Source organism: Arachis ipaensis, chromosome B8 (genome assembly GCF_059453495.1).
Source record: "Arachis ipaensis isolate K30076 ecotype BB chromosome B8, ASM5945349v1, whole genome shotgun sequence".
In the NCBI taxonomy this organism is placed as follows: domain Eukaryota; kingdom Viridiplantae; phylum Streptophyta; class Magnoliopsida; order Fabales; family Fabaceae; genus Arachis; species Arachis ipaensis.
This window is the reverse complement of record NC_142443.1, coordinates 1,635,594-1,776,579: the sequence shown is the minus strand read 5'-3', so window position 1 is coordinate 1,776,579 and position 140,986 is coordinate 1,635,594. Positions and strand designations below refer to the sequence as shown.

The following is a 140,986-nucleotide window of genomic DNA, read 5'->3' as shown; positions in this document are numbered from 1 at the left end:
TGAAATGTGCGAAAGGAAGAGACGTACCCATAGGGGAGAGTGGAATGAGATCGCGATCGAAAAATGGTTAAGGGAGAGAGCCTCACACTGTCATCACCATTGCCCTTTCCTTTCGTGTTTATAATCACTCTCTGCCTTCAATGCCTTTGCCTTCCATCATCTCAAACTAACTAACACTACCATTTTCCTTTTTCTTATTTTTGGAAATGCTGTCAGCATATTTTCTTTTCATTACTATTTATTTATTTTTCCTTTAGAATATTTCAAATTTGTTTTTTTTTTTTTTGAAATACCAAAAAGATAAGTCTCAACAATAAAGTAAATTACAACTAAAGTCTTACAAAATGAATAAATCTAATATATATTTAAGTTAAAAGATATTTTGTCCATTCAAATAAGTCATAGAATTTGAATCTCTTTGGATATGTGTAACCGTGTAAATTAGCATTAGATCCTTAAATTTTAAATTTGCAATAGAATAGACTAATAATTAGGAGATACAATGGGAAAAAGATTACGACGTAACTATTATTATTATGTGGAAACTTAGGTGTAGTCGACTTCACGTGAAGTTGATAACTAAGAGCCGTTAGATTATTAGACTAATTTGACTAAATTTTCATCTAACGATTTTCAACTATCAATTTCACATGAAGTCGACTGCACCTGAGTTTTCACCTTATTGTTATTATTATTTCCATGATGAAATATAACGATGCATAGAAGCTTAGTGATTTGTTAATAACCATTGAAACAAAATTTTGAATAGTGCGAGATTAGAGGTAAGGCGGGAACAGGAGGATAGTGTAGGACATGGAAAGGGATATTCGAGATGAAGAGGGGTAATAATGTCAATTCGCATGCGGGAAACTGCAAAAGGAAAAGGCGGGAAAAAATGGAAATGAAACGGGAAAAGGAAAGTGACAGCGAAACGCGTTTCTCTCTCACTGCTTCTTCTTCATATAAATGGAAGCACAATTGAAAAAGCAGAGACTCAGAGAGAGATGAAGAAGGCGAAGACAGTGGTAATGGGAGTGAAAGATCGTTACAGTGAATGGAAGTCAATGGTGGGAGTGTTGTACGACTGGCTGGCTAACCACAACCTGGTCTGGCCTTCACTCTCTTGCCGGTGGGGCCCTCTCCTCGAACAAGCCACCTACAAGAACCGCCATCGTCTCTATCTCTCTGAACAGGTTCATCACTTCAATTACACAATTATACTAATTAATCTTGCTTATACTCATTAATCATAATAATTACTTGTGTTTAATCTTGCTTGTTCTCTCTCTCAGACTGATGGCAGTGTTCCCAACACTCTTGTTGTAGCTAATGTCGAAGTTGTTAAACCTAGGGTTGCCGCCGCTGAACATATCTCTCAGGTTTCAATGACACTATTAATTACTTCATAATCATAATAGTTCATTCATTATTGAATCTAGCGTTTTTGTCCGTTGTTAATTGAAAGTCGTGTGTTGTTTATCTCAGTTTAATGAAGAATCGCGCTCTCCATTTGTCAAGAAGTATAAAACTATCATACACCCTGGCGAGGTATGCATATGCGTACATTCAAAGGCCGATAATCGTTTTGCAATGTAAAAATTGTTCATAATTTTTTGTGCATTTTATAAATACGTTTCAGGTGAATAGAATCAGGGAGCTCCGGCAAAATAGTAAGATTGTTGCCACTCATACTGATAGTCCTGAAGTAAGTGAAATTTTCATGCTACGTGTTGTCTATCATTTGAGATTTTCAATCTTACGCTATTCTATCCAAAATCTTGTTGGTGTAAGTTTGATGTGGAATTTTGTTATTTTTTCTATTTGGACAAAAGGTGTTTATTTGGGATCTTGAAACTCAGCCCAACCGCCAAGCTCTTCTGGGTGCTCCCACTTCCCGTCCAGATCTGGTTTGTTTTTCTTAAAAATTATTCCCCCATGGGGAATTTCTTCAGATTTTATAAATTTTTTTAAATAAATATAAATATTTGTTACTGTCCAAAGAATAAAATTTTGTATTAATTGTAACTAGTGTTAGTTTACACTTATAAGGGCTGAATTGATCATTTAGCCATTATGCTGTTTATATATTTGAGTTCACGTGTTAGACCACCTGAAATTTTAGGTATGCCTTGTTGCAGGTATTAACTGGGCATGATGATAATGCTGAATATGCTCTTGCTATGTGTCCAACTGAGCCCTTTGTTCTTTCGGGAGGTTAAAGTCTTCTTTGTTTTTAGTTGTCATCTAATTGTGAATGATATCAAAAGGTTCCTTTCTGTTGGTTTAGAAACACCTTACCCGTTATGCATGCACTAGCTTTTTAGGTTCACTTGAAGTAACTGAGATTAAAGTTTACATATTATCAACAATAGAAATACAATTGTATTAGACACTGACCTCGAAAAAAATAACAAATACAAATACATTTACAAATGCATGTTTAGTAGACATACATTACCGTGTTAATGTTGCTAATATAATAAATAACGTTAACTTTTACACATCAATTTCCTGTCAAGGAAAAAAGACAAAACACACACTAGTAAAGGGTCAGGTTCTTACTCTTTTTGGATGGTGCACTTTTTATGCTGTACACTTATTTCGTTAACTCGGTTACAATTCTCAATGGCAGGGAAGGACAAGTATGTGGTCCTATGGAGTATTCAGGATCATATTGCAAGTTTAGCAGCTGAATCTGGTTCCAATGTTAAACATTCTAAGAGTAGTCAGAAAGCTACAGAAAGTCCTTCTGTTGGACCACGTGGCATCTTCCATGGTCATACTAACACTGTTGAAGATGTGCAATTTTGCCCATCAAGGTAGCTGTTTCTTGCTTTTATCGGTACTTGTGTCATACTCTGTAACTAAAGCCATTATTATTTATGGATTTCAAGGTTGCTTACAAGATTATCTGTATTACATATTTACAGATATACTTTATTTAGTTTATCATAAAACAAATCTAATTTATTAAAAAGGAGACGTGCACTTGAGTTCTTAGTCCTGAAAATTATTAACGGGGTTATAAATTTCAATCAAATCTACTTTCCTACTGTCTTAAGAGGTTGGCGCCATGAGTTTCTTATCGTTTTCTGATATACTTCCTATGCAATTTTGTCTCTATCAAATGCAGTGCACTGGAGTTCTGTAGTGTTGGTGATGATTCCTGCCTCATATTTTGGGATGCACGAGTTGGATCAGTTCCAGCTGCCAAGGTTTGATTTCGTCAACTCATCTATATCAGTGCTGCTTTCTTTAGGATTAGAACCATGAAATGTAACTTTTAAATTAGTTCAAGGCGAAGAGAGAAATAAAATTAAGCTTTATGATATCAGTAACTGTTTTAACTTCTGTATGTTGATTTCTTCTGACGATATAAGTTTCAATATTATAGCTTTCGAGATTTGTGGTAAATACAGTTTTCAAAGAGGTGGGCCTGGTTCCCGAAGTACTATTACATTCTTTAATTAGTCACCAAAAAAAAAAAATTACATTCTTTAATTCCACCAGTTTCCCCTCTAGTATTTCTTTATCACTGCAAGTAGTTGATTGTCGAATCTGATTTTTATGCATCAAGGTTTTGGCAGCCTGTGAACTACTATGCCCTAATCCTTGGTGGTAGATTTTGAAAAATACTGGAATACAACTTATTATGTAAATTTCATTTTGCATAAATTGCATCTTGGTAATTCTTATTCGATATTTCATGCTTTAAATACCATTACGAATATTTCCTATTTAGTGTATGTGACTACGTTGTTGCATTTTCCCTTTTTTCGTGTTTCTTTCTTAAACAGGTCAACAAGGCACATGATGGAGATATTCATTGTGTTGATTGGAATCCTCATGATATAAATTTCATTCTGACTGGGTATTAACTTGCTGCATGTGCATTTAAATGAACTTGAATTACAATTTATATGTCCTTCACCTGATTCTTTTAATTAATTTTTGCATTTCCGTTCTACATCTTACTGCCATAAATGGAATTAACTTAGAAGTTGGAGCCTTTCCCTCAGATACCAAACAATTTATCAAAGTTTTGGATCTTCATTATGATTTTCTGTTGTTTTGGCTTCAGTTCTGCTGACAACACAGTCAAAATGTTCGATCGCCGGAAGCTTAACAGTGAGGGAGTTGGGTCTCCTGTATATAAATTTGAAGGTCATGAGGCAGCTATCCTCTGTGTACAGGTATCAAGGAGATCATGCTTTTGTTGCTTCTTTTAATTTTGCAGTTCTTGTCTACGGTCAGCTATGGAGATTTTTTTACCGTGAATATTAACCTACAATTATGCATATGCTTCAGTGGTGTCCTGACAAGTCCTCTGTGTTTGGAAGCTCTGCTGAGGATGGCTTTCTAAACATTTGGGACCATGAGAAGGTTGATTCTTTCATACTCATCAGTCTTATGCTTCTATGTTGTATCTCGTTTTCATTTCTTCTTGTCCAAGATTATTCAATATAACGTTGGAATTTCTACTTTTAGGTTGGTCAGACATCAGGTCCACATCGAGCAAGTGCCCCATCAGGTTTATTTTTTCGGCATGCTGGCCATAGGTATGTATATTATAAACGCAATCATAATTATTATTCGCGTAATGATATGGTATATTGCTTCTTTTAGTAAAGAAAAAACCCACAAAAGAAATACATTGTGCAATGCACATGTTCTTTATAAATTAAGTAAAAACCTTTGCTCATTATCCAATTCTACTTTTCACCAAAGAAATTCTCTTATTACTCTTCACCCAGTTTCTGGTTATGTTGAAATAGTTTGACTTCTTATTATGTATTCAGGGACAAGGTCGTTGACTTCCACTGGAATGCATTTGACCCATGGACAATTGTTAGTGTCTCAGATGATTGTGAATGTACTAGCGGTGGTGGTACTTTACAGGTAAACACAAGTTTCTGAAATTCTTGATTTGAATACTGTGAAGAAACGAAGTTATAAAAGCATTCCAGCATGTATATAATATTATTACTCAAGAATTACGTTATAATTTGTTATGATGCAGGTATGGCGAATGATTGATCTGATTTATCGGCCAGAGAAGGAGGTGTTGGCTGAGCTAGATACATACAGAACCCAGATTTTAGGAAGTACCCCTTGAATCCTTGATTTCTTTGTATGTCAGTCACGATCTAGTGTAGAATTTTATTCTGTCTTCAGTTACGAGAAGAATGTAGTAACAATGTAAAATTTGATTTACTACAGTATCCTTCATTTTAGGAAAACTTGTAACAAATAAAAAGAAGGAAAACTTGAAACATTTTAAAGCTCCGAAATTTTATTAATTCGTTATAAGAGAAATAATATTTTTTTTCGTAGATTTTTTTTAGATTGTTGTTAGGGAACTCGACCTAAGTTGGGGAGAAAAGATTTAATTTGGGAATTATTCCCTTCAACAATCTCATCAAGAATAAACTCAAATTAAACAAAATACACATCGCACTAAAATATTTAGAAACTAACAACCAAAACATAACAGATCTTCAAACAAATAAATAATAACATTATAGGACAAAACACGAATAAATTTTTTTATGTCTGTTATTGAACATTTTAAATATTGTGTTTGTCTTGTGTTGATTTTCTCCAAATAATTTTACCATGCTAACCACTCATATTATTCTAATATTACCGACTCACTTTATTCATCCCATATTTATTGTCATGCACTTATATTTATGTGATCCACTTCACCCAAGAGCTATTGTTTGTTATAGCCACACTCTCTCATTCCTATCTTGCCTTAAAATCTCTCGTGCTCTTATACTTTATCCTAATATTTTATACCAAATACTTTATTTTATAAGCTTTATTTCTTAAGTTTTATTACTCCCGAGAGACGTACTTTCCTTCCTATTTAGCCATTCTATTATACTTTTATTGTCAATAAAACTTGTAATAATAGCTTCACTATTAGATTTTTCAATAACATTCTCTCCTATAAAATACTTTATCATATCATAGAAACCTTCAAGGTTACCACCAACAAAAAAAATTATTATAGATAGAAATATATATTTTACATACCCAACAATACCACATCCCATTAACTTCCTCCATCCTTGCTAACATTAATCCATCATATTTTTTCTAGTAGATGAAAAATAATACTTTTATCACTTAGTGCATTTTTTCTTTTTACAAATAATACTTGTTTATTGTATTTAATTATGTTCACTCTTTAATCAAAAAATAAAAATATAGATAAAGATATATTGAAAAATGGTATAAATGATAAAACTCAATTTTTTTAAAAAAATACTAATATATATATATATATCATTATAGTATATAATTATATATAAAAAATAAATCACTAAATCAATTATTTGTATAAAATAAATATTAAAATACAAAATATACGTAAAAAAAATAAACATATTTATATATTAATATATAGTGATTAATTTGACAATTGATTCTGTATATACATAATATTTTTTAATTTTTAATGTATTTAATATTCTAACACTTTAAAAAGGTCTGTTAAGTTTAAAAACTTTTTATAGACAATGTATGTATCAAGAGCTTAGAGATATGGATGCTTGCATTAAAGCATGAAATCATTAAGAAGCAATTCTATGAAATGTGGCAAACACGGAAACATTGGACCCCTAGGCCCTAGCCATAGTACACATCATTATACTAACCTATCAACTACCAACCACTAATAAAGTTTATGGATGTCTCTCGAGCAGTGAGTATTGCTTATAATGCTTGCCTACGAAGTACGGACACTTCGCTGAGTTATCGTATTTTCGTGTCGGACATATTTCGAATACGATATTTATTAACATTTGTCCGACATGTGTGTCTGTTGTGTCCAACCGTGTCTTAATAAAAAATAAAAAATTCTTTACCAGACACTCCTGAACACACCTAAATATAATTACATGTTCGCGTGTCTAGTCTTATTCTTAACATATATTCTTAAAATAAATTTAGATATAGTATATATTATTATTTATTAAAATAAAAAATATTTTAAATACTTGATATAATTAAAATAAGACATTAAAAATAATTAAAAATTTTAATTTATATTTTAATATCAATAAAATATCAAAATATCATTACAATTTATCTAAAAAATATTTTATATTTTATATATATACATACCCCGTGTCATGTAAGATTTTAAAATTCGCGTGTCGGCGTGTTCTGTGTCCGTGCGTCATAGATGCTTAGTGATCTAGGAAAATAACATTTTCACTCATGTTTGATAATGTCGCTCCATATATGTTCACACATGATGTTTTTTTTTATATTATATGTTTACATGAATTAAAAAAAAAATGACTTTATCAAAATATGAGTGACAATGTCTATTTCGGTGATCTATCAAAATACCGATAGTTCTCCAACTCCAATATCGAGATATCATTTAGAATCTCTAACCAAGAAACTCAAATGTTTTTTGTATTCATATCTATGTCCCATAAACAAGCAAAAATGGCACAGACAAAGAACCAAAAAGAACATTGCTGTGACGGTGACAGTACACTGTTGTAAACTTTGGATTTACATACTAAACTAACTCTGGTTCTGTCCAAATACACAAAACAATGTTGGGTGAATTGGATGCTCTCATGAACTTAAAAAGCTTAAGGAAAGAGGAACAAGAGAAACAGTAAAAGGGAAACTAACCAGAATGAATCCTTCTTTTCTTGTGCTAATAATTCTTCAAAAGAAATGTCAGCAAATTCGTCGTCTCTGTTCTCTACCAGTTCACGGGATTTCGCCTTGTCCATGCAAGCCCCAACTTCAAGCATCTTTGTTAAATACATAGCATATTAATATAAGAGATACTTTATAAGCAGAAGCCAAGCTAACTAACTAGATAATACAAAATGTCTTAGGGAAACTAAAGCATCATTTAAATAGCATTAACATATTTCTGCAACGAAATTGAAACAAAGATATTTATCAATCCTCTTATGATGGACTCGAATTAACAGTATACCTTCTGGTATGCTGGTGAGAGTTTAAGCTGCTGTTGAAGTGAATTATAAACAAAAGCATCCTCCTCTAATCTCTTTTGCTCCAATTCAAGCTTGTATATCTGTAATACTTAAAAAATTTTAGATACTCATTGATGCCATATGCAGACTTGATGAGTTTATGACACAAAAGTTCGCTAGCTTCAACTTAACCGACCTGTTGACGCAGTCGATCAAAAGAAGATCTGTCTGCCTTGCATAATAAAGCCTTTGTTATTACAAATTTACGTTGGATCGCATCAGCCCTATAACAAAGAGAGCATGTAAAAGCAATTAGAGCATTCAACAGAACTTGAAAAGAATATTATTACTAAAGCCAAGATTGAATAAAACGACAAAATCTAAGTTTGAATATATAGCCCCCAGGTTAAATCAGTTTGGATTTAAAATATTAAGTTCACAAGATTATGGTATCAATAGAAAACCTTAGGGTAGCTGTTTTTATAACATTAGTTAATAGATGAACAAAAATCTTTAATTTCATGATGAATAAGATCACATAAGTTCTAAGCAAATAAAAGCCAAAACATAGCATAGAAAAATCTGAAGTAACAGCTTTAGAATAAACTTGAACATACTTGTGTTGTAGTTCATTCCTAACATCAACCAAACAATTAGCAAACTGTACAACCTGCATTACAAAAGAGTAGAGTATTAAATTTTGAAAGTGGATGGCATTCAAATAAAATTGGTGCTGCTATCTCATTTTGAAAATGAATATTATAAGTTCCAACTTCTATGTATGTAAATGAAAAGGAAACCATCATGTATCATGATTTGCAAAAATAAACAAACTGTGAATTTCAAATATAAAACAAAAAGTCATCTTGCTACAAAACATAGAAGTTAAGATTGTTCTTTAGCAAGCAGCAAGAACATTTGGCTCTGAAAAATCTATGATGACATCTGGTACTAAGTGGAGAACTAAGAGATAGAATTGCTCAAACTTTTTCCATGATTTCATTAACAAAAGCTAAACTAAACTAACATCACATAATCCAACAGTCGGTAGAAAATTCAGAAACATAACAACAGTTTCAAAAACCATAACTAATCATGGAAAGCTAACCATAAAAGCTTGTTCCTATTGTTTCAAACACCAAAAATATAAACAAAAACATACTCAAATTCTAAGAAAAATGTGTTCTTTTTAACCTGGGCGAGTGTCAATTTCTTGGACTCGTTGCACTTGACGAGTTCATCATACTGCAGTTTGATCCTTCTCTGCATAGCGCTGCTTGAAGAAGTGAACGGGTACAAGCAACCCGATTCAAAATGAACCCCAGGATCCGAACCCGTATTGGCACCTTCACTCTCTTCAGCTCCCGAATTCGCTTTCTTCTTCTTCCCCTTCTTTCTCTTCTTCTTCCCTCTTTGCTCCGCTCCAGGAACCTCCATAGCGGAAGATACTGAATCCCTATCTTCAAACAAGCACGCCCATTTCGCAGAATCGGAGGGCAAAACCTCCAAAAAAACCGAACTTGTCAAGTGGGTCGGGGCATTTTCTCCGGGTCGAGGAACCCCGTCGTCGACTGGATCGTTAGGAGTTTCCAGGTTCTGCGGCGGAGGAGGGTGGTGGTGTTGTTTATCTGTTTTGGAGAACCTTTTGTAGATGGAGAAGGAGAGAAAAGTGAGAGAGAGGAGTGAGAGAGAAGCGAGGAAGGCGAAGAAGAAAATGGGATCGTGCATTTGGGAGTGAAGAAGGTGAAGTGAGAATGGGTTACCATGGAAGAGAGAATAGGATGGTGGAGGCGCCATGGAAGAAGCGCGTCATGTAGAGAGAGAGAGAGAGAGAGAGAGAGAGAGAGAGAAGAGTGAGAAGCAAAGTGATGAAAATATTCTCTTCCAACTTCCAAGTTAGGCTTTCAAGTTCAAGTTTAAAGAGATTCTTTTTCTTCTTTGTTTTTTTTTTTTTCTCTTTTTCCATGAGATAATTTATGAAGATGATTTATCATAATCTTATATTATATTTATGAATTATATATTTATAAACTAGTTCTATATAGGCATCTAATTGTATATTGTTATATCATAAAAAATAATTAATTTTCAACTCATTGTTTAAAGAGTTATTTAAAAAAAAAATTAATTAAATTATTATGTAAAATTTTTTATATTTTTAATATATATTTAAATAAGTTCTTTAGAAATATTATATCGAATATTTTCATTTACAAAAAATTTTATTATATTGAGGTCTTTGAATTCTATAAAAATAAGATTTATAAATTCTTTTATCACATTTTTTAGAATTTTTTTATCTAAATAAAAATATTGAGTCTAGCTAAAGTAAAAATTTATGTCTTACTTTTTTAAGGTTTAAGGATCTCGATATAATAAAATTTTTTTAGAGACGAAAATGTCCAACGCTAAAATTTGGGTAAAACACCTAAATAAACCAAAAAGCTACCAATATTATTCAATAGTTCCAAAATAAAAAATGTTACATAGATGTCTCCATACATATATCTATGTAAATCTAATTGATTTAATTCGAATTACACATTCTTGTACTAAATCGAATCAATTTGATTCGAATTAATAGAGTTATTGGTAAATTGAAGTTATTTGATTCAAATTACTAATGACTGATATTCGAAATATAGCTCATGAGTAATAAATCGAATCTAATTGATTCGATTTACTACCTATATATATATATATATATATATATATATATATATATATATATATATATATATATATATATATATATATATATAAATAGAATCAGTTTAATTCGATTTAGTATTTACTAATTTTAAGTTAATTATTTATTTATTCTATATATTAATTTTAAAACATAAATGTTAATAAGAAAATACTTCTAATTGGATTCAAATAAAATATCTAAAAAATCAAAACGAATAAGAATAAAAATTCAATTTTTGTATTTTAGTTCAAATTTTAGAAAATCTATATTTTTATAAACTTATGAATATAAACAGAATAATAAACGATTTCTAAAAATTCACTAAAATCATTCTTTGACTCATTAGTATCTGAAGAATCATTACCGAGATTTTTGATATTGAAAAAATTAATATCAAGTATAACCCTCTAAGGTGGCATAAGGGTTAAAACTTGAATTTTTTTGTTGAAATCACAAATAACAGATAGTTATACAATATAAAAAGATTAACTATATTTATACAATATGTAATTTGAAACTTTAAATATCTTATTTCTCAATCTTTAATAATTCGAATAAAATAACTTCGATTTAGTATCAGAATGTATAATTCAAATTAAATCAATTCGATTTACATAGATATATGCATGGAGACATCTACGTAACATTTTTTATTTTGAGATTATTGGGTAATATTGATGACTCTTTGATTTATTTAGATATTTTACTCTTGAAAATTTTTAAGGACCTATATATATATATATATATATAATGTATCATTTTAATAGGGCAAAAAACCATATTAAGCCACATGCAGAAAAGTTTAACCAAAATACGCCAAACAGAAATTTGTTTCAGCAATAAGCCAAGAGGCATTTTTATATAAATCGAACCACCAAGGTTCGAACTGTATTAACTAGTAATTCGAACCAACTTGGTTCGAACTACTACTGAAAAAGTTTGAATAATTCGAACCAGATAGGTTCGAACCAAGAAAGCATGTAATTCGAACCTGGTTGGTTCGAATTATGGGGAGAGAGCTTGGTTGTAGTAATTCGAACCAGGCTGGTTCGAATTACATGCTTTCTTGGTTCGAACCAGGTTGGTTCGAACTAAAGAGAGGTTGATTGTAGTAATTCGAACCAGCTTGGTTCGAATTACATGTATCATGGTTCGAACCAGGTTAGTTCGAATTAGTAGGAATCAGAGCTCTATATAAACGCTGTAAACGTGAATTGCTCTCATTAGAGGACGTAAGATGGCTAGTGAGGAGGAGAGTTTTGCTGTTTTGGTACACCACAAAGGATCCATCAAGAGGAAAACTCGGTCCGGAGTGAAGTTCACAGATAAGAATCCTCTCTATATTGTGGTGAATCGAACGACAAGGTATGATGACCTGGTTAGAGCTGTGCTGATGAAACTTGGCCTGGAAGGTGCGAAGCGGATTAAGAAGTTTTTCTATCGCATTCCAGTCACGATCCTGCACGATACGGTGAAGTATGATTGTCTGACGATTGGTAGTGATGAGGACCTCCAAGTCATGTTTCTTTGTCGGAGGCAGTTTCCGGAGGTCCGCACACCAGAGTTGCTGGCAAAGCTGGTTGATGTGGTATCCAGCTCAGGGGGTTCGAACCGGAATACCGCCAATGTAGCCACGGCAGTTGGCTCCAGTTCGATGGCTGCTGTGGCTTCTTCCTCCGTCCCAGTTTACGAGCCAGCGGCCCAACTTGTCGCCTCTCCGTCATTTGCTGTTGATTTGAATGACGGCGTCCGCGACGAGGTAGGATCCTTTGATGTTCTGGCAAACGCTTTACAGGGCGTTCCACCGGTTGGCGTCGGAGACGGAGAATTGGGTGATCCTGATGAGGACGACGTTGAGCCCGAAACGATTGAGGATGATAGCGGGGACGAGGTTCAAGCGGCTGGGCCTGCATTGGCTGGCGGTGGTTCTAGCTCTGGCACACAGCAGTATCCACCATATTTTTCTTCTCTGGACCTGGACGCCATGACGCATGAGGGTGCGCTAGGTCACCCTGTTGGATTCGGAGCTAGAGATGCGGAAGGAAATGCTGGTCTCACAGAGTTCCAGGTTGGTCAGCAATTCCAGGATAAAGATGAGGCCCTGTTAAGTGTGAAGACTTACAGCATCCGGCGAGGGGTACAGTACAAGGTGGTGGAGTCCGATCACCGCCGGTATGTGGGCAAGTGTTCCGAGTTCGGGAATGGGTGCACATGGTTGATTCGGCTCAGTCTCCGGAAGCGCAAGGGCATTTGGGAGGTCAAACGGTACAATGGCCCTCACACTTGCCTGGCCACATCCATATCAAGTGATCACAGAAGTTTGGATCATTCTGTGATTTCGGCGTTCATTATGCCAATGGTTAGGGCTGACGCATCGGTTAGCATCAAGGTGCTCCTGAACGCCACGGCAGCGCATTTTGGTTTTAGGCCGACTTACAGGAGGGTTTGGATGGCGAAGCAGAAGGCCGTTGGCCTCATCTACGGTGACTGGGATGAGTCATACAGCGAGATACCTAGGTGGGTGTTGGGTGTCCAGCTGACGATGCCTGGTACTGTTGCGGTCCTCAGAACGAGCCCGGTTCTAGTTGGAGGACAGGTGGACGAGTCTCAAGCTTATTTCCACAGACTTTTCTGGACTTTCCCTCCATGCATCGAGGCATTCCGGCATTGCAAGCCGCTAGTCAGCATTGACGGCACACATCTATATGGTAAGTATGGGGGAACGTTGCTAATTGCGATTGCACAGGACTGGAACTCCAACATTCTACCTGTCGCATTCGCACTAGTAGAGGGTGAGAATGCGGAGTCGTGGACATTCTTTCTCTCGCACCTTCGGCAGCACGTGACCCCGCTTCCCGGTCTGCTGGTTATATCGGATAGGCACAACGGCATCAAGTCTGCGCTTGAGGCCCCGGACGGAGGTTGGTTACCACCTTCTGCGTACCGTGCATTCTGCATACGACACGTAGCGGCCAATTTCGCCCTTACCTTCAAGGGCAAAGACGCTAGGAGGCTTCTCGTGAATGCAGCGTACGCGAAGACTGAGGTTGAGTTTGATTACTGGTTTGATATACTGAGGTCTGAAGACCCGGCGATGTGTGAGTGGGTGAACCGTATTGATTACTCCTTGTGGACGCAGCATCGCGATGAGGGGAGGAGATTCGGTCACATGACGACGAATATCTCCGAGTGTGTAAACTCAATCCTCAAGGGTGTAAGAAATCTTCCTGTAGCATCCCTGGTGAAGGCAACATATGGTAGGCTGGCCGAACTCTTTGTTCGCAAGGGGCGAGAGGCTGAGGCCCAGATGGGCACCGGACAGCAGTTCAGTCAGCATTTGGTGAAGTGTATTGAGGCCAACTTGAAGACGGCCAGGTGCTTCACGGTGACGTTGTATGACCGTGATAACTCCGAGTTCACCGTAGCGGAGACCACTCCGACTGGTACTTTCTCATTGGGTACTTACCGAGTATCGCTTGCCTCCCGGACATGTGACTGCGGGTACTTTCAGGCTCTTCATTTCCCGTGTCAGCACGCACTTGCATGCTGTGCCTACGCACGTGTGAGCTGGAGCTCCTATGTTCATAGCGTCTATCAGATTAGCTCGGTGTTCAATGTCTATCGGATGGGATTCACACCTCCAATCCCGGAGGGCTTCTGGCCACCCTACGATGGGCCCACGGTGATTCCGGACCCAAACAGAAGGCGTGCGAGAGAGGGGAGGCCTAGATCCACAAGGATATGGACGAATATGGATGAGGCAGATCCAAACAGGCCAAAACGGTGTGGCCTTTGTCGCCAACCCGGTCACACTAGACGTAGATGCCCACAGGTAGTAGGATCGTCTCAGACAGGGCGAAATTAGTTTCCATGATGTTATTGTTAGTGGTATTTACATTTAAGTTGTCTTGTTATATGCATTGCTTGAGCACGAATGTAACTTGTTGAGATTAATTCTTTGAACTTTGGTATTTGTGAGTAGTAATGAATATGTTGTCTTTCATTTGAAGTTATGCTACAGGACTCGTTGATTCTCATTTTAATAACTAAAGGAAATCATTATACCTTATCATGTTTCATTTAATACAAATAGTCAACGTCCCCGAACACAAGTTACGAACAACATACATAAACACAGCACTACATAACAAGAAAACTACACCTAATTATCATACATGACTGAAATAGAGGAAACAAAATACATGAAATGTGACTCATCTAAACAGATGCGAACCAGTACCACAGCGACGTGCTACCCGTGCCCTCTGACCACGACGGACAAGCGGCTCCTCATCCTCTATCTCATCCTCCTCCTCCTGCGGAGCAGGCTGTACTGGTGGCGCAACACGCAACGGTGCTGCAGAGGATCCTGCGATAGACTCAGATGCAGCGGTGAAGGCGGATGTAGGGGTACCTCCAAGACGAAACTGCTGACCAGCAGATGAGGATGGAGGCTCGTTCAGATCAACATCTAAGGGGGCCTGGATCCCTGAGGTCTGGCCAGCTCTGCGGGGGGTCACCTCACCCTGCATGATGGCGGTGATCTCATCTAGGAAGCGTGGACTCCCGAAGTCCCCAACAAACGAGTCTGACCCAACAAAGTCTGCCCACTGTGATCCTGATATGCGCCAAGGTGTACCACCCTGCTCAGCCTGATCATCCGCTGGCACACCAACGAAGTAATCTCCAAGCGGGCCCGGTCCAGGTCCAGCGTCACCAGTATCAGCCCCGTCACCGAGCCCTGTGCCATACCACTCACCTCCATGACCGCCATCGTGTGTACTAGTACCTCCATCGTGTGTGCCTCCTCCAACGTGGCCCGGCTGGTCGTCATCGTCGTCCCCAAGGTCAGTACCACTCCTCGCCGTATGATCCGGCCACCTGAACTGACGCTGGCTCCTCCGTGTCCCTACACCCATCCTCCTCTCAACCCTGCGCCTGTCAGGCACGTCATCCAGAGGATCCATGTCAGGCACTCGCCCCGGACCCCGCTGTGAGGCCTCAACTGGTATAGGAACTAATCTCGGATCCCCCAGGTCAATGTCCGGGGCCAAGAACCTCTTCCCAGACTGACTCCACCACTGAAGGAACTGATGAGACGGTCCAGGGTCGGCAACAACGTCGAACCTCAATACACTGTCATGACGAGCGTCCCAGTATGCATGCCACTTCGGCATGGAAGAGGGGAACCATCGATCGCCGCCTCTCCCGTCCTTGGACATCAGAAAGTCGATGTTCAAGGCGGGCCGCGGAGGGGCCTGTACCCCTCCAAACTGAGGAAGAACACGATCTATCTGATGCCACTCTATGACAGCAAAGTAGATCAGCGCGGTCACACTGCGCCACACCGCCATGTGCCGAGGCTCCAAAACCTCCGGGTGCAACACCTGAAGTACGTCGGGGCTACTGTACGGCATCCATATAAACTGCAGAACAAACCGACCCTTATCAGGGCAACTGTACGACCCAAGTGTAAAATATTTAACTAAAATGCATCAGTTATTAATTAGCAGACTAACCTCCCTGGACTGTAACCGGTCTATCCTAAGCCTCCACGACCGCACTCTCGGACCCTTCTCGCTACCGGAAGGGTTGTAACCTGCCCATCTGCACCATATACATGAGTTACATATACTAATATCTGTGTTTACATTATGCAATAGAGTATTAACATACACGCAATTCTCTAAGTCATATTGAAAAAGAATAGGCCCAGTATAGTACCTCGACGCCAACGGCCAGCTAAACGTCTCATGTCCTGCAGGCCTAAACTGAGGAAACCGCCAAAAGATCCAAGACTGCAGTAGCTGGAGCGGGCCCGCTAACTTCACAACATGTCTGTTTGCCACTCTGCACATGCACCGGTACAACCAGGCCAGTGCTGCCGAACCCCAGCTGTACGTACCCAGCTCCTCCAGCCTCGCTACATATGGAAGCCATCTAATGTGAATCCGGTTGCCAGACTTGTCCGCAAACAACTGCGTGCCTAGCAACATCATGATGTACGCACGGACATATCGGCGAACAGTGTCATCATCTGCATCCTCAGGGCACTCACCAAAGGTCTCCTGAAACCAGCTGCAGTTCACTGCGTACTTCTGAACCTGACTGGGAGGAGGTATAACTCCTAGCAACTCCTGGAACCAGACCCAGGGTGGACGGCCTCCGTCGATGTATATATGGAACTCTGACAGGCACCCGCTCACGTAACGGCCATCGACTGGCAAACCCAGCTGGTATGCCACGTCCTGGAGTGTGATCGTGCACTCTCCGAACGGCATATGAAAAGTGTGCGTCTCGGGACGCCATCTCTCCACGAATGCACTGACGAGCGCCTCGTCTAGCCGGAACCACCGGTCGTTCAGCCTTGCAAGATGGTATAGCCCTGCCATCTGCAAGTATGGAACGTATCTGTCATCAAGACGCATGCCCTGCTGCCGCCTCATGCTCCTAATGCATCGCTCGGGCTGCGCATGAAAAGAACCGCATACTGAGATATATAACTACACAGGTTTTACAGTAAACCGGTTCACATAAACCGGTTCACAGTAAACCGGTCTACGTAAACGGGTTTACATAAAACGGTTTCCATAAACAGGTTTACATTAACCATTTTTCTAAATTAAACAGCATAACATTACATGAAAGATAACTAACTGGAAAACAAACCCTAAACCACACAACTAAACCGCTAGCATATACCACAATTAACGAGACCCATTAACAAGAAACAAATTCAATAAACCGGCTTACTTAAACCACCTAGCATTAAACAACTACCATAAACCACATAAAAAAACCGCTTGCAAAAACCGCTAACAAAAACCGCTAACATAAACCACCAACATAAACCACTACCAAAAACCACTGACTTAAACCACTAACAAAAACCACTACCCTAAACCACCACCCTAAACCACTTACATAAACCACTAACTTATACCGCTAGCTTAAACCACTATCATAAACCACCTACATAATCCCCTCACCTAAACCACCTACATAAACCACTAACATAAAGTACCGTCTAACCAAGATACAAAACCACTAAGGCACAACTAACGCTTGAATCAAAAAAAATTTCCGTACTAACCTCGTCGTTGATGACCCCGGCTATATGAGCGACTCCGTCCAACCGATATAACCGTGCCGGATCGTCCCCCATCAGCAGAGTAGTCCGTTCAGGTCTTTCTCGGAGAGAATCTGGGTCGTTTTCTCTGAGATTTTGTGGGGTAGGGGGGAGGGATAATGGTTCGAATGAGGGTGATTCGAACTCCTTATATAGTCGAATCACACATAATTCGAACCAGCCTGGTTCGAATTATGAAGGAGTGCATTAGGAGTAATTCGAACCGACCTGGTTCGAATTACATGGACTCGAATACAAAGCATAATTCGAACCACCCTGGTTCGAATTATGTATGAGAGAAGTTCGAACCTTATTGGTTCGAATTATGTGTGGGAGATGTTCGAACCATCTTGGTTCGAATTATGAAGGAGTGCAATTCGAACCAGTATTAAAATACACTTTGGCTCATTGCTGAAACGAAATTGGATTTGGCGCATTTTGGTTACAAGTTTCTTGCTCTGGCTCAATATGGTTTTTTGCCCATTTTAATATATATAATGTATCATTTTATATTTTTATAACAATTTTACTAAATACTATTTTTGCGGTTTATGCTTATTAACTAATTTTCGTTTTGTGTTACCGAACTAAATGTAAACACTTAAAAAGAAACAAGGATACTAAATTTACCTAAGTTATTTTATTTAAATAGGTGAATATTTTGTTTTTATTATAGTTATGTTAAGGTTTGTTATACCAGTTATTCACCATGAAATACGAAGACTTTGCTGAGTTATCATATTTGTGTGTCGGATATATTTTAGACACGACATTTACCGATATTCATTCGATACGCATATCTATGATATCCAATCGTGTCTTAATAAAAAATAAAAAATTATTCTCTTGACATATTTAGACACACCTAAATACCATCCCGTGTTAACGTGTCCAATCTTATTCTTAACATATATTTTTAAAATAAATTTAGATGTAATATATATTATTATTTATTAAAACAAAAAATATTTTAAATACTTGATATAATTAAAATAAAATATTAAAAATAATTTGAAAAATTAATTTATATTTTAATATCAATAAAATATTAAAATATTATTACGATTTATCTAAAAAATACTATATATTTTATATGTATGCGTATTCGCGTGTCTTATAAAATTTTAAAATTTGCGTATTAGCGTATTCTGTGTCGTACTATATCCCGTATCTGTATCAGTCTCGGTGCATCATAGATTATTCAAAAAAAAATATAGACATATATTTTTTTTTACCAAAGACATGAGATTCGAACCCCCAACCTCTTAATTGAGTATGGAGAGACTATGACATTTGAGCTATAACTCATTGGCAAATATAGATACATATTGACATCTTAAAATTATGTTGTCTTTATAAATTAGATGCAATTGGATTTATTCTTAAGTGAATATGTCTATAAAAAGTTCATGTTTAGAAAAAATATTATATTAGATTAAGATAAAATTTTTTATTTAAATTCATCATATATTTATAATAACGTAAATCTATCTCAAATTAGTTTTTAAATTCGTGGATAAGTTACATAAATAAATCAAATTGGTTTAAAATTTATGTAATTATAACTTAACAGATTATATATTTGCATTTTTTTAATCTATAAAATCGCTGTAGGATTTACAATATACATGTAATCCGATACAATATCTAGTGAATTACGTTAGAATGTGTACAAAACAGAAATTATTACAGCGTGTCGTAATTTTTAAAAGAATTAAGCCATGCATAAACCGCTATAAGATTTAGCGAAGTATCTACACACTGTTTTTAGTTTTTACATGAATCGTTGGATTTTATAGAAATTTGTGCATGATCTAATTTGGTAATTCCTTAAGAAACATAATATCTTATAGCAGTTTTTATTTTGCACACATTTTAACATAATTTATTACACTAAAAAAAATAAATATATAACTTATTTCAAAAAATTATAATTACATAAATTCTAAACTAATTTAATTTATTTACGTAATTTACCCTAAATTTGTCATCTAAAATTTTAAATAAATAATTTGGTTTTCAGAGGATTTATTTCAAGGCAGCTCAAGTCTTTGATTATAGTATAAAGCAACATATCAGACTTTAGTTAGTGACCAAAAGAAGGGGAAAAAAAAATTAGACATTAGGTTATTTTCTTCTTTAAAAAAACTAACGTTTGAACTTTGAATTAACACAACGAAATAAATATTGTTTTGTAGAAAATATAAAAAAAATATACATAAGAGGATAGAAGTAGTAGTCCTATTTAAGTTAGAGGTCCAATCAAGATTTTGTAATTTTATTTAAAGACATGATTATTTAGATGCAATTTATTGATGAAGTTAAGGAGACAGCATCTTGACTACTAGTGAGTGGATAATATATATTTAAGGAAACATAATTTTATACTCTTACATTAATAATTTCGCATTTAATCCAAAGACTACAAAGGCACAAATTCCACAAGTTAGTGAAAAATGATTTGCATTTGTCCAATCATTAACAAAGACAAGAAGATCTTTTCCACCTTTTGAAGGAATGGATCATATCATATCATGCATTGTAGTGTGTAAACGTGTCAAATCGGTTATGCTTATGAGTTATGAGTTGTGACACCAAATAATCAGAATCACCCAATAGAAAAGCAACATAAGCAAATTCTCCTATGCCCCTTTTTGTGATCCAAATGATAAGGCCCAACTTAGTTTGAAGCAAACAACCTATGAGTTTGGGTTTGGTTAATTGACTTCTGTCACATTAGTTTTGACTTTTGAATAGCCCACAAATCAATAAAGTGTTTTACACAAGATGAATTATATGGTAAAGACGTAAGTTTATCTATTTTTCTTTTTATGGGATCAAAGAGAGATTAAAAAAGTTAGGACCCATATTTTAAACAATAATAAAATAATAAAAAATAATTATAAAAAAATTATATTTTCTCTATATAACTTTAATCTGTATAGTAGAGTGTCCCTTTAATCCATTTTTTTAGATGACTATTTATGCAGTTAATATAAAAAATAATTATTTTTACTAACGAAAAATTAAGTAATTAAATGTACGTATAAAACTCCTTTATACTATATCAAAATTAAATTTCCAAACTAAACCCATACAAAGAGCACACATAGTCTTAGGCTGGGTTTGGTAAAGCTTTTTGAAGAGGTGCACAAGTACCTCATTTTGCGTTTGGTAAATTAAAAAGCCCAAGTACTTGTGCTTGCGGCTTTTAAAAGTTAGGGGTACTTTTGAAAGCATCTAAGAGGGAGCTTTTCAAAGTTGGCCTGTGCTTATCAAAATTAAAAAAAATCTAATATAATAAATATTTAAAATGACCATTATTAATTATTAACACCAGATTTCATTTATTTTTCCACACATATTTTTCGCCATTATATTGCCATTGAAAGTCATATATTTCTAATTTCTCAACCTAACCTTCACAAATTCTAACACAATCTTCATATATTTTTTATTTTTCAATCTAATCTTCACAATTTCAACACAAATACATCTCTATCATGTATTAGGTATGAACTTCTATCTATTTATATTATTTTTTGTGCGTTATTATTTTTGTATTTTTTAGTAGATGTTTATTTTTCTTTGTTCTTTAAAACGTGAAGGAGACCTGATTTATAGAAACCAATTATAAAATTTTCGTACACCAACTTCATGAACATTAGTCAAAATTATAATAACAACATATATATACATATGTAAATATAGATATATAATTTTACTTGAGATATATGTCCCATTTTCTGTGATTTGTAAAAGTGAGTTAATATATATAGATGGGTAATGGACGAATCAGTACTAACATTGGATTACATACAAATTTTATTATTGACTAATGATAACTCTATTTATATTAATATAGAGAGTAAATCAAATAAATATTTAAATTATTGGTCTCTAAAATTTGAAAAAAAAAAAATTATTCGTTATAAATATGTTTATTATAATTTTTTTAATTTTTAAAAGCTGTTTTACCAAACACAATTGCAGTACTTGTACTTATTAAAAACTATTTTTAAGGTGATTTTACCAAACGTGCCGCTTTTAAAAAGCTATATTTTAAAATACAGTTTTCATAAGCTACAAGTAAAAGCTTTACCAAACCAAGCCTTAGTCTATTAGTCATTTTCTATACCTTGTAATGAGTGCATCTAAATTCGAAAATTGTATAATGCCTAAAATTGGAGCCGTCGAATCCATCCGGAAAAAAAAAATTCAATAATGCAAAAACAAAATTATCTCTGAACACTCCATATTAAATAAAGAATGCTAAATTCTTTATTAATTAAATAAATCTTTTTTTTAATTATATTTTAGATCAATAATTTAAATTTAAAAATTTAGAATATTATTTTTTAACCTCTAATAATAAGTTAATTTTCAGTGAATACTGATTTTTTTTTTTGAAAGCATTAGCATTGGCCAGAAAGGCAGAAACAAATCATGGAAAATAGTACTAAGAAAAGACCCTGAAAAAAGAAAAGAAAAGGGGAGTGAGGTGGGAAATATGACTGAATTTTAAGCTAATATCATATATGAATGAAGCTTACAATGAAAAATAATATTACAGGAAGCAAGAGGCTTCCACACTAAAAGAAAAAAAAAAAAAAAAAGCAATTGCACATGGACTTAATTAGCATGTCTCAGTGTGCATCTACCAAATCTTCTTAATCTTTCACCTTTTCTGTATAACAATTAAAAAGCAGAACACCAATGTATATACACATATTCACATTCATGTCTGCAATCTCTACAGGCTTTCATCAACCAGATGGTGTGTTGTGGTTTCTTCAACTTCACCTTTGGAAGAAGCCAAAATCAAAAAATCTAAGCGCGTAACACAATGCAATAGAACCTTAACAGTAAAGAACGAAGACAAGTGAGAAAATGAGAAAGAAAATCAAAAGATCAACGCGCGTAAGAGTATTGTACCTTATCGATACACGAGAGAGAACTTAGAAGAGAAAGACACGTGTAACAAAGAAAATGAGTACTCACTATTGTGAGGTATCAGCAGCTGGATAATAGAAGAAGAAGTTAAAGTATGATGAATAGAACAGAGAGAACAGAGATAGGAGAGAAGATGAGAGAAAAGCTATTTAGCATTATTGTATTGGAAAGAGTAAAGTGAATTATACAGAGACTAAGAAGTGAGTGCAGATTACAGCATTGGTGTATTTATATACATGAACTGAATGATGATGTTAAGGGTTAAAGGCACGTGTTGGTTAGAGATGTAACTAACTGCTGTGAACTGCCGTAGCTAACTGAAACTAACTTTTGGTTAGGGAGAAGATTCTAAAGGTGTATACTTCACTAACAAATATATATATAGTGCAAAGCGAAACTATAACCGTCGTCTTAATGTATTTTTTTTTAATTTATTACCTAATTATAGTATTCATTTACATGTATTATTTTTTAATTATAGTAGCCTCCTTTATTTTGGGGTTATTCCTACATTTATTTGTACGTGTCACCTATTTTTATTGTATTTTTTAATTATTTAAAATTATTTTTATCCATATTAAAATCCGAATGCATTACAAAATATTCAAGTGTAATTTTAATATATTCTTGAATTCTATTTTTTTGGCTGTCCTTAATGTTTATGAGTCTTTTTGGACTATGTTTATGAGTTTGTTTAACTTATAAACTTAATTCTTTTTGAAGAAAAATTCACGTTCACCTCTTTTTTTTTTTTTTTTACATAATTAAATAGTGTCTAGAAAATATTTTTGGTGCTTTTAGTTTTTTTCTCTTATCACAGTGAACGATTTACTTCGTGTATAACTTTCAAGTAAGTATTTGCCTTGATTACTATTTTGATATCTATACAGTATATCCAAAGTCATATAAGCCTTCGACTTTTTTTTGTCTTCTCCGGTGGTTAACTAGACATGGAAACTACTTACCACAGTTGTGAAAAATAATTTGTTTATTGGTTGGAGTTGTAGCAATAACTTTCGGTTAAGATTTAAGACATACCATAACAAGTTATCTTTTGGCAATGTTATATAATACAACTTAAAATAATTCAACAGAATAATTGATTATATGTTGAATCTGTTTTTGACCAATTTTTGGCACATGTAGGTTATCAAGTTTCTAGCTTCCCTTCTATTGCTTTTTCTATTTTTTTTCCCAAATTCATTTGACCCTTTATATGATATTAATAATTTCATTAGTTGATTATAGAAAGACAAAAGGTCAAACTTGATGATTTTGAATTCCAATCTCTTTGAGGAATGGCCTAATTTTATTGCTTCTCAATTTTAGTATTTGTTTAAAGAATTTTTTTACGCATCGAGGTGTTGGAGTTAAATTTTGATTTATTTCCTAATAGTGATGTAAATGTTAGTATAACCACTATCTTGAACATATTATATATAAGGTATTTTCATAATTGTTATTCAGTAATTTTTCTCTTTCATGTTTCTATTGTTCATTATTTTCTTCTGATTTTAAACTTAGTGTTAATTCTGGTCCACAACGTCAACTCTTTTGATAAGATGCCTTTTGGTCTCTGATTTTTAATGTAGGCTGTCTTTAGATTGACACAACTAGATAGAGTAGCAGAGTATTTATCACGTCATATTAGGGAGCATCATAAATAATGAGTAAGTTTAATTCAATGATTAGTTCTCGTCAACTATGGTTCTTTTCATATTTATGCGTGATGGTTCTTTGGAAGAATCTAAATTTTATTGTTGATTAGGTTTATATCGATTCTTGATTTTTTTTTTTTTGAGGAAAAAGTATTACATAATTGTTTTTTTTCTTTGGATATCATTACTCTGTTCATGATTTTTGGAATGGGGTACTTTTGTTGTCTATTGTGTGCCACAAGCTTTAATGCTATTACATAAAGTTATCTTAGCCTGTTTTTCATGATCTAACCAAAGATAGAGTGGTAACTTATAATATGGGGTCAAACTTTTTTAAGTAGTTCTATTATTTGAAATGTTTTACCTGCTTAATTTTGCACATTTTTTTACATGTTTAATTTTGCACCTTTAGTTTATGCTTATTAACTAATTTTCGTTTTGTGTTACTGAACTAAATGTAAACACTTAAAAAGAAACAAGGATACTAAATTTACCTAAGTTATTTTATTTAAATAGGTGAATATTTTATTTTAAGGTTTGTTATATCAGTTATTCACTATGAAGCACGGACACTTTGTTGAGTTATTGTATTTGTGTATCGGACATATTTTAGATACGATACTTATCGACACTCATTCGACACACATGTCTGTTGTGTTCAACTGTGTCTTAATAAAAAATAAAAAATTATTCTCTTGACATATTTAGACACACCTAAATATCATCACGTGTTAGGGTGTTCAATCTTATTCTTAACATATATTTTTAAAATAAATTTAAATATAGTATATATTATTATTTATTAAAATAAAAATATTTTAAATACCTGATATAATTAAAATAAAATATTAAAAATAATTAAAAAAATTAATTTATATTTTAATATCAATAAAATATTAAAATATCGTTACTGTTTATCTAAAAAATATTATATATTTTATATGTATAGTGTCCTCGTATCTTATAAAATTTTAAAATTCGTATATTAACATATCCAGTGTCATATCGTGTCCTGTATTCGTATCGGTGTCGGTACATCATAGATTATTCACAAAAAAATATAGGCACATATTGACATCTTAAAATTATGTTGTCTTTATAAATTAGGATGCAGTTGGATTTATTCTTAAGTGAATATGTCTATGAAAAATTCATGTTTAGAAAAAATATTATACTAGTTTAAGATAAAAAAAAATTATTTAAATTCATCATATATTTATAATAACGTAAATCTATCTCAAATTAGCTTTTAAATTCGTGGATAAGTTACATAAATAAATTAAATTGGTTTAAAATTTATGTAATTATAACTTAACAGATTATATATTTGCACTTTTTTTAATTTATGTAAACTGTTATAGAATTTACAATATACATATAATCCAATACAGGATTTAGTGAATTACATTGGAATGTGTGCAAAACAGGAATTATTACGGCATATCGCAATTTTTAAAAGAATTGGACGATGCATAAACCGCTATAAAATTTAGCGTATTTTTAGTTTTTACATTAATAGTTGAATTCTATAAAGATTTGTACATGATCTAATTTGGTAATTCCTTAAGAAACATAATATCTTATAGCAGTTTCTATTTTGCACACATTTTAACGTAATTTACTACATTAAAAAAATAAATATATAACTTATTTCAAAAAATTATAATTACATAAATTCTAAACTAATTTAATTTATTTACGTAACTTACCCTAAATTCGTCATCTAAAATTTTAAATAAATAATTTGGTTTTCAGAGGATTTATTTTAAGGCAGCTCAAGTCTTTGATTATAGTATAAAGCAACATATCAGACTTTAGTTAGTGACCAAAAGAAGGAAAAAAAATTAGACATTAGGTTATTTTCTTCTTTAAAAAAACTAACGTTTGAACTTTGAATTAACACAACGAAAATAAATATTGTTTTGTAGAAAATATAAAAAAAATATACATAAGAGGATAGAAGTAGTAGTCCTATTTAAGTTAGAGGTCCAATCAAGATTTTGTAATTTTATTTAAAGACATGATTATTTAGATGCAATTTATTGATGAAGTTAAGGAGACAGCATCTTGACTACTAGTGAGTGGATAATATATATTTAAGGAAACATAATTTTATACTCTTACATTAATAATTTCGCATTTAATCCAAAGACTGCTAAGGCACAAATTCCACAAGTTAGTGAAAAATGATTTGCATTTGTCCAATCATTAACAAAGACAAGAAGATCTTTTCCACCTTTTGAAGGAATGGATCATATCATATCATGCATTGTAGTGTGTAAACGTGTCAGGTCGGTTATGCTCATGAGTTATGAGTTGTGACACCAAATAATCAGAATCACCCAATAGAAAAGCAACATAAGCAAATTCTCCTATGCCCCTTTTTGTGATCCAAAAGATAAGGCCCAACTTAGTTTGAAGCAAATCCTATGAGTTTTTTTTTTTTTTTGGTCTAGAACATCCTATGAGTTTGGGTTTGGTTAATTGACTTCTGTCACATTAGTTTTGAGTTTTGAATAGCCCACAAATCAATAAAGTGTTTTACACAATCGTATAATCACATCCGTTTTTTAGATGATTATTTATGCAGTTAATATAAAAAGTAATTATTTTTACTAACGAGAAATTAAATAATTGAATGCACGTATAAAACTACTTTATAGTATATCAAAATTAAATTCTCAAACTAAACCCATATAAAGAGCACACATAGTCTTAGTCTAGTAGTCATTTTTTATACCTTGTAATGAGTGCACCTAAATTCGAAAATTGTATAATGTCTAAAATTGGAGCCGTCCAATCCATCCGAAAAAAAAAAAAAATCAATAATGCAAAACAAAATTATCTCTAAACACTCTATATTAAATAAAGAATGCTAAATTCTTTATTAATTAAATAAATCTTTTTTTTATTATATTTTAGATCAATAATTTAAATTTAAAAATTTAGAATATTATTTTTTAACCTCTAATAATAAGTTAATTTTCAGTGAATACTGATATTTTTTTTTGAAAGCATTAGCATTGGCCAGAAAGGCAGAAACAAATCATGGAAAATAGTACCAAGAAAACACCCTGAAAAAAGAAAAGAAAAGGGGAGTGAGGTGGGAAATATGACTGAATTTTAAGCTAATATCATATATGAATGAAGCTTACAATGGAAAATAATATTACAGGAAGCAAGAGGCTTCCACACTAAAAGAGAGAAAAAAAAAAAAAACAATTGCACATGGACTTAATTAGCATGTCTCAGTGTGCATCTACCAAATCTTCTTAATCTTTCACCTTTTCTGTATAACAATTAAAAAGCAGAACACCAATGTATATACACATATCCACATTCATGTCTGCAATCTCTACAGGCTTTCAACCAGATGGTGTGTTGTGGTTTCTTCAACTTCACCTTTGGAAGAAGCCAAAATCAATGCTTGTCTTCTGCTGCTCTAACAAAGTGTGAACTTTTACTTCACCAGATAAACCTGTATTCAATTTGAGGGGGAAAAAATAATCATAACAATAATGGAACTATCAGGTACATATAGCCTCCACTGAGAGTTTCTTCATAACATTTGGACATGGATCTCCTCCGAAATTTTCGGGTGACACTGTTACAGTGCACCAGCTCTGTCCAACACAATTCTGCAACAACAAAATCATTGTTAACTTATGAACCAAGTAAAAGTAAAAATTGAACTTTTTTGAAGATTCTGCAAGAAAGGAAGCAATACCCTTTGAAATGCATCATATGATTTGTGAGCATGGCAGCTTCCTTCATGGAAGTTTCCACAAGATCCTTCTGGAGTACCGAAGCTAGCGAATTTGATCGACGAGATCTTTTGTCCAAAGCCACATGATAAATGCACTTTAGGCCTAATAGGTTTGTCAGCTTTGCCAGAAGCTTGCATCTGGTAGCTTCTAAGATTTGGCTGCCACTCATAAATATCAGCACACACACTATCTATGTCGCGCCTAACCAGAAAGATGCCATTGGGATCTCCAGCCAGTTCTTCAAACACAACCAATAAATTTCCAGTTGGCTTTAGCCATGAATGAGGAACATGATACCTGAAATTACCAGCCAGCCATCAGTTTGTGAATAGTTTCTCAACAGCATTGATACAACTTCAGAGAAAGCTGTATGTATATTTCTCACCATGTTTGAGAAGCCTCCCCACAGTTACTTCTGCATTTATTCTCGTTGTAAGTTCCGGCATAGTCACAAGAATCACAGGTACCTGATGCTTTATAAGCAGGCCAGTAGCGACCGAGACTCTGCCCATTTAGCCACACTTGACCTTTGCCCATGCTGCCCATATCTAAACCAAATGGTGCGGTTCCAGCCGGAGCATCAAAAGTAGTCTGCAATAATAAAGAAAAGAAAAGAAAAGAAGAAAAAAAGAGTAGGATGTTATCATAAGCCTTTCAACAAGTGCAACTGAAAAGAAGGCTAAAGAAGCTTTGTGATATACTCACTTTGTACCAAGTCAGTGGCTGCCTTTGAGAAATTAAAGACCCTTGAATCCAGTCAACTGAGGAAATTCCACTGAGAGAATGGAGACTCAAGGCTTCTCCTTTAAGACCAATCTAAATAAAACAAGCATTCAAGTGAATCTCAAGCAAAATAAGGCAATAGAAAGAGATGGCATGATGAATGTTTTAGAAAGAACCTTATAAGACCATTTCTGCCAAGACAAGTCCCTTCTCCCCTCGTTGAGACCGTATAATGTAATTGGGCCAAGAACACCAGCATTCCATGTTTCAAAATGTGGACCAACATTCTGCATGTTAGGAACAGACACAAGTTAGTTATGTAATATATACATTTCATGATTATGAAAATTGGCATAGTGTGGAAAATGAAGGTGGTGAATGTGACAATATCGTTTGTGTATGTGTGCGCGCGAGTGTGTGATGGAGAACATACCGGTAGTCCAACTGCAACACTTAGAAGAGAGATTTTATTAACACCAGCTCTGAGCTTCACAGCCTGGCTAAATGTTAGTTTGGGGAATTCTAAGCTTCCATAAGCAGTTCCTGTTCATACCAAGTGTTATGCACATAAATTACTTGATGAAGCCCTGATATATTAATTCCATTCAATGTTCTAATTTGTCAAATATCAAATACATTACATTAACTTGTTTTATGATGAATTAAGTATAACCGAAAATTCACAAACCAGCAATATGCTGCTCACCTGATAGCTGACCATTGACAAACACATGCAAGGCATGCCCAGCAGATAACACTGTAAGAACAGGATCCTTTCCATTCCACAAAAATCCTTCATTGGAATCAATCACAACACTAGCAAGAAATGGAGCAAGACAAATTTAAGATATGGAAAAACCAGAATGATCTGTTAAGTTTCTAGCAAAGGATTGTGATAGAAAGAAATTGCATGTCACTCACTCTGTGGAGTACCAAAGGTAGTCAGATAAATCTCTAGTTGTATTTAACTGTTCCAATAGGCCAGTCATGGTGAAGGAACTGTCATCAGTAGATGCTGGTTCTTCATTAAATGATTGCCAAGTGAGTCCTCCATGAATGGGAATTCGAGTCATCTTCATCTGTGCCTTCTGTGAACCAACCTGTACAGATATTTGCAACTTCACTTCAACTGAAATCTATACTTGAATATGCTGAAAGAGGATATCCTTCTCTTTATTTCAAGCATGCTATTAATTCACTCAATCATATATACTTGGTATGTCTCTTTAATCAAATCTCAATTATATTATAATTCTAAAGAAGATCCGCTCACCCGTGCAGTGTTATAAACAGTGTTCTTGCAGTCAGGAAGAATGCTAATAGACCAAGGAGGCAGGTTATAGTGCATATTCCCAAATGCCACTTTTGCAAAAGATTTTGGGTCATAGTTTGCAAGGAATGCAGCACAAGCTCCTGAGTCTGATTTGAAGACATGAGCCTGGACATGAAAGATAGGAATTCACTTTGATTAGAGCATCTCACGCAGGATCGATAATTGTCACATTACTAGATCAAGTTATACCTCTTGATAGTTTCCAATCTTTGTTACAGCAGGATCCCCCGAAACTAAAGCAGGTTCACAGAGTTTTATTGCTCTATGTAAATCTTTAAGATGACCCCACTTCGGCTGCCTGAGAAGTCCTGCATATAGGAAGAAAAATATAGTCCAATTTACTCCAATGTATAAATGTGTGTTATGTCAATCATGTTAACTTCACATATAGTATGACAGAGTCTACAAGAGAAAGAATGAAGCAACTCCAGAAAAGGACCTACTAATAGATGTCAAACATGAATAATTTCAAGTTATTTCTTATTGTGGAATCTAATGTATATAATGAGACAAACCAAAGGATTTATGGTTCATGTCAAGTATTTGAATGCTGTGTGTTACCATATTCATCAATAGGTGCATCATAATCATAGCTTGTAGCAATAAATGGACCACCAGCAGTTCTACCGAAATTTGTTCCCCCGTGATACTGAAATGAACAAATAGTTAGAAAGGATGAGTATTTAGAAAAGGTGAACCTAAAAACTGATACCAACAAATAATTAAGTTACCATGTAATAATTGACAAATGCTCCCCCTTTCTGTATAAATCTTGCAACTGCAAATGCTAAATCTTCAGCAGGTCGATAAGGAACCGAACCTCCAAATTCAGTAAACCTGCAAAAGCATAAAGGTAAAGAGTCATAAAATGAAAAACCAGGCATTACCTCTGTATGTTACTAATACATAATAAACAGGAAAGAGGGAATCAATACCATGCAGTCCAAGCTTCCGTCCACATCTTTGGTTTGTAAGCCTTATTTGGAGAGAAGTAATCACAATAGAAACCATTGCAAGTGTTAATCTGAAAAAGAAGTTTTTCACATTGAATTTAGAAGCTGTCTAAAACCTATAAAGCATTGCATCAACAATGCAATAATAGAGGCTTCAAAATATAACCCTTTTTAGTATCCCCACTTAGGTGAGAATGCTAAAGAGAAATAAAGTTTAGGTTGAACTTACCATAGGATCAGGAGCATCATCTTGTTTGCACATGACCCATGGAACCCCAGTACCAAGTCCTACAGCCATATCTGCTGCCCACTTAGTGTAGGACTTACCAGAAGCACCAATTTCATACTCCATAGGTCCATATTCATTTTCAATCTGCACAATGAGTCAATGACACCAGTGTAAAATGTAAAGTCTCAATACAAATCTCCAAGATTGGACTAAGTAACAAACAAGGTAAAAAAATAAGTGATGTCTGCAAGATAATGTAAATTAAGAGATTGGACTTAGTAGAGGATTGCAGAAGCACATACCTGGGATAGAATTATTGGACCTCCCTGAGTTTCATATAATCTTTCTGCCTTCATCATATCGACAATCTTCGTGGTAAACTTTTGCATTTGAAACTTCAACATGGCAATGCAAAAGTCAAGATTAATTAGAAGATGCTCACATGACATCAATGGAGAAGAAAAAGGTTGACATTTTCCAATTATGTCTCCTATCTTACCTTAAAAGGGCCATTGTCTGTTCTGAAGCTGATACCTGGAATGTACTTCAGCCAAACAGGGAAACCCCTAAAATCCAATCAGGTAAAACTGCTATAAGATATTTCTAGTTCTAACATGTGCAGAATAATTTTGCCAATGTTCTTAGGAGGAAAGGAAATCAATGCTTTCATTACCCAAAGTTCCACTCAGCACAGACATAAGGACCAATCCTTAGATGCACATAAAGGCCTGCTTGCTGCACCAACTTTATGAACTTCACCAGATCATAGTTTCCCTCAAAATAATACTACAATTACCAAAGGGGGAAAAACTTGTTAACCATTAATCACTCAGTGAAAAGCAAAACACACAAGGCAAAAGCTAATTATTTCATTACTTTGCCAGGTGAAGGTTCATGGCCATTCCAGAAAACATAAGTCTGAATCACATCCAAACCTCCTTCCTTAGCCTTTTGAATGAGATCTGGCCACATCTGAAATAGCCACAAGCAAAGACCAGAACCTCAGGAATCCATAAAACAAAACACTAAAAAGGAAGAAACTTCAAGGTACCCATTTGAGCAAAAAGAATAATAGAACATCAGAAACCAGAAAGGACACTGAGAGCAATAATACCTCAGGGGTGCTTCTAGGGTAATGAATGGATCCAGAAATGAGGATCCTTCTTTGGCCATTAATGGTGATAGCCTTTGAGTCATAGGACACAGAAGCATTACAAGAAACAAAGAATGAAGATGCCAGGAGCAGCAAGGGAAGAAGCACATTCCACATTATGAGCTTGAAGCTCATGCTCACCATTGAAGAACAAGACCTTCACTTCCCCCCTTCAGCTTGGTAAAGTCAAAAAGCAAAAGCAAATGCAGGTTGTGTTATTCTAAGCAAATGAAGAAGGGAAGTAACATGGAAATGGCTTTTGATTCTTTCTCACACTTTTGTGTTTTGTCTTCTATGAGCTATCTATCTTTCTATTATTTAATCCTTCTTTTTCTTATATTTGCAGTGAATGAATGATTGAAGTGGTAGCCAGAAACAAGTTGGGAACTTCAGAAAGACACTGTTTTTGAGTTTTTCTTTCAATTTTCATGCCCCCTTCTATTTTTTATTGCCTTTTCTCTTTCCTGCAGCTTAGATTAAATTTAACAGAAAAAAAAAAGTACATAGAACAATATTTTAGTAAGAAAATGAATGCTATTTGCATGTACTTATATAAAGAGAGAGAGTGTGAAGTGAATGGAGTGGGGAATGAGGAGTGTAACACAGTGAGGAGGTGCTGTTGGATATATGGTGGACCCAACTAAATATTTGTAATTTTTTTGTTTGGGGAAAAAGTATTTGTATGATTTTATTTTTTTTAATTATTGTTATTATATTGAAGAGGTTCAAACATAGGGGTGAGCACGGGTCGATTTGGTTCGGATTTATGGTAAAATTAGAACCGAACCGATCAAAATATAATTGGTTCGGATTTGCATTTTTTTGTATATGTACCCGAACCAAACTAAACCGATTAAGAACGGATTGGTTCGGTTCGAATAATTGGGTACCCGATGACTTTGAAATTCATAAAAAAAACTAAATTTTTATCTTAAAAATTCAACAAGTACAATAAACATGTAACATCAATAGAAATAATCCAAACATGTTAAACACCAAATACATTAAAAATTAAACTCATTAAAATTCAAAGATATTAATAATGAATAATCATTGTCTAATGGAAAAGCCATATATATCTTTTTATTTTTTTTATTTAATTAATATATGATCGGGTTCACGGATTGGTTCGAGTTTCGCACCCCCAAAATCGATACCCGAATCAATCACTAACAAAAGTCATCGATTTGGTTCGAATTGGACCTGATTACCCATTGATTTTAGAACTAATTTAATTGATTCGGTTCGAATTCGAACGAATAATCGGATACCCGATACCCGTGCTCACCATGTTCAAACCTTCAAACTTTAAACTCCAAATTTGTTATGAAGAGCTAAAGATTAGTGTTGCTCTTGTCAAGATTTGTGTGTTTAATATGTTTTCCTTATGAAATCCAAAAAATGGCCAATTATTTTTATTGACTTTGTACTTATTACTTTAAGTTAGTCTCACACCTAATTTAATATAAAATAACTATTATTTTTAAATAATTGTTTATATATAATATAATATATTATTTATTTTATGGCAACAAAATTTAGTAAACACCCCCCAACTAAACATTTTATAGAAAAAATATTTTTTATTCTAAAAGTATCATTTGCAAAGACATATTGTCCAATATGTATGTGTTTCACACACTTGCTATACAATATCAAAATAAAAAAATAGTTTGTTTAGCTAAATTGTATAAATTTATAAAATGTAGATTAAATAATTTATAAGAATCTGGGTTGACGGGGAACATAAAACATAGGTTGATCCTCGAAGGCAATGAATTGCCATTTTCGAAGATATTTAAATCATTAAATGGGCTCTAACATGTTTTTTGAAAGTTAAAGGCGTGTTTGGGTGAGGAAGTTTGCCCGAAAACGAGTTTTGGAGGACAGGAAGAAAGAAAGATTCTCCACCCAATCCCGATGTGGTCGGTTCCTTTTTCACCGCCCCTATGTTCCTCATCCACGCGCTTCATCCCTTCCTGTTCATACAAGAACCAATTCAATTCGGATTGTGGTAGAAATTCACGTGTAGTTCATTTTATGTAAAGTTGATAATTAAAAATTTTTAGATAATAATTTAGTTAAATTTATTAAATTATTTAACAATTTTTAGTTATCAATTTTATATAAAATTAACTTAATTGAATTTTTATTTTTATGAAATTGTCTTAATTGTTTAAATTTGGGTTGGGTCGGTACGGTTTAATCCGGATAATCAGATGTTAAATATGAAATTAGAAAAAATATGAAAATTTTTTTTATATGCCTTTAAGAAATTTTTTAAAAAAATTTGATGAAGTATACATTACAATTATTTTTTTTATGGTTTGGCACGAGTGAAATTAGGATTCAGTTAGTAAAAGTTATATATATATTTTCTAATATAATATGTTGGGTTATTAGATTATTCAATCGGGTCGAGTTTTACATCTTTTAGCTTGATATTCAGATTAATTAAGGTTGGTTATGATTGAATTTTACCTAATTAGATTCAATTATTCGTTAAGTAGTATTTCATAATAATCGAGTCGAATCGAATTTAAATGGTTTAATCGAATTATCCGTATCTGCTTATATTTTTATTAACAAATAATTTATAACAGATTTGAGTTTTATTTAAACATTTATTCTTAATCAATAAAATTATTATATATACAAATTAAAATTTAAACATTTAAAAATTATTTAAATATATGAATAAGTTAATCACTCCAATAAATCCAAATGGATTGTTGTGAGTCTAATTTTATCTGACCTTTTAGTGTTAACCCAATGAATCTTTCAAGTTAAACGAGTATAAAAATGGTGCATTATTATGGTAAATTAGTGAGCATATATGAAGCTAAATTAAGGGAATCAATGGTTACTTGTGGGAGGAGAAAGGGAAGTTAAAGAACCGATATATAACAGAAGTAGTGCTTTTTATTTATGATATGATGTGAAGTATAAGCATCATCTGATTACATTTCCGTTACAACTTCCAAATCCCACAACCAAAGCAAATAAATTAATTAAATCAACTCTAAATCAGCAACTTAACTTGAATTGGTTTCCATTGCAATTGCAAGTACCCAACCTCTTATTTTCCATGCTTTTTCAACAACCTGCAGGCAGCAACCTAACTTTCCCAACCACATTAATTCATGTATTCAGATTTATTAGAATTTTTAAAAGAAAAAAGTAAACTACCATTTCTACCTACGAAAGTTAAAAACGCTGACATATCTACCTATAGAAAAAAGGAAATTATCATTTGTACTCATGAAATATGGATTTCGCATAACAAAATTATCCAAACACTAAAAAATTACCTAAAATCCTTAAATTATCATTTGTACTCATGAAATATGGATTTCGCATAACAAAATTACCATTTGAGATTAGAAAGAGAAAGAGGAGTGGTGGCTGGGTGAAGAGGGTTAGGGTTAGAAAGGTGATTGGGTGAAGGAGGTGGTGTGATGGTGAAGATAAGTGTAATTTAGGGATTTTAGGTAATTTTTTAGTGTTTGAATAATTTTGTTATGCGAAATTCATATTTCATGGGTACAAATGATAATTTCTTTTTTCTATGGGTAGATATATCAACGTTTTCAACTTTTGTGAGAAGAAATGGTAATTTACTAAAAAAGAAAAGGTTGAACTTTGGATTAAAAGGCTTGTGATTTCTATCAAAAAAAAAATGCATAAATATGATGGTTTAGTTTAAATTAAAATGACTAGCTATATAAAATGAATAGATGTGATGCATTATATTATATGTGTTATTGATTAGTTATTTATAAATATTAAATTATTAATTAAAATTGAAGGCAATTTTCTATATAAATTGAACAAGGGATTACTGAAGTAACAGATAATAATTTTTTATGATTTCATTTATTGTTCAAGAATTTTGTTAATGAGTATTTTTAAACATTTGCAAAAGTTTTTAATTTTTATATATATTTAAAGCTAGAAACATTATTTTTGTTGTAAAATTTAATGCATAGCATTGTAGTACAAAGTTGGAGGGATGGTTTGGTTGCTTGCTTGTAGGGTGAGAAACCAAAGAATCAATGTCGTGTGTCATACAAAGCCACAAAAATAGTTTCGTAGTCACTGGTCAAATTTTGTAGACAACTTTTTTTTAATAACTTGCATCAAAATCTTTTTTATATAGCTCAAGGTACTTAAGATAGTCACAAATTATTAATACACAATAATTAAACTTTAAAAATGATAAAATATTAATAAGATAAACACGATAATACCTGTTAAATCATTAATATCTTATTATATCCATGCTTTTATTTTTATATTTTATGAGATTAATATTGTTTTTTTTAAATACATATATATGATGTAGTCTTTTAGAATTCTCGTCAATGATATAGGCCAAACAAGAACTTGAGAGATACACTTTCCTTTTCATTTTCCCCACTTGATTTCACCTTTCATTAATGTGGTGGTTATGTAATCTCAAGTTGGAGAGGTACTTTACTCCCTTTAGTGTATATTGTGAACAGTTTAGTACATAGTTGGTGATTAGCTGTGATCCAATCTAACTTCTAAGTTCTAACTCAACAAAATAATAATAATAATAATAATAAGGTTTAATTACTGGTCCTATAGTTTTTCGAAATTTTTAATTAGGTCTTTATATTTTTTTTTAAAATTGGGTTTTTGCACTAATTTTTTTTCAATTAGGTCCCTCTTAGTAATAATTGGCTTAATTTTATAGGGACCCAACTAAAAAAAATAGTGCAGGGACCTAAATAAAAGAAAAAAAAAGGTGTAAGAATCCAATTAAAAAAATATTTTGGTGCAATGACTCAATTAAAAAGAAAAAAAGTATAGGGACCTAATTAAAAATTTCGCAAAACTATAGGGACTAACAGAGTAATTAAACCGCCAATGAGTTATAGCTCAAATGGTATAGTCTTCCCATACTCAATTAAGAGGTCGCGAGTTCGAGTATTTGGTAAAAAAAAAAAGGGGAGTGCTAGGGGTACAATGAAAATTTTGAACAACATGAACAACCACCAATCAAATGAAAATACACTATACCCTAATTTAATGCTACTAATTACATTTACTCTTTTAACCCTATTAATTCACATTGTTTACACATTGTTCAAAAATATTGTTGGTTACTTATATTTTTTCAAAAAAAAAAAAAAAGTAATTAAACCTAATAATAATAATAATAAAGAAATAAATAAAAAAAAGTGGACCCTAGCTTGGCCATTTGCACCAACATTTTCATTGCCTTCAGTACCATTTTGTTGACTATAAATGCATAGCCAGCTCATTTTTTTGCATTACCAGCATATTGGTTTCATCACATAAAACTCCATTTGTAAGCTTAATTACTAATAGTACAACTAATTAAATAAACGAATTAGTACCATGCCCAATATTGCCGGTGCCCTAATTATTTGATAGCATGTGACGTGCACGTGGTCCACAAAATTCATGACATCATAATTTTGTGTGCAACAATGCTCACAGATGAGGACCTATTACATGGGATGCTTCTATAATTCAAAGAATTATTGTAAGAGATGTTTATTCTATAGTATATATGTATTACATTATCTATAATTTTATATTTTTATAGAGATTATCACTGTTAGTACAAAATTCGACATCACAAACAATTCGACTATAGTCGTTTTGACCCACATAATAAACGAATCAATGTATAGATCAGAGGATCGTAACACGAGTTGCTCCATAAGAATCCAAGTCGAAATGTCATAACATAAGTTATTTCATAGAGTATTAGCACTGAGTTCGACTTATCATAGAACGTGAAAAGTAAAATAGAAAATCGAGTTAGTAACTTCTGAGGTCGAAATATATAACAATTACACGTGGTTTTATCCAAAAATACTATATAAAATATGAGACATGAAAATTAAGATAAGATAAAATGTGGGACGCAAATTTAGGAGTCAGGATTTCTAATGGTCAAGAGTCAAGATAGAGTTGTCATGGCCTGAAGAATAGAAAGAATGGAAAGAGAAAAAACAATCTATAAGTTTATTCTTGTGGTTTATGAATAAGAGAAATGTAAAAGTAATAGAGATTTCAATTTGAACACTACATTATCGCCGCATAAAACTTAAAATTGACTCGATAGAAGATAATAGAGTACAAATGCATGTGAATGTTTGAAGTCAATCTTCTTTTATTATTTGATTTGTTTCCTTTGTTTTTTCTTTTAAGTTTCAATTTATTTTTATTACTTTAATTTCCTTCTATGTTATTTTAAACTTCAACCCACTTGTTATTTCATTTATGTTTTTTGTTTAGTTTATTTATTTTCCTTCTTATTATTTTTGTTTTTACATAACCTTATTTCTTTTCTTTGATTATTTTATTTTCAAGCTCTTTACTTTGTTAATTGTATATTTTTTTTAGCTTTATTTATTTTTTTGTGTTGCAATTTATCACAAATATTTTGACATAAGTCGATTCAATACTAATGTTAAATAATTTTTAGATTAAATCTACTTTTTATTGAAAGAATCTCTCCAAATTAAAATCTTGATACAAGTTTAGTCGACACTTCCTATTAAGATCGATAAAAAAAAATTCAAATAAAACAACCACAAAACAATGTGTAACGTAGAGGCGGAGCTTCATATATCACAAGAGGGACAATGACCTTCTTCAATCATTAAATTTTTTTTACAAATCATACATAAATTTTAGCTTAACCCTCTTTAAAATTTTTATTTTATTCTTTGTTCACTGTAAATTTTTTTTACCCTTCTCTCAAGGTTAATCTAGCGCCGTCCTGGTGAAATGCAATGTATATTAGCATGTTTGGAATTTAGTTTATATTTTATTTATTGCTTTTTTATAAATCAACGAATAAAAATTAAAATATATAAATAAAACACATTGGCAATGCTCTACATGTGTAGGGAGGAATCCAAAAATATTATTATGGAAAGTTAGTAATATATATAATATTAAAAAATTATATAATATAAGATATATTAAAAAAATATATCGATAGAGAATATATTTTGAAGTGTAAAAAATATGTGTATACTTTTTACTAATAAAATGTTCGATTCTTCGTATCATAAATTTCATCGATAATAGAATATATGTCAAATTTTTTAACAATTTTTTTTCAATATAATTAAAAGACAATTAGCGAGAAATTCATCTTTCATTTTGTTTATGAGTCATTTTTTACAATATTTATAGCTGAAAAAGATATTTCAGTTGTAGCAATTAAAATAGAGAGAACTAATATCAAATGAATTAAGAAAAACGGTCACAAAAAAAAATTTACTTTATGAGATTTAAAAAAAATTATTTAATTAAAAAATAATAGTAATAATATCTTTTTCAAATTTTTTTAATATTGTTACTTATTTTTTAGATATAAAAAATTATTAATATTTAGATTAGACTGGACTTTTATTTATGTTAAACTAAATATTAAATAATTTTTTTAAAAAATTAAACTATATTTAATAATTTATTATTATTAATTTTTTTTAAAGAAAAGTTGGGAAAACGAAGCCTCCCCTCTCCCTTATGTCTGTGTCTGTACATGTTCCTATAAAATATTAAGATTTAATTTAATTGTAAAGCAAAGGGATGATAACGGATTTACTAATAAAATTCTCACATTTAGAATATGACCTATTTCTGAAAAAAAAAATTACATATATTCATAAAAATCCATCTAAATAGTAAATAACTAAATACGACCAAAAGTCATCTAAGTGGGATTTAATTGAATTCGAAAGTAAAAACTCACGTATAAAATTAATAATTAAAAATTATTAGATGATAATTTAATTAAATATATTAAATTATCTAATCATTAATTATCAATTTCATACAAAAATAATTGCAAGTGAATTTTTATCGAATTTGAATAGGCTAAAAAGTAAATAAAAATTAAAGAGCAATAATTATGTTTCAAAGTGCACGAGCGGTATTATTTTCTACATGTTATAGTTTTTAATGAGAAAAAGCAGACGCCGCTCTTCTTTTAATAGTGTCCATTTCTTTCTTCTCTGGTCTCTAGTAATGAGTCTTTACATAAATAATTAACGTTTCCGCTACCTTATCAACAGCATATCTGCCAACTTTTATCAACTCTTATTTATAATTGTGTTTCATGGAAGTGTGTTTATAGATGTGTCTAATAAAAATGTTTTTTTTATAGTTGTGTTTAATAGAAGTGTCTTTATAAATATATTTTCTAGATGTGTCTCTTTATATATGTATTTAAAATATATTAATTATTAGACACATCCACGAACACACTTCCATGAAACACAATTATAAATAAGAGTTGACAGAAGTTGGCAGATAATATGTTAGTACCTATACTTTTCCAATAATTAAATACACTTTCATAGTTTCTTTTCAGCTCCATTCAAGCACTCAAACGAAAATTACAGTTTTAGCTCAAAAGCATAATATATATATATTAGGCACATGGTCCCAAAATGGGCCCTTAAGCCCCATAGCCCATTTTTCATTGTAGTTGGAATTTTGCATTTCTCATTTAGTGCATTACTCACGTTTCCTTCGTCATGTTCGAAAATCCAAAGGCCATTGAATTTATAATTTTTATTATGTGTGAATTTTATTATTTTAGTTTAAAATTGATTAGACTTTTTTTAATTAACTTTTTATGTTAAAAGAGTTTGATCCAATTGTAATATTTTGAAATTCAAATACTTGAGAGGGAACCATGCTTTTCTGTTTACTTTTTTTTTCCTTGTTTATACTTTTTATGATCAGAATTGTTGTAAGTACTTAATTTTTATAGTTAGAAATAATGATATTCTCCTAATTTTATTTGTTTATTTATTTTGAATTATTATAGCTAGGAATTTAGGTGCAGAGACAAAGAATGAATAGTACATGACTTTACTAATATGGGAATTAGAAATGAATAAAAGAGAGCACACAAAAAATACAAGCAAGAATAAAAGAAGAACAGGGCCACACCAAGATGAGAATGACACTTTTGCATGACATAGCTAGGCATCAACATCCATTGTAATTGTTCGTATTTTTGGTGAGGTTACGAGCTAGAAAAATTCAGAAATTAATTTGACAATGTTAGAATTAAGTCGAGAAGACAACATGCAAAACACTCCAATACTCAAATCAGTAGTATTTTAGGTCATAGAATGAACAGTGTCTTTTTTATTAAATTTTTCTTTTTTTTTATTATATCTCTTCGATGTAACTGTTATTAGACTTTTAATATACACGTTTAATGTTATAATTTGACAATTTTGTGAATTAATGACTTTATTAATCTTAATAACTTAATTGTTAACTAATAACGTAGTTTTTTCATTTATTCATAGTCTCGTCATGCCATTTTTGTCCAGAAGAGTAACATTTTTTTGAAAGACAAACAAGCTCAACACACTCGTTGGAGCATACAATAATAAGAAAATAAAGAGATAAAGCAACTCTTATGTCATCTTCAGCATAGCCATCAACAACACGAGTTAGTTTTACACCAATCCCTCAAACTACAGAGTGATCTAGCAATGCAATCCACCACGGCCGTTGTCTTATTCTAACAAAATACGTTCATTCCTACACAGCCAGATGTTCCATATAACTGAGAAGAAATCAACTAACCATATTTTGCGCTCGTCTTTTCTCATAAGAATCGTCTTCCAGCTCTCAAAGAGTTCTTTTATGGACCCCGGGATGCACCATGTCCGGCCCACGAGCGAACCACGCACACCAGACTTGCCACGCAAACTCACACGTAACAAACAATTGCTGCACAGATTCAACTTCTTTATTACACATCACACAAGCTGTATCATTCTGGGTTATGATGCCGAACCGACTCAACCGCTCCTTTGTATTAACTCGACCTACTAGCACAAATCAAATAAAAAACTCAACTCTAGGAGGCACCAGTCCTTTCTAAATACCATTTGTAAACTTGTAGCTAAGAATGTCATCTGTCATCTGTCATCATCTGTCATCGTCTGTTCCTGCAAATACCATTTCTCAAAGTATATATGAAAAAGCCAAATAGTTAGGGCGAGAGAGGTAGTGAAGCCATGCACATCCATCAAGTAGTTATCTCAAACTTAAAGGGATGAGATTGCCACATACATTTTGTGTTGGCGTTACCCATTTGATTGCAACACTCTCAGTCATCAACATCATTTGTTATTGGATATATATTATATGGTAGGGTCTAATGTTAATTAAATCCAATACAAGTAACAACTATGGTCACTAAAATGTTGTGGGGCTGTAAAAAGTGCATATGCATATGGACATATATGTTCATCAAAGATGATAGATCAATAACAATTCTAATCCATATCTTCCCTCTATTATTGACTTTTTCTAGAGCCGGATGCAAAATATATAATTAAACATTTACTTGTATTATTCAATAATAATTCATTAATTCTTCTGAACTTGTTGAAGTTTCAAGCTATTATATACAAATGTGTCTTATTGTTATTATTATTAGTAGTATGGTATTTAACTAACAATCTCCACTAATGTATCCGTTAATCATTGAGATTTAATGGCTCATTATTAAATACTGCTTAAGTTATATTAATGAACCATTAAAAGATCTAACTTATTATTTTAAAAATCTAAGGGATCGAGTTCAACGCGGCAAATTATATGGTCATAAACCATAAACATGATGGTGTTTGCCACGTTATTTTATAGAATATAGAAGCATCAAATTATAAAGACTATGGTATCATTGATGGGTACTCACATTAAGTAATTAAAACGGCAAGATTGTTCATCAACAGAGGGTAGAGTAGTCAACTCCTAATAAGTCTTAAAGACTTAAACTCTAAGTTTTCTATAAAATACGTGCATGCAAACGCTTTGTTAGTGACAAGATTGTGCTAGCTAGTTTTGAAATGATCATCATTCGATTGAATAATATTCAAACTAAAAGCAATGATCACTTTATCACTTTATTTCTTTTCCTCTTTTTGTTTGCTTTTGAAGTGCTATGAGGAGTTGTGCTAAGTTTCCTTGATGCCGAAACAATAATATAATTAAGTTGATGAAGTTACTCGAAAGCTTGTAGTGACCATGAATAGTTTTAATGTGTTTTTTAATTATTATTATTATTGATAGTTGGTTGGTTTCAAAAGACATGAAATGTTACTATCAGAAATTCATAATCATGCATCATTATTATGTGATGCCACACCAATCACCAACTCGTTTTCTTTGTTCCCTTTCAGACCGATACACATCAGCATCAACATATATTATCTGATACTTATACGTTATTTAACAATAATCTTCCACCCATATACTCGTGATGATATATAGTAATTTGATCAAAATCAAACCATTATTCTACTGCAAGTAATCATGCACACGATGTTACTCTATGCTCACATATATGAGAAGATAAGTCAATATTAGATAGTGTTTGATGGAGAGACAGAAACTGAAAGACTGAGACTGAGAGACAGAGACTGAAAGTCAGAGATTGAAATAAATCTCAGTATTTTGTTTGATGTAAAATGAAAGGCAGAAATTGAAACAAGAATAAAGCTCTAATTTAATTTGCACAAAGGGTAAAATTGAAATTAATTAATTGAAATGAGAATATTTTAGGTATAAGATGTTATTAAAATTTCAGTCTCTATCTCTAAAAATTTCAGTCCTCTGTGTCCCTACTTTTTGGAGGTACTGAAATTTTGAAATTTTGGAGACAAAGACAGAAATTTTAGTACCAGTCTCTAAGCCAACAAACATGATACTGAGTCTCAGTCTTCCAATCTCTGTCCCAGTACCTCAAAACAAATCATACTTAATATATATCGCAGATTTAAATTCCATTTTATCATCTGCCACTAGACAATGAATTACTATATATCCAAGACGGAATTCAAACTCTCGGCATTTATTTAAGCGAACAAGTGACTACTAAATTAACCCAAGTTTATTTACATTTTAAGAATATGTGTACTCTATACTCTTTATCTGCAGCCTGATAAGTGATGAGAATATCATGTACTTGTTAAAATCTTGATGCCCTCTTTCGGTTAATCCTGTCTGGGACCAAACAGCTCCTGAATGTGAATGTGAATGTGAATGTGGCTACTAGCTATAGACCCAGTTGACAAAGTACATTTTTGTTTTTGTTCAACTACCATTAGCCTTCAAAATTTTGGAGACCTTATTAGGCCGAATTAATGAATGAATTGTTCTTGAGATGGGGCCATCATACTCACGGGACATGTTCAATTAACCACACAAGTGGATAATAGGGATAATACTACATCCGATTAGACTAGTAGGGTGGGCTGTGACCTGTTGTGTTTAACACTTTTTATGCTTTCTTTAGAAAGAGGCTCCAACCATATGCTACTATCTCTTTCTCATGGTCTTGGACCACCATGACCATCTATCAGCTATTCCTACATTTCAATTATTGTGAAAAGAGAAATGACTCAAGTGAGGAACATCAGTGTGGCTGAGACATGTGATGTAGTGGCAAAGATGTTTGCCACAAATGAAGCCACACCAAGTTAGAATCCTAGTGTAGTTGTTAGGTTTGTGTGTGTGTGTGTGTGTTGTATGACCCAAAAAAAAAAAAAAAGAGGAACATCAACATGCAATTTTATGGCAGTCAAGTTGAAGGTTTTGAATATATTTCTGCTCACATCATATAATCTGTGGAATATTGAGGCAAAACGCTTTAAATGGGATGAGACAGGTTATCTGCCTATGTGATGGGAATGACATGTATTAAGCATGACCCTATTTACTGGAAGCATATCCAGAAAACTTAGGGATGGTAGGCCCTCATGTTCTTCTCTTCCTCCTCCAATTAAATGAGCATTCATGTAATGTATTTACAATTTCAGACACATATAGTCAACTTTATTCTTGAAGCATAAAATATCATACATTCAGGGCCATGAACTTGTGATAACATTCTGTTGAGACCTTATCTGGCTGACTTTTCCGTAATGCAACATTCACAACCAATACCACAAACTAAAGTTTATGGAATCAAGTTGCACTTACCTATACAGACAAGATAGTATTATTATCACTTATCCCCCAGCATGCTGCTTAGTCCTTTTTTATTTTCACAAGTTGTTTGGGATGAATATAGTTGACTAGTTGAGAGGGTTTCACTTTGTTAAGCTTGCTATCTTAACTGCCAAAATTCCAATATAAATCTTAATTTATGATACAGAAAAACAGTGCATAAGGAAAAACCTTTCGAACATGCATAATTACAAATTATGGGATTGGAATTTCTAAATAATACTACAAAATAGATATTTGGTCCCTATCTTCTCTGCATAACATTCAAATATTATCCCAAATAAACAAATTAGCTATACCAAACTCAACCAAAATCTCTTAAACCATTGCAGTACTCTACCACATACAACCAGAGATCTTCAGGTTGTATCCCTCTGAAGAAAAGATGTAATTTATGTGATTACAGCCTTTGTATAACAGAATTTTTATCTTATAAAAGACCTACAAAAAGGCTTCTGGTGCATGGCAGAATATGTGTGGTTGATGTGTGGTACTGGTACAGCATCTCCAGTGAACAAGTAAAAAGAGGGAGTCAAGTCACTAAAGTTTTGCAGAAGAACACAATGAATTGAACCTGATATTCAACAAGTTGTTTTGCCTGCTCCAATGTAGGGTCGGCTGAAGATCACATCTATCCATTGTTCAACTCAGCTGCCTTCAAGCATAAAGATGGTAATTTTCATCTATTCGGCTATATCATAGATGTCTATGCAGAAAGCAAACAGTCCAAGTGAGACTAGATAGTATGAACTATGAAGACTTACTATTGCTTCTTCCAAATTCAATGGCATTGCTGAATCAACTGAGAATCCCAACTCCGACATTAGCTTTTCCAAGCGATTCACATTTGTCAAATAAAGATAGCCAACCTATTCCAATAGATCTCCTCGTTAGGGAAGAGGCGTAAATAGCAACTCTGTTTCATACTTCTCAAATTCTTTGATCCTCAACTACTAATGAACAATACTAATGGATTCATCCATTAATCTTGTAAGTTGCAACAAAAAACCAAGCTTAAATTGCCATACATGATTTCACTAGTCTTTAAATAATCAAATTAGTTTCATATAATAGTGTGTTACATTTGTAATCCCCAATTTAAACTCAAGACAAATATTCACAGAAAACTCCCAAGAAAAAAGAGAACTATTTTATGCAAGAGTTACATCCGAAAGTACTGACCAATGTTTCTAGTGAAGATGCTCTGTTGTATACAGCTGCACCAGCACGCCTTTTTGTCTTGGTTTTGCTTGAAATAATATTCTTTCCCCATCGAAGAACATCCCTGAAAAAAAAAAAAAAAAAATTTAAAGCCATAAGCTGATAAAAGAAATTTTAACAGATCTTTTATGATCTGCCAACCTTACCATGGTAAGTGTATCTAAGCCTGTATTGAACCACTATGAGATTAGCGTAGCAGTATCTTGTATCAGAAAAATATTGAAATAACATAAATCTATAAATAGTTAAAAACAAATGGTTGCAGAGATTAGTGTATCAGTACCTCTCTTGATCTGATAAAAAGTTACTGTTAAGAAGCCTCTGAAGCAATGCATCCTGGAATATGAAATCAACACAAAAATTATATCAGTGGCCGACAGAAGCCATATATCTCACATACTTATTCACTTTAGGAGCACCAAAAAGACACAACAATGATTATTACAGGAAAATGAAGAAACTCTTTAAAAAACACAGCCTTTGAGGGAAAAAAGCCTTCTTAAGTTTGCGAACAAGAGTTCATACTTACAAGGAATGAAAACCACCACTACTAGTCTACTACTACTAATAATAATAATAATAATCATAATGACCATCTTATTATCACAACTCAATGACATTTTCCACAATGAAATATGCCCATTACAAAAAATAGAAGTTCACAACACTATTCAAGAAGCAGCATCTCAATCATCTACCTTCATTGCATAAACAGCAAAACATTGAGTTAAAGAACCACTGATTAAATTTCATTTATTTATTTATTTTTAAATGTCATACCTGAGCTTCACATCGCACCACTGCCATGACACGATCATTGTATTCTTCAATACTGAGGGGAGGGAATAAAAAGTGCCTACGGGCATAGAGCTGCAAATTTCATTTAAAAAAGAAAAAAAAAAAAAAGAAAAACCTAATAAATAAAAAATAATTTATATTCATAAATAAATAAGCAATGAGAAAGTAAGAGACCTCATATATGCAATCACCGATATAAGCTAACGTTGCAGCATTGAATACAGATCGAGGCTTCACCACTTTAGGTGGAGTCGGTAACCACTTCTCATATCCTAAGTATGTTTCATCATCTTCTTCTTTTTCTTTCTCTCTATCTACAATTATACATTCACTTCATTTCATTCAGCTAAGACTACGAAAATATAAACATTTTTGAAGCTTATAGTAACGGAATTAGTCAATTAGGTAACTAGTTAAATACCAGTCGCGGAGGGAGGAGTGGCGCGTTTGAGAAGATCATTGATGAATTCATCTTTACGCGTGGTTGCAGTGGTCGTCGGAGGCGACTGGATTTGTGTGAGAGTCCGAGTTTGAAGCTGCTTGGTGAGCTTGCGAGGCGCGTTGGGGTTGTATGTTAGTCTCTGTTGTGTGTCCCATGAAGCCCTCACTCTTAATTTCACCAAACATGATGACGAAGACGCCGTCGCCGTCGCCGTCGCCGTCGCGGCACCGTATAGACCCTGCATTATTAGCTTCGAACTTCGAACTCAACTGAAGGTAGTTACGGATAAAGCTAAAGTGAAATCTCGAGAAGATATTTATCTCCTATTGGGCCTATTGGGTTCTGCTTTGGTCCAACAAGGCCCAAGTGTAAGGTCAAGTTTTCGGCCCATATATTTTTTACCTTGCTGGCCCAAATCATATGAAAAAAATAATTATTAATTAAATTAAATTAAATTACCATGAGGATTTAATAAAACCTTTGCCAGTTGGTGGTCGTGCTCTGCTTCTACTACGACTCTCGCTGCTTATCGAACTCCCCAGTCACCGCCATGAGCCGTTACGACAGCCGCGCCGCCGACCCAGCTTCCTATCGTGACCGGAGAAGGTAAACGTCATTCCTTCTTACTCCATTTCTACTTCAGCTTCCTTTCTAGGGTTTCTCTTCTCAGCTCCTACTTCAATTCATTACAAACTGGAACGTAACAATTCAAAATGGAATCATTTTTTTTGTGTGTGTTTAGCGATTCGGGGCTAGGAGCACCTCCGGCTTCAGCTTCAGCTTCAGCTTCTAGTAGAAGGGATTACGATGACGGTGGAGCCTCCCCAAGGAAGCTCAATTTGGACGGCTTGCCCCATTTCGAGAAGAATTTCTACCATGAATCGCCTTCCGTTAGGGCAATGACTGAGTCCGAGGTTGACGACTACCGTCTCCGCAGGGAAATCACCGTTGAAGGCCGTGACGTCCCCAAACCTGTCAAGTCCTTTCACGATGTTGGCTTTCCAGGTATATTAATCTCCTTTCTGACCAGAATAGTGTAGTGGAATTGTTTGAATATGACTGTATTCGAGTGAAATGGAAGAGTTTCTGTGAGATTATGTGGGTGCTGCTGTGTTTCCAACATTGTACTGATTTCACAACATTGAACTTTAATTAGAATATGTACTGCAAGAGATTAAGAAAGCTGGCTTTGTCGAACCTACGCCCATTCAATCTCAGGGTTGGCCAATGGCTTTGAAAGGGCGCGATCTGATCGGAATTGCGGAAACAGGGTCAGGGAAGACGCTTGCTTACTTGTTGCCAGCCATAGTTCATGTAAATGCTCAGCCAATTCTAGGTAAGGGAATAATGATGCTGTATGACTGAGTTGTTAAGCTTCTTTTTTGTTGTGTATTCTAAGAATTTGGAACAATGTTTTCAGATCCTGGAGATGGACCAATTGTGTTAGTTTTGGCCCCAACTCGTGAACTTGCCGTCCAAATACAACAGGAGGCTACTAAATTTGGTGCGTCGTCAAGGATTAAGAGTACATGCATCTATGGTGGGGTTCCAAAGGGGCCTCAGGTGCGTGATCTCCAGAAAGGTATGTGGTGAAGTAAGTATTACAATGCCAGGACTTACCTTTCCATTGCAAGTTCCACCCTCCTCTTGATGCAGCTTTTATTGTGTTATAGTTTTGAATCTGATGATACTTCTGTTCATTTTTGGGTTAGGCGTTGAGATTGTAATTGCTACTCCCGGAAGGTTAATTGATATGCTTGAGTCAAATCATACTAACTTGCGGAGGGTCACATACCTAGTATTGGATGAAGCTGATAGGATGTTGGACATGGGGTTTGATCCTCAGATAAGGAAGATTGTCTCACAGGTGACTCTATTATATCATCTTATTCTTATTTTAAAATAGTACAATCTTGAGAAATGTCATAAAGTAATATTGGGTGGGAAATTTGTTTGCTTCCATTTTCTGGTGGCTCAAATTTCCAAGGCTTGCTATATTTTTTTTGTAACCCAATTCTGTTTTCTTTTGGGTGGATAAGAGAATTTTATATGTTAGAAAGGTTCCAACTTAGTAAAGCAAACCAACAATATACAGAAAAAAAAAAAACAGCTACGCAATAGAATGGCAACACTGTAAGATATCACACGACCCTTTCCCTTTTGTAGCAATTGCTGGCTGAAAAGCCCACGGAAAATCAAAATGAAATTATGTTATCTTATACACAATCCCTTTTCTTTTGAAGAAGTGCAAGGTTGAGGTTCAACAAATGCAGCAATAGATACCTACTGTTTTCTTTCAGACGATATACTAATTTCAGGAGACATTATTCTGCATCACTTGCTGAATAGATTACCTTGTGATTTAGACAGCCTCATCATAAAAGTTGACACCAATCTATGTGACCTAAATTAGCAAAGATAGATTTCTGAAGCTGCAACTGGAATTTTATTCTTCTGGTTGTCTGATTAATATTTTTTTCAAATTTATGTAGATTCGTCCAGATCGTCAGACTCTGTACTGGAGTGCTACCTGGCCAAAGGAGGTTGAACAATTGGCAAGGCAGTTCCTTTATAACCCATACAAAGTGAGATACTTTCATTTTCATTTATCTTTCTATGGATATCATACGTGCTGAGAATTTTATGTGTAATTTGAGATTGAATTGATTTTTGTAACCATTTTGCAGGTAATTATAGGTTCTTCAGATTTAAAAGCTAACCATGCCATACGACAATATGTTGACATTGTTCCTGAAAAGCAGAAATATGACAAGTAGGAGATGTTCTGCTTATTTTCATTACCTAACATTATTACCCCATCATATGGGACCATTTAATGGAGTTGTCTAATTTATCAGATTGGTGAAGCTGCTGGAGGACATCATGGACGGCAGCCGAATACTGATATTCATGGATACCAAGAAGGGATGTGATCAGATCACTAGGCAGCTCCGCATGGATGGTTGGCCCGCACTATCAATTCATGGAGATAAAAGTCAAGCAGAAAGAGATTGGGTGCTCTCAGAGTTTAAATCTGGAAAGAGTCCAATAATGACTGCAACAGATGTGGCAGCTCGGGGTTTAGGTATAGAAGCTTGTGTTTGTGCTCATTTAATCATTCTATATTTCTATCGCATCAGATATTTCGTTTTTTGATATTTGTGCATCAACCGGATCATAATTGAAATTGTCTTAATGATGGATAAATTCTACATGAGTTTTTCTTTTTGAGGTAGAATTGCTTTCTACTGCTTCCCAAGAATCTGGTATCATCTATTGTCTATTTACTGACAGATGTGAAGGATGTGAAGTATGTGATAAATTATGACTTCCCGGGATCACTTGAAGATTATGTACATCGTATTGGTCGGACAGGGAGAGCTGGTGCAAAAGGAACTGCATACACGTTTTTCACAGCTGCTAATGCCAGATTTGCAAAGGAACTTATAACCATACTTGAGGAAGCTGGACAAAGAGTGAGCCCTGAATTGGCTGCAATGGGGCGTGGTGCACCTCCTCCGCCATCAGGTCTGTTAACCGTGGACACTCGTATAACTTGGCTAACATATAACATTAGTTCTTTGCCCCAGCCGTTTTTTTTTTGGTTTGAGTGCATGTCTTAGTTATTCCCGAATGGCATGGATCCAAAGGGACTTCTTGTTCCTTTGGTCTCTTGCCCTGGTCTGCCAAAATTGAACTTTACCATGATGCCATGGCAGTCTCTTAAGGATTCTATCCAAAATGCTTACTGTAGGCATGCATCAGTTGTTCTCAAATTCTATCCTGGGCCGGGAGGCCTGTTCATTAATATGCTTGATAACATGCTTTGCTTGTAGAATTTTGTGCCTCGTTTATGGGACGGTTTTATTTATGAGATCTTTAATTTCTGCAACAACAAATCAGGTTTCCGAGACCGAGGGAAGGGTTATGGCAGCAGTCGCCCGTGGAGCTAATCGATGGAGATGGCCCGGTCTTCAGCGATGATGTCCTTGATGTTACGACCTGACCCATTATTACTGTCCTTTTAAATTAGGTTTTGTAAGAATGGTGGTAGGAATTTGGTTTACAGCTTTTGTTAGACTCTTCTTCCTTACTTGGTTCGAATGTCCATAGAACATGGAGAAGCCTTGTATCACTGTAAAATCAAAACACTTGTTTATACTCGATAGTTCATACCCCATCAATTCATTTTGCAGTCGCATTTGATTTAATTATGTCACTGCATTGTTTTTACTCTTTGTGGCTAAGCTACTCGGCACAGAGGAAAATAAAATGAAAAATACGATGGCTTCCTATGTTTAAAGTGGACTTTGAGATTGGAAGAATGAATGCTTCAAGCTATTAATGTACTAAAAGCACTTCAAGTTTTTTTTATCATCAGAAGCCTTAATTAAAGAACTTTAATTGAATTATATTATTTACTGTTAAGTATCCTTTATAAGATTCATTCTGGAAGGATCTTTCTTGGTTATAGAAGTTTTCTTAAATATACCTACATGAGTCTCATTGGTTATCATATTTACAATAATAAATGTTGTATACATCATTTTTTAAACTTATTTTATTTTTTATAGTTAAAAGTGGTTATACACAATGTAGATAAAAAATTTGTTTTAATACTATAAAAGAAAGATGTACAAAGTATATATATAAATTAGTATAAACATTATTTTTTTTCTTTTATTTATTTGGGTTTGCAAATTTAGAATGCTTTTTTTTTAAGCATCGAGTTCTGGTCACGTGAGCTTAATGCAAACATGCACAATTCCCTTGGACGTGGACAGGGTACGGTACCATGCAGACTCTACGAGTTCCCACAACATAGAACCTCTATAACAATGCTACTATATATAGTTAAAATATTTGAATCAATATATATTCCTATTCCTATATATAATGTTTTACTATAATGAAATGCCAACAAAATTTGAAAAAGGTATTCCGCATGCCACTGAAGTTATTATTGCATAGTTCTTATACGCACGTATGGTCATTCTTTTCTAAGATTCTAAATGATGATCTTGTTGAATAATTAAATGGAACTTAAAAAGCAAGAGAGAAAGATATAAACAAGTAATCTAAGTTGTTATGATGATACACCGGAGTGTGAAATTTGAATGTTGAACTAGGTCGCTTGCATGAAGATTAATTTAAATAACCAAAGATACAAACGCTGCGCTAGCTGATTATTTTGAGTTTAGAATTAGAATTTTTCTTTTCCTTTTTCTTCTTTTTAAAGGGTAATCAAGAAATGGGCCATTGCGAAATCAATATAAAGGAGCTATTGACAACATAGTCAAACAAAGATTTATAAAAACCAACTTGGGTTAACTTGGGTTGGTCGAGTGGTCAGCTCACTCGTCCGCTTAAGTAAGTGTCGGGAGTTCGAACCCTACCTTATGCATGCAGCAATTCATTGGCCAGCGGCAGACCCTTAAATGGAGTTCAGATCCGCGACGGATTAGTCCTTAACCTGTCGGGTTGGGGAATTAGTAAACCAAAAAAAAAAAACAAAGATTTATAAAAGCTTAATCATACATGGGTAAGCACATGGAATCTTCATTTTCTCCTTGGAAAAGAGATTATTTACTTTTATATACAAATTTGGCACTCTTATCCTTGTTAGGTCCAATTAAGAGAATATACTAATGCTAGCACTCTCCCAATTTCTTAATTTAATTGTACTTAAAAACAATAGTATAGTAATTTTGGTTAAAGAAAAAAGCACATGTATGAGGGGGCTCTACCATATATATATATATTATATAATATTAGAAAGAGTGGAAATGATTGTAACACGAGAGGTTATGAGGGAAGATTGGATTGGGACATAATTTTGATGATGATGGAGCATTGTGGTTGGACTAATTGAGTCTCACATGAATGCACGAACCCAAACAAAGAAAGAAAGAAAAGGTGGGGGACGCCCTTAATCTACAACAACATTAATCATTCATTCCCTTAATTTGTGGGGTAATTCAATTCTCCTTTATTCATTTATGTCAAAACTATTCACAACTATGTTACCTATTTATAAAAAGGTTTAATTACTCTGTTGGTCTCTATAGTTTCGTGAAATTTTTAATTAGGTTTCTATACTTTTTTTCTTTTTAATTAGGTTCCTGCACTAATTTTTTTTTTCAATTAAGTCCCTCCTAGTAGTAATTGGCTTAATTTTATAGGGACCCAACTAAAAAAAAAGAATTGGTATAGGGATCTAAATAAAAGGAAAAAAAAGTGTAGGGACCTAATTAAAAAAAAAAATTTGGTGCAAGGACTCAATTAAAAGGAAAAAAAGTATAGGGACCTAATTGAAAATTTCGCGAAACTGTAAGGACCAACAAAGTAATTAAACCTTATAAAAACGTAGATACTCCAACGAAGATTTTATAATTGTCTTCATATAAATATACTTCATTTTGACCATTGGATATAGATTTTAGGACTTGATTTTTATATGCTATATAAAAATGTTATCTTTGTTTAAAGTGTGGCAAAACAAATAAGTCACTTTTTAAACTAAAATCATCATGAGAAATATTTTTGTCATCTTTATTAGAATAATTAGTCACTTGTATAAAATACATGTTAAAAATATGTAAAATAACACATGTATTCATACATAAATACATATAGTAACTGATATGATAAATATTTTTCTTTTGTGCATAACATTTTTGAACTACTAAATCAAAAACTTAGATTTCATATTTTACTGAGAGTCAAGATTTGAAAAGCCTAACTTATTATCTATCACTATTAATGAAACATAATGCTTGACATTTTCTGTCTCTTCCTTCTTTTACATCAACAATAATGAGAAGACTCCCAGAAGATAAAAACAAAAAAATAGAAACAATACAATAATCTAAATAAGTACTCTTAGCGTTTGGTAGAGAGATAGAGACGGAAAGACTGAGACTGAGAGACAGAAATTGAAATAAATATCAATATTCTATTTGGTACAAAGTGAGAGACAGAAATTAAAATAAAAATAAAACTCTAATTTAATTTGTATAAAGGGTAAAATTGGAATTAATTAATTGAAATGAGAATATTTTAAGTATAAAATATTATTAAAGTTTCAGTCTTCATCTCTAAAAATTGTAGTCCCCTGTGTCCCTACTTTTTGGAGGTACTGAAATACTGAAATTTTAGGGACAGAGACAGAAATTTTAGTATCAATCTCTAAACCAACAAACATGATACTAAGTCTCAGTCTCTCAGTCTCTGTCTCAATACCTCAAAACAAACGCTACCTAAGAACCTTCAAGTATTTATGTGCTGAGACCAGCAAATTTTGCTCAAATCCATCACGTCTCTTGATCATGATGAACAACACATAGTGTCTTGTTATATATAAATTTAATATCAATATGAAGGTATATATAAATATCTACATAGAACAATACATAATTACTTCATTCCATTTGATGTTCCAAGTTACTATTTAAACTTAATTATTCAATTAAAATAATAGTACTACTATAATCTACTCACATGTGAATGACACTGACTAATAGCTGATTGAGCAGAAAACCAAACAAATTTATATAATTTGCCTCATCATCATATTCAGCAAGTTGTGATATATAGTATATTGTAATAGACAGACAGAGACTAAGTTAAATTAAATGAAGCTGAAGATAACATTCCCAAAATTCAGAGCAAAACTATTAAACTATTTGAGTATTGACCTCAGTTAAGTCCAAAGGTAGTAGCATCAGTAAAAATTAAAAGGCAATCTTGTATCTATAGTCTATATATAGTACTATACTTCTTTTTTTCTCAATGCATTGCATATATAAATATTCTCACTATCACAACACTTTTGCTCATACTTCATCACTTCACAACACTCAATAAAACTTCTTATGAATCATATAGCAATATTTAAGCCAAATATATAGTGTCATAATAGAAAAGAAAAATGGACAAAAATGTTTGGATTGTGTTTGTGACACCATTACTCTTGTTCTTCATCCTCTTCTACAGAAGGATCACATGGCTTAGACTCATCAAATCTAAACACATGAATAATCAACTTCCCTTAGGCACTCTTGGATGGCCTTTTGTTGGTGAAACCATTGAGTTTATTTCCTGTGCCTACTCTGATCATCCTGAGAGCTTCATGGACAAGCGTCGCAGCATGTAAGTTCATCTCAAAATAAATTGTATTCAGATACATTAAATTCTTATATAAAACTTGAATTTTTGCAGGTATGGGAAGGTGTTTAAGTCTCACATATTTGGGAGCCCAACAATTGTGTCCACAGATGCAGAAGTTAATAAGTTCATTCTGCAAAGTGATGCAAAGGCTTTTGTTCCTTCCTATCCCAAGTCTCTGACTGAGTTGATGGGAAAGTCTTCCATTTTGCTCATCAATGGAAGCTTGCAGAGGAGAATACATGGACTAGTTGGAGCTTTCTTCAAGTCTCAGCAGCTTAAGGTTCAGATCACTAGAGAGATGCAGAACTATGTCCAACAATCAATGACTAATTGGAAGGAGGATCAACCTGTATACATACAAGATGAGACAAAAAATGTTAGCTTTCTTTCTTTCCTTCTTATTTCTCTGTTCTCTATCCATCTCCCAAGTTTGATATTTTGTCTTCAAATCCAAGTCTAGTGTCTACAAAGACACTGAGATAGTAAAGATGAAAAAAATCTGTTCAAAAAATAGACATTTGTGAATGTTACAAATGCAAAGTTGTATAACAAGGTGAAGCTCTCATTCTCATTCTCATTAAGCTTGTTGAATTGTAAAAATAAAAATTATATTAGGTGACATAGTTATTTGTCTGGCTCATACTTGAGTTTCAAGGTGAAATAGTAGACAGCAGCTAAGATTACAAAAGTCAAAAAATTCCAGTTGTCTTTTTATGGGGTTCATAATCATTTTGCATGGATTATGCTGCCTTGAAAATGATATTCACAATTATTATGATGTTATATTATTTTTTAATATATCATACCAATTATCACACCAGATTGCCTTTCAAGTACTAGCCAAGGCATTGATTAGTTTGGATCCTGGTGAAGAAATGGAGCTTCTGAAGAAACATTTTCAGGAATTCATGTCTGGCCTCATGTCTCTACCAATAAATTTGCCAGGAACTAAACTTCATCAATCCTTACAGGTAAGTGGTAAGTCATTAATTGGATATATTTTTTTTTTATATTACTTCATGCTATGATTTTTAGCCTAATTGTTTTTTATTTTTTCAGGCAAAAAAGAAGATGGTGAAGTTAATGCTGAGAACTATTGAAAGTAGAAGAGAATGTGGAATCTCCAAAGTTCCAAAAGATGTGGTGGATGTGCTTCTGAATGATGAAAATGACAGGTTAACAGATGAATTAATAGCAGATAATATGATTGATATGATGATTCCAGGGGAGGATTCAGTGCCAGTTCTTATGACTCTTGCTGTAAAGTATTTATCAGAATGCCCCACTGCTTTGCAACAATTGAGAGTATGCCATTTTATTTTATTTTTTATTTTATTTTACAAATAAAGAAATTACATTAAAATTAGTTCCAGCACATTGTTCAGTTTCAAAATACTGTCACTCTTAATTATTTGGTTAATTAGTGGTTTTGCATAGTTACCTATAGGCCTTAATATAAAACTAGAACAACTTTTTGTTATTTTATTGTGAAAATTACATTTTGTGAAACCATGATGTCATTTCTTGTTCTGTTATTATTAAAGATTCTAAGTTCTATTCTTGGACAAATAGACAAATTGACAATGAATGAACCCTATAAAGAGAAGCAAACATCACAATTGTAGAAAATTTCATCCACTTAAATTCTATGTTAATGTCAAGGAATATCTGATTAACAAATCTTGGTAAATGATCAAATAATTTTGTTGTGGACAAAATTTGACTGAAGTGATTACTGATTAATCACTTCTTTGGTAAATGGTTCCACTGTTGGTAATAGGAGGAGAATGTGAAGCTTAAGAAACTCAAAGATCAGCTTGGGGAGCCCTTGAATTGGAGTGATTACTTATCATTACCATTTACTCAAACAGTAAGTCAAACATAAATGATATATTAAATTATATATGGTTTACTAATGTATTTGGCTTACCAAAAATGCTACTTCTATACCAAAATCCAGCTACTAAATTAGTTACTTAGTTAGTATGTATTTGTGTATAAATATACGTGTTGTTTTAATATTTTTAATGCGTATTTTGTTATATATTAGTTGTATTTTGATATACATATAGTATGGCTGCTTACTTATGCAGGTTATCACAGAAACTTTGAGGATAGGAAATGTAATAATTGGAGTTATGAGAAAGGCTATGAAAGATGTAGAAATAAAAGGGTATTTTATACCAAAAGGATGGTGTGTGTTAGCATATTTTAGATCAATTCATCTAGATGACAAAAACTATGACAAGCCTTACCAATTCAATCCATGGAGGTGGCAAGTAAGAGAACCATACAAACTATAACACACTTAGTTGTTTATTGTTAATCTTCTAGTTATTTAGCAAAACAAATTGTTGGGGTGATGACAGGACAAAGACACAAGCACTTGCAATTTCACTCCTTTTGGAGGTGGACAAAGATTGTGCCCTGGCCTTGACTTGGCTAGGCTTGAGGCTTCTATCTTCTTGCATCACTTGGTCACTCAATTTAGGTGCTCATCAATTCTCATTCTGCATTTAATTCTCTATTGAATCACTTAACACATTGAATTTACTTCCAATAAAGTAACAGAATAGTTGAAAACACAAGATACATGTCAAAGAAAATATATATGTACTACTAAATTCAGGTGAAGCCATAGATTCCACACATGTATGTATGTGATTATGCTATTTAAGAAATGACAGAATTATAGAAATGTGTATATGTACAGGGCTAGAAAGGAATAATTGACTGGTCAAGCAACCTAAGTCCATGTGTTTGTCACTTTGTCTTCTTGTTGATGATGAGAACAAGAGAAATATTATTCAAGCATATACTATGTATTTTACATAGTATGGAACATAAAAGGATGCATTTGTCTGTGATTTTGGGAGTGCAGAAAGTACCTTTCTTTTTCACATAAATTTTAGTATTGTTTAACATGTGATTGTGGTAGAGATGTTGTGGATATAATTTTATAAGAGAGACAATATTATATTATTTGATATGTTAAATAATGTGCAAATTACACAACTCCACTAAGAAAGAAACTTTATTTACTTATTGGAACTGTTTTCTTTTTCTTTTTTTGTTTTTTTAGCTTGGAGACAAATTGCATGTTGTTGATATTATTCCTTAGGTCTATAGATCATGTCTTATTGCACCATCCTCTAGGAAGATACTCTATGCTACAACTTGAGATTAGCTTGGTCCTCATAATAAACATGCAATCTTTATAGTGCTTTTTTTTTTGCTACCCTATATATGACTACTAGTTAGGAATCTGAAACTCTCTTGGTGTTTTTCATGAACAGATGGTATGCAGAAGAAGATACAATTGTGAATTTCCCAACAGTAAGAATGAAAAGGAGGATGCCAATCTTGGTTAGAAGAGTGGAATCTTAGAGAAAATCTATGTATTAATTAATTGGCAATAAAAACCCAAAAATGTTGAGTAATCAACCATCAAAATTTATCTTATTTAACATTTATTAAACCAACAAAGAAAAAAAAGACAAGATCGAAAAGAATAGCTAGGAAAGAAAAAAAGGGGGTCCATGAAGAAGGTTGGTTAATATGTACACACGTGTGGGGAACTTTCATATGTAAGGTTAATGAATTTGTCCCCTTTGCTTTTGTCTTTGCACATCAAGACAACACAAAACAAAAGGTTTCATCTTTTGAGGGACCCTCAATTAGGCATTTTACTTTTCACTAATTCTTCTTTCCCATTTCACCTTGTATGCATTTTTTTTTTTTTGGTGGTTTTAGAGAAGGAAGGGTAGATATGCTTTTTGTTGTTGTTCTTTCTTTTGTTAGCTTTTGGATTTGCTTTGGAAGAGGGTAGGGGAAAGATTGAATAAGAAGAGTAAGTGGAATAATAGTTTTGAGTTTAAGGGACCCATGTGATAATGATGAAATTCATAGGACAACTTGATGGAACTCTATACACCCCATATATAAATGTATCATTCATGCTTTTGAGTTTTGATATGGAGATTATTGGGGACCCACAGCCACAAACATTTAAGTAGCGTTTGATGGAGAGACAGAAACTGAAAGACTGAGATTGAGAGACAGAGACAGAAATAAATCTCAGTATTCTGTTTAGTACAAAGTGGGAGACAGAAATTAAAACAAGAATGAAACTCTAATTTAATTTGTACAAAAAGTAAAATTAGAATTAATTAATTAAAATGAAGGTATTTTAGGTATAAAATATTATTAAAGTTTCAATCTCTGTCTCTAAAAATTTCAGTCCCCTGTATCCTCACTTTTTGGAGGTATTGAAATACTGGAATTTTAGAAACAGAAACAGAAATTTTAGTACCAATCTCTGAGCCAACAAACATAATACTAAATCTCAGCCTCTCAGTCTCTGTCTCAGTACCTCAAAACAAACATAATACTAAATTTTAGGTATACTAGATCTGAATGAAGTAGTTTCACTTGTAACGGCGCCAAGATCATTTTGTGGGTCTAAGATTTTTACATTTTACTAGCTCAAAAAATTCTCTCTCTCTCTCTCTCTTGTACTTCTACATTTGATCAATACAATTCAGTTTTCCGTATAAACAAATTATTTGATAATCCGTTCCATTGTTATCTTTCAAATATAGGCTGAAACAATTGTATATGGTTTCAAAAAATGTGAATTTCTTTAAAACAGGTTATATAGGCTATTGAAATTTTTTGCAGTTTACAAAAGATAATATGTATTTTCTTCTAGAACGTATAATTCTTCTCTAGGTTTTTTGCAGGTTATAAAAAGTAAACCAGTTCATATCGATGTGCAGCACTTCAATCACTTATTTTGGTGAATTACATCAGCTAAAAAATATTTAAAAATTAATTTGTCAAATGTTGGATTGAACTTTTTAATTCATTTATTAGAGAAATTTCTAAGAACCAAGAGTAAGTATAAAAAAAGGCATAGTCTCCCCATACTCAATTAAGAGGTTGCGGGTTCGAGTCTCCTATCTTTAGTAAAAAAAAAAAAAAAAAAAAAAAAAAAAAAAAAAAAAAAAAAAAGAAGAAGAGTAAGTATAAAAAAAAGAATATGGATCAACAAATTCTTTTTTTTTTTTTTGGTGAGGAACAAATTCTTTTTCTTTTTTGGTCAAGGAACAAATTCTTTTTCAAGTATGTCTTTTTGGTTGTTCTATTTGTTGGTATTGATATTGGGCTTCTCTATATAGAGTTTTACTTATGGGCCATTATTTATGAAAGAAAGCCCAATATAAGCCCAATCCAACCCAACTGTTGGTCCATTATTTTTAAGAGTTTGAAACGACGCCGTTGATAAGAATTGCGGTTGTGTCTTTTGTGTTTGCCTTCCGCTGCCGCAGAGAGGAAGAACACGACCTTCTTTTCTGCTCTTCGATCACATCAGCATCACCCTACACCTTCATCTTCATCTTCTCCCTCTCACAAGGTTCGCTTTTTCCCCTTAACCTCTCTGTCTCTCTCTGTCTCTGTCTCTGTCTCTGTCTCTCTCTCTCGCTCATATTGAAATCCGATTTCATTCATCTTTTCTTTCTATCATTCATTTTCCTAGTTTCTGTTTACGTCAGCAGAACTTCGTTCATGATTTCTAAAGATTTGATATTTTCTAAAGAAATGAAATATATTATATCATATGTGTTTGTGAGATTATTATAGGTTGTTAGGTAGATAAGGTAGGGCTTACTTCAAATGTCAAGGCACCGCGTTCATCACCGGGAACCCTTGAGTTCCCGCCGGGGTTACCCTTCCGACGCCCCTTATGCCCGCCCGCCTCCTCCCATTCCCCGCCCAGCCATCCCCCCGCCGCATCCCGCCGCCCTCCTCGAAGAAGAACTCGAATTGCAGCATGCCGAGATGCGTAGGGTTGTGGCTGACAACCGCAGGCTCATTGAGGACCGTGTGGTATTGCAGCGTGACCTTGCTGCTGCCAAGGAGGAACTTCACCGTATGAACCTTGCCATTGGTGATATTCGTGCTGAGCATGAGCTGCATTCCAGGGAGCTCATTGACAAAGGAAGGAAGATGGAGTCTGATCTCAGGGCTGCCGAGCCCCTGAAGAGTGAGGTTGCGCAGCTGCGAGCCGAGGTTCAGAAACTTAACACTCTTAAGCAAGAACTTACAGGGAAGGTTCAGACGCTTAATCAGGATGTTGCAAGGTTACAAGCTGATAATAAACAGATTCCCATGTTGAAGTCCGAGATTGATGGCCTACGCCAGGAGCTAATGCGTGCAAGGTGTGTGGCTCTGCTGTGATCGCAGTTCCCATATTCTGCTTCGAGCCCTTCTCTGATGTGCATTCCTGAATTTGTTAGCTTAAACTGATGGTGATTAGTTTTTGCTTTTTAGAACCATGATGGATTATGAAAAGAAGGCAAACATAGAGTTCATGGAACAAAGGCAATCAATGGAGAAAAACATGGTTTCCATGGCTCGGGAAGTGGAGAAGCTACGTGCAGAGCTTGCTAGTGTTGATGGCAGACAGTGGGGTGCTGGTATGACCTCTATGTTATCCTTCTATAGATATCTTCTTGTGTTTTATTAACTGTATGGGTTGTTAGAAAAGTTATAATTGCCTGATTTGATTTAATGGCTTGAATAAGGAAGGTCATTCAATTAGACCAATAGATGGCCTTAATAGAGTTGTATCCTCCATTTATTGATGATCTAAATAATTAAAATGATGATGTTTTGTTTTCTAATCATTTACAAAGGTGGGCCTTATGGAACACAGTTTGGTAGCCCCAAAGGGGGTTATCCAGCTCTGTATGCAGATGGATATGGACCATATGGCGTTCACCTGGTATGTGTCATCCTTAATTTATAAGTTTTAAATGTTAGGCTTCACCTTCAAGGCTTTATTCACCTCTTATATGCTTCTGTCTAGGGTGCTGTGGAGAAAGGTCCTCTGTATGGGGCAGGTGCTACTTCAAGGAAAGGACCTGAGAAGTCTCGCACTAATCGCCGTTGAAATTCAAGTGATCGCTGTTGGTGAAGAAGAGAGGCTTGCCATCACTTTAGCCCGTGTTAACACCATGGCTGTGATTGAGTTTGGCATCCTTCTATCTGTGCATGCCTCATCAATGCTTATTTTCTGGTTATAATTGGTTCGTAACTAGCATATATAGGTTTCGGTGTTGCTTTGTTTCGTATTTATAGGGAAAGTTGTTGCAATATGTCTAAGTTCAAAACCTAGTATGATGAAACTTAAATTTATCTATCTTCCATTGATACATATTTCTAGTTTTTTTATTATTGCTTTTGGCTATTATTGTTGTCTATCTTTCTTCTCGGAAAGACATGTTTTAAATAATTCATGAGATGAAATGAGGTATAGTTCCCATGTGCTGAAACATGTTGCCTGAGATTCAGTATTTGGTGGGTGATCGTGGATAGCTGTTTTAGAGGGCGATGGATACTTAAGTTGTATCATTATTATTATCAGTGCTCCTTGTTGAAGTTTTAGTAATCTAGCAATATGTTAAATAAATGGTGCTGCACAGATGGAGTGTGGATGTGTGATATTGAAATTAGTCCCATCTAGTGGGTAATTATTTCTGTCACAGCAGTCATCAGACAGAGAGGAACTTGGGGCATAATTTATATTAGGTATTCTGTTGTTTACTGAGGTGAACAAAATGAGACGTTACAGTTTGAAGGAGAATATAGAGTATGTTTCTTTAGGCTTGATGTGATAAATCTCAGTTATAGCTATTTCTAAGATTGGATAAACTTCACTGAAGAGCAGTATGGTGTTCCTCACCTGATGGATTTTATTAGGATTAGTCATTGTAGTCCTGCAACTGATAAAGGAGGCATCCTGCATAAATTTTTGGGAATATAACCTTGTGGGTGATTATGTTGCTAATGGCTGAACGAATGTAAGATATCCATTTCCTGGAAATTAAGCTCTAGGGTTTCATATTTAGTTAAGTTTTTGGGACTTTGTTTAGTTTCATTGCTGGAAAAGGTGCTTGTATTGACGGTGGCTGTAATCAAATATCGGATTTAATATACATGCCTGGACGAGATGTTCGGTTTTTGAAATATTCAACCTTTTGTTTTGTTTTCTCTGCTAAGTTGCTGGTGGTAACTACTGCTTTTTGCTGGCATGGAGGATGGGTGGTGGATGGTAGAAGCGTGTTGCGTTTGTCCAGAAGCAGTTGTTTGTTGGTGCATACGATGCCCAATACCCTATGATACTTTGTCGTGAGGAAAACCCCAAGAACAATGAAATTGGATGGAGTGAATACAGATTCAGAAGTATTTTGCACCATTATTTGGCCATGCTTTAAAACATGTTCAGTTTGATTGGACCTCGAATGCTTCAAACTATTAAGTGCTGTAGTGGTACATGTTAGAGCCTGATTTTAAACAAGTGGATTTTCCCAGCAAGATGGTAGTGTATTAGGTCTTGTACTGCTCTTGTTCACTGTTTATTTGAAGAGGGCCAGAAATTGGCTGCTGTCGATGTAGAATGAGATGTATGTTAGCTTACAAATCTGACCGGCACTAGGATTCAAGGGGTAAGTTAGTTCTATACCCATTCAACATGAAGAGTGAATCTCATACATCAGGGAGTTTCCCATTCTTCATATTGGTTGGGTTGCTGAAATCTTCATGATGCCCAAAATTCTATCATATATTGCAACCATCACTGTGGAATATCTGAAGAGAAGACTTTCAACCTGAAGTATGTCTGGAGGCGAGCTGGGGATCTGAAGCTCATAGGCAAGTATTCTGCTTATTTTATTGGTCTAAATGATGTAACAAGTATGGAACTTGCTATGTGTTACCCTTCTGATTACCATCATGTAAAGGTTTAGTATTCTGCTTAATATAAACTAGTAGTTGCACACCTGTATTAGGTCACCAAGTTCCATCATCAGATTTTGTTTCTAGGAATGTTATCTAACCAGAAAATTTAGAGTAATGTTTAGGAATCTAGCCTTCTAATTCGACTTTAAGCAGTAGTATAATATTAGCTGCAATGCATCCATTCCTACGAAATTGAATCTTCTGTATTCATATTTATTAGTTAGGTGCTTCGACAATTGAAGCTGCCTGGAAAGCTAAAGGATGCAAAACCTTCACATAGGTCCCAGTTGTCATTATCAATCTAATAGGAGTGAAAGGAAGGTTGAGATATTGGTTTGTATCTTAACAAATTGTTACATCATTAAGTCCCGCATTACATGAAGATATCAAACTCTGGAGTCCAACCTTGTTAAGGCAGTATCAGAACCAATCATGTGGCTGTCATTGTGGTGTGTAAGCTTCTACATTTTTTATGGATATGCAAAGACAGCCTTTATAAGTACTTTAGCATCCCTTTCCCGTTGAGCTAGTTTTTGAAGTGAAGTTAAAGACTCACAATTTAAGACCTACTATCATTTTGTGAAGTATGGTTGATTGCTTCTGGAATACCTGACCATCCAATTAACTTGGATGGATTCATGGCTAAAGTTGGACGCTTGCAACTTATAGGTTGAATTCCTTTCAAGTGGTGAGTTGATGTTGCTACTTCTCTCAGTAATTCATGTAGGCTATATTAATTTAGGAGCATTAACCCAGGGCTAGTAGTTACTGCTGACTTGAACATGAAGCACTCGGAGTTGGCTATCTCTAGAGTAAGTTTGAGTCTTCTCTAGAAAAGATGAATAGTCAGCTTCCCTGGGGAGTCAGAGGCTTTGGAGTTGCTTATAATGCTGTTCCAGTGTCCAACTGGATTGGAAATACCAGGACACATTTCATTATAACAAGTACTTTAGTGATTAATGTCATGAATCTCTTGAGGAGGTTTTTGTTACACTTGGTCAGGATGAAGGATGCTAACAGTCATTTGGCTTCCTCATTAGTTTCTTATAGTTTCAAGATTGCTCCCGTATCTTGTAGTTCTCATTTTATTTTGTTTCGATAAGGCTTTTCTATATGATATGGCATTAAGAGTAATGTTCATGCACTTGTCTTTTTATATATATATTTTTTATTTTTAATGTTTTCTCCCCCCCTTTGCACGCATATTCAAGTAACTGATGTTTTCTATTATTGTTGCAGATGAGAGGCTGGGAAATTTTGTAGGGGACTTTGAAATGAGGAAAACTGTCCACGTCTTTTGGCCTTAATGTTGCAAGATTTTGAGGAACAACAGTGTGTTCTTGATTGATTTTGAAATGCAAATGGGATGAATTTTCCCGTTGTGAGCTAAAGACTGGTCAATCAAGAGGATGTACTTAGATAGCTTGTTGCGTCAAGGTAAACTACATATATTAGCATGCCATTTTTGGCTGGGATCATATATTCTGAGATTGGATATGAAGCTTAGGTGGTGGTCACGGATTGTTTCGACTTACAAATGGTAATGCTGAAAGTTGTGACACAATTTTTGTCTGGTAGATGGTTCATGAATGATTGCTTCAGATGTTGCTAAATGTGGTTTCTGGAGGAAGGGATGTCTCCGTTTAGATATTTTTCAACACATGCCTCAAATTCAGGTTGATGCAGACTACTTCATACCACCAATATTTGAAGTTAGGCCAATGAATCATGCCTTAAGGTCGTTGCTATATAATCAGATTTAGCTTGAAACCTGTTCGATAGTCATTTCAACGCTTCTCCGCACTCATTTTCATGATCATGTGTTATACATGGCAAAGAACTTTACTACTATCATTTGATTATTCATTATTCCATCGAGATTTTTCATATAACCGCCACGGTTCCGTCATCGTGTGTTCCATGCATTGTACTTCCTTGGACTCAAATATGTTTCACAGATTTGATTTACTATACCTTTTGGTGCTGTTATAAATTTTTTTTTTTTTTTTAAAGTTAATCTATGAAGATAATCATTTTTTGTTTTCTATTCTTCAATAACTAGACTAATATAGCTGCAGATGAAGCATTATAATTTTATTGATGTTATGCTGAGATTTGCATGAACAGGACTTTTTGCTCGGAAATTAACTGCGATTTGATTTCATTCACTGTTAGGATTTCACTTAGAAATTCGTTTCCATATCACTCAGAGCAATGGAAAGACTAAACAATATTATTAAGTAATTTGAATTTACATCGGATGTTGTTTCAGCCCTCTTGTCAACACCAATCATCAGCAAATGTACAAGGTCTCTGCTTTTATCAGAATCATAAATTCATAATGTACATGAACACTACTGAAAGGGAAAAGCGATATATATCTTTTTTTTGGTTGAGAAGGAAAAAGGGATATACACAAAAGAATTGTTAGTCTTGTTTTTGTGTGCCCATATTGCTAAGTGGTAAATAGAGGGGGTAGTAATTTAGATCTCTTTCCTTTCACTAAACATTTTGTATCAGGAAAATAATCTTCACCATTAGGCATGTCCTCTACACACCCTTCTTGTGTTACCTTAATGGGGTATGTTACAAGGTGCACACCATCCATGTCCACAATCTCTTCATTCCTGTACACTTGCCACATTTTATCTCCTATCAACCGCATTCTATGCACACAATCCAACCTTTCCGGCTCCAAGAACAGTTCATCAGTGCTCCGGGTGTGTTCATACCACAGTGACATTCTGTATGCATGAATATCACCATGATTCATGAGTTTGTCAGACTCAGCTCCATCTTGAGACTGGTAGCATCCTATGGCAATCTCTGTGTCCCTTTGCCCATCCATGGATCTTTGGTTCACATTGGCTGATCCTATTAATATGTATAGGTCGTCCACTATTCATAGAAAGAACCAACAAAATTAAGCACTTTCATAGAATGAGCAACATAAGTTACTGTAACTAATCAACAATAATGTAATGATTTCATACCAATCATGATCTTGGAATGGACATAAACCATGAACCTTCTGTTTTTCTGTGCATTCCAGTATTGTGTTTCAGGATGTGGAGAATGTGGTGGAAGAAACTCATCTATTCCCTTCTGTTCCCTATTTGCAAGGCAGAAGAAATTCAAGTAGTCTCTTGGGTGCCCAGGTTCACCACTTTCTTGTATTGCTTCTCCAATTAATCCATACATCATTGCCATTGTTTCTCTGGTCCAATGCAGTATATCTTGAACTGGTTCACTTTCAGGAACACCTTCTGGCCACATTGGTATTACTATGTACACTGCAAACCTCTCTTTTGCTTTGATCTTACTAACCACCTTGAGTGCAATCTCAACTGGAATCAGATTTCCACAGCCACTATAACTATCTTTCTCCCACATATGGCACCCTCCAATGAAATATTGGTTCTCAATATATATGAATTTATCGGCGCGCCTAATCGCTTCCACATAAGCCTCATGTATGCTTCTCTCAACAGTAAGCTTTCTAAACATTTGACTAGCAGATACATGATCAATCGACCGGTATACCTGAACTTTCCAATCCCTCTCAGAGGGATTACTTGCAAAAGAAGGATAGAGCTTTACTAAGGTGTTGGCAGGGACTAGAAGAGAAGGATCACATTGCTTTGTCCATCTTTGCTCAAAATTTGTTAAAACATCCCATGCAGCCTCACCAGTTACACAAGCATGAGCATCATGCCATGGCTCTCTTGGCCCTCCTTTGTTGAGGCTAGCTCCTGCAATGTTTGTCTGGTAGAAGTCATGGTAATGAGATTCCTTGTCAAGTGTTCGGAACAACGAGTGTGTCTCTGTGTCGTACCGACCATCACAGAGATCAACACCACCCAAGAAGCTCAGAATCTCTCTTTCATTAGCAGAGTTGTTGGGTGCTCTGGTGTCCACAGTTATAGTTTTCTGGTGGTGAGCAAAGACTGTGGGGAACTTATGGTGTAATCTTGGACATTTTCTGCATATTACTTTTGTGTGTTTGAAGTAAGCAAAAGATTCTTCATCATGGGTGTTCATAACACCTTTGATCTTAATAAAAGGCAAAGATGTCTCATCATCCCAAATCATAATCCTCACAGCCACTCCTTCATCTGCTTTCCTCTTCAATAGTTCACCCAACTTTACTTCTCTGGCATGTGGGATTTCTGTTTGAGGATCTCTAACCTGAACAAAATAGCATGAGTGCAACTTTATCAAAACCAACATGTATATTATCAAAAATGGTATGAATGATATGATATTTTCTTATTTACCAGAATCATGTTGGGATTGAAGGACCACCCTGCAATGTAAATTAAATACTTTGCACCCTCAATTGCTTTGTAGACATCCTCCCATAGATTTCTTGGTGCTCCACATAGATCAAAAGGAGGTTGAAAATCATGTGAATGATGAGCATCATGATAGAGCTTAACTTGACAATTAGACCTCTGAGGGAATGTAGCATCATTAATCCCTTTATAATCCCCACTGCTAATTATCTTTGCCCAACTTGTCTCCAAATCTGCTGGCTTAAACCATAATATGAACCTCAACTTGAGTTGTGTGCTTGGTTTTCCATTTTCCATTAGGAGGGGGAGGAAACCATTCATGAAGCTTCCTTCTTTCAATTGCTGAGCCTTAATTTGGAATTTTCCCAATATGGAACATGATGTTTTCAGAGTGATGGTGATGGTTGAATCACATGGATGAGCACATTGAATCTGAAAAGTTTGGTTCCACACACGCCCTCTTTCTTGTGTAGTTTTTGCCATCACCTTGTTGCCTATTTTGATGGTCACAAAAGCAGGCTTTCCATTTGGACATAGACACTGTTAAAACAAAAAAAGAGACATGACAGTTATTTCAAAACTGAGAATAATGTAAATACTATATAGAATGATAGTTATCTAAAACTCACATTAAAGGGAAATGAAGGAGAATAAGGTGTGGCATCAAAGATAGTAGCTTCAATTGTTCCATGGAGAAGAGAATGCTTTTCTTCCATTACTGCCATAACCTTGTAGCAACTTTTTCACAATGAGAAAACTATCAACTTTGCTTTGACTTTTGAGGTAAACTGAATATATATGATCACATTTCATATATAAAGGTTCTATGAGGTTGGTGGTGCTACATAATGCAGATGAAGAAGCAAAAAGAAGGGACCTTAAAATGCAATTAAACTGTTAGAGGGGAGCTTGGAAAAACTTGTAGTTAACCTTCCAACAAGTTTTCGCTTGAAGCACAAGTTTCTTGAACTCAAAACACAGGAAAAGACCAAATCAATATGATGGTCAATTAAGAAGAATATGCAGAGGATTAAGAGGCTGACTTTGTTATATTAATCCAATATTAATTAATTAATTAATTAAAGCTGGAACAGTTTTGTTGGATTCAAACAATTTCGTGTCAACTGCATCACCACTAGAATTTCTAGTCGTATTAATTATTAACTAGAAAGAAAAGTATATGGAACCAACTCCAAATCAGCCAAAAATGGATCAACTTAATTAATTATAAATATAGTAATTACTTTTATATATTTATGATTTAAAATATTGGTTATTAAATATTTCACCACATTCAAATTAGGAGGAGATGTATCATTGCAACGTGAATCATGGAAACTGATTCAATTAGTTTCTGTCTCTTCACCCCCCTTCTCTCTCTAAATGCTTAAAACATGATAAATCAAAAAACATATTCAGAATCATCCAATTTACAAAGAAAAAAACATCTTAATACATAGTATAAATACCATCCATATAGAGATTTTGGATTCACCCAGAGGCATTTGGCTGGTTTTTTGCTAGAACCATCTTGGTTCCCTAGCATTATTGTAACTAGAATAATAATTTTTTTTGGTTTAATTACTCTGTTGGTCTCTATAGTTTCGTGAAATTTTCAATTAGGTCCCTACACTTTTTTTCTTTTTAATTGGGTTCCTGCACTATTTTTTTTTCAATTAAGTCCCTCTTAGTAGTAATTGGCTTAATTTTATAGGGACCCAACTAAAAAAAAAAATTGGTATAGGGACCTAAATAAAAGGAAAAAAAATATAGGAACCCAATTAAAAAAAATTTGTGCAAAGACTCAATTAAAAGAAAAAAAGTATAGAGACCTAATTGAAAATTTTGCGAAAGTATAGAACCAACAGAGTAATTAAACTTTTTTTTTTTATGAAATTGAATAGATTGAGTATCTTAATCTCATACATGGTTCACCACCATGCATGATGAATCCCAACCGTGAAGATTATGAAACATAATTCATCAAATACGTGAAGGTTTGACAATGTTGTATGTGTCACATTACTCACTTTCTTTTGATTAACATAATTGGTTGATGAGTGCCTTGCGGGATTGACAACTTATCAATACTTAAGATTCCGGAATAAAAACATGGTGGGGGAAAAAAATTAATTAAGAAACCAAAGTGTCACTGTCGTCTATTGTCTTGTTTTCAAATATGTGTTAATTAAGGAGTATATGCGAAACAAATTATGCTCTTTGATATCAAGCTAACAACTATCCATGGCGTGTGCCTTGTGGGAAACATAAAAAATCATTTTTTAATGGAAGAAAGTTGCATTTGATTTTTCATTAATTATTCTTTTATTGCTCTTATTCTCAAAATTGAAGTTTTCTAATGAACATCTTATAGTTAATTATAATAGAATTTCACATCAAACACTTTTGCCACAAATTTTATTTTATTAATTATATGTGACTGTTATATTGTCGTGACGATGTTATGTATTAAAAGAACAAATAAGTCTCTAACAAAACACGCATTTTGCAATTACTCAAAACTACGTATTTTAGTGAAACAAATAGGAGGCATTCATTGGTACATATTAGGTATGTTCTCTTTAAAAAATAGAGTAAAGTATCGTTTTTGTCCCTAACGTTTGGAGTAAATCCTATTTGTGTTCCTAACGTTTAAATCGTCCTATTTGTATCCCTAACGTTTGTAAAAGTGATTCAATGTTATCCTGCCGTCAATTACACATCATGAATGCTTTAGTTTGAGTTTCAAAAATCTCTTCTTGAAGTTAGAATACAAATGTCTGGGATAGAATCGATGATCTACTCCGAAAAATACCTCATCAAATGTTGAAACTAATTCTTACAACATTTACATAATTCACTTTTCTAGGGACATAATTGAATCTAAACACAAATAATGGATATAATATTAAAATCGAACACATCCAAGTGAGAATAATTGAAAAATATAATATAATTTGTTAGTATAATTGATAGTAGAATAACATTGAATCACTTTTATAAACGTTAAGGATACAAATAGGACGATTTAAACGTTAGGGACACAAATAGGACTTACCCCAAACGTTGGGGACAAAAACGATACTTTACTCTAAAAAATAATACTAAATTTCAAGCTTTTATAAATGATAGAATTTAGATGATAATTTATCTATAGTTGTATTAATGTAAAATTGATAGTCGAAAACTATTATATAATTTTACAAATTTAATTAAATTATCATCTAACAATTATCGATTACCAACTTCACATAAAAAAAATTGCAGCCGAGCATTTATCTAAACTAGAGTGAGACCCGCGCAATGCGCGGAGAGGTAGATTATTTATACTATATAGTATATTTTAATAAATGTTATATTAAAAATATTTTAGAGAACATATTTATAATAGATTTTAAATTTATTTATTTTTAAAAAAGACATAGGTTATTTATATTAGAGTTATACAAAACTGCATTTTTTTTTTCATTTTTCGATTTGCATTAATAGCTATACTTTGTCTTTTCTTGCGGTTTTTTTGTTTGTAAATAATGAAAAAATAAATGAATGAGAATGAAAAATATATAAAAATGTTATATTAAATTTAAAGAATTTTTGACAATTAGTATAAGAGATTAAGAAATGAAGAGTAGTAAGAGTCTTAATATGTATAAGTTGTAGAATTTGAATATTTGTAACTGAAATTTTTTATAATAATTATTATTATGACACTTTTAATGTATGTTTATTGCATTTAATTAGTACTTGATGTTTCAATTGAATAATAATAGATAAGAGTTTTTTGTTTTAATTTTTTTAAAACATTTTACTAAATAGTGATTGGTTGATTTTCATCTAGCCATTTTCGGTATTAACTCTTCTGGTCTGTCATTACCACTGCAAATCCTTCTACAACAAAGAGAATAAAACATGGTCAAAGAATGATAATCCATTTTAAGTAAATTGTGGAAGTAATATTGCACATGTGGAATAACAATTTGAAAAAGAGGAACACGTAAATGTAAATTGTGGAAGAAGTACTCCACATGTAAAATAAGAATTTATAATTTGATGATGAAATATTGCAATTAATAGTATATAGGGAGCAATAATTTTAAATGCACATCAATTTTGGTTGAGTGTTGGACAGAACCATTTACAAAAGAGGAATACATAAACTTGTGCTACTTGCAATGAGTTAACAATAAAAATGTTATTATTTATAACAAATAAATAAGGTTATTGAAAATGATACTGAACAATGAGAAGAGTAAACGACAAAGTTGAAAATCTTAAGGAAAATACCTGAGACAAATTTCTTACGTTGGCGGTGTCGAATGGTGACGTTGGTCTGAGACCGCAAGAGGAGGAATGAAGTTTGCCTTGGTTTCTGCAATTTATGCAATGCGGCTCCGCCGGAGATGGATATCGCGATGTACAATTTGTTTTGAGGAAAAAACAATGGCTCATGGGACCGGAAGAGGATGAAGGAAATATGATAGGACCGAAAGAGGATGGAGGAAATAGGATCTTGGTACGGAGAGGTGCTAAGAGGGTGAGGGTTTGAGAAAGGTAATAAGCTCTTTGGTTTTGAGAGCTTTTTGTTGGGGTAAATGTTAATTTGCGTTTTTGTTGTTTTAGAAATAAGGATTGATTTAAAAAAAAGTTAATTTGTTAGTTTTTATTGTATTTTTTAGTTGTTTTTTGTGTTTTTTTTTATGTGAAAATAAAAATTGATTTGACAAGATTTGAGTGATGTATTCTAAAATTTTGCCAAGTAAACGTTGATGCTGATATGGCGTTAGTAGAAAAAGAGAAATAACTTAGAAGCAATGACCTATGTACCTACTTTTATATATTAAGAATCTAAATTTTTTTTTTTTTTTGGTAAGTGTAAGGGGCCGTAGGCCCAAAAAAAGAAAAAAAACCTACAAAACTAAACTAACTTCGGGGCAAGGAACCCCTTTTACATCATCTCTCATTAAACTAACTAAATTTTAATGTGAACAAACATCACATGTGTTTGGTTTGGCAGTGATCACATAAGGCTGTTGCCCAAATTATACGATATTTATGCCTAACCACAAATCAGTAGTAATGGGCCATCCCACTCCAAAACAAACTTGGACTTAAGAACATCCTTAAAATCTTAACACACATTGTTAACTTAAGGCCTAGGCCCAGCTTTGTGTTAATAAACCACTTTGCACCCTACATTATATTACCTGATAATAATTTTTTGGAGAAAAAATTAAATAAGTTCTTAATTTTTTAATTCAAAAATATATAATTTATTAATTAATTAAAAATATAAAATATATATTTTTTAAATATGAGATATTTTTAAATATAAGATATTTAAGTTTTTTATTCAAAATATATAAAGATAAATTAGTTTTTTGAAAGAAGTTAAATGTCTCGTATTTTAAAAAATAAAAGACGTTTTTATAGTTTTAATTAGTCAATGACTTATTTATCTTTTAGATTAGGGCTGGAAGTGAGTCAAGTCAGCTTATAAGCAAGCTCGAGATCGGCTCGTTAATAGCTCGATAAGCTAAGCTCGTGAGCTCGTGAGCCAAGCTTGAGCCTGAAATTGAGCTCATAAATTAAATGAGCCGAGTTTGAGTTTGGATAAGCTCGGCTCATTAGCTCGTGAACTGGTTCGATTATATATATAATTATTAATACACATATCCTATATGCATCTAGTCTATACTTTTAATATTATATATATACATATGAAATAGTAATATATAATTATATATATTAATGATCTTAATTATTTAAAATTTTATATTTATTTATTACATATAATTTTGATGTAAGACATAAATAAAAAATTTATATTTATTGATAGATAAACAATAATTGTTCTTTTCAAATATTTTTAATACACATATCCTATATGCATCTAGTCTATACTTTTAATATTATATATATACATATGAAATAGTAATATATAATTATATATATTAATGATCTTAATTATTTAAAATTTTATATTTATTTATTACATATAATTTTGATGTAAGACATAAATAAAAAATTTATATTTATTGATAGATAAACAATAATTGTTCTTTTTAAATATTTTTTAAAATATATAAGTTATAATTTATTGATATAAAATTATAGATTATGTATTTATATTTCTATTATTTGAGCCAGCTCGTGAGCTTTTGGTGAGCCGAGTTTGAACTTAAGAAATAGGCTCGATTGTTAATGAGTCGAGCTGTAAGCCAAACTCAATTTTGGTGAGTCGAGCTTGAACTTGGTTTAGCTCGGCTCAACTCGACTCACTTCCAGCCCTATTTCAAATAAAAAATCAGGAACTGATTTATTGTTTACTCTAATTTTTGGACAAGGTTATATTTGATTTGCGGGCATCTATGTTGGCACTTGGCAACTAATCTAATAGCACAACAACTACTAAAATAGATGAAATTCTTCATTAACCATCAAATCATATTGATGATGATGATGGATCCAAATCACAGTTATGCACCATCACTAATTTATATCTTCACAAAAATCTTGTGTTTAGTAGTGCATGGTCAAAAAGGGAACACTGCATACTATATCATGTTTATTCATAAAAGAATTCATTAACGAAATCATAGTAATACATGAATAATGAAACGTGGATGAAGTGAGTTGTCATGTTGATGATGTTTATGCTTATTTGACCAAATAAACCAAACTTTTAAAAAATGCATAAGAAAGATTTTTTGGCAATGTTCTGGGACATTTCATAGTGGACACGTGGCTTTTCTGACTTGGTCACACGTTGTTTTATTATTTGCTTTGGGTTTAGTTATAGTCGTTACATTGCCGTCGCCTTTTGTTTTTTGATTTGCCGTCCCTACAATGTTTAAAGTGCCCTTATCCACCCAACTCATGTCCTCTCCAAATTCAATTATAAATTTCATAATATTATTGCTGATTCATTGCTCAATTATACTTCATATATATATATATATATATATATATATATATATATATATATATATATATAGTATGTAATATCTTATTATAAAAAAAGTTATAATTCCAGTTCTATTACTATGATTTAAATTGTATATATGTATGATATGTGACATTGTTTTATGTTCATCAGTTTGTTCAAACTTAGAACTTATCATAATCTATGAAAGAACTGTATCATGTTTCGTCATTAGAAGTTTTAAACCTTAGACAAAAATAAATAAATATATGCTACGATAACATAAAAGTTACATTAACATGTAACAATCATAAGGTAGCGTTTGTTTTGAGGTACTGAGACAGAGATTGGGAGACTAAAACTCAGTATCATATTTGTTGGTTCAGAGACTGGTACTAAAATTTCTGTCTCTATCTCCAAAATTTTAGTATTTCAGTACTTTCAAAAAATTGGGATACAGGAGACTAAAATTTGTAGAGATAGAGACGGAAACTTGAATAACATTTTATACCTAAAATACCTTTATTTCAATTAGTTAATTCTAATTTTACTCTTTGTACAAATTAAATTAGAATTTCATTCTTGTTTCAATTTTTGTCTTCCACTTTATACTAAACAGAATATTGAGATTTATTTCAATCACTAATAAAACACATGAGGGGACATTTGTATTATTGATGTAGTATTATTGTGTGATAAAAGCAACATTTAAGAGATGAAATCGAAACGGAAATGTTAATAAATTCTCCTTCTTCACAAAGTCAAGTGACATTTCCATCCTACTCAACTATAGTATATTCAATCAAGAACTCCTCTTTTCGTGGCACATGATTGTTCACATCATCAATTGTAAATTCTCCTATATATTTACAACATAATTATAGAGTATACAACACTAACAAAACCTTATTCAATTAGAGAAAATCGCTTAAACACTGCTATTATATTCTAGAGAAAAGGACAAATAAGTCCCTCACCTTTTGCCCCGCGGACATTTTTGTCCTTGACCATTGAAAAATACTTTTAAGTCCCTGACCTTCACAAAATTTGGACGGATCAGTCCCTCCGTCCAAATGCTTCCGTCAGGGACTGATCCGTCCAAATGCCTCCGTTAGGGACTGATCCGTCCAAGTTTTGTGAAGGTCAGGGACTTCAAAGTATTTTTCAATGGTCGGGGACAAAAATGTCCTCGAGGCAAAAGGTTAGGAACCTATTTGTCCTTTTCTCTATATTCTATTATATATCATATTTATAATAAAATTATTTATTCATAAATCTTTTTTAATCATCTTATATATAATTTTTTCAAATTTTTCTGTAACTTTTGACATTTGTCCTTTTTTTTTCTAGATCTTTTACTGTTTATTGGTTTTTTTTTTTTTTACATATTCAAATTCAATTTTTTGAACAATAAGTAATATTGTAATTTTTTTCTTATATTCTTGTTTTTTATTCTGCAATTGTAATAGATAAATATTGAGCTTAATTAAATAAAAACAAACTAATAATTAGCTGACATAAATTTTAAATGTATAATGATTTTTTTTTGAAAAAAACTATAATAGTATTTACTTGTATTATTTTTTTTATGATATTTTCTAATTCCACTGTGAAATTCAAATTTTAATATTTAGGGTCCGTTTGGAAAGTTTTAAAAATAATTTTTTTGAACTTTTGACTTATGAAAAGTAGTAGTATTAATGTCTAGTACAATTTTCAAAATCAAATTGCAGCTTTCTAAAAAATTATTTAAAAATTTATAGAAAAATTAAAAAAATGACTTTTCTCATAATACTACTATTTTTTATTACATTTCTACAAAATAAATAATTTTAAAATTAAAAATTTAAATATAAAATAATTTATTTATAAATTATTTTTAATATAATTATTTATTATTTAAATTATTTTTTTAAAAAAAATTTAATTAAGCTGTTTATCCAAACGGAACCTTATTCGATAAGACTAGTGACTAGAAGATAATTTTTAACCTGAATTAGACTTGAGGAAAAAAATCTAATTAACCAAATATTAGGATTTAGGAGTTTGTAAACTAGAGAAACAAAAGTTACAACTTACAAGTACACAACCCCAAAAGAGAATACAAATTAAAACCCCCAACTTAATCCGAAAATAATAAAAAGAAATTAATTATTAATTAGTTATTCGGATAAAAATTTCCAATGAATGATGAACCCAATATGAATAAAAGGAAAGATATCATTCATAGTCCCACGAGTTCAGCAACTATAGCACAAGGAGTTTATAATATAAATAAATAAATAAATAATAAAAATTGGCATTCCTATTAATGATTCAGCGTTCATTCACCATTTTCCATTTTCCATCAGCACGTTCTCTCTAAGAAAAATCCCCAAAAGCTGGTCAATATCCTTCGTCGTCTTCTTCACTTCCAAGCTTAGACACCGATGACGACGTACGGAACCATCCCAACCTCCTCTTCTCCCTCCTCAAATCTGGAGTTCCTCTCACGCGCCAAGCAGCGGATCAAGGAGGGTCTAGGCACGCGCCGCCCATGGAAGCTCATGTTCAACCTCCACTCCTTCGGTCTCCCATCTGGATTCTCAGACGCGCTCTCGCGCGTGCGCACCAACATCGCTTACTTCCAGATGAACTACGCCATCGTCGTTCTCCTTGTTCTCTTCCTCAGCCTCCTATGGCACCCGATCTCGCTCATCGTCTTCGTCGTTCTCATGGCCGCGTGGCTCTTCCTCTACTTCCTCCGCGACGAGCCACTCACGATCTTTGGCCGCCTCATCAGTGACCGCGTCATCCTCATCGTCATGTCAGTGCTCACCGTCGTGCTCTTGCTGCTCACCGGTGCCACCGCAAACATACTCATCGCGCTCCTCGTCGGTGTGGTTCTGGTGGTGGTGCACGCCGCGCTGCGCCGGACGGACGACTTGTTCTTTGATGAGGAGGAGGCTGCTGGATTGGTACAACACCACCACCATCATCACCCTGGTGTTGCTTCTTCCTCTTGAATTTCATTCTTCTAAGTTGTGATTATGATGAAGAGATTCATATTATTCTAATCTTTGTTCTTTTTGTTGTTGGTTATTGTTCACGTTGTGGTGGTAACTTGGTGTTGATGTTTTCAATTTTCAACCATCATTTTGTAATTTGGTTTATTGTTAGCGAAAATTTTTAGATTTTTTATATTTTTCAAAATGTTCCTCTTTTTTATCCCCCTTCAGATTTATGTTTGAATTTTCTTTTTTTAAATTTTCCTCTTTAGGGGGTTTGTGAAGAAAGTTGCAATAATGCTTGGGAGAACTTCGTTCAGCTTTGATTTATTTTATTTTATTTTATATTGAATTTTACTGCAAGATATGAAGTATGGACTAAATTTAATTCTCTGTTGCGGGTGGGTTTTAGTTTGGAAGTAGTAGTTGAGATAAAAATAAATTAATTAATTAAAAAATAATTCAACGAGAGAAACAATAGGGGTCCCTTTAAATAAAATTGACACAAAGTAGCAATGATAAAAGTATTCATATGTGATGTTTGGTTGGTTGGATTTCATCTCTAAAAAATCATACCTAATTAATTATTTTGCTCAATTCGGCATTTTTTTGGAAGGTAATAGATAACCAATATTTTTCTTTTCTCAAAGTTTCCTTCAACGTTGTTTGTGTATTGCAATTTAAACAGCCATAACCTTAGATCTACGAGTAGCTCCATTGAAGGTGGATCAACGACCAAGTCAAAATCCTGTTTTATCCTTGTGTGATGTTTCAATTATCATCAAAATGCAGCATGAGTCCAAATTCTAAAACTAGGCAGGTGATTGAAACAAAGCTTTATAAATATCTACAAAAGTTCCAAAACATAGTGCCTGTTTTTCCTCCAATTACTTCGTTTTCTTATCCCGGAGGCTTAGTAAGACATTTACGTAAAGGAACATGCCAAAACATTTCCCCCAAATCCGTGTAGTTAGACGCATTGAAGATATGAATAAAATCAGGGTGCCAAGTTTGGTCTCAAATCCAAACACCAACATCTGTAGTCTGATCTTGACATGGCATATAGTTCATCTGGTGTGAGGTTACTTACTTTCTCGGATTCCCAACAATCGGACTTGCCTATGTTGTTATTGGAAGTCAATGTTCCATAGCCTTCCTCCTTATGAATTTGACCTCGAATTCTCTTATATAGTCTCATCACAGAAATACAGTCTTCATATGGATCATGAGCGCCGCTTTGGATATCATAACTGTAAAAGCCAAAGCCCTACATGAGACAGCTTAAAAATTGCATAGGATCTGCAATTCCTAGCTAATGATGATATTGTATCAACATAAAACTATATAGTCTTTCCAAGAATCTATCATGTTTAACCTAGAGCAACTAAATTCAGGCGCAATGTAAATGCAAGATTTTAAAAAACAGAAGGCAAAATGCGGAAGAGACAATTAAGACTGAAAGAAACTCAAGGAAAAAGTTAACTTGCCCTAGATATGTTCGGGTAAGATACTTGAGCGAATGGCTAACCAAGTTTGTCTTCATCAATGGTCGATACTTTGCAGTGTCCCTTCACACAAAATATAGGCATTGGCATAAAGTGAGATCAAGCATCTCAAAAAATAAAAAAACTGCTGCCAAACTAAAAATATCCATTCAAAGAATAAAAATATTTAATCAACCTAGCATAATTCAATGTAAGATATATATCCAAGCAAATGAATAGGATGGAACATGGATCACAAAAATCTAGCTCATTTTTGCTAAAAGAAATTATTGCTGAAGTAAATGATAATTCAAAAGTGAATTCAACAACAAACCTGATAGCATTTCAACATACAAAAATAATCCTCTTTTTCTTTTTCTTTTTCTTTTTTTTTTTTGGGAGGAGGGGGTGGGGGTGCGAAGACAGGAATTTCCATCAATTATTTCATTCATCAGAGAATAAGCCTATTATAATAAAGTATGATATTTGGAATGAATTAGCACAACATAAATTTCACTCTACAAAGACCTACCTCAGCAAGTGTTTGGGATAATTCAATTTCAAGCAATCAAAATCGTGTTCTAAGTCATGCCCCACAAGAAGCCTGGCCTTCCCCCCATCTAGAACTTTGCCAGTGGATTCTCCGTTATATAGAATTTGCAATACATTTTTCTGAACCTCCTTCAGTGGCATAGCATTTCTAAGATTCTCTTCAGTCAACCCAGTTATATCATATCTGAAAATGTAAAGTGAAGTCAACTCCAATGCTCTTGGATCATTTTTCCACCTTTCTCTTGGATAGAACAGGACAAATACCATACAAGTTTAATGTACCTGTAGTTAGTAACAGGGATTATTGGCTGTACATATGTGTGGAAGATTAAATTCTCGTCTTCGTCAACCAAGCATACTCTTGCACAAATTTCCAGCGTTCCATCACTCCCACCACCAACCATTTCACAATCCATTGCAATTGCTCTAGGACGTCCACCAGCACCATTTTCATCATAGGAATCTAGATCGTCAATTTGGGAGCTTATATAGGGCATTGCATCGGTTCCCTGGAAAACAGCTTCATGCCAAACATAAACATCCACACAAAAACATAAAATAGAAGACAAAGCGCATTGGTCGCTAGCAGGTTTTCTTTAGCAGGTCGTGGTTAAAAGTACAGATAACACATTTTATTTGATATAGGTGCTTTATGCTGCCAACAATCAACTTACCATAGGAGCAGGGGAAGATAAGCGGCATGTTTCTAAATGCTCCCTGAGAGATACGGCACTATCAAATATTGACAAGCAAAGTTGACAACCTTGTTGAGAGAAAATTGTTGCACAAAGTCCTTTTGGCAAAGGACCTACAACATAAAGACGCGAAGGGGAATAAAAAACTAAAAGCGGGGAGTAAGATCACAAAAGCAATTACACTTGAACTTGCAATGGATTCGGAAACTAACCGGTAAGATGCTCCCTGAGAGACTCAAAAGATTTGCAATGCTTTTGACAAACCCCACATCTCGGCTGATGAAGAGAGTGGTAAGAGATTTTCATGTGCTCAATAAGATGCTCCTTTTTCTTGTATTGCTTATAGCATGCCGAGCACTTGTGTCTGTAATTGAATGAATTACGCATTCTTTAAACAATTTAAGATGATGTCACATGCTCTAACATACATAACCCTCCTCTAGTCTCTTGACATATAAAAGATCCTATCATCTATTAACTTTTGAATTTATAAGCACCACAGAACAAAGCATGCTTTAGAATTATATTAGAATTCTAACATAGAATACATTATGTTAATCTAACTTAACTTTGAATAGTAAGGGGAAGATTATTCTAGAAGATACTATAGGCAACATAAACAAGCTGAAAAAATGAATCGAATATTCCTGCTAGCTAGCTACCTAATACTTTTACTAACAAAGAAGCGATCGTGATTATGGTAGTTTACATTTAATTAAGTATCTAAATAATCGAAAACACGCACACATGCATACACATAGAACAGAATGAAATGATTGAAAGAGAAAAAAAGTTTTAAGTGTTTAACCTTTTGGGTGGGTTTTCAGTTTCAGGAGGTTCAGCTTCAGAGTCCATTGAGTTTGCGCAAAATATTACCGTATTCTGGAAATGAAATGAAGAAGAGGGAGTGGCGAATCAAATGAGGTTGAAGAAGATTCACAGCGAACCCTAACCCAACGGAGTAAGAAGATTCACTGCGTTATGCCGTCACTGTTTCTTAATTTCTTTTCTCCCTTTGTTTGTTGTTGACTCTTTTTTTTTTTTTTTTCTCTCCTTTTCTTTGGTGTGGAGAAAAGTTAATTAACTCCGTTTGACTGGTTGTCTAATATATATAAATTTAAGTTTTTGATACAGTAAAAACTTACCTGCAGGCGATTTTATGTGAAGTTGATAACTAATAGTTGTTAGATAAAAATTTAGTCTATCGACTCTCAATTATCAACTTCATATGAAGTAGACTGCACCTGAGTTTCTACTTTTTGATATACGTAATATATCAAAAATTTTAAAAATTTTATTCAAATATTTTTTATGATATTCTTAAAATAAGATTTTGAAATACATTTTAGCAAAACTAAAATTTATAATTAATTTATTAGCAGTGCAGAAGTTTTTTTAATTATTTTTTAATAAAAAATTTAATTTAAATATACTATCAATATAAAATAATTTTATACATACATCTAATTACAAAAAATGAAATGGACAAAAATAACTATCTAAAGAAACATGTGATTAATTAAATGACTGTAGAAACAATTAAACTCAATAAATACATAACTTTTTAGTTTTTGTCTCACTTTAATTATATATTTTTTATTTTCGAAGAATAGAAGTAATCATGTGTATCTTTTAGCCAATGAGTTATAACTCAAATGGCATAATCTCTCTATACTCAATTAACAGGTTGTGGGTTCGAGTCTCCTATCTTTATTAAAAAAAAAAAAATCATGTGTACCTTTTAGGAACAAATAAGTATCATAAACTTTTTAGAAATTAAACTAATATTATGTGTATCTTTTTTAAAGATTAACTTAACATGACAAGTTTTTCTTAAGATTAAACTAATCTTTTGTGTATTTTTTTTAGAGATCAAACTGAAAACGGTTAATTTACTCTTTAAACAATTAAAACATTAGGCAATTGATGTAACATACACCACACATCTAAAGACATTTCACATTCTCACTGTAAAATTGGAAGACATTGTAACTGTACCTGAAAAAGCACAAAAGGCTGCTTCTACTTATTGGACACTATCCTAGTTTCCTACTATACTGTACAGATCAGAATACAAGTACAAAATTACATGACATTCTTAAAACAAGAAAATATATCATCTTTATGTGGTGGTGGGAGTGGTAGCTGTAATGTAATTTGTGTCCATGATCATGTCACCCTCCAGTATTCTGAGAACCTAATACAAACAAAAGAGTTAGGATTACATCATGTAGCTGATTAAATCAAAGTAAAACTTGCTTAGAAACATGATGGTTTTGTTCACCTGTGACATGCGTGGTCTGGAATAAGGATCTCTCCTCATGCATAATGAAGCTGCATGAAGCATGCAATTGACCTCATTTTCTGCATAGTTATTTCCCAATCTCGGATCAATTAGTTCCTCAATTGCATATTCTGCTAGCAATGGTCGTGCCTTCATAATACAAGTTTTCATATTAACATTTATACTCTTGAAATGATGCAAAGATCTTAGACATAATATAAGGTGACTATTCACATGCAGTTGTCTTCGTCTGAAGATAATAGTTAAGAAACGTTAGGTGATTTGATATATTTGACTAAACTAAACTCTTAAAAATCATCTTTGCAAGAAGACAACTGCACGTGAATTTTCACCAATATATTAATAGTCCTCCCTTAACTCACCCATTCAGTAAGACATTGCTGCCCCTTCGGCCTGCTAAGATCGACAGCTTTTCGTCCGGTAACAAGCTCCACCAATACCACCCCAAAGGAGTAAACATCAGCCTTTTCTGTTATTTGGCCGCTTTGAGCATATTCAGGAGCCAAATACCTAAAAACAGAACAGAATATCAACAAATTAGAGCATAGTTAGTTGCATGTTTGTTATATTACAATGACAAGTTAGATGATGAAAAAATAATTACCCAAATGTTCCAATCACTCTAGTTTCCACACCAGTGTCTCTATGTTGCTGCCACCTTGCTAGCCCAAAATCACCAACCTTGCATTGCACAATTCAACACAATGTTTTCATGAAAAAAGAAACTGCAGAGGATGATGTACTAAAGGTCTTCCTTTTCACCTACCAGTGGCTCAAAATCATGGGTGATAAGAATGTTATTCGGCCGCATGTCACGGTGGATAATGCAGCCTACTCTGCACTCCTCATGAAGATATCTCAAGCCTCTAGCAGCTCCAACGGCAATTCTTTGACGCGCTGACCATTCTAATGGTTCCTGTTTTTTCCCTGAAAAAATAATGTCAGTTTACAATTATATGAACTTAGCATCTAGAATTACTTCAATAAGTTCAAACCAACTCAAAAGTTAGAAGCAGAAGCAAGTAAAATTACCATATAAGTGAGTGTCCAGAGATCCATTACATATGTACTCATAAACCAGCAACCTTCTCTTATTCTCAATACAGAATCCAATGAGCATTACAACGTTTCGATGCTGAGCACAGCTGAGGACTTCAACCTCTGAGCAAAATTCAACATCACCCTGAGAACTAGCCAGTTTATGCTGCTTCACAGCAATGACTTGTCCATCAGGTAAGACCCCTCTGTGAACAGAGCCAAATCCCCCTTCTGCCAAGAAATTAGCTTGAGAGAATCCACTCGTAGCGAGTTCCAACTCCGCATAGCTGAACCACCTTGGAGGTTTCCCAAAAACAGGAGCCTTGTGTTGGCATATTGAACACAATGGAGGTGGACCAGGTGGAGCATTTCTTGATAATGTTATTGCTTCTCTTACATTTCCACTCAAATCCAACTCATTCATATGGCTTGAGATCTCCATTTCAGCTTCTCTTTCTAGCCTTGAGAACTTTTCCATCAAAGCTCTAGCTGTGGATGTTTGATTCTTGCTATGGCATCCTTCTTCTCTGCATTGAGATGATTGTTTGCATAAAAGTAAATCTTTGATCCATGGTTGGAATCTCAAGGTTGCTGAGGATAGGGACAACTTTTCGCTATCCGAGTCTGAACTAGCATCAACTTCTTCATTTCGTTTAATAGTTTCCTCTTTCTTTGACTCACCATTATTCATCTCAGAAACAAAGAATGGTGAAGTTCCAGGATCAGAGCTTGAAACAGATGAAGTACCGGCTTCAGTCGCAGTAGAAGGCGTCCCTACATCTGGACTACTAGTTGGGGTGACAACTGCTCCTTTTATGGAACTCAAAGAATCATTCTTATTCTTGGCTTGTCTTCCAAGCTTCCCATCTTGCTTGGAATGTAATGGAGCTGCTTCTTCAAGATCCTTCTTTTGTGATCCATTCAAATTCAACCGGAGCACTTTCGCTTGGGATTGTTTCATAACAACAATGTTGCAATGCAGCTCTTCCATACACTGCTTTTCTTCTTGTTTTAGCTGCCTGCAAAGAAAGCACAACCAAAATAAATACCAAAAGCAAAAAACTATCATCTCAGATCAATAAAATTGTAAATTAAACCAGGAATTGAGAATTCATCAATTTTGTTATCACTAATTACTTGTCTAATACAACCCAATTGGCTTGGGCCTTTCTAGCTTCTGCAGCCACTGCTCCACAAGGTGATCCAGAAACAATTTTAATCTTGACATTTATCTGTTGAACAAGGAAAACAGTTTTAAAATAATGATACTGAAACAGCAACAAAGATGAACCTAACAATACATACATCAAAGGATTCTAACCTTATTTGGATCATAGATGTCATGGAGCTGAAGAATCATCTGAGAGAAAGAATCAGTAATCTCACTCTTCTGCTCTGAACTAGTTGGAGAATGAGATTTCTTTTGAGTGTTGGCACAGTCACCAGCAAACCTTGGAAAACCCCATAATCTTCTTCCTGCATATTTGCACAAAAATATTCAGGTAAAAGATACCAAACAAAATAGCTATGTTTCAAAATTCTCAATCAACAATAATAACAACTTGAATGCTAGAACCTGTGAGTGCCACATAGGACAGCATCTAAACTATTCAGTACTTTGTAAAAGAGAAGTATTATCTGACAAAAAGGAAAGAAAGCACAGAAACAATGAGCATATGGAAGCAAATAGAAGGTTTACCAAAACTTTGTGAAGAAGGCACAACCACTATTAGTGTAATGCAATCCCCAGGTTGAACAACATGAGTCAGAGACCAAACAAGTGCTGTCTTTGGAATTTCCTTTGATGCCTTAACAGCAACAATAACCTTCTCAGCACCATCTGAACCTTTTTCTTCCTTCCCTCGCTTATGCTGTTCTCGACTCATCATCACCACCACCACCACCACTACCACCACCACCACCAACAATCCCACAAAAGCTATAACAGGTTTCAGTGAATAACCATCAAAGACATGTATTTGTATATACTAAACAAGAAGTTGGAGAAGCGTATCAGATGAACATGATCAAATTCACTCCTTTGGCCCCACCCCACCTTTTCAATCATCAAGCAATAGCAGAGAAACCAGTAATAAGACCTTTTTAATCAAATGCAAACAACTCCTCTTTTTAACTTCCTCATGAACTTGCTTTTTCTTCACTCAAGAACAAGATGGTTTCTGCATGTAGCTAGGTTCCCAAAATAGTATCAAATCCGTGAAGAATCCATGTGACCCTTTTGGCTCAGAAAGCAACATGCTGCATTCCCCAGCTCACAGTGCAATGTAGATTTCAAGTGTGAGAAAAAAGAAATCCATGAAGATTGAAAAGCACTGCTCACTGAACCAAAGAACATGCCTTTTCAGTTTTGCATTGGCTTTGCCTTTGAGCCTTCAAATCAACCTCCAAGTCAAAACATGGATCCAACTAGCTGGATTTACTGTTGACATGACCTTAGAGGAACCCCTCTACACCAAAAGAAACAGTAACCATGAGTTTCAATTGCCACTGATATGACTTAAGATAAAGGTTATTTTAGCTCTCTGAGCCACTCAAAGTTCAGTACTAGTTTTTTCACTCTGCACAGTCCCAAATGTCATTTCAATTAAAAAGTAGAAAAACAGTGATTTGGATGAATGAAGAAAAAGAAGAAATCCAAAACAATGTGAGAGACAAGCCACAAGAAAGAACTGGTACCTGACATCTTGTTGGTTTAGAAGATACAGAAACATAATTTGGCAACTATCAAACAAAGAAGAGAAAAAAGACACTAGGGATGAGATCCAAACCTTTCTTTTTCTCTATTATCATATATTGTTTTTCTATCATTCTACTCTATTGGACATTGAACATTAAGCTAAAAAATAAGAATATAAAACAAAGATATCAACATATCATACACTTTTCTGTTTAATATTATTGTAGTAAACAAAATGAAAACCCTGTAGAGTCAAGCTCGTAACAGTTCCTCATTGGGAATAACAAAACTTTATATGATTAAAAAAGAAAAAGAGAATAACAAGAAAAAATATCCTCAAAAACCAGGCAATGTGAACATATGCATGAAAACTAAGACCTTCAATGAGCTCAAGGGGTTGTCTTGTCAAACACCCTCTTTTTTTCTTATGGTTCATTCAACTTTAAACTTGCAAAAGCTCAAAGCTTTAACGTAAATGCATTTGCTTACTTTGCTACACTTGCACTTCCAGCATCATCATTTGGGTAGTATTAACGCCATGGCACAGAATGAAAGGAAAAAGAAAATGATGAAAAGGGGTTGTCAAAACCAAAACCAAGCACAAGGGAATGGACCACCATGAAAAGAAATGAGACAAAGTTTGGAACTTTTAACAACCCAAGTAGCCCAATCCTCAATGCAAAGAGAGAAAAGAGAGGAGAGTTCTTTTCTTTTGTGACATGTGAGTAGTAACCAATGGAGATAGAGACATATAGAGAAGTGAAGAGAACACAGATAAAGATATTAAGATTTTTTTTTTTCTTAAGAATAATTGCAAATTTAGGATGAAACTGAAAGTCTGAAACACAATGGTGTTCCAATTCTGCCAAAGGTTCATACATGTGACATCATGTTACTTGGGAGGCAGAGAAGTAAGAAAGTGAATCAGAATTTGTGCAGAGCCTAACGCTATAAATTGGCCTCAACCATAGAGCTATCTCACATTAATAACTCTGAACTAACCATTTTCCCTTATCTACATAAATACTTAATGGGTGACATAAAAATTGAGATTTTCTCTAAATTCATTCTCTTAACAGATTTTATCAATTAAATTATTTTTTCAAAGATTATAAATTAATCATATTTATCTTTTAGTTATTCCATTAATAATTTCTGTCAACTATTGATAATGTAAAATGTTAACTAATAGAATACAGGACACATAACATGTTCGATTGGACGCTTCGACGCTGACCAAATGTATTTATGAAAATTTATTAGTTTAGTCGCTATGTCATTTTGGGAATAGAGTTTATATAAGGTTTAATTACTCTATTGGTTCCTATAGTTTCGCAAAATTTTTAATTAGGTCCTTATATTTTTTTCTTTTTAATTGAGTCTCTGTACCAATTTTTTTTTCAATTAAGTAATTAAACCTTTATATAATTGAGAAAAATAAGTAAAGTAATAAAATTTTATAAACATATTTGATTAATGTCCAATTAGACATATTAGGTTAATGTTCAATTAGACATATTAGGTCTAATATGTGTTGTCAATTAACATTTTACAATATCAACTATTAAAAAAATTATTAATAAAATGATTAAATGACAAATATGATTAACTTTTAATTTTTTGATAAACTAATTTGATTGAAAAAAAATTTAAAGACAAATTTAAAAAATATTTTATTTTTCAAAGATTAATTTAATTGTTTACCTAATTTTTAATAGTTTGAATTAAAGTTATAACATATGGTCTCAATTTTTTGTGTATGTGTGGTTTCTGGTTTTCTATGTGATAACTTCAATTGCTGCTGAAGTTGGTGATCCATGTTCCATGATTTATGATTAGTTGTGAATTGTGCATGGACTTCACGTTTGGCCACCTTCTAACTAATTTTGTTCTGTTCTTCATATATTATATACTTCTATTAGAATCATATAATATAGTCACATCTTAATTAATTATGATAATAATAATAATAATATCTTGTAGCTTTATAGTTAGCATCATCAGGCTTTCGCATTCAGATCAGTGATACATACTAAACAATTTCCAGAAGTTTTAATTAGATTAATACGTTGCAACATGATGGTCCAGCTTTAATTTATACTGTCATATATTTAATTGTGACATTAAAAAATAGAATGACGTTGAATAAACACTTTTGTAAGCTTATTAGTTATTAATCAAACATGAGTAACCTACTTTACAATAAAGTAATACATAAAATACGAAGAGTTTGAAAACGGCAGAAGAGATCTGAAAATTAAAGAAATTATTCCATCAAAAAATAATTAATAAACTTTGAAACGATATGACATGAATGCACGTTTCCTTCTTTCAAATGAATTCATAATTCGTAATATTATATTTATTATTTTTTATGTACAACAAATTCGATTCATCTAATTTAATTTCAAGAATTGTAGTTATGTTTTTTTAATTGAATTTTTTAGTTTTTCAAATATATTATATATGTTAAATATGGATATTAAAGAAATGATGAATTTAACTACCACTTAATTTTTTTAATATACTTTTGAATCTTTCTATCAATTTGGAACTATCTATTTGTTTTTTTAGCCCCTAGCTAAAAATCATGCATAAATTAAATCATTGAATTATGGCTAATTTACTACCATTTACCAATTGAATTGACCTTCACAATTCAAAATTGAGGCACATGGATCAAAAAAACTCCAAACAAGTACTGTATACGATGGCAAAATTGATTTAGATTACAAATTATTATTATTATTATTATTATTATTATTATTATTATTATTATTATTATTAGCTGTTGTAATAATAGGGAACATGTTAGGTACGTCAAAAATAGGGCAATTTACGCATTTAAATTGTTTGATTCCCAATATTACGTAAATACATTGTTTCAGTTTTTAATACGCAAATGCATTGTTTCTATATTTTATGTAAACCGCTACTACCAGTAGCGGTTTACGTGTGAGTGTGTGTGTGTGTAAACCGCTACTGGCAGTAGCGGTTTACGTGTGAGTGTGTGTGTGTAAACCGCTACTGGCAGTAGCGGTTTACGTGTAAGTGCGTGTGTGTAAACCGCTGCTGGCAGTAGCGGTTACGTGTGTGTGTGCGTGTGTGTAAACCGCTACTGCCAGTAGCGGTTTACGTGTGATGGTTTGCCTATATAAACCGTGGTTGCAGCCGCGGATTATGTGTTTAGAAGGTTTGAGGAGTTTTCTAGAGAGAGGAAATTGTAGAGAGAAGTCAGAGCAAGTTGTGAGCGGGCCCGAGGTTCCTCAGCGGCGACTTCTGGCGAGTTATCATGGCAGGCAGGAACCTGTACCGACTGAACGGCGTTGCGCATATTGCCGGTTCTATTGGTGACGAGGTTAGTTAATATTTATTTTTTTTCTAGTCTTTGCATATCTTAGTCAGAAAAACGGTAGGTTAGGTAGACGAATTAGAATTTATAGATTAGTCGTTGTATCCTGAATTTAGGGTTCGCATGCTAGGATGTTAGTTCACTAATCTTGGTTTAGTGTTTTTAGTTTTTCTTGGTTAGTTATAGATATGCCTAGTTACCTGAAATTTAATTCCATTCAATGAATGTTATGCCCGCTAATTAATGTTGGTTTAGTTTAGGGAACGGGATAGTTGACATTAGTGAATTATTATAGTTTGTTTAGGATATTTGTATGATATGAAGTTTTAAATTTTAAATCTTTACAATATTTTAAAATTTCTGGATGTTAATAAGTAAATTATTTGTGTTGTTATTTTCCCTATCGTGAGTAGGAAATTTTTTTTAAATATTATATAGGAGAATTTGCTGATGGTTTAAGGTATTCGTATTCGGTTAGATATGGAAATCTGTTTAAGGATAGGAGAATTTAATTGGACTCTGTTTTCGTTTGTTGTTCTGTGCAGCCCAATAGGTGTATATACAGTGTGAGGCGGCAACAGAATATGCCCATGCATGAAAGGATCATCCCGTATTTAGAGCGGGCTGGATTGTACCATTTGGCTAGGCTAAATAGCCAATGGTTCTGGTTGGATGAGCCACTCGTTAGTGCGTTCGTTGAGAGGTGGCGTCCTGAGACGCATACGTTCCACATGCCTTTCGGAGAATGCACAGTGACATTGCAGGATGTGGCATTTCAGCTAGGGCTTCCTGTGGATGGGGAGGCTGTGAGTGGTTGCCTTGGTGAGTTTGAGACATACATGGAGGGTGGCCGACCAGCTTGGGAGTGGTTTGAGGACCTATTCGGTGAGCGGCCCCCACCGAATAAGGTCAAGAAGATGACAGTACACTTTACATGGTTCCACGAGAGGTTTAGGGTGCTACCACCAGATGCGAGCGAGGAGACTGTCCGCATCTACGCACGGGCCTACATCATGATGCTGTTATCGACTCAGTTATTTGGGGACAAGAGTGCGAACCGGGTTCATATACGATGGTTGCCATTTGTGGCAAACCTTGATGGCATGGGGAGGTATAGCTGGGGTTCGGCCGCTTTGGCGTGGCTGTACCGATGTATGTGTCGGGTAGCGAACAGAAATGTGACTAATCTTGCGGGCCCGCTCCAGTTACTTCAGAGTTGGATATTCTGGCGGTTTCCGTCTCTTAGGCCGGCCGGGTTTGAGGTTTTCTCTTTCCCGCTGGCATCAAGGTATGGGTTATGCTTTTTTAAGTTTAACAAATTTATTGGGCATATTTTAAATTTTGTGTCTCATATGACTTAAATTTAGGTGGTCTGCCTACTTACCTCCTAATGATGGAAAGGAGCAGAGGGTCATTAGGTATCGGCTTGCATTGGATCGACTGACCGCTCGTGATGTAAGTTTTATAGCAGCAAGAGTTTTACTTTTTGTTTGATCTCTATTCGTGACTAGATATATACTTGTTATTGTAGTCCTTGATGAGTTCTTAAATTTCAGATTGTGTGGGAGCCCTACTCCGCGCTTGATGTACTTGCCGTGGTCCATCCAGAGATACTTACAGAGGAGCACAGTCGCATGTGGCGAGCCGTGACTGCCTTGATATACTTTGCGGTCATCGAGTGGCATCAGGTTGACAGGGTTGTTCCACAGCTAGGTGGAGTACAACATATCCCCGAGGATGCTTTGAACGTAGACTGGCTGCATGCTAAGGACGGTAGGGGTGGCGATAGGTGGTTTCCCCACTACTATCGGAAATGGCATGAGCATTGGGAGAACCGACTTGATGCCGTCATTTCCATTGAGCGAGTGGCAGATCCTGGCCCATCCGCAGATTACCTAGATTGGTGGTACCGAGAGGCTCAGCGGTTCCTTAGCCCTGGGGCTGCATTTGCCGATCCTAGAGGCACCCAGATACCTCCGGAGGCATATCAGAGAGGATCCTCCCAGGTTCCACGCAGATCACAGCTACCTGATATGCCGGACAACCGTCGTGTTGAGAGACGCCGTCGTGTTGGTACTAGGGACACTGGTCGAGAGTGGAGGTGGTTACATGATGTCATGCAGGAGGATGACGCAGGCGGAGATGCTAGAGCTGAGGTCGATCACCGTGTTCGTCGGGCTAATGCCAGACGTGGGAGAACTCCGGATGATACACAGCACGCAGGCGGAGTTAGTGGGACCGCAGCGACTGAGGCTGGAGGGGATACATTCACTAGCAGAGCTTATTCTCAGATGCCGGAGTTCACACCGACCATGACTATGGATTTAGATGATCAGCTGGTCAGTCCACGGTTTTATGCAGACTTTGCTGAGTTGATTAGGGATGATGCTGGCACGTCGAATGTGCAGTTTGGTGGCCAGTCTTACCAGCAGCAGATGCCGGATGTGCAGATGGAGACCGGAGCTTACCAGCCACATATGACGGAGATGCATTCCCAGCCACATGATTATCAGGGTCAGTATGGGGTAGATCTGAACGTGCCTGCAGGTAGTCCGTTGGATACTTGGTTCACTATGGGGGGCACCCCCCAGTCCGCGTTCGGGTTAGACCCTCCACGTGATGATGTTGGACAGGAGGCAGCCCGACCGACTCGAGTCAGACGTCCAGCTCGATGTGGGACAGGATCTCATCTCCTTGGTGACTTTCATGATGTTGCGAGGGATGATCGCGATGGTTAGCACCATGTGTTGTTGTTTTTTATTTCTCGCTATGTAGTTTATTTTCTGATTTAGGACTTTTATGTTTTTTATATTTGGATGACTGTTATTTTGGGTACTTGTTACTTTATGTTTTATGCCCGTTGGACCTTATATTTAGTCTTGTTGGAAGGACTTTTATATTGTTCAGTTTTTACATTATGATTATGTTGAGACAGTCTATTCTTTATCGATCTATTAGCTAAAATGGAAATTAAGCACAATATCTCTAGAAAAGTGAAACACAACTACCGATATTATCATTAACAAGACAAAACAAAAAGACTAAAAACTCATAACTGATAAACGAAAAGACTAAAAACAAATAACTTAAAACTCATAACAAGCAGACACGTTTGTTATCACGGAAACTACGACAAACGAAATAAGTAAAGATAAATCTACATCCCACTAGTAGATCCTCGCTAAGGGCAAACCCGTCGGGTATGACCGGGCTGCCTGCACAGACCACACCTCTTAGGTCGGCTGGTGTCGGCTTTGTCCATGTTGTTGCGGATGCGGGTGGACCGTGGTCGTCCTTCTCTAGCCCTTCTCATGCCCGGATCGGGTATAACCGTCGGCCCGTCATATGGTGGCCAAAGCCCCTTTGGAATACATGGTGAAAAGGACATCTCATACACCTTAAAGACCTCAGACATGGTGTACACCTCATCAACATAAGTTGCCCAATCTAGGCGTGACTGCGCACAGCATGCGAGGGCATGGCAGCAGGGGTAGTGAAGCGCCTGGAAGTATCCACAATCGCAGGTGTGATCCCTCAGAGAAACCCGATAGCTACCCAAAGAGAATTTCCCGGTGGGAGTCGTCTCAGCCACAGTATAGTCAAGCTGATGCCTATCAAACACTGTCACCGTGAAGCACCTCGATTCCTTCAGATTACGCTCAATGGCCTTAACTACTACCTGTGAAAACCGGTGCCCGGACCCTAACTGTGCCTCTGCCGTCTGCCCACGGACAACAAACAACTCGGCCAACCGGAGATATGTCGACTTAACCAGAGACGTCACCGGGAGATTTCTTGTGCCCTTTAAGACAGAGTTCACACACTCAGAGATGTTGGTGGTCATGTGACCGTATCTTCTCCCACCATCCTTATGCTGTGTCCACCTCTCATAAGGCATTTTGTTTGCCCATTCGCACATGGCCGGGTTCTCCGTCCTCATTATATCAAACCAATAGTCAAATTCTGCTTCCGTCTTCGCATACGCGGCATTTACCAACCACCTCCGCGCATCCTGCCCCTTGAAAGTGAGGGCAAAATTTGCAGCAACATGCCGAATACAAAATGCCCGATAAGCATGGGGGGGTTGCCAACCACTATCGGGGCTCTCTAATGCAGCCTTGATGCCGTTGTGTCTGTCAGAGATCACGAGAATACCTTGCTGTGGAGTGACATGCCTTCTAAGGTTCGATAGAAAGTACGACCAAGAATCTGCGTTCTCTCCCTCCACGAGTGCAAACCCAACAGGCAAAATGTTCGACTTACCATCCTGTGCGATCGCCAACAACAACGTCCCGCCATATTTGCCATACAGGTGTGTGCCGTCGATGTTTATCAGCGGCTTACAGTGGCGGAAAGCCTCAATACACGGAGGAAACGTCCAGAACATCCGATGAAAGAAAACTCTATCCTCGTCAACTTGGTCACCCACCCTAACCGGGGACGTCTTCAATAGAGCAATCGAACCTTCCATCGTGCATGTGACTCCAAGGATCCACCGAGGCAGATCTGCATATGACTCCTCCCAATCACCATATATTTGCGCTACTGCCTTCTGCTTCGCCAACCACACCTTCCGATAACTAGGCATGAATCCATAAGTCGCCTCCGTGGCCTCTTGCAACACCTTAATAGACACCGACGCATCAGCTCGAACCAATGGATAGATTCTCGCACAGATAACATGATAATCAAGCTGCTTGTGGTCGCTTGATATCGATGTGGCCATACACGTGTGCAGACCGTTGTACCTCCTAACCTCTCATGTGCCCTTCCTTTTCCGCATGACTATCCGACCACGTGCACCCGTTACCAAACTCCTTGCATCTCCCTTGGTATTTCAGGTTGTCGGACTCCATAACCTTGTACTCAACTCCACGCCGAATACTGTAATCCTTCACACTCAACACGGCTTCCTCTTTACTCTGGAAGGATTGGCCAATCTGAAATTCAGACATATTTGTCCCATCATGCATCCCCTGCCCCTCGAATGTTGCATCAGCATTCTGCTGTTGGCCGATGGCTTCCAAGTTCAAAGAAGAGAGGTGGGGAGGGTACTCCTGTGTTGCAGAACCGGAACATCCATGGGCTGAACGTCCGTCTCTTGGAATATCATCATCACTGTCCCCACCAATATCGAGAGGCTCCTCATCCAAATCATCGTCAAACAGTGCATTCTCAACCCGATCCGGTCCGGCATCGCATTCAAAATCAGGAACAACAGGACCAACATATGCATGAACAGCCCCAGCACGTTCGGGCTCCGGATTCGGAACTGCCACTGCTACCACAGGCATCGATGTTGAGGCACCACCGGCTGGGATCGACTGAGGATTAGGGGCCGATGCCCCTGAGCTATCCACACCATCTTCCAACTTTGCAAACAGCTCAGTTACCCTCACCTCCGGAAAACTACGCCTGCAGTGAAACAAGACATGCAAGTCTTCATCCGACCCGATCACGAAGGTCTCATATCTCACACCAGTTGAGACAACATCAATGGAAATCTTGTAAAATAATTTTTTTACCCACTTCGTCCCACACACACCGAGCTTCCGTAATATGCTTTGCTTAATCTCCGCCAACGTATTCGAAGATCGGATAAAAACACTAAGTGGTTCTCTATCTGTAAATTTTACACCATGCCTTTTGCTCTTTTGAATTTTTCCAGAGCAGTGAACCAGAGCCACAAAACTATCCTCTCCCTCCATTTGTGAATAACACTCTACTTCTTCACATTTGGTCCCTCTATGGTTTATATAGGCAGCCCCATTCAGACACACACACGTAAACCGCTACTGGCAGTAGCGGTTTACACACACGCACACACACACGTAAACCGCTACTGCCAGTAGCGGTTTACACACACGCACACACTCACGTAAACCGCTGCTGCCAGCAGCGGTTTACACACACGCACTTACACGTAAACCGCTACTGCCAGTAGCGGTTTACACACACACACACACTCACACGTAAACCGCTACTGGCAGTAGCGGTTTACATAAAATATAGAAACAATGCATTTGCGTATTAAAAACTGAAACAATGTATTTGCGTAATATTGAGGATCAAACAATTTAGTTGCGTAAATTGCCCTCAAAAATATATTAGGAGTCACTTAAATAAAGATGGTAAAAATGTCTTTTTTTTAAGATATTTTTAAAAATTAAAATTTAACACATATAATTAATTAAATTGTGATATTTTTATTAAAATTAAACCAGATAAATTAGTTTAGCCAAAAAATTGATAAATTAAATTTTGAACTGATATAAATTATTTTTTATAAAAAAATATTACAATATTCTTATTATAAAAATAACTAAAATACCCATATTAAATATATATATATATTAATTTTGAAAATTCTAAATCTTAACCCTATGACGACAAAAAAGAAAAAAGCTAGAATTTAGGATTCTCAAAATTAATATATATAATAAGAGTATTTTAGTAATTTTTTATAATAAGAGTATTGTAGTAGTTTTTTATAAAAAATAATATTAATTTCGACCAATTCAAAATTTGATTCACCAATTTTCGATTAAATTAATTTGTCTAGCTTAATTTTGACAAAAATAACACAATTTAATCAATTATATGTATTAAATTTTAATTATTAATAAATATCTTTTAAAAAAAATATTTTAAACGTTTTTATCAGAATAACTCCCAAATATATTAGTATAATGTGTTAATAATGAATATGCTAATATACATGATTAAGGTCATTTTCGCTTAGACTCTGCACAATAATATTGTGGCCTCTTAGGTAAACTCAACTTCAAAAGGTAACTTAACCCTGAACATGACTATATATAGGTGCGTCTAATATGAATTCATGAAAATGTTATAAAGTTACTATCATAAATTATTAGATAACAAGTGTAATTATGCGTGAAATTGAAATTATAATTTTAAGTTATTTTGTTAAAATTAATTTAAATTATAATAATTTGATTAATAAAAAAGTAATGAGTTATGTATTGTTTATTTTTTCTTAATTTAGTGTTAATTGTATTAATTTTAAAATAGTTATTAACCGATTTTAGTAATCTACTTTTTTCAATAAATCAGACATATATATTGGATGTGACCATAAATAATCTAGTAATGCTTAAATCCACCAACAAATTGTTATAGGTGTAAGAACATATTAAAATCAGCTGAAAATGAACACCAAATTATTAGAGAATTTTAATGTAAAAAGTTCTCCAATAAATAATAAATAATTTTAACCCACTAAATAACAATTTAACACTATCCTTTGATGCCTGCAAAATATACTTGAAACAATACCATATCAATGCTAGTATACAAAATTATATAATTAACGTAATTATAAAATTGTTTATCAGGAGAATAAAATAATACGAATTTTTATGATAATTCTAATATTCTCAAACTATAAATGTACAATAAGAATGCATTACCTATTAGTACCTAGAATTTGTCAATCTTTTAAATTGATAATAATAAATTTTAATAATATTACCTATATTATTTTTTTATTAATAATAAGTGTATCATTGTAATTAACTAATTATTTTTTAGTGAGAGTACATAAAAAGTACATAGTATATAAGGTGTAATAACTCAACAAATATTTCCAAAAGAAAATTTTTCATTCTCTTCAACAATGAAAAATAACTTATTTTTCTCTCTCTCTTAATGCATTATGTTCATCAAACCATCAACACCACAACTTATATGACTACTTTATTGATATACTTTATTGTTCACCATTCTTAAATTATAGTTGAACAAAATATTAAATTCCGAAAAATTTCACTAGCCCAGACGGTGGTGCAGTTGTAGTCCTCATCCGCTCCATTGCGATTGTCATCCTCATCTGCTGCCTTACGGCTGACATCTGATCCCTGTCGCTGTTCCCATCCCCTCCCCTGAGGGTGTAGTCCTCGTCCCTAAAGAATGCCATAACCGAAGCACTATTGGCGCCATAGCCACTGTTTGCGGCTGCTGCACTAAGTATACAGCCTACCATACTCGCTAGAAATTTCTCCTTGGAAGAAATTTCAATTGAGACGTACGCATACTTGTTGTCTAGAACATTAATATAGATCCAGGTCCCTATTCCAAACTGATGTAATAAAATCCATTATCTCACAGACGAGCTTTCAGTCCTTAGGATGGAGTATATTCTGAAATTCGAACAGAACCGAAAGAGAGGGAACTGGAGTTTTGAAATGCAACGGAGATGGTTGAACAATAAAGTGTATCAATGAAGTAGTTATACAAGGTGTGATGTTATTGGTTTGATGAATTAGAATGGACTAAGAGAGGGAGAAAAATAAGTTCTTCTCATTGTCGAAGAAAATGAAAAATTTCCTTTTAAAAATAATTGTTGAGTTATTACACCTTATATACTATGTACTCTTTATGTACTCTCACTAAAAAATAATTACAATGGTAAGCCTATTATTAATAAAAAAAATTCTAGATAACAAATAAATTAATAAATTTAATTAAGAGATTTCGTTATTACCTTTTCATTATAAGCTCTCAAAAACTTCTCTATATACCACGTTCATCCGCAGACCATCTTTACTCGTTATTCTTGCCTTTATTTTTCAAATTTTTCATTACATAATCTACCATAGGTAATATTGTTGATAGAATGGTATGTGGTATGAAAAATAATAAACAAAAAAAATACTATGTCTGATATACGAATTTTTTAGATGATAAATAATTGTTACAATTCACTATTACACTCTCATTGTATGCGGTAATAATTAGCCAATATTTTTAATGGAGATACCTGCTACAATTAGGTAAAAATTATGCCATTATCTTTTATTAACTTTTATGATTAATTCAATGGAGATACTTGCTCATTATATATGTTATCTACATTAATTATGTGCCAATATTTTTAGAAAAAAACTAAAAGAAGAGATATATAAATTGTTCCTTGCAAGATAAAGCTTCTGAAATGTGATCGGCTATAAGATCCGTCAGGGGCTCGGAAGTATTTTCCTCGGAATTGAAGACCTCGGCGTGAAACCTACAAAAAGGATTCTGACGCTCAAGTTAGTGCTCGGTAGTATAAACTTCAACAAGCAAAAGTAAAAATAAGGAATTTGCAGGGTTTGGTGCTATGGAGTCGTTTTTCCTAGCAGCTTGTGATCACTGTTTTTCACTTGCCCCAGACGAGGTTTGCTCGTCTGTTTAAACAGACCGCGTAGTAGAGGAAGGTGGACGTTTTAGTAATGTTCGGCTTTTTAGGGTTTGTTACCAGGAATCAATGTACGAGTTTGGTTAAGTGCGAGATTCTTGGCACTTGTGACGTGTTTGACCTGTTCTCGGTTGTGAGTTTTGTTAGCCGATGATATCGGTAAGGTACATAAATATATATAATATTGTTGCTTTATACGAAGTAGATATAAATTGCTACGTTTTTTTTATTATATTATACAACTTAAAGTTATAGTATCATGTTATTATTAATTATAGATACTTGCTATAATTATATCAAATTTAATTATGACTCTAAATAAATAAAATAGATAACAATCAATATTATTTTAGAAATTTTTTACATTCAATATTTACTGTAAATATAAAAAATAAAATAACTAATGAATAAAAATATGAGTAAAAAATAAAATATAATAATTAAAATTTAATTTTTTAACTAATTAATCTTGTGTCCATACATCATCATCATCATCATCATCATCATCATCATCATCATCATCATCATCATCATCATCATCATTATCCACTAATTAAAGTGAAAAATAAAAAACTATATAATTAATGAACCATTATTAGAATGAGTGAGAATTATAGCATGAATTATTGTGGATACAACTATCTACTAATAAAATTGTGGATACAACTAATTATTGTAGATACAACTATCTACTAAGAATTAGAACTATATCAATTAATATAATTAGAATAAATAAAAATATTAATGATTGATAATTAGTTTAATAATGCATTGAATATTAATTTGATATAATTATAATAAAGATATTTTCTTAAAATAATATAATTATACATTATTCATGAGATAATTGTAATATAATTAAAATAAATTCACTTGAAAAAAATTCATGTGTAATCTTCATAAATTACAGTAATTTCTTTATTTATGTATATGTATGTATTAATTTTGTTAAATAATTTTAAATATTTTCTTATTTATACATACATATATATTAATTATACATAAAATATTTAAATCACATATATTAAATATTTTTTGTTATAATTATTTTCTTATATATATTATTCCACAATGCGTGCAATAAATTTTTATGTTTGATATGGATATATAGTCTCCAATCCCAGCCTCATTCATATGTAAATTATATACAATTTTTTTTAGTAGAGCAATTTTAATTTTTAATGGAGATACTTGCTACAATTAAATAAAAATTATATTATTTTCTTTTATTAACCTTTATGATTAATTCGATGGAGATAATTGCTCAGTATATATATATATTATATCTACATTAATTATGTGCCAATATTTTTAGGAAAGAGCTAAAAGAAGAGATATATAAATATATATAATATTATTGCTATATAGGAAAAAAATATAAATTATCATGTTCTTTTTTATTATATTATACAACTTAAAATTATAGTCATGTTACTATTAATTATAGATACTTATTACAATATATCAAATTTAATTATAGATCTAAATAAATAAAATAGATAACAATCAATATTATTTTTTTCTTTTTTACATTCAATATTTATTTTAAATATAAAAAATAAAATAACTAATGAATAAAAATATGAGTAGAAAATAAAATATAATAATTAAAATTCAATTTGTTAACTAATTAATCTTGTGTCCATACAATATTATTATTATTATTATTATTATTATTATTATTATTATTATTATTATTATTATTATCCACTAATTAAAGCAGAAAATAAAAAATTATATAATTAACGAACCATTATTAAAATGAGTAAGAATTATAGCATGAATTATTGTAGATACAACTATCTACTAATGAAATTATTGCACATGAATGAGAATTAGAACTATATCAATTAATATAATTAGAATAAATAAAAATATCGATGATTGATAATTAGTTTAATAATACATTGAATATTGATTTGATATAATTATAATAAAAATATTTTCTTAAAATAATATAATTATATATTATTCATGAACTAATTGTAATATAATTAGAATAAATTTATTTGAAAGAAACAAAATTTTATGTGTAATCTTCATAAATTACAGTAATTTCCATATTTATGTATACATATATATTAATTATACATAAAAATATTTACATCACATATATTAAATATTTTTTTGTTATAATTATTTTCTTTTATATATATATATATATATTATTCCACAATGCGGGCAATAAATTTTTATGTTTGATATCCATATATAGCCTCCAATTCCAGTCTCATTCATACGCAAACTGTATACAATTTTTTTTAATAAAGAAATTTTAATTTTTCGTTTTGTTTTCTTTCACGTACATTTTATTTTTCCTTTAAATAGTGATATTTTAATTTTTTTTTGTTTTAAGTACACTTTTATTAAGAATTGCATTACTAATCTAAAATACAAAAAGAGAAAAAAAGGTGATATATATCCAAGAAAAAAATAAACTTAAATATTAGAAAAAAGAAATCTTATATTAAAACATTTAAAAATAACATATCCAATAAAAATAGTCGTAATATATAAATTGAGGCAATAATTTAAATTTAAATGAATGTAAAATGAATTTAATCAAATACTAATATTAGAACTAAATTACTTAAAAAATATTTAATCTATTCTAGTCCTTAAACACGTATAGATTAGAGTCATTCTCGTAATGACAACCAACTGAAACATCATAAGTTTAGACATTTAGAATTCGTGCAAATTCAGACCATCCTCTTGTTAAATAAGCTTCATCATCTGCTATCCATGCAATACGGCAAGATATAGAATTGCCACACCGAGAAACTAAACTGACCCTTATTTCCCTCAATGGCATTGCATTGATGCAAAAGAAGGCGGATAATTTCTGAATAAAAATCACAATATGTTATAAAATTATTTTAATAACGAAAAACTTAAAATAAGAAAATTTAAATATATTACCAATCGTTGAAATTGTATATCCAAAGTTGACACGAATTTAGCAAAACTGAATTTAAACTAAGGGAATTCAATCTCATTATGTGCTTCATTTCGAAGATCTCCAAGCAGACATAGAAAGCATGGAGGGGATGGAACTTGAACTTGGCTTACAAAGCTCCATGGAAACAATTCCTCAATAAAAAATCGAGCTTCTCCCAAGAAAACTAATTTTACCCACATTATTCCATTAGGTTAGTCATAATATGTGAGTAGATCCAACCATCCTTCGATAAAATAGAGTTTACTGCCTCTTATTTGGACACTTACATCCATGTAGTTAAAATCCGAATACAACTCGATGGGGTATTTCATAGATGTGATGCATTGTAAACGATTGCGGTAAAAGACAATCGCACTGGAACATTAGACGAAAAGAATAAGTTGGAGTAAGAACAATCATTAAATTATCAAAAGAACAATATAATAAAATGAGTATATAAAAAATAATATACAAAATTATAAATTATACCTTAAAAGGATATGAAGAATACATTCTATGAAATAGTAAACGAAGAATAATAAATTTAAAGAAAATGAGTTGACTCTCAGATCTAGACTCATGTACCACAAAAAAATTCTATATATAGACTTTATTTAAAAAACTAAATATGTAAATTAGTTATTATTAAGATAATTTTTTATTATTTACGTTAGTTATACATCATATATTTGTGTTGTTAAAATTATATAATTTTATCATATCATATCATGATTAGAATTATTATTTTTTTATTATGAATAGAATAATCGGGTCAACTTCATATCATTATCATACTATATTATTATTATTATTATTATTATTATTATTATTATTATTATTATTATAAATGGATCACCCGTAACAACTTACCATTAATAAAATCATTAGATAATGAATAAGAATTAGAATCGTATTAATATATTTAAAATCAATATAATTAAAATAATTAAAAATATTTTCGAGTGATAATTAGTTTAATAATATCTTAAATATTGATTTTATATAATTATAATAAATATATTTTCTTAAATTAGTATAATTATGTATTTTTCATTAAATACTAATTATAATATTATAATATAATTATAATAAAGATATTTTTCTAAAATAAATTTATTTAGAGAAATATAAATTGGTTATTAATAACTGGTACCATTATCATATAATTATCATATCATATTATTATTATTATTATTATTATTATTATTATTATTATTATTATTATTATTAAAAATATTTTTGATTAATAATTAATAAGTAGTTTAATAATGTATTAAATATTGATTTTATATAACTATAATAAAAATATTTTTCTAAATTAGTATAATTATGAATTATTACTTAAATGCTAATTATAATATAATTATAATAAAGATATTTTCATAAAATAAACTTAGAAGAGAAAATAGTTCATTCATTTTGACGGAAAAATGGATTTATGAGGAATCGACACCTCACTTCCATTAGTTGGGGGAAAACCCAATTTTAGTATATTAAGTAGATAAGTAGATTTGATATATTATTTTACTAAATTATCTAACTATTTGTAATATCTTTATATATAAAAATATTTTTATAAAAATAGTCACGTATATATTATATACTCTTTTAATTTAATTTTCTTAAGAACATGCATTGAATATATATCATAATTTATATTCTATACTTCCTTCAACCATGTATAAAGTAAGCTCAACTGTTAAAGTACATTGTATATATTTAATAGTATACATATTTTTAAATGGTGAATACAATGAAAGTGACATAGAACAGGGTGGAGCCATAAAGAGAGGACCCTAATAATTCATGCCCATGGTGCTGTGAGCAAAAGCCCACATGCCAATGACAATATTGACCCTACAAAAAGCTAAATGGTTATTGTCAAATGTCAATGTCTCAATGATCTATGTATATCCCTACATCCACAAACCTACGATACAAATACAAAATTCACACACAATGACATAAATAACACACCCAAAATTCTTCGAGCATTGTGTGATCTAATCTAATAATCAGTTTATTCTCAAAGTTCATCACATGCTCAATGATTCAAGCCCTCTTGAGTGGGCCAATTGGAATCTCTATGCTCAAATGTGCGACATATATATGCTGATATGCATGCAATTTCACGGTAGAAAAAATTATAAAAAATATATAATATATATTAATTAAAATCAACAGTTAAATTTATTAGAATACTGATTTTTGGTATATTTAAAAACTTTCTTTCACTGTGTATGATAGTAAAATTAAATGAGTAAAAAGTTAAATTAGTTTTTAATAGATCACTTATTTTTTAAATTAATTTTTAAATTTTTTTAATCAATTTTGTTTTTCAAAGATTTTAAGTTAGTTATATTAGGTATCTTTTGTTTTGAGGTACTGAGACAGAAAGACTGAGAGATTGAGATTCAGTATCATATTTGTTGGTTTAGAAATTGGTACTAAAATTTTTATCTCTGTTCCCAAAATTTAAGTATTTCAGTACCTCCAAAAAGTAGAAAGACAAGGGACTAAAATTTTTAGAGATAGAGATTGAAACTTTAATAACATTTTATACCTAAAATATCCTCATTTCATTTAGTTAATTTCAATTTTACCCTTTGTGCAAATTAAATTAGAGTTTCATTCTTGTTTTAATTTCTGTCTCCCACTTTGTACCAAATAGAATATTGAGATTTATTTCAATCTCTGTCTCTCAGCCTCTGTCTCTTAGTCTCAGTTTTTTTATCTCTGTCTATCCACCAAATGTTACCTTAGTGCTTCTATCACTTCCATTGCTAATGACATTAGAGTTTGTTAATATAACACATTAGGTGACACCACAACACACACCCAATAACCCTAATTGGAGGCTAATATGATAAGTTTATGAAATTAGATCAATCAACCCTAAATTAAAGGATTTCAATGCCTCGAAGTCCTCTCAATTAGATTTTTATTTGATCTAATTTCATATTTCGTAGTCAATTCCAACTTCTACTAGTATATGTTGTATTATCACTTAACATGTAATATCAACAAACTTTGAAGCCATTAACAAAGAAAGTGACAAAATGATTAACATGATTAATTTAAAATATTTAAAGAACGAATTTGATTAAAAAATTTTTTTAAAGACCAACTTTATAAAACAAATGATCTTTTAAGAATGAATTTGATTATTTACTCAAAGTCAGATATATTCCCATACTTTTTCGGTAGAGAGAAATTACTTAGTAATTATTAGATATATAATATAAGAATTTAATTTCATGTATGAAAACACAAAATTAATTATATATTGTTACATTAATAAAAATAATTAATATTAAAATTTATTATTCAAAAAAGTATCTAAATACACATGTGAATATGGTTAAATGATCATGTTAGTACATCAAAAATTAAATTCATAATATAATTTAATAAGAAAGATAGTATACAATATAAAACCTTAACACTTAATAATCTATCTAAAGAGAACGTATTAGATATAAAAATATAAATTCTCTTTATTTAAACCGAATTCTTTTTTTAAACTTCCAAGTATTCGACAAATATTAGTATTTTGGTAGTCTTAATTATTAATTTTAGTCATATATATTTTAATAATCAACATGCTAAGTATACATCAAAATTAATTATTAAAATAAAATACATATTAAGATACAAAATATATATTAAAAATAAATTAAATTATATATATATATAGACTAACTTTAATAAATAATTTTACTGTATAAATAATATTTTTATTTAATAATTAAGATCAATTACCAAAATCACAAAAACACTAATATTTTTGGAATACTTAGGAATGCTTGCAAAACTATAAAATCTCTTGAACCAAATCCTTCTTTTAAAGCTGCTGGGGAAGGGCACTTGGAGAGGAGAAGAGGGCCTTTATTGCTGCTACCAACAATGCATATTGAAATTGCTTTGTGCTTGTCAGATTCTGATAGCTTAATGATACAAAGAAAAAAGTGAAAAGAACGAACCATGCATGGCAATGAAATAATTGTGCAAGACTACTTGTCCCATGAAGTCTCTTCTTTAGCCTTTACAAACTGCAAACCCAACAACATACATCAAATCTTGTCAGATTATATATATCCTTTTTTTTTTTTTTTTTGGGTTTAATATAACTTTTCCCTTTGCTTCTCTTACTTACTTTCATAGTTCATCAGCTTCTAACTAATTTTATAAATTGGACTTGTCATTCCACTATAGTAAAGCTTCTGAACACACAATAAAGAAAGTATATTGGGCTCACCATAAAAAAAATATCGATTTTGGGATTGGGATTTTAACAAGTGATTAATTTTTCGTTGACTAAAGACGAAAAAGAAAAAGTACCAAAAAAAAAAAGGACGAAAAAGAAAGAAATAGCACATAGTATAGAAAGGCTTAGAGTGGGGTTGAAGAGAAAGAGAGAGAGTGAGTAAGAGAGAGGGGTTGAAGATAAAGTAGGCAGAGCTACGTAGGATCGGATTTTCACGAACTAAGCTCAAATTCAAGTCAAGACACTTTTGTCATATAGAAGGTATCTATGTATAACTTTAGTTTAAGACTATTATAGATACAAATGTCAGCATTTTTATTTGTGATAGATATAAATAGTCATTTATTCTTTGTTTAAAAGATGCTTCTGATAAATATTTTTGAACAAGTATAAATATTTTCACCGCTATGTCATTAATCATGGACAAAAACTATTAAAAAACGAATTTAAAAAATAAGTCATTTTTTAAAAATTAATTTAACTATTATCCTGACATAGAACTCTCTTTCCGCACAGGCAATACGCAAACCCTCAAAACCCAAAAAGGCCCAAATCCAAACTATACCGAGGCCAACCGTAATGAAACCCAAACTAGGCCCAAACCCAAAAAAGACAGAGTAACAATTCACAATTGCACACCACACCACAAAGTCACAAACCAAGCCAATCCCTACCATAACCATTCATTCACCCAACAAACTCACTCTCATAACCTCTTCCCTACCTACCTTTTCACACTACACAACACAAAAACCTAACACTAACACATTACACTTCCGTTTTCTTAGTGCCACCTAGCTCCTCCTCCTTCTTCAATGGCCGCATCTCTCACCTTCTCCAGGCTCCTCACCTCTCCCACCACTACCCACTCTCTCACCTCCGCCGCCCTCTTTCCACCCAAATCCCTCTCTTCTAAACTCCCCCTTTCCCCTTTCTCCCTAAAATTCAACCACTCCAAACCCTTCAAACCCTGCACCTTCCGCACCCCATCCTACGCCACCAAATCCACCACAATCTCTGCCACTATTGCCGTCGGCGACAAGCTCCCGGAAGCGACCTTCTCCTACCTAGACGACGCCGGCGAGGTTCAAACCACCACCATTTCCGACCTAACGAAGGGCAAAAAGGCCATCCTCTTCGCCGTCCCGGGAGCCTTCACACCAACCTGCTCGCAGAAGCACGTTCCGGGATTCGTGGAGAAGTCAGCGGAGCTGAAGGCCAAAGGCGTGGACACAATCGCGTGTATCTCGGTCAACGACGCATTCGTGATGAAGGCGTGGAAGAAGGACCTGAAAGTCAACGACGAGGTTTTGTTACTTTCTGACGGTAACGGAACGTTCACGAAGGCCATTGGGTCCGAGTTGGATCTGAGCGATAAGCCCGTTGGGCTTGGTGTTAGGTCAAGGAGGTACGCGCTCTTGGCGGAAGACGGTGTCGTTAAGGTCTTCAATTTGGAAGAAGGTGGTGCCTTCACTTTCAGTGGCGCTGATGATTTGCTCAAATTGCTTTGAATTTGTCTTCTTTTTCTGGAATTTTCGACATAACCGAGGTATTCCGCTGTTTACGAGTTTTTTTTTTCTTTTCTTTTCACGATGTGAGTTCTTCCTGTATCTTAGGATGAAGGCTTTTCGATAATAATAATGTGAATTGAAACCCTACCAGAAAAATTTCGCAATTTTTGGCTAGTAATTTTGAATGCGTTTAATGAACAGTGTTACCCCAAATTCGCTGTGGGGACTCCGGAGATGGGTTTGGCCGATAGCGTTTTATGTGATGAAACTTTGGTTATCCCGTTATATGTTCTAACAAGAACGAGTAAATGAAAAAACTAGACGGTTACTTAAGTTATCAAGACTAGTAAAGTTGTTAATTTACTACTAAACTGTTAAATTATGACAATACAAGCATACATTAAAGAACGAATTTAAAAGATGCTTCAGATAAATATTTTTTAACAAGTATAAATATTTTCACCGTATTTAAAATGTAGTTACTTGTTATTGACATAAATGGATGTTTCTCATAGAAGTGTAGTAAGATATCTCTCGTTTATTTCGAAGAGAGATTTCAACAAAAACTTTAACTTAAGGATCGGAGGTTTTTTTTTTTTTTTGGTCAAAACCTCGTTCGAATCGCCGTTTTAAGTAATCTACGGAACAGTAGTCTATATTAAATAAAGAGGCTCAACTCCTTTAAAGCTTAAGCTGTTGGGCTTTGGAGGATTTTCTTTAGCAATACAAAAGACAAGGTTTTTTTACCATATGACTTTTTTCTGTCTTCCATATTACTAAAGAGTATACATTTTATGCCAAAAACATTTAAGTTGGTTTCCAAATAATCTGTATTTGAAACCGGGACGGGTTGGGTATGGAACTTCTGTATTGGGATCTGGGCCAGGTTGTTGGCCCAGTATGCTGACCCAAAACAGAATTTATTCTTTTTAAAAATTATTGAGATTTGAGAATGACTGTTCTGACTTCTGAGTTCTTAGATAAATTAATTCTCCAGCTTTTTTGCTTTAGACGCATTTGATCCCATGGATGATGGATGTGTGTATAAGAGTCCATTAATCCACTTGAATTTCTTTTATCCACACACATCATACTCGAATATATAAATATTCTATATCCTCACTAAAATCTCCTAACTGATGACATTAAGTTTGAAACACAAAAACAAGAATACAAAGAAAGCAATGGTTAAAAAAGTAAGCTTGATGAAAGATTAAAAAAGAGTTATATACGTATAAAAAATGTATGTGAAATTATTGATAAAACTGTGAAAGAATAAGAAAATAAAAGAAAAGATAAAAAAAATTTTATTGATGGTTGAGTGATTGAATTGAAAAGTATGAAAGTAAAACTCCTACGAAAGATAAGATAAAAAGATAACATAAAGATAAGAAAAGATAATAAAACTAAAAATTAAAACTGAATTTATATATTCTGTTGCGTTGAATTTGTGGGTCACAAAACTTTTTTATTGTCGTCCTGGATTAAGATAAAAGAATAGTTTAATAATTATTTCGAAAAATGGTGAATGCAAAACAAAGAAATGCGATAACGAAAATTAAAAAAAAAAAAAGGACAGCATATGAAAAGTTGGAATGAGAAACGAAAAAAGATAATAATAAAAATAGGGAACGAACAAAAAAAAAGAATGCTAATGAAAAAGGTGACTAAGAAAATAAATATAATTAAACTTTTAAACTATAAGAGTAAGTTGACATAGAAAGGATTCATAAAATCCGTTTACTTCCTAGTTTTCTGGGATATACTTTCTTAGAAAAAGAAATGTGAGAATAAACGAATATCTTACGATATTTTAAAAGATAAATTAAATTAAGAAATCATATTTTAAAATTTAAATTTATTAGTCACTTATTTGTTGAAGAAGTATTACATTGAGGGTTGATTAAGCATTAACTAACCAACATGATTCTATCTTTTATCTTTTATATTTAATTTTTAATTCTTAATTCTTGATTTATCTTGAATAAATATCCCACAAAACCAACAACCACTCCCTCTCCTTCTCCTTCGTCTTCAAACTCTAAAAATTTCTGAAAAATATGAGGACGATCAAAAAGTTTTTCTTGAGGCAGTACTACTCTCTTTGGCCGTCACCATTACTATTATCATCGTCACACATGAATTTTAACTACGGAGAAAATCATGGAAAGAGCGTCGTCGCCACAAAACAAAGGAAGATCAACAAAGAGGAGGGGAGAGGCGAGTCATCCTCGATTTCCTCGTTCATATGCGAAATCTGCATTGACACTAAAATCGAAACAGAAAATTTCTCTATGACTGGTTGCAGCCACTCATATTGTACAGATTGCGTGGTGAAGTACGTTGGTTCTAAACTTGACGACAACGTGACTAATATCCGGTGTCCGGTACCCCGATGTGGTGGTTTCTTGGAACTCGACGGTTGCCACGAGGTTCTGCCAAAGATGGTTTTTGATCGGTGGGATAAGTTGTTGTGTGAAGCTGCTGTTGTTGAGAACGAGAGCGAGAGATTCATGTATTGCCCCTTCAAGGACTGCTCTGCCCTTATGATCGTCGACGATGATTCACCGACGGAATCAGAATGCCCTAGCTGTTATAGGCAGATCTGCGTCACGTGAGAGGCAGTTTGGCATCATGGGAGCACGTGCGAGGAATTTGGGAGGACAGATAATGAATATAGAGTAGTAATGGAGGTAACGGCCAGGAACCAGTGGCAGAGGTGTCCAAACTGCAGGTTCTTTGTTGAGAAAAAACGTTTCACGTGCAATCAAGTCCGTTGCAGGTGTGGACACTTGTTCTGTTACGGCTGTGGAAATAGTTGGGATTTCACTTGCGAGTGTTATCTCACCACCTTCGATACTACCCTCGAAAAAAATCATTCTTTAAATACTGTTCTTGATTCAGTCTTTAAATCCAATATTTTATTATTTTAATTTTTTAATTAATTATATTTTTTATTTAATTTATTATTATAATTACACCCTCAATCCCCCAACCGGATTCTGGTCTGTTATTCATATTTCTCTATCTTCCAACTTCTAAGTGTGTTGTTTTATCACCAGAGAATAATAATAATTTATCTTTTCAATACAACAATATATAATGTCCATTCCGTGCTTCTAAGCATGATAGTTCATCCATTCTCTAAGCCTTAACATATATAATGTCCATCTCAATAATAGATACAGGTTAATTGCTTGCACCTGCAACACTCAATCCTCAATTTATTATTATTTTTCTTTTTATAGCTCATTTTTTGTTAAGGAACTCTATAAATGAATTTAAAATGAATTATTAGAACTTCAAAAATATGAATATAATGCAGACTGCGATAGAATTACTTAGAGTCTATCTTATAATAGATATATCGTGGTATGCACATGTTGGATTAACTTAATAATATTATAAATTAATGTTATAATTTGTCCAAAAATACTATATACATATAAAAATTTAGTTATTAAATTAATTATTATATATTTATGTATAAATATATGTTGTTTAATTTACTTTTATTGTTTAACTCAATTTTAATATTTATTTTATACTAGTATTTTTACCCGTAATAATATTACGGGAATATAAATTTTTTAAAATTACAGTCCATTTTGTTCTGACAGTATAGATTATGCATGACACAAAAAATTTATAAAATTAAACTATTTTTATAAAAAAAAGTTCGTAAGTTAACAAAAGTCTTTGTCTAAGAAAACCAAAATCTCTATGGATAAAAAATTAAATAAAAAAATTTTTAGTTATTATTTTTATATGACGAAGACGGCGACGCTCTTTGGGACCAAGAAGACGTACGACGACGCTCTCTGGAACGCACAAGACGGCGATGCTCTCTGACGCGTCCACGTTCTCCTCGCCGGGTGAGGCGCGTGCGAGTGCTGACCTTGGCAGGGCGCCGTGGAGGAAGCTTCTTCGTCTTTTTTACTGGAGATGAAGAGACGAGTGTGAAGAGAAGAGAGGGAGATACTAACAAAGAAAGAAGAGATATGAAGGTTGGGTGTAAAACCCAGAAAACAAAGAACAAGTGATATTTTTTTAGTATTTTTTAGATTTGTTTATTTTTTTTTTGTATGAATGATTGATTAGGGTTTATAAAGGGATGAATAATTTTGTTAAATGTGATTTTGTTTTTTTTTTTTAATTATTTAAATTTTGAAATTGTAAAATTAAATAATTTGATTAATTTAAAAGAATAATTTTTGTTTAATATATAAAATGAATATTTAAGTTTTTTAAAAAATTAAATAAAAAGATCTTTTTATTTTTATTAAATTATAAAGATATTTTAATAAAATTAGTAATATGATATATAATTTTTAAAAAAAAATTAGATGTTGATGTAAAAAATAAATTCCATATGTAATATTATTGTTTGTTTACATTTTTTAGATATCAGTACGTATAAATTTATCATTGTATCAAAACAAACACCTAAAATATATAATAAATTTTAATATATATTTTATATACATGACTCATTTAATGATTACTTTTTTCGCATATATAACCTAAAATATTGATAATCTATATTTGAATTTAAAAGTTCTAATATCATATTATAAATCATATCTCTAAAAATATTGAAATAAAAGTTCCATGATTTATGATTTGTTGGGAATTGTGCATGAACTTCACGTTGGCCACCTTCTAAGATCATATATTATATATTTCTATTACAATCATATAATATATTTATTGGGGTCATACTACTCATTCTTCATCTTCAAAATCTCAATTTATTCTTAAGTTTCAAGATCTCATCTCATTCTTTATTAAAAATTTTTATTAAAAATTTTTTATGGTTAGTAAGTGTCAAAATAAATAATATTTTTTACGGTTAATAAATATCACAAAAATATATTCTCAATTTTTTTTAACAAATTATTTTTGACAGCCAATATTTATTAAAATAAGATTTAAACTTTTTCACAATTACTTATATGTTAAAAATACTATTTTTGACAAAACTTTTATTAACATATTTTTCATAGTTAAAATAATATTAAAATTTATTTTTTTGACGAATTTTAATTTTTTTTTATACATATAACCCTATAAAATAATCTGTATTATTGTAGTGTTTAAATGTGGCATTAAAAAATAGAAGGAAATTAAATAAACACTTTCGTAGGCTTATAATTAAACATGAGTAACCCACCTTACAATAAAGTAATATATAAAATACAAAGAGTTTTTAAATGTATCCTATTGTTGTTTGAATAATCTTTTAACAGTTAATTTTAATTAATATTAAATTCTTGTATTATTTTTATTTGTTATTTTATTTTTTTAAAAAAAATTATTATGCTTATTTTTTTTATGTTAGTTATGTTTATCTTTTTCTAACAGAATTATCTAAAAATTTTAGTTGTTTTATTTTATTTTAAAATTTAAATCAATTTAGTAATTAGTATAAATAGATAGCATTATTTTTACATATACAACAACAATGTATAATAAAAATTATTTATCTTTTTTTTCTTATTTTTTTACAATTTTATTAATTAATATATATTATATATTTTTTTATAATTGAGATTAACAATTAAAATAATTAAAATACCAGTATATATCAAACACACTTAAAATTCTTCCTACAAAATATGAAGAGGTTGATGATCCAGAAAATGAAGAGTTTGAAAACGGCATTAAAACAAAAGAGACTATTTCATTAAGAAATAATTAATAAACATATGAAATGCATACACGTTTCCTCCTTTTAAATGTATTAATAATTCGTAATATTATTGTGGCTATGATACCGTTGGCGTGGGAGCGGATGATAGTCCTAATTATGAGGGCAAAACACCATAATAAGCCAACATCACTTTAAATTTATGTATATGAGCCAGAAGGAAAATCGATTCAGCAATAAGTCAAATGGTATTTTAATGTAATTCGAACCAGGCCAGTTCGAACTGCATTTAAGAATAATAAATCGAACCAGGCCAGTTCGAATTAGTAAGAAAGGATTGTTGGTAAATCGAACCAGGCTGGTTCGAACTAGCAATGTATGTAATTCGAACCACCCTAGTTCGAATTATAGGTAAGTTAGGGTCTTCAAGTAATTCGAACCACCCTGGTTCGAATTACTAGTGATTGGGCTATATAAGGAGTTCGAATCAGCCTCATTCGAACCATTCTCAGGTTCCCCTACCCCACCAAATCTCAGAGAAAACGACCCAGATTCTCTCCGACAAAGACCTGAACGGAATACTCTGCTGATGGGGGACGATCCGGCACGGTTATATCGCTTGGACGGAGTCGCCCATATAGCTGGAGTCATCAACGAGGAGGTTAGTACGGATATAACTTTGTTCTACCGGTACATGTGAGTTAGTGGTTTTGCATGCGGGTTAGATGGTGGTTTATGTTAGTGGTTTTGCATGCGCTTTAGATGGTGGTTTAGTTTGTGGTTTATGTTAGTGGTTTATGTTAGCGGTTTATGTTAGCGGTTTATGTTAGCAGTTTATGTTGGTGGTTTATCTTAGTGGTTTATGTATGTGGTTTATGTAAGTGGTTTAAGTTAACGGTTTATGTTAGTGGTTTATGTTAGTGGTTTATGTTAGTGGTTTATGTTAGCGGTTTAGTTGTGGTTGTTTAATGTTAGATCTTTCATGTCCGTGGTTTATGCTGGTTTCTTATGTTAGTTGTTTATCCTAGTGGTACTCGTTCATGGAATTTTAAGCGCTTATATTTGGTACGATTTTTTATGCTTTATCAATTATCGTGTTGATTATCTTTGTCACTGGTAATTAAGTTGGTCCTAATAATGCGGTTCATTTCTTTCGCAGCCTCAGCGATGCATCAGGAGCATGCGGCGGCAGCAGGGCATGGTCCTCGATGACAGATATGTTCCGTACCTACAGATGGCTGGTCTTTACCATCTTGTAAGGCTGAACGATAGATGGTTCCGGTTGGACGAGGCCCTTGTCAGTGCGTTTGTCGAGCGATGGCGTCCGGAGACGCACACGTTTCATATGCCGTTCGGAGAGTGCACGATCACACTCCAGGACGTGGCATACCAGCTGGGTTTGCCAGTGGACGGGCGTTACGTCAGCGGCTGCCTATCAGAGTTCCATATATACATCGAGGGTGGCCGTTCAGCCTGGGTTTGGTTCGAGGAGTTGCTTGGAGTGGTACCTCCTCCTAGCCAGGTTCAGAAGTACGCGGTCAACTGCAGCTGGTTTTAGGAGACTTTTGGTGAGTGCCCGGAGGGAGCTGATGAGGATACTGTGCGTCAATATGCCCGTGCGTACATCATGATGTTGTTGGGCACGCAGCTTTTTGCGGACAAGTCCGGCAACCGCATTCACATCAGATGGCTTCCGTTTGTAGCTAGGCTGGAGGAGATGGGGACCTACAGTTGGGGTTCTGCAGCACTTGCATGGTTGTACCGGTGCATGTGCCGAGTGGCGAACAGAAATGTTATCAAGCTAGCGGGCCCACTTCAGCTACTTCAGTCATGGATTTTCTGGCGATTTCCTCGGTTTAGGCCTGCAGGATTTGAGACGTTCAGCTGGCCATTGGCCTCGAGGTACTCTACTAATCTTTGTCTATTTCAATGCTAACTAAGGGCTTGCAATGGCGAAATGCATGGATGAGCGGTGGAAACGTCCAGAAAAGTCTGTGGAAAAAAGCTTGAGACTCGTCTACTTGTCCACTAACTCGAACGGGGCTCGTCCGTAGGATTGCAACAGTACCGGGCATCGTCAACTGGACTCCCAAAACCCACCTGGGGAGCTCGTTGTATGACTCATCCCAGTCACCGTATACGAGGGCAATTGCCTTCTGCTTCGCCATCCAGACCCTCCTGTAAGTCGGCCTAAACCCGAAGTGTGCTGCCGTGGCATTTAGGAGCACCTTGATGCTGACGGATGCATCAGCCCTAACCATTGGCATAACGAACGCGGAAATCACATGATAATCCAAGCTCCTGTGGTCACTCGAGATGGAGGTCGCAAGACAAGTGTGAGGTCCATTGTACCGCTTGACCTCCTAAATGCCCTTGCGCTTCCGCAGACTCAGTCGAATCAACCATGTGCACCCATTCCCAAACTCAGAACACTTGCCCACATAACGGCGATGATCAGACTCCACAACCTTGTACTGTACCCCTCGCCGGATGCTGTAAGTCTTCACACTTAACATGGCCTCCTCTTTATCCTGAAATTACTGACCAACCTGGAACTCTGTCAAACCAGCAGTCACTTCAGCATCTCTAGCTCCGAATCCAACAGAGTGCCCTGAAACACCCTCTTGCCTCATGGCATCCAGGTCCAAAGAGGAAAAATGTGGTGGATACTGCTGTGTGCCAGAACTAGAACCACCGACCGCCAATGCAGGCTCAGTCGCTCCAACCTCGTCGCCGCTGTCATCCTCAATCATATCCGGCTCGACGTCGTCCTCCTCTACATCACCCAACACTCCGTCTCCGACGCCAACCGGTGGAACTCCCTGTAAAGCGTTCGGCAGAATATCAACTGATCCTACCACGTCGCCTACTCCATCATTCAGATCAACAGCAAAAGACGGGGAGGCGACTGGTTGGACCGCTGGCTCATACACAGGGACGGACGAAGAAGCAACGGCAGGCCTGGAACTCGAACCGGCTGCCGCTGCTTCAGTGGTGGCATTCCAGTTCGAACCCCCTGAGCTGGATACCACATCAACCAGCTTTGCCAACAACTCTGGTGTCCTCACCTCGGGAAACTGCCTCCGACATAGAAACATGACTTGCAAGTCCTCATCACTACCAATCGTGAAGCAATCATACTTCACGGTATCCTGCAAGACAGTGATTGGAATGCGATAGAAAAACTTCTTCACTCGCTTCGCACCTTCCAGACCAAGTTTCATCAGTACAGATCTAACAAGGTCATCATAGCTCGTCGTTGGTTTCACGACAATACAGAGAGGATCCTTATCTGTAAACTTCACACCGGAGCGAGTTTTCCTCTTAATGGATCCTCTGTGGTGAACCAAAACCACAAAACTCTCCTCACTAGCCATCTTACACCCTCTATGAGAGCAACTCACGTTTAGAACCATATATATACTGCACTGTCTACTACTAAATCGAACCGGACTGGTTCGAATTTGGTTTGTGTAATTCGAACCAGCCTGGTTCGAATTACTTCATCCAGTGTGTCCCCATATAATTCGAACCAGCTTGGTTCGAATTATGTGCTGCAGTTTCCTCCCCTGTAATTCGAACCACCCTGGTTCGATTTACTTGAATCAATTTCTCTCTTAGTAATTCGAACCACCCTGGTTCGAATTACTCATGAATGGAGTTCGAACCACACCGGTTCGAATTATATAAATATAGGGTTTGGCTCATTGCAGAAACGAATTTCACTTTGGCTCATTTAGGTAATTTGCAACTTCCCTTGGTTTATTCTAGTTTTTTGGCCTAATTATGATACCGGTGGCTGTGGTAGTAACGTGGTGCACATTGGAACCATGTTTTCAGAAACGCATTATATTTAAAACACAAAATTAACATAAGAATTTAATTTCATGTATAATATAAGAATTTAATTTCATGTATAAAAACACAAAATTAATTATATATTGTTAGTTTGTTACATTAATAAAAATAATTAATATTAAAATTTATTATTCAAAAAAGTATCTAAATACACATATGAATATGATTAAATGATCATGTTAGGACATAAAAAATTAAACTCATAATATAATTTAATAAGAAAGATAATATGCGATATAAAAACTTAAAATTTAATAATCTCTAAAGAGAACGTATTAAAAATATAGATTCTTTTTTAATAGAATCCTTCTTTTAAACTTTAAAGTATTCAACAAATATTAGTATTTTAGTAATTTTAATTATTATTTTTAATCATATATATTTTAATAATCAACATGTTAAATATACATAAAAATCAATTATTAAAATTAATTATTAGAATAATTTACATATTAAATATAAAATATAAATTAAAAATAAATTAAAATATATAATGATTAATTTTAATAAATAATTTTATTGTATAAATAATATTTATATTTAATAATTAAGATCAATTACCAAAATCACAAAAACTTTAATAATTTTGCAAAACTATAAAATCTCTTAATCTCATGAACCAAATCCTTCTTAAAGCAGCCGGGGAAGGCACCTGGAGAGGAGGAGAGGGCCTTTATTGCTGCTGCCAACAATGCATATTGATATTGTTTTAAATATATTATTTTTCAAATTATATATTATATAGATATAGTTAATTTTTTTATATTGTATAATTATTTGTGACTTTAAAAAAATTTAAGTTTTAATTCTTATGCTATTTTGGAGGACTATATTTTATATTTATTTTTTCAGTATCAGAAGTTCCGATAATGATTCTTTAGATATTAATGAGTCAAAGAATGATTTTTAATGAATTTTTAAAAATTATTTATTATTCCGTTTTAAATTCATAAGTTTATAAAAATGTAAATTTTTTGGAATTTGAACTAAAACACAAAAATTTGATTTATACTCTTATTCGTTTTGATTTTTTGATATTTTATTTAATCCAAATAGACAGTATTTTTTTATTGACATTTATATTTTAAAGTTAATTAAATTAACTTAAAAATAGTAAATGTTAATAATCTGTATCAATATTAAATCGAATTAAGCTAATTCGATTTACTATATATGGGCTGTACATGTTCAGTAGTAAATCAAATTAACTATAGTAAATCAAATCTAGTTGATTCGATTTACTGCTCATGGGATATATTTCGAATATCAATCTTTGGTAATTCAACTCAAGTATTTATCAATAATTTTATTAATTTGATTCAATCTAATTCGATTATGTACTAAAATATGTAATTCAAATTAAATCAATTTAATTTATATAGATATATGCATAACCATATGTACGTAATATTTTTTATTTTGAGATTATTGTATAATGTTGATGACTCCTTGATTTATTTAAGTTTTTTATCCTAAAACTCGTTGTTAAGTATATGGAAAATTTGCATAGTCAAGCTTCTGAAGCACACAAAAAAGAAAAAAGTATATTGGAGTCACCATAAAAAATATTGAATTCTTGATTATTGGGATTTTAACCAGTGATTAATTTATACGTACGGGTATGATAACAAAAATAAACGAGTAATTTACTTATTTTTTTCGTTGACTAAAGACGAAAAGAAAGAAATAGCACATAGTATAGAAAGGCTTAGAGAATGAAATGCACAACACACAAGCACTAGCTGCAAAATATTAATTTATGTGGATCATGATATCAGAGTTAGACTACACTATCTAGAAAAATTGATTCCTTTGAATTTATAGTAGTGAGATCCAAGCACGTCTGCATTTGGTAGAGAAAGCAAGAGATAAAAAATAGGAAAGTTTTTAAGTATACTGGTACACCAGTATTTTAGTAATTTTTAACTGTTGATCTTAATTATATATATTATATATACTTTTTATAATTAAAATCAACAGTTAAAAATTAATTAAATATCGGTATACCACTACACTTGAAAATTTTTCTAAAAAATATGGTTTAGTGCATGGCACACTACCCAAATAAGCTTTATAACTTATGCATTTGCATTGAACCACATGGCCTTTTACCTCATTCAATTGCTCACCAACTTTCAACAACTCTACCAAATTCAATAATTTCTTAAGCAAGTTCACCAGATATGACAAATTAATAATGACACATCGGATGAGGCATGCATATATATGGATATATATAGGTATTTCAATAAATTTTAATCGTTATCTTAATTATATACATTATGTATATATTTTATAATTAAAATCAACTATTAAAAATCATTGAAACATTAGTGTACAGGTATACTTAAAAGTTTTCCTATATAATGATGAGAGGGAAAGTGAGATTGGATTTTTATAATTTTATTTTGGTGGAACATTGAACAGAATCTTGACTACCGCTGCATTAAAATATAAATGTTTGCATGGGTCCAAGTGAGGATCAGTTTGTGTTTTTTTATTTTTTATGCATGAACCAAAAGCTGCAGAAGTAACAAAATAGAGCAAAGTAGCCAACTAAAGTTTAGATTTCATTCAAATTCACATTATGGAGCCCTATCTTGAGGGCCATTCCAATTTCCAACAGTTGAAACCGTTTAGATTAGGGACTGTTGGCTTGATTAGAAGTGCAAGAAAGATAAACACTTTTGAGCTATGTTACATTTGCTATTGATTATTCACTATTACTATTAGTTACTAATATTATTACTGCCTAACAGGGAGAACATGAGGTAAAGACTCATGAGAAGAAACTGAGAAACTCTGCCTCTTGCAATCAGCTGAAATGAATTCCTCCATAGAGATCTTGTTGATCAAATGCAGCAAAATACGTTCCATGTCTTCTCCATCACTCCATTCATGGATTTCGGCCTTAACAAGCAAAGGATCTTTACATATCAGCTCCCAAACTGGGAAGTTCTTCCTTGGCATCATAAAGTCCTTTTCCTTCAGCCTCAAGCTTGGGCAATAGTCCCCACTTCCATCCCCAAGATAGATGAACCTCTTCTTCTCTTCACCACATGTTATTGAATCTTGGATTCTCTCTATGATTAGACCCTGCAATCCAAACAAAAGTAAATTAGAATTAGCCAAAAAAATTCAACCTTTTTCGGTTTGATTAAATATCAAAGGGGTATCATATAAACAGACCTTGCACATGTTTGGAGGGCAGAGGCTACATCCATGGTGAGATTTGTTGGAGTCATGATAAGGCAAAACTCTTAACCTTCCCTCTTCAGTAATATAGGAAGGGTTTGTGTTGATCTCAGAGAAGCATTCTCTTATTCCTAAGTTCTTCAATATAGTGTCAATAAAAAGTGTGTTTGCATCACTTACAATCCTCAAGTCACACCTGAAAAGTTACAAAAATAAATTTAAAAATTTTGCTGTGTCCTAAACTTATAAATTAAGAAGAATTTAATTTTCACACATCAAGTAATGCCCCATCATAAAAAATTACTACTTTTTGCATCAAACTTAAACTCAATTTAGAATTAAAAGTTTTTGTATTTAATTACAAAGTTTAAATAGATTAGTGACATATGACATAGCATACCCCATAGCATAGGCGGTTTTAATGGCAGGGACAACTCTGGGATGTATAGGAATTCTCTGCAGAACCTTCACAATCTCATCAATGGTTTTCCCATTAGCATGAAGCTCCATCATCATGGTGTCCTATAAAACCCAAAAAAGTTAAAGTCTTTAGGCCATGCAAACAATGTAGTTTATAGAAAAAAAGCAGAGCTTAGTGGCAATACAAATTCAGAGAAAATGAAACCTTACCATGAGAGTGTTCCAAGGCATGGTGGGAAGAAGCTGATTAAACAGATCAGTGAAACCCAATTCATCAACAACCCAATTGTCACTGTCACATTCAATAATGGTCTTGTCGAAGTCCAAAACAACAACAATCCCAGCCATAATAATGGAAATGACAATGAAGAATGATTCTTGTTTTCGAGTGTGGTGGTGTGTGAGAATTGAGAAATGAGAATTCAGATTTGTTGGGAGTCTAAAACTGCTGTAAAAATCGATTCTTTGCTTGGTTTCAACAACGAAGAGAAAATTGGGTATTTATAGGGAACCCTATGAATGAAACGGTGTTCGAAAAAAAAAATAAAATTGAAGATTCCAAATCCAAAGGAATATTACATAACAAACCCCTTTTTTGAAAATGAAATTCCCATCATAACCGTTCATCTTATAAACTCTGGGTTGATAAAAGAAGATCGGAGGGCAGAGAAATTGTAATTTACTAATTAGGTTTAGGTCAAAATCATGATACTAAAAAAGGAATATTCGAGGGTTTTGAAATGAATGTGGCCACCTATGATAACGCACTTAGTAGCTACATGATTAATATTCCTGGTATGGTCTGGTTCATTTTGAGTTATTTTTAGATTTGGTTTTTATTATAATTAGGTATGGGTGTTTTAATTTGCTAATTAAGCATGTGGTGTTCATCATCCTACTTCAAATTGGAGTATTGGACTCTCTTTGGTGATCCACTCCTTTAGCCTTGTTTTTGTTATTTTTCATATATGAAATCGAAATTTATACGGCTTGTTTTTTATTTAGTTTGCCATTATTGTATTGCTTTCGAAATCAAAACAATCAAGGTATTATTAAGTTTTCTTTCTTTATATTTTTGGATTTATAAAAATTCAAGAGGCTCAAACACAAGCTGCATAGCCTATATGGATAACAAAGTAAAAAATGTTAGGTATATACAAAATGATAATACTATATGCACCAGCATTTTTTTTAACTAAATTTAATCGAGTTAATACAAATTCAATAAAAAAAAATAATGCTAGTCTATCATGTAGTTTTTTTATTTTTGTGCCTTTTCAACACATAAATTTTATTACAAAGCATAAAAATTTTATTATCAAACACATAAATTTTTATACAAAACAAAATTGTGTACATAAAACATAAATTTAAGAATATAGCATTGATATTTATATATAATACAAAAAATTATTAATATAGCAATGTGCATCAATTTTTGTGTACTGTGTATCAAAATTTTTATAATTTTTATTGAATATATATAAGAGAATAAGAACAAGAAAAAGATGACGGCAGCAGCAATAACAATAATAGTAGTGGCAGTAGTGACAATGACGACGTTAAAAAAAGAAACACATAAAAGAAGAAGTAGACAATAACGATGATGACAACGAAAGAAAAAAAATTAACACTATGTACATGTGTTTGAAGAAAAAACACGTTATGACTTGATTGAAGATTTAAGTTAAAAAAGTTTGGATACTAATTTTATTGTATACAAAACATCAACTATTAAATTTGTTATCGTATATTTGTATATAAAAAATATTGTGTATACAAAAAAATCAACCACCAAATCGTCTATATTTGTATATAAATATATAATTTAATTTATTTTTAATATATATTTTATATTTAAATATGTATATATTATATTTTATAAACTGATTTTAATAACTAATTTTAATATACATCTAACATGATTATTTTATATATATATATTGTTTTATATATTTTTAACATATATTTTATATTTTAATATATATTTTATATGAATAGGTAATTTAGTTACTAATTTTTAATATACATATATTTTTATCAAAAGATACCCATTTTTTAATATTTGAATTTAATATTATTTAATAAAAAGTTTACATTTTAATTAATTTTATACTTTTATTATTATACATAACGAAAAGTAAATCTATTAATCTTAATAATTCTCGAATATTCGAAGCTAACAATTAATAATCTCTAATAATTCCATCCGACTTTACTTTTCAATAAATAAAAAAATAGTCAAATGCGGAACATAGTGCTTAAATAGTCTAAATAATTATCACTTGTGTCGATTTTATGTTTATATAGAAATGGATTTTCTTAATTTTTTTAATTATATATTTAATAAAGTATAATTTTTTATTTTTTATTTTTTAAATAAAATAAAAAATATTAAAAATATTAAATAATAAAAAATCATATTTTATCAAACAGTTAAAAAAAATTAAAAAATCCACTCCCTATTTATATAGAATGGTTTGTAGTTTGATCATGTTTTGACTTTGCCGAAAACGCCATATTAATTACACGTTGATATATTGATAAATTGGAGTTAATGTTAAAATTTATTCTTAAAGAATTAAAGTTTTTTTTTGTGTCTAAAATAAATTAAAAGTTATAATATATATTTTAATCTGATTCAAAATTTTAATTTATTTAAATTCATTCTCCAAAGCTGCTTAGTTTTAAAAATAGGATAAGACATCACACTAAAAATAGAATAAGATAAGAGAAATACAAAAATTAATATTTTTGTATTTTATTTAGTGATAAATTAAAATAAATTATAAACGTTTAATTTACTTTTATTTTTTTCATACAAAAAATTTAGAAAAAAAATATAATAATAAAAAATATAATTATAAAAAATTAATAAAAATAATAAAAAAATAAAAAATAAATTATATCTTTTGTTAATATTTTTGTATTCTTTTTTTCAAAAATAACATAAAATACACTAAATTAATATCTTTAAATATAATATTTTTATTTTTATTTTATCTATCAAATATATATATATATATATATATATATATATATATATATATATTTTTTTATATTTCTATTTTAATGTCTTATTTCTAAAAACAAATGCAATCCAACTTATTATTCGTACGTAATTTATGTTAGTCTTTAATTCAACTTCCATCACAAAATTATTAATGGGGTGAACTATCTCAATATTAATTCAATTCGTGTTTAAACTTTTCTATTTAATATAGTGAGCTTTGCCGCTTTGGTAAGAGTAAGACATGAGTGATCCCAATTGGTATATTTTAACTTTTAAACATGGCAAGACTTCTTTCTTCTTCTTTTTTCTTTTTTAATAAAAAAAAACTCGAAAAATAATGTGGAGGAGAAAAAAACAAAAAACAAAAAAAAAAAGGAAAATGAATGATGGGGATATAGACGTCTTTTTTTTTTTCTTTTTTTTTCAAATGCCATTAGACATATCTATTTGATATCATCAAGATAGTGGAAATATACGATATATCAGTAAGTAAAGAAAGAAAATGATAGTGGTGTATATTTTCCTCATGTTTTTTCCTGGGATGGCAATAGCTGGTATTATTGGGCAATCATTATGTTATTATATTCCTATTAACTGTTGTTTCATTTTATAAAGTAAACAAAATTGAGTTAATAATTAAAATTATTCTAAAAAGATATTTCGATTTTTTTAATTAAATTAATTAAATTTATCTCTGAAAAATAATGAATCTAATTACGTTAAATTTTTAGTCATTTTTTTCACTGGAATAGTTAACGCTTACTGACGTAGTCTATTAACAGCTAGTATGGCACTCGTACACTAATATTCTCTTGTTGCTAGGAGAATAAGTTTGTTAGACCAAGTCAAATCAGTCCCTAATCGAATGAATTCTAATCCCAAATTCAATTATTGATTGTCTTAATTCTCTCGTCCTTCTTCCTCTCACTTCGATTGCTGCTCTTGCAGCAATTAATTCAAACTATAGTTATATTAAATCTTTTTATTTTGCCATTGAAGCAACTCAAAAACTTCTTCAAGACTCTACCATAATATGGACTTTAGTGAATTTCTCATATATATAGATAGTTTGTTATGGGAGTTGAAGATAATGTTACCAGAAAATCATTGACAGGGAAGCTCCAGGATGAAATAGAAGGAGAATCAATCTTCTAATAAGGTGATTTTGACCCAAAACTCCAAAAAAGAACATGCTTTCTCTCTATGCAAAGGGCGAGGAAACGTCATAGTAGTATCAATTTTGGAAGATCTGACATCGAATATTTTTCACTTCATTACTGAAAACAAATAAGAAGAGCATCATGGAGTCCATGAATCCGGAGATAAATTTGTATTGGGGGAATAGATGGAGCAATGGAGACATAGAGGAATATCAGCGACGAGTCGGAGATGATGCCACGGGATGGAGCAGTAGTATCAAGGAGGAAAAAGGAAGCACTGCCACAACTGAGTGGATTATCACGCGTGGTGATGAAATGGGACTGGATAAGAAGCGTAAGAGCTATGACACAATCTGCGACGAGGAGCGGCATTGATAACAGACTTAGTTTTACTTTGGGCGACAGCTACGACGCAGATGATGTCAATGCGCAGACGACAACGAACGGCATTGAAGGTTAGGCGGTGACGCGGGCAACGACAGGAAAAACCTGGGAACATGGAATCTGCTATGGAAGTCGCATAACAATATCATTAGGCTATTAGGGCATTAATTAACTGACAACTTTGGCAAGTAAAACAGAATCACAACATTAAACAATATTACTCTTAGGATCTACAATTCATTAATATGATATTTGTAAATAACTGCATGTTTTAATCAACAAAAAATATACAATAAATATACTAACCTGCATGTGCATTACTATTGTTCTATGGTGTAGGTTGTGCTCTACCAGATGGTTGGGGTCTCGAATGTTTCTTCCTGCGTCTCCTTCCCCTGTCAGCAGCTTCTTCAGGGTTAAATTGCCCCTCTTGACCTTCAACGTGTGTCTCATGGTTGTCTCCTACATTGGGGCCTCATCGACAATTGTTGCAGCTTGAGTTTGATTAGGTAGCATCTCAAAAGCTATGTCATTTTGCAATTTCTCATCATGCCCACCTTTACTCAACATTGGTTCACCCTCTTCTTGCAGTTGCTCCTCATGCTATGGGGGATCCTCTTGATGATTTTGCTGATTTTTTGAAGGAGGTCCCTCTACTTCTTCGTCATCAGGTCCTCCATGCTCCTCATGCTATGGGGGATCCTCGTGATGATTTTCATGATTTTTTAAAGGAGGTTCCTCTACTTCTTCGTCATCAGATCCTCCAACCATTGCACTATCCTGATTTGTATCGTCAGAAACCAAGACTTCATCAACATACTCTAGATCGGCATCAACAGGATGCTCAAAATACAAGTAGGCCCTGTTTTCATTCTTCAATGTAGCATCATATCACAAAACTTAACCACATCAGCATTCCTTCTCAACACCCGTAATTTGTTAGCTAAATCCATCCCTGATTTCAACCAATTCACTTCATTATACCTAGTATAACCTAAATCTAGAAATAAACCTTCCACAAAGAACAAATTATATGTATCAACGTGCACCCTCTCGATGATATACTCACTAACCCACCAGTATACTTCAGCACACCATCCTCATCCTTCTCTAACCAACCCCGATGGTAATAGACAAACGTGATATGAGTTGCCATCTAATAAAAATTACCAAATAAGTCACAATAAGCTAAAACAACACATCAAAACACCATCATCGAACCTCCATTTCAAAAAAAAAAAAAACACTTAATCACCAATACTGTGCAAACCCCAACGAACTGATAATAACAACAACGAAAACATAAAATACTTACCCGAACTTTGATTATTCAATGGAGATTTATACACTGAGTATCAATGCCAAACGTGAGCCTGCATGTGACATTACCAATTCCAAAAGATGAGGACAAAGATACAAGAGACGAAGACAAACAGAGACCACCACCAAGAAACTGTTCAATTTTACGCGTCGTTAATAGTCATAGTTACATACGGTCTTTTATTTAAGGTTAATTTGGTCATTTAAATTGAATTGGGATAGGCTTTCATGAATTAGGGATAAAACAGAAATGAGATTGAAACTCTTAAAGGATGTTATATTGGATTTCTGTCTGTCACATTACTAAGCTCTATTTAACGGAAAAGAATTCTCCTCATGGTTTGGCAGATTTGTAATGTTTTTAAAAATTTTAAGAGTACAATTATCGTTATCAAATATTAGGGTTATTATTGTCAACGTTTTACAATTGGAAGCATAATTGACAATTTACTTTTTTTTAAGTATCATAACTATTATATATAGTCACTGCAATTATATATATATATATATATAATGTTTACAAATATAATTTAATTAAAAATGATTAATAATCTTTTACTTTGTTATTTTATAAATATTTTTATTTTAGAAATATTTTATCACTTTTAAATAAGTTAAATACATTTATATACTGCTTAACAGATGTATTTTCTTTTAGGAACAAGGACTAATAAAAGTTATTAATTTGACTAATATTTTATATTTTAAATATTAAGTTCTAACTCTTAATAATATAAAAATAAAATATTAACTGAAAGTATTGACTAATACTCATAACAAATTTTAGTCCCTAACATTTTCCTTCTCTTATAATAATTGTTATTTTCTAATCAGACTTGTATAAAATCAAATTAACACCCAATAATAATAATAATAATAATAATAATAATAATAATAATAATAATAATAATAATAATTTCTGAAAAAATAGTTTCCATTTTGTCGACACATACGTAGGCTCTTCCTGACCCAAAGGCGAAATGAAATGAACGCAACCGGAAAAAAAATTAACCTATTATTTACACATATAATATGATAATGTTAGAAAGACAATAATTTTAAATTATTTTATTTTTCTTAACAACTAAAATTTTATTAATGTAATGTTTATAATTATATATTTATTATATTTAAAATTATTTGATTATTTTAATAATAATTAAAAAATATAAAATATTATAATTTATGATAATAACTTTATATCAAAATTAAGAAATAATAATATAATATATTTCTATTGTACTTATAGATTTAGATAAGCTTTTTCCAATACATAATGATTTACCATATACACGAAAAGAAATTAAGAAAATAATGTTAGCTAGATAGATCAAGAGATATATATGTTAGGTACCAGACAAATGACACAGCAAAATATAGAGATGAAAAATTAGAAATTTGTATAAAATATGGAAACAATTGAATAACTTTCTTTGAGAATTACAACTTCTCTCTATCACAAGGAGACTACAATAACACTCTCTCTTGACAAAAGGAGAAAACACTTCTCTCTCTATATATATAGAAGAAAACTACTCAAAGAAATATTATGTTATTCTCTTTGGATGACTTGATTGAAATGAATTAAAGAAAAACTCAATTTATAGGTGAGTCTCTTCAATATGAACCATCCGTCAATTAGAGGTATATAATTCTTCTCTTTTTCAACCACTAAAATTCTAAGGTTATAAACTAAGATTGTTTATTACCTCTCATTTTATTTAGTTATTATTTATTTATATATTTTCTAAAATTAGCTTTACTAATTTTCACAATCTCCCACTTAAAGCTAATTTTAATAAATTTTCAAAATTCATGTTGCTCATGTATTCCATAGGCCGTATGAGGATCTACACCATTCAAACTTTTCTGTGTTGATTGGTTTTGTCATGGCATCTGCTAGGTTATCTTTAGTGTGAATCTTCTGCATATCAACACTTCCTTCTTTTACTACTTCCCGAACAAAGTGATATTGTACTCCAATGTGTTTTGTTCTTGAATGAAAGGCAGGATTCCTTGCAATGTGCAAGACACTCTGACTGTCACAATACACAGAAATCTTCTGTTGTTTGTGCCCGAGTTCTTCTATCAACCTTTGGATCCAAATAGCTTCCTTGCATGCTTGTGTAGCTGCCATATATTCAGCTTCTATAGTAGATAAAGCTACAACAGTCTGTAATTTAAATAGCCAGCTCACAGCTCCTCCTGCAAGTGTAAACACATAGCCTGTAGTAGATTTTCGTTTATCAAGATCACCTGCAAAGTCTGAGTCGACATATCCATTGACAATGAATTCTGATCCTCCAAAACATAATGCAACATTTGAGGTTCCTTTGATGTATCTCAAGATCCTCTTAACAACATTCCAATGCTCTTTACCCGGATCTGCCATAAATCGACTTACCACCGCAACTGCTTGAGCAATATCTGGCCTTGTACAGATCATGGCATACATAAGGCTTCCCACCGCTGATGCATACGGTACTCGAGACATTTCCATCCTCTCTGCTTCACTACTAGGGCACATACTTGAGGATAATTTGAAATTCATAGGAAGTGGGGTTGAAATTGGCTTACATTCTTGCATATTGAAGCGTTGCAAGATTTTCTTCAAATAATTCTTTTGCGATAGCCAAATCTTCCTATCTTTTTTGTCTCGGTGAATTTGCATCCCTAAAATCTTGTTTGCTGGTCCCAAGTCTTTCATATCAAACTCCCTAGCCAACTGTGCCTTCAATTCTTGGATTTGATCTTTGTTGGGATCTACCACCAACATGTCATCCACATACAACAGTAGAATGATGAAATCATTATCACCAGACCTCTTGTAATAAGTACAATGATCTGAACTAAGTCTGTTGTATCCAAGGCTAATAATGAAAGAATCAAATCTCTTGTACCAACACCTTGGCACCTGCTTTAGACCGTACAGAGATTTAGTTAACCTGCAAACCAAGTTTTCTTTTCCTTGTTCTTCAAAACCTTCTGGTTGGAGCATATATATCTCTTCTTCAAGTTCTTCATGAAGAAAAGCAGTCTTTACATCTAATTGCTCTAGATGTAAATCAAATGCAGCACACATAGCCAAAACTACTCTAATAGTAGTTAGTCTCACCACCGGAGAAAATATTTCATTGAAGTCAATACCTTCTTTCTGAGCATATCCCTTGACAACCAATCTTGCACGATATCGTTCCACCTGATCATTACTATCTCGTTTGATCTTGTAAACCCATTTGTTACCAATGGCTTTCCGACCTGCTGGAAGTTCAACAAGTTTCCAGGTATGGTTCCTATGTAATGCCTCAATTTCTTCTTGCATTGCTGTCATCCACATAGAAGCGTCTGGATTGTGCATAGCCTCCATAAAAGTTGTTGGCTCTCCATCTTCTGTCAAAAGACAATATGCATCATGGTTTGTCAAAACATAATTTGAGTGCCATGATGGTGTTCTTCTTTGTCGAGTGGATCGACGAACTTCTATGTCATTGGCCTCTGCTTCTTGTTCTTCGTGCTGTGGTTCTACTTCAGAAATATCATCTTCTCTACATTTTTCATCTATTTGAACAGTGATTATCTCTTTAACAGTGCTGTCATTTTCTTGTTCCTTTTGCAATTCATCTTCTGCAAATATTACATCTCTACTGACAACTACCTTGCGGGCAGTGGGATCCCACAGGCGATACCCCTTAACTCCGTCAGTATAACCCAAGAATATACATTTTCTAGACTTTGGATCTAGCTTTGTTCTTTCCTGAGAATTGTACATCACGTACAAAGGACAACCAAATATATGTAAAGAAGAATAATTAGGTGGCTTACCTTGCCACATCTCCATTGGTGTCTTTAACCCAATTGCAGTTGATGGTGACCGATTTATCACATAACAGGCGGTTTTAACAGCTTCTGCCCAAAAAGACTTGGCTAAACCTACAGTTTGCAACATAGCTCATGCTCTTTCTAGGAGAGTCCTATTCATTCGCTCTGCTACACCATTTTGCTGAGGCGTATATGCAACTGTGAATTGCCGTTGAATACCTGCTTGCTTGCAAAATGTTAGGAAATCACCATCGACATATTCTCCTCCATTATCTGTCCTTAAACACTTGATCTTCTTTCCAGATTCAAGTTCTAACTTTGCTTTGAACTCTTTGAACATCGCAAACACGTCTGACTTCTTCTTGATCGGGTACACCCATAGCCTCCTAGAGTAATCATCAATAAATGATACAAGATATTTTGCTCTTCCTAGGGACATCTCCGGCGATTCCCACACATCAGAATGAATCAACTCCAATATGTGCTTGCTTCGAGCAGTTGATCTACCAAACGTCAATCTATGTTGTTTGCTTGTAACGCAGTGCTTACAAAACGGTAAGTTTACCGATTTGAGCCCGAGAATGAGATTACGATCTACAAGAATCTTCAAGCCTCGTTCTGACATGTGGCCCAGTTTGCAATGCCATATCATCGTCATTTCTTCATGGCTTGATGAAGCAACTGATGCCTCTGCCTCTTGCAAAGTATCTCCCACAAGCATGTATAGATTTGCTGCAATCTTTTCTGCTTTTATTACCACAAGAGCTCCTTTAACAACTTTCAAGATCCCACCTTCAATATGGGTCTTGCATCCAAGTTCATCCAATTGCCCAATCGACAACAAATTCTTCTTCAAGCCTTTCACGTGTCTTACCCCTTGAAGTGAACGAATAGAACTGTCAAACATTTTTATTTTGACAGTACCCATTCCAACAATTTCTAAGGCATGATCGTTTCCCATAAACACCGATCCTTCCGAGACAGGTTCATATATACAAAACCAATCACGATGAGGAGTCATGTGCCATGTTGCTCCTGAATCAACAATCCAAACATCAGTGAGCTGCTTGCTGCCTTTAGAACCAATTGTTGCTTCGCCATACAGGATTTCTCCATCATCAGAGGTGCTCGCAACACATCCTTGAGAACTTGATCCTTCTGGAACCTTCTCTATACTCTTCTTATTCCAACAATCTTTCTTGAAGTGCCCTCTCTTACCACAATTGTAGCATTTGACCTGCTTCTTACTTTGTGACTTTGGTCTACTTTGACTCCCACTAAAACCACGCTCCATTGATCTCCCTCTTGTCATCAACAAAGCCTCTGCTTGTTTTGAGCTTTCTAATCTATCTTCCTTATTCTTGCGCCTAGATTCTTCTTCAAGAACCGCAGCAGCCATGTCATCAAAAGAAAGATAATCAGTCAAAACATTATTAGTTAAGTTAATGATAAGCTGATCATATGAATCTGGTAGACTTTGAAGTAAGAGCTCTGCACGTTCATTTTCCGCTATGGTATATTCCAACGATGAGAGTTGGGAAAATAGCGTATTTAGATTGTTGATGTGATCCGTTGCCGATGTGGATTCACTCATTCGAAGAGTATAAAGTCTTCTCTTCAAGAATATCTTGTTGTGAAGTGACTTGACTTCATATAATTTGGTGAGAGCATCCCAAATTTTTTTTGCTGTTTTTTTCTCTGCTACACTTGATAAAACTGAATCAGCTAGTGCCAAGTGTAAGTTTGCAACAACATTGTTGTCCATCTCCTTCCATTTTTCATCTGTAATTCCAGTGGGTCTACCTTCAATTGCTGTCACGCAATTGTCTTTTCTCATAATGGCTTTTATCTTCAATTTCTATATGGAAAAATTACTCCCACTGAATTTCGGAATTTCATACTTTGCTGCCATTTTTTTTTAGACGGTAACTCGCAGCGAAAAAAAAAATATATATTAATCAGCAACCTTTGGCTCTGATACCACTGTTAGGTACCAGACAAATGACACAGCAAAATATAGAGATGAAAAATTAGAAATTTGTATAAAATATGGAAACAATTGAATAACTTTCTTTGAGAATTACAACTTCTCTCTATCACAAGGAGACTACAATAACACTCTCTCTTGACAAAAGGAGAACACACTTCTCTCTCTATATATATATATAGAAAAAAACTACTCAAAGAAATATTATGTTATTCTCTTTGGATGACTTGATTGAAATGAATTAAAGAAAAACTCAATTTATAGGTGAGTCTCTTCAATATGAACCATCCGTCAATTAGAGGTATATAATTCTTCTCTTTTTCAACCACTAAAATTCTAAGGTTATAAACTAAAATTATTTATTACCTCTCATTTTATTTAGTTATTATTTATTTATATATTTTCTAAAATTAGCTTTACTAATTTTCACAAAGTGCGTAAAAGGATAATATTTGCCTTCAAAAGAGTGAGCATGGCATCCGGTGTCAAACTCGGTTAACAAACAAACTAAAACACCTTTGAAATTAAATTGTGTGTTATATTGAGGCTCAGTTTGGCTAAATTTTTTAAATAAGTTCTTTTGAAAAAATAGCTTAAAATATAAGAATTTTTGTTAATAATAACTTTTAAATAAGTTATTTTGTGTTTGAAAAGTTATTATAGAAGTCTTTGTTTTAAAGTTGTGTATTTAAATAGGAGTGATAAAATAATTTTTGAAAATAAGAGAAGTCACATTTTTTAACTTTTTCAAAAATTTTTAAATAACTTTTTAAAAAGTTAAAAGTTTATCTAAAAAATTATACCAAATACTATTAATATAATTTTTTATAAGTAAAAAGCTAAAAAAAATAGCTTTTGAAATTCCAAACAGACTCTGAGTATTGGATTAGCAATACACATTAAGAAACGTGTCGTTTTGTAGGTTAAGTAGGCATTTATTCCTACAAAATGTTTGTTACGTATAATTAGAATCTCGATTTAATTTTTAAATTTTTTTTATTATAATTTTAAATGAGTGAATCAATTTTATAAAATTTGTACTCAATTTGATAATTTTACAATTTAAATCTTGTTATATTTAATTTATTTTTTTAATTTTATATAAAATTTCGATTTTCTCAAACTTTCCATACAACAATTGCTAAGTGACGATGGCGCCTAACCGAACAATAATATCATCATCACCATCCCTATGCTTTGCGTTGCATGGCATGTGTGACGAAGAGGATTACAAGGATTTCCCATTACTTTTCTATTTTGAGTTTGTGGTTGGATCTTGGAACTAGAAACCACGTTTATTTGCAAAACTTACGTGTCTCTTGTAAATTGTAACATTAAAAGGCTCTCCTTCAATAAAAGAATCCGCTATCAAAATATGTAAAAGAATTCTGCTAATAATTAAATACTATAAATGTATATTTTTTATGAAGCCAAAAATAGGAATTATAAATTATTAAGTGTTAGAAGAATAATTTAGTCCATTAATTATCTTTTAAGTTACTATTATAAGATTTTTTTTTAATTTAGAAATTTTAAAAATTTAACAAACTAAAAACTAATAAAAAATTGGTCCACATTATTGAGGAAAAAAAAAAAAAAAACATAAAACAAGACAATTTATTTACTCTCAAAAGTCAGAACATAAAAAAATAGGACAAAAATCTTATTTATGCCCTTACCTAAAGGATAGGATCATTATCAAACTACACATCATGAAATTTTGTTGTGTACCTTTCCGGCTTTCCCACCCATAAATATGAAACCATATGCAATTTTGTTTTGTGTGGCTAATTATATGTATTCAGTGTGTTGATGATCTCAAAAGTTTGGCCATTTGACACCTTGTAACATGCCAAAATTCTAGCAAAATTTTCTGTGCAAGATGATGAACTATCATGATCATACTCTCCGTATTTTCATTTAGCGATAAGCTTAAAAGGTGGAGAAGTGGAATTTTTAATTTATTTTGTTCCCTACTTCCCATGGCATTAGATAGTGGAGATATGACATCAATCGAGTAGGAAGAAATTAAAATGTATGCTTATTCTTATTGCTTATGGCATATTTCTGAAGAAGAGTCTAGGTACATGGAATTTATGGAAGGCACATTTGTATGGTTGGTAACAACTAAGGGAAAGTGAAAAACTTCATATCCTACATTAGCATCCTCCATTGTTTCAAAATCTAATAGATTAAACTATTCATATGAAGATAGGCACATATACAAGATAATTTGCAATTGAATATTTGTTTTTGACAACAAAAGCTATGGAAAGAATACAAATCATAGAATAGAGGTTGAATGATTTTGTAAAGATGAAAACTCACGTACAGTTATCTTCACATGACGTTAATAGTAAGAATCGTTAGATGATTTGACATGTTTCACTAAATTGTTATTTAACGGTTCTCAACTATCAACTTCACATAAAAAAAATATGTGAGTTTTTAAGATTAGAGGCAAATGCCATGAAGAAAGTATGTGTTTCCTCTATACCTAAGCACCCTATTGTGTTCTCCAACACACCACAAATGGCCTTGAAGATCCAACTGACCTTTCATTTCAGCAGTTTCCCATACAAACTTGAAAAGGCCAAGTGCTCTGTCCAACTGCTTCACACCACGCCCAACCATCTTCTCACTATCTGAAGTCAAAATTCTTCCCATACACAACCAATTCTTGTTGTCACTTCCACTCTTGTAAACTCCACCAGCCATGTCAACTTCAATATCTGAGACTCTTCCGAAGAGGTAATATAATAATAGCGTGAATAAGCAGCGTGATGAGTGTCCCAATGTTTTGGAAAGCTTCTTTCGCACCAGGTTTTCTTGGTGTCTGGTTTCCTTGTATCCAATACTGTTGTCAATCAAAATGTCCTTGATTTGCAAAAGCCCTTCTTTCATGACTTCAGCCTTCGCTACATGCAACTTTAATCTTGTTTCGCCTCTAAAATACTCGATCAGATCATTGAACATCTCAAGAACATCTTCCCATTTCCGGGAACTAGAGGGGTTGACATCTCTTGAAGGTGAAAGCCTCATCCATGAAGTGGATTCAGGTTCATTAGAAACAGCAGCTTCAGTGAGAAACTTCAGGCAGGTAAGAACAATTTGCTGACCCATTATAGTATCTTTGTCTAAGCCTTGAGAATCAAAAGCATCCAAATCAACTTTAAAATTATTCAGAACTTCCTTGAGTGTACCAATCAATATGCGGTGCTGGGTTGCCTGTGGACACACTTTGAAACGAACTACCTTCCTTTGTTGAGCAGAAACATCAAGAAAGTTGCTCACTTTGGCAAGGTTATCAATCACTAGAGGTTCTCTTTCTCTTGCTTGACTGAAAGGAGAAAATGATTCATTTTGTGTTCCCATAGTGGAGACCAGAACATGTTTCATTTTGTGCTGAACTAGTGGAGATCCAATAACGGCCCGGACAAGAGACTTGAAGGTACACATATCTTGCTTAATCTGATCATCAAAAATGGTTGAACTACTAATTGTGTCAACAAGTTTTCCATTGATTGCATCCACATTCGCCAGAAGGTGAGTCAATTCTTCTAGCTTGGAAAAGTCATTCTGATAGCATTGCAGGTTGGAAACATCTTGATAACAGTGATAATGCATTGAGTTCAGGTCAAAAGGTGTAGATTTGTTAGTTTTGACACCGGAAAGCAGCTTCCGAATTCCAGAAGACAGTGCCATTACTTCCAAGAAAAAAAGAGGAACTGAAAAATAACACTCAAAACGAATGGAAACAAATAATGACTCTAAAAAAAGTAACCCTTTTCACTGAGGCATTTGATCAAACACCTAATGGTCAAACTTAAATAGAACGTGATAATGGCTTACACATTATGCAAGCACTTGATGTTCATATAGATACTTATTCATTGAGATTTAAGGGGAAAGAAAAACAATAAATTTATTGCTAAGCATTGACATATAAATTATATAGCTACTTGTAGTGTGGTATCCACGATGTAAGCATGCTCTTGAATACGGGTGTTCCGTTTGCGGTGTAGTTCTGTTTTTTGGAAAAAAATCATCCAAACCAATTATGTGTAAAATGTTCGGTTTGGTTTGGTTTGGCTTTTTTTGTGAGGCCAACCAAACCAATGAGAATTAGATTGGTTTGGTTCGGTTTTTGAGTTTTTACACTAATCAACAAAAAAAGATAAGATGTCCTAAACTCTTGGTCATATCTATTGCACTAATAAAATGACCAAGTGCTAACATATAATTAACAAAATAACAAGTTCAGCTTCCTAAACTCATAAAAAGTCACACAACACACCCATCAACAAAAGTCTTGAGACGAAATTCAGCAAAATGACAAAAGGAAAAACAACTCCGAGCATAGTGATTAGAACTGAATCAGTGATCAAACCGATCTGACTACTTAATTACTGATTCAATTGGTGGGTTATTGGTTGAACCAACTTATTCGGTCGTACTTAAATAAAAATATAAAATAGTCAAAAATTTAAAATTAAATTTTGAATTATATATCTTCATCAGCACTTTAACACCAATCAAGTCTTAATTTTTAAAATAACTAATACGAAAATAGACATATTATTAATCAATACTACAATATTACAATAATATCTTAATTTGACATAATAACAGTGACAATCTATTAGACAATTAGCAATCAATTCCAATTAAGCAATTAACAATCACACTGCCAAAACAGATCCTACTAACAATTAATCAATTAGGCAATTAACAATCAATTCTAACTATGGTAATTTCAGGGCCCTCAAAATTAAAATTGAAAATAAGGTACATTCATATTATTTTTATTGAGTAGAATAATAATATCATAACCACAAAGTAAAACTGAATAACTAATTACCAATCTCCAAACATGTTCTTTCCACATTCAAAATAAGCAAATGAACACAAAATCAGCAATCAACAGGATAACTAAATTAGTAATTAACAAGCTTTCCATGCAACAAATTCAAGTCTCCCATTCAACAAATTGACAAATTTAAGTCTCATCATAAATTCATAAACCGAACAATTAGTCAATTACATTATATACATACCATCATAAGATTTCAGAGCTCACAAACACACACAAAATTAACTAATTATTTTTAACTAAATTAACCAAATCACATTTTTTATGAACAACAGTTTGAAAACGAAAAAAGTAAGCAAAAAAAAAAAAAAGTAACCTTCGGTGGTCTTCCAATGAGCAGAGAAAAATGGGACGTGGAGAAGACAAAGCTCAAGTGGAGACGCGAGGAAGGTGGCGCGACGTCGACACAAGCAGGAAGCACCGTTAGAAGACGAGAGAGGCGCCAGTAGCTGAGTTCAGACGGAGGAGAGAGGCCAGACGCGAGCACACGATGCAGAGGATCCGGCGAGCGGCTCAGGGACAGCGCGAGCATGCGGTGGCAATGATCCAAGGTGAGCTCCCAGCTCTGCCTCTGTGTCTATGGCGTGCCGTTTAGAGACCAGAGTGTGAGGGAGAGAGTTGTTATAAAAATTATGAATTTGGATCCACTAAATTTTAAATTTGTATTTTAGAAAGTAAAGTTAATCTTCTATCTTTAAATAGTTTCTCTTTTATATTTATTCTTGATCTCATCTATAAAACAAATGATGAGAGATCATACTTTACTCTTTAAAATAAATTTAAACTTTAAAAAATCCAAATCAAAAAATTATAACTTCAATGGCCTTTGGATCTTCGAACATGAGGAAGGAAACGTGAGTAACGCACTGAATGAGAAATGCAAAATTCCAACTACAACGAAAAATGGGCTATGGGGTTTAAGGGCCCATTTTGGGACCATGTCCCAATATTAAACTTTTTATTCTTTTGAGCTAAAACTGTAATTTTCGTTTGAGTGGTTGAATGCAGCTGAAAAGAAACTATGAAAGTGTATTTAATTTAAGCTTCTGAAAACTGGACCGATCATCAAATCGTTATAATTATTCGTTCGAATCAATCAGTTTAATTGTAATTCAAAAGAAAAAATTATTTTATAATAAAATAATAAATAAAACATAATTATCAAAGTTTTAAAAATCAGATCAGTCATCAAATTATTTTAATTATTTGTTCATTAGTTTATTGGTCTAATCGATTCAACTGTGATTTAATTAAAAAAATCGTTTTATAATAAAATAATAAATAAAAATCAAAGTTATGAAAATTAGACTGATCATCAAACCATTCTAACCATTAGTTCATTAATTTATTAGTTCAATTAGTTTAATTATGGTTCAACCGAAAAATTGTTTTATAATAAAATAATAAATAAAATATAATTATAACCTAATACAAATCTTAAAAAAATAATCCAAATTTAAAATACTATCAACCAAAGCCTTATAATCTTATCAAAATACAAATTCAAAAGCCAAATAACAAAAAAAATTCTAAAGATTAACAATGAACAGTAACAATAAACACAATTTCAGCATAATTTTAAGATTAATAAACTTTTTCAAAGATTAACAATAAAGAGCAGCAACAAGCATCATTTCAGCTAAATTATTTTCAATTTTCAGAAAAAGCAACAAAATAGAGTCCAGCACAACACAACCCAGTAGCAATGAACATAGCTAATCAAGTAATCATTCAACAACTCAATCTGAACAGCACTAGCAACATCAGAATCCTAAATCGACGAACAAATAACCAAGAACGAAAAATTAAAAAAAAAAAAACAAAAAAACCAATATGAGTAGCACTAGTAGAATTGTAAACCTTCGTTTTGACTTCTGAGCAGTTTGAGCATAGGGGCAGAAGCGCACCGAAGACGGAGGCTAGACGACGAGCACGACGGTGGTGGGTTGGAAGAAACTGCGGCTAACAAATGAAGAGCAAACTCCAACACGCCGAGCTCGA

At 33.1% G+C, this 140,986-nt stretch overlaps 18 protein-coding genes and 1 long non-coding RNA gene across 26 annotated transcripts in view; 9 read left to right on the top strand and 10 right to left on the bottom strand.

The window, feature by feature from the left end:
* Positions 1-155, bottom strand: part of LOC107610290 (protein ROOT HAIR DEFECTIVE 3) — a 6,674-nt gene extending 6,519 nt beyond the window's left edge. Inside the window, exon 1 of the mRNA XM_088497245.1 lies at positions 28-155. Within this exon, the coding sequence (XP_088353371.1) occupies positions 28-31 (4 nt within the window). The 5' untranslated portion in view covers positions 32-155. The remainder of the gene's footprint in view (positions 1-27) is intronic.
* Positions 156-926: 771 nt separating this feature from the next.
* Positions 927-5,330, top strand: LOC107611858 (WD-40 repeat-containing protein MSI4-like). The gene is made up of 14 exons (XM_016313745.3): positions 927-1,193; positions 1,293-1,379; positions 1,486-1,548; positions 1,640-1,705; positions 1,833-1,907; positions 2,139-2,214; positions 2,633-2,819; positions 3,134-3,215; positions 3,798-3,871; positions 4,082-4,193; positions 4,309-4,383; positions 4,489-4,559; positions 4,800-4,899; positions 5,021-5,330. Exons 1-14 carry the CDS (start codon positions 1,005-1,007, stop codon positions 5,114-5,116), a joined length of 1,353 nt encoding a protein of 450 aa, XP_016169231.1. The 5' UTR covers positions 927-1,004; the 3' UTR covers positions 5,117-5,330.
* Positions 5,331-7,396: 2,066 nt separating this feature from the next.
* Positions 7,397-9,865, bottom strand: LOC107612880 (CA-responsive protein). Of its 2 annotated transcripts, XM_088497422.1 has the most exons (6): positions 9,171-9,865; positions 8,594-8,646; positions 8,173-8,260; positions 7,979-8,077; positions 7,663-7,787; positions 7,397-7,560 (listed from the first exon to the last, which is right to left on the bottom strand). In XM_088497422.1, coding segments are annotated over exons 1-6 (969 nt in total). In that variant the 5' UTR covers positions 9,774-9,865; the 3' UTR covers positions 7,397-7,559. The 2 variants fall into 2 exon arrangements, with proteins under 2 accessions (XP_088353548.1, XP_016170133.2); XM_016314647.2 differs by having other exon boundaries at positions 7,397-7,787; positions 9,171-9,853.
* Positions 9,866-27,521: 17,656 nt separating this feature from the next.
* Positions 27,522-33,090, bottom strand: LOC107612882 (beta-galactosidase 1). The gene is made up of 19 exons (XM_016314648.3): positions 32,528-33,090; positions 32,290-32,385; positions 32,087-32,199; positions 31,913-31,979; positions 31,716-31,808; positions 31,414-31,557; positions 31,167-31,255; positions 30,963-31,068; positions 30,793-30,880; positions 30,421-30,539; positions 30,172-30,336; positions 29,820-29,998; positions 29,605-29,714; positions 29,332-29,441; positions 29,075-29,185; positions 28,881-28,991; positions 28,561-28,766; positions 28,136-28,472; positions 27,522-28,046 (listed from the first exon to the last, which is right to left on the bottom strand). Exons 1-19 carry the CDS (start codon positions 32,708-32,710, stop codon positions 27,936-27,938), a joined length of 2,538 nt encoding a protein of 845 aa, XP_016170134.1. The 5' UTR covers positions 32,711-33,090; the 3' UTR covers positions 27,522-27,935.
* A 12,625-nt stretch (positions 33,091-45,715) lies between these two features.
* Positions 45,716-48,377, bottom strand: LOC107613955 (Ribonuclease III family protein). Its single transcript, XM_088496744.1, has 7 exons — positions 48,069-48,377; positions 47,822-47,961; positions 47,630-47,719; positions 47,133-47,185; positions 46,811-46,913; positions 46,393-46,497; positions 45,716-46,283 (listed from the first exon to the last, which is right to left on the bottom strand). The coding sequence occupies exons 1-7, from the start codon at positions 48,331-48,333 to the stop codon at positions 46,260-46,262; spliced, it is 780 nt and encodes a 259-aa protein (XP_088352870.1). The 5' UTR covers positions 48,334-48,377; the 3' UTR covers positions 45,716-46,259.
* Positions 48,378-48,526: 149 nt separating this feature from the next.
* Positions 48,527-52,300, top strand: RH20 (DEA(D/H)-box RNA helicase family protein). Its single transcript, XM_016315662.3, has 10 exons — positions 48,527-48,695; positions 48,832-49,094; positions 49,246-49,425; positions 49,510-49,671; positions 49,802-49,956; positions 50,582-50,674; positions 50,777-50,862; positions 50,948-51,174; positions 51,384-51,617; positions 51,993-52,300. The coding sequence occupies exons 1-10, from the start codon at positions 48,640-48,642 to the stop codon at positions 52,040-52,042; spliced, it is 1,506 nt and encodes a 501-aa protein (XP_016171148.1). The 5' UTR covers positions 48,527-48,639; the 3' UTR covers positions 52,043-52,300.
* Positions 52,301-55,703: 3,403 nt separating this feature from the next.
* Positions 55,704-59,876, top strand: CYP90D1 (cytochrome P450, family 90, subfamily D, polypeptide 1). Of its 2 annotated transcripts, XM_088497050.1 has the most exons (9): positions 55,704-55,803; positions 56,085-56,240; positions 56,310-56,634; positions 57,080-57,229; positions 57,318-57,563; positions 58,039-58,128; positions 58,352-58,537; positions 58,628-58,749; positions 59,555-59,876. In XM_088497050.1, the coding sequence occupies exons 2-9, from the start codon at positions 56,122-56,124 to the stop codon at positions 59,643-59,645; spliced, it is 1,329 nt and encodes a 442-aa protein (XP_088353176.1). In that variant the 5' UTR covers positions 55,704-55,803; positions 56,085-56,121; the 3' UTR covers positions 59,646-59,876. The 2 variants fall into 2 exon arrangements, with proteins under 2 accessions (XP_088353176.1, XP_016169900.1); XM_016314414.3 differs by lacking the exon at positions 55,704-55,803 and having other exon boundaries at positions 55,860-56,240.
* A 1,667-nt stretch (positions 59,877-61,543) lies between these two features.
* Positions 61,544-67,105, top strand: LOC107612707 (DNA double-strand break repair protein). 3 transcript variants are annotated; one of them, XR_015896420.1, is made up of 7 exons: positions 61,545-61,674; positions 61,902-62,479; positions 62,592-62,737; positions 62,957-63,045; positions 63,130-63,349; positions 66,300-66,497; positions 66,639-67,105. XR_015896420.1 is itself a non-coding variant. In XM_088496862.1 (5 exons), the coding sequence occupies exons 2-5, from the start codon at positions 61,935-61,937 to the stop codon at positions 63,211-63,213; spliced, it is 864 nt and encodes a 287-aa protein (XP_088352988.1). In that variant the 5' UTR covers positions 61,544-61,674; positions 61,902-61,934; the 3' UTR covers positions 63,214-63,477. The 3 variants fall into 3 exon arrangements, 1 of the variants encoding a protein (XP_088352988.1); XR_015896419.1 differs by having other exon boundaries at positions 61,544-61,674; positions 66,300-67,105; XM_088496862.1 differs by lacking the exons at positions 66,300-66,497; positions 66,639-67,105 and having other exon boundaries at positions 61,544-61,674; positions 63,130-63,477.
* Positions 67,106-67,272: 167 nt separating this feature from the next.
* Positions 67,273-70,164, bottom strand: PLDEPSILON (phospholipase D alpha 4). Its single transcript, XM_016314413.3, has 4 exons — positions 69,985-70,164; positions 69,338-69,895; positions 68,054-69,248; positions 67,273-67,958 (listed from the first exon to the last, which is right to left on the bottom strand). Exons 1-4 carry the CDS (start codon positions 70,078-70,080, stop codon positions 67,516-67,518), a joined length of 2,292 nt encoding a protein of 763 aa, XP_016169899.1. The 5' UTR covers positions 70,081-70,164; the 3' UTR covers positions 67,273-67,515.
* Positions 70,165-78,514: 8,350 nt separating this feature from the next.
* LOC107612708 (PRA1 family protein F3) lies at positions 78,515-79,627 on the top strand. Its single transcript, XM_016314417.3, has one exon. The coding sequence runs from the start codon at positions 78,707-78,709 to the stop codon at positions 79,280-79,282; it is 576 nt and encodes a 191-aa protein (XP_016169903.1). The 5' UTR covers positions 78,515-78,706; the 3' UTR covers positions 79,283-79,627.
* Positions 79,628-80,015: 388 nt separating this feature from the next.
* LOC107614056 (Exonuclease family protein) lies at positions 80,016-83,080 on the bottom strand. Its single transcript, XM_016316282.3, has 7 exons — positions 82,804-83,080; positions 82,208-82,359; positions 81,975-82,108; positions 81,583-81,809; positions 81,281-81,484; positions 80,752-80,832; positions 80,016-80,514 (listed from the first exon to the last, which is right to left on the bottom strand). Exons 1-7 carry the CDS (start codon positions 82,848-82,850, stop codon positions 80,262-80,264), a joined length of 1,098 nt encoding a protein of 365 aa, XP_016171768.1. The 5' UTR covers positions 82,851-83,080; the 3' UTR covers positions 80,016-80,261.
* An 844-nt stretch (positions 83,081-83,924) lies between these two features.
* LOC107614063 (inactive protein kinase SELMODRAFT_444075) lies at positions 83,925-88,785 on the bottom strand. Of its 3 annotated transcripts, none has more exons than XM_021108485.2 (10): positions 88,415-88,785; positions 87,038-87,806; positions 86,660-86,814; positions 86,476-86,570; positions 85,333-86,357; positions 85,067-85,227; positions 84,905-84,981; positions 84,663-84,810; positions 84,280-84,429; positions 83,925-84,192 (listed from the first exon to the last, which is right to left on the bottom strand). In XM_021108485.2, exons 2-10 carry the CDS (start codon positions 87,225-87,227, stop codon positions 84,118-84,120), a joined length of 2,076 nt encoding a protein of 691 aa, XP_020964144.1. In that variant the 5' UTR covers positions 87,228-87,806; positions 88,415-88,785; the 3' UTR covers positions 83,925-84,117. The 3 variants fall into 3 exon arrangements, with proteins under 3 accessions (XP_020964144.1, XP_016171776.1, XP_088353744.1); XM_016316290.3 differs by having other exon boundaries at positions 88,526-88,785; XM_088497618.1 differs by lacking the exon at positions 88,415-88,785 and having other exon boundaries at positions 87,038-87,848.
* A 2,528-nt stretch (positions 88,786-91,313) lies between these two features.
* Positions 91,314-96,960, top strand: LOC148546977 (serine/threonine-protein phosphatase 7 long form homolog). Its single transcript, XM_088497448.1, has 5 exons — positions 91,314-91,394; positions 91,934-92,676; positions 92,756-92,843; positions 92,945-93,357; positions 96,738-96,960. Exons 1-5 carry the CDS (start codon positions 91,329-91,331, stop codon positions 96,958-96,960), a joined length of 1,533 nt encoding a protein of 510 aa, XP_088353574.1. The 5' UTR covers positions 91,314-91,328.
* LOC107610291 (uncharacterized) lies at positions 94,570-96,682 on the bottom strand. Its single transcript, XM_016312358.2, has 2 exons — positions 96,192-96,682; positions 94,570-96,139 (listed from the first exon to the last, which is right to left on the bottom strand). The coding sequence occupies exons 1-2, from the start codon at positions 96,680-96,682 to the stop codon at positions 94,570-94,572; spliced, it is 2,061 nt and encodes a 686-aa protein (XP_016167844.2).
* Positions 96,961-108,459: 11,499 nt separating the features above from the next.
* LOC107613891 (Thioredoxin superfamily protein) lies at positions 108,460-109,470 on the top strand. The gene has a single exon (XM_016316082.3). It carries the CDS (start codon positions 108,611-108,613, stop codon positions 109,304-109,306), a length of 696 nt encoding a protein of 231 aa, XP_016171568.1. The 5' UTR covers positions 108,460-108,610; the 3' UTR covers positions 109,307-109,470.
* A 1,974-nt stretch (positions 109,471-111,444) lies between these two features.
* On the top strand, positions 111,445-111,924 carry LOC107610293 (uncharacterized). The gene has a single exon (XM_016312360.2). The coding sequence runs from the start codon at positions 111,445-111,447 to the stop codon at positions 111,922-111,924; it is 480 nt and encodes a 159-aa protein (XP_016167846.2).
* Positions 111,925-121,365: 9,441 nt separating this feature from the next.
* On the bottom strand, positions 121,366-122,965 carry LOC107614406 (inorganic pyrophosphatase 2). The gene is made up of 4 exons (XM_016316617.3): positions 122,640-122,965; positions 122,410-122,531; positions 122,004-122,205; positions 121,366-121,910 (listed from the first exon to the last, which is right to left on the bottom strand). Exons 1-4 carry the CDS (start codon positions 122,775-122,777, stop codon positions 121,560-121,562), a joined length of 813 nt encoding a protein of 270 aa, XP_016172103.1. The 5' UTR covers positions 122,778-122,965; the 3' UTR covers positions 121,366-121,559.
* Positions 122,966-136,196: 13,231 nt separating this feature from the next.
* LOC107612658 (uncharacterized) overlaps positions 136,197-140,986 on the bottom strand; it is a 5,366-nt gene continuing 576 nt past the window's right edge. The window contains exons 1-2 of one of the 2 annotated variants that reach the window (XM_016314355.3): positions 140,846-140,986; positions 136,197-137,819 (exon numbers count right to left, since the gene is read on the bottom strand). The exon at positions 140,846-140,986 is cut by the window's right edge and continues 576 nt beyond it. In XM_016314355.3, coding sequence (XP_016169841.2) covers positions 136,567-137,819; positions 140,846-140,876 — 1,284 coding nt within the window. In that variant the 5' untranslated portion in view covers positions 140,877-140,986 and the 3' untranslated portion in view covers positions 136,197-136,566. Of the gene's footprint in view, positions 137,820-139,301; positions 140,037-140,845 lie in introns of those variants that run through there. The other variant, XM_088495958.1, reaches the window with a different exon arrangement.
* LOC148546976 (uncharacterized) lies at positions 136,638-138,095 on the top strand. The gene is made up of 2 exons (XR_015895915.1): positions 136,638-137,212; positions 137,385-138,095. It is a non-coding gene; the product is annotated as an uncharacterized LOC148546976 (long non-coding RNA).

What these genes read in the sequence shown, in the direction of transcription:
- LOC107611858 (XM_016313745.3), top strand. Translation starts at nt 1,005, where the DNA reads ATGAAGAAGGCGAAGACAGTGGTAATGGGAGTGAAAGATCGTTACAGT. An exon ending in CCGCTGAACATATCTCTCAG is followed by an intron (nt 1,380 to 1,485) that starts GTTTCAATGACA and finishes TGTTTATCTCAG; the next exon opens with TTTAATGAAGAATCGCGCTC. An exon ending in CTCATACTGATAGTCCTGAA is followed by an intron (nt 1,706 to 1,832) that starts GTAAGTGAAATT and finishes TTTGGACAAAAG; the next exon opens with GTGTTTATTTGGGATCTTGA.
- LOC107612880 (XM_016314647.2), bottom strand. Translation starts at nt 9,773, where the DNA reads ATGGCGCCTCCACCATCCTATTCTCTCTTCCATGGTAACCCATTCTCA. An exon ending in AGAAATTGACACTCGCCCAG is followed by an intron (nt 8,647 to 9,170) that starts GTTAAAAAGAAC and finishes TTTGTAATGCAG; the next exon opens with GTTGTACAGTTTGCTAATTG. An exon ending in TCTCACCAGCATACCAGAAG is followed by an intron (nt 7,788 to 7,978) that starts GTATACTGTTAA and finishes TATTTAACAAAG; the next exon opens with ATGCTTGAAGTTGGGGCTTG.
- LOC107612882 (XM_016314648.3), bottom strand. Translation starts at nt 32,710, where the DNA reads ATGGTGAGCATGAGCTTCAAGCTCATAATGTGGAATGTGCTTCTTCCC. An exon ending in ACCCTAGAAGCACCCCTGAG is followed by an intron (nt 32,386 to 32,527) that starts GTATTATTGCTC and finishes TGGCTATTTCAG; the next exon opens with ATGTGGCCAGATCTCATTCA. An exon ending in GGGGAGGCTTCTCAAACATG is followed by an intron (nt 28,473 to 28,560) that starts GTGAGAAATATA and finishes TGGTAATTTCAG; the next exon opens with GTATCATGTTCCTCATTCAT.
- LOC107613955 (XM_088496744.1), bottom strand. Translation starts at nt 48,333, where the DNA reads ATGCAGGGTCTATACGGTGCCGCGACGGCGACGGCGACGGCGACGGCG. An exon ending in TTTTTATCAGATCAAGAGAG is followed by an intron (nt 46,914 to 47,132) that starts GTACTGATACAC and finishes TTTTTTTTTCAG; the next exon opens with GGATGTTCTTCGATGGGGAA. An exon ending in TGAATTTGGAAGAAGCAATA is followed by an intron (nt 46,284 to 46,392) that starts GTAAGTCTTCAT and finishes TTATGCTTGAAG; the next exon opens with GCAGCTGAGTTGAACAATGG.
- RH20 (XM_016315662.3), top strand. Translation starts at nt 48,640, where the DNA reads ATGAGCCGTTACGACAGCCGCGCCGCCGACCCAGCTTCCTATCGTGAC. An exon ending in TCCTATCGTGACCGGAGAAG is followed by an intron (nt 48,696 to 48,831) that starts GTAAACGTCATT and finishes GTGTGTGTTTAG; the next exon opens with CGATTCGGGGCTAGGAGCAC. An exon ending in GGTGCGTGATCTCCAGAAAG is followed by an intron (nt 49,672 to 49,801) that starts GTATGTGGTGAA and finishes TTTTTGGGTTAG; the next exon opens with GCGTTGAGATTGTAATTGCT.
- CYP90D1 (XM_016314414.3), top strand. Translation starts at nt 56,020, where the DNA reads ATGGACAAAAATGTTTGGATTGTGTTTGTGACACCATTACTCTTGTTC. An exon ending in TCAATCCATGGAGGTGGCAA is followed by an intron (nt 58,538 to 58,627) that starts GTAAGAGAACCA and finishes GGGTGATGACAG; the next exon opens with GACAAAGACACAAGCACTTG. An exon ending in CACTTGGTCACTCAATTTAG is followed by an intron (nt 58,750 to 59,554) that starts GTGCTCATCAAT and finishes TTTCATGAACAG; the next exon opens with ATGGTATGCAGAAGAAGATA.
- LOC107612707 (XM_088496862.1), top strand. Translation starts at nt 61,935, where the DNA reads ATGTCAAGGCACCGCGTTCATCACCGGGAACCCTTGAGTTCCCGCCGG. An exon ending in TGGCAGACAGTGGGGTGCTG is followed by an intron (nt 62,738 to 62,956) that starts GTATGACCTCTA and finishes TCATTTACAAAG; the next exon opens with GTGGGCCTTATGGAACACAG. An exon ending in GACCATATGGCGTTCACCTG is followed by an intron (nt 63,046 to 63,129) that starts GTATGTGTCATC and finishes GCTTCTGTCTAG; the next exon opens with GGTGCTGTGGAGAAAGGTCC.
- PLDEPSILON (XM_016314413.3), bottom strand. Translation starts at nt 70,080, where the DNA reads ATGGCAGTAATGGAAGAAAAGCATTCTCTTCTCCATGGAACAATTGAA. An exon ending in CTCCTTCATTTCCCTTTAAT is followed by an intron (nt 69,896 to 69,984) that starts GTGAGTTTTAGA and finishes TTGTTTTAACAG; the next exon opens with TGTCTATGTCCAAATGGAAA. An exon ending in TCAATCCCAACATGATTCTG is followed by an intron (nt 69,249 to 69,337) that starts GTAAATAAGAAA and finishes TATTTTGTTCAG; the next exon opens with GTTAGAGATCCTCAAACAGA.
- LOC107612708 (XM_016314417.3), top strand. Translation starts at nt 78,707, where the DNA reads ATGACGACGTACGGAACCATCCCAACCTCCTCTTCTCCCTCCTCAAAT.
- LOC107614056 (XM_016316282.3), bottom strand. Translation starts at nt 82,850, where the DNA reads ATGGACTCTGAAGCTGAACCTCCTGAAACTGAAAACCCACCCAAAAG. An exon ending in ATCCCTGTTACTAACTACAG is followed by an intron (nt 81,485 to 81,582) that starts GTACATTAAACT and finishes TTACATTTTCAG; the next exon opens with ATATGATATAACTGGGTTGA. An exon ending in CTTACCCGAACATATCTAGG is followed by an intron (nt 80,515 to 80,751) that starts GCAAGTTAACTT and finishes TGGCTTTTACAG; the next exon opens with TTATGATATCCAAAGCGGCG.
- LOC107614063 (XM_021108485.2), bottom strand. Translation starts at nt 87,227, where the DNA reads ATGATGAGTCGAGAACAGCATAAGCGAGGGAAGGAAGAAAAAGGTTCA. An exon ending in TCTGGACACTCACTTATATG is followed by an intron (nt 85,228 to 85,332) that starts GTAATTTTACTT and finishes TTATTTTTTCAG; the next exon opens with GGAAAAAACAGGAACCATTA. An exon ending in CCAGACCACGCATGTCACAG is followed by an intron (nt 84,193 to 84,279) that starts GTGAACAAAACC and finishes TGTTTGTATTAG; the next exon opens with GTTCTCAGAATACTGGAGGG.
- LOC148546977 (XM_088497448.1), top strand. Translation starts at nt 91,329, where the DNA reads ATGGCAGGCAGGAACCTGTACCGACTGAACGGCGTTGCGCATATTGCC. An exon ending in TCTTTCCCGCTGGCATCAAG is followed by an intron (nt 92,677 to 92,755) that starts GTATGGGTTATG and finishes ACTTAAATTTAG; the next exon opens with GTGGTCTGCCTACTTACCTC. An exon ending in ATCGACTGACCGCTCGTGAT is followed by an intron (nt 92,844 to 92,944) that starts GTAAGTTTTATA and finishes CTTAAATTTCAG; the next exon opens with ATTGTGTGGGAGCCCTACTC.
- LOC107610291 (XM_016312358.2), bottom strand. Translation starts at nt 96,682, where the DNA reads ATGCCTGTGGTAGCAGTGGCAGTTCCGAATCCGGAGCCCGAACGTGCT. An exon ending in TGCAAGGAGTTTGGTAACGG is followed by an intron (nt 96,140 to 96,191) that starts GTGCACGTGGTC and finishes ATGAGAGGTTAG; the next exon opens with GAGGTACAACGGTCTGCACA.
- LOC107613891 (XM_016316082.3), top strand. Translation starts at nt 108,611, where the DNA reads ATGGCCGCATCTCTCACCTTCTCCAGGCTCCTCACCTCTCCCACCACT.
- LOC107610293 (XM_016312360.2), top strand. Translation starts at nt 111,445, where the DNA reads ATGAATTTTAACTACGGAGAAAATCATGGAAAGAGCGTCGTCGCCACA.
- LOC107614406 (XM_016316617.3), bottom strand. Translation starts at nt 122,777, where the DNA reads ATGGCTGGGATTGTTGTTGTTTTGGACTTCGACAAGACCATTATTGAA. An exon ending in TGCCTTGGAACACTCTCATG is followed by an intron (nt 122,532 to 122,639) that starts GTAAGGTTTCAT and finishes TGGGTTTTATAG; the next exon opens with GACACCATGATGATGGAGCT. An exon ending in AAAACCGCCTATGCTATGGG is followed by an intron (nt 122,206 to 122,409) that starts GTATGCTATGTC and finishes GTAACTTTTCAG; the next exon opens with GTGTGACTTGAGGATTGTAA.